Below are 123,138 nucleotides of genomic sequence, written 5' to 3'. Positions count from 1 at the left end.
TAAAGCCATGCCTTACCAGTTCTTCTACAAAAATATCTCAAGTTATAATACCTACATGTAATATCGAAAATTAACATTTCTTGTGATGTATTGTATTGCACCATAGACTTACATTGTTATATTGAGTTGTATATTCCTCCCTTTCCAATTAGGGAATACAAATCGGTTATTTTCGGTTATTTTTTGTATGGAAATTATCGGTTATTAACCGAAATCGGTGTGAATTTCCAATGTGAACACGTAAACATAATAATATTTGAACATGATTCATACTCCCAATCAGTCAAATTTAGGCTGCCTTTCCACTGAGATCGAGGTGAGAGGAGACGTGCGGCAATCAACCAATAACATTGGTGTAAAAGTGGTAAAATTACTGTCTTGGTTGTGACTTGAACTCACGGCCTCGGCCTCTGGATTTGGAAGGGGGTTTGTTCATCTCACCCAAGACAGTAATTTATCCACTTTTAAATTTATTCTAAGCTTAATAGCATCGTTCGCGGACGTTTCTGCTTGTTAAAAATTAAACATTGGTGTAATCCAGCGGAGCGGAAAAGAGAGCCAATGGTATTGGTTGATTCTCGCACGTCTCGTCCTCACGTCAGTGGATAGGCAGCCTTAGGATTTATCAGCCAGAACACACCCAATAAACGCACGCACGAAGTAAGACAGACTGAAATACAGAAAATATTTAATTGCTGCAACAGCTTTTGATCTTATATCCCTCCTACACTCTTCTTCTTTTTTTAGGGCTCCGTACCCAAAAGGTAAAACGGGACCCTATTACTAAGACTTCGCTGTCCGTCCGTCCGTCCGTCCGTCCGTCTGTCTGTCACCAGGCTGTATCTCACGAACCGAATAGCTAGTTGAAATTTTCACAGATGATGTATTTCTGTTGCCGCTATAACAACAAATACTAAAAACAGAATAAAATAAAGATTTAAATGGGGCTCCCATACTACAAACGTGATTTTTGACCAACGTTAAGCAACGTCGGGCGTGGTCAGTACTTGAATAGGTGACCGTTTTTTTTTGCATTTTTTTTTTCATTATGGTACGGAACCCTTCGTGCGCGAGTCCGACTCGCACTTGCCCGGTTTTTTATTCTTATACCTACCTCTTTTTACATGAAGAGTTGTATACATCTAATAAAGGTGGTGATATGTCATTAACAAGTAATAAATATTTCACTCCACAAGAAAAACATCAATATTTTGTTTCTGCTCCTATTATTTCCCTGTTTTGAGATATATTATTTTGTAGTTTTGAGCAGATTTACACGTGGGGTCTCTAGTCTCTATCGTTTCAAATAAGTTTTAATTCATAACATAATGAATATATTATAACGAAATTTTCGTTAGTCATAATTTGTTTTTTTCAGAAACGCGTAACTTTTCAGGATTGCCATAAAACAAACCTAACCTAACCCATTTATAGGATAACCTTACGAAAATCCTGAAAAGATAACAGTTTCAGAATTAGATGATAAAATGACAAACTACATTATGACTTAAAACTTTATGTCAAACAAAGGGACCCCCTTCGCATAGGTACCGCACAGCGGAGTTGCTTTTTATAACTACCATTGAAACACATTTTACGTACACCACATAGAGTAGATTTATATGGAGTAAGAAATATATTTCTAGATAAATAACAACAATATTCAAACACATTGTAAAAATAGTCTATATACCTACATGTTCTATCCTTGTACAGCCGACGTCAGACATAAGAATACATATTTATTTCATACTACAGTTGAACCAAGTCTGCGACGATTTTGATAGCACGCGCAGTGCAGGTGTTATTTTAAACGTCAAACTTCTATGAAATTATGACGTACAAATGACGCTTGCAGTGCGTGTGTTATCAAAATCGTTGCAGACTTTTCTTGGTCTAACTCTATCGAGTTACGTAAAAGTGTAAACATATCTCCGATGTCAATGTCGGCTGTACTCTTTGATACACAGAAAAATATTGATTCAATTACAATTTAAAATTTGGCTTTACTGGACCCATAAGATGCAGTATAAAGAGTAAGTATAAGGTGCAGTCCTGGCGGCCTACCCATGATGAAAGTTCACATTTTAGTGTACTTAACTATGAAACAACACATAAGTCACATGATTTGACTTTTATTACTTTTATATGACTTATTTTGCCTCGGACTTAGAGTAGAAGTTCTCGAGCTTTTCTTTATTTTATTTACTCCTTTGCTTCTTTCGGTCATCACGTTAATATTTCGAGCTTTAAACATCCCATTTGTATTTTACCAGAATATCTTTGGGTAAAATTTAGTATTTACAAAGAATCCAGAGTTTAACATTTAGATCTACTCTTACATTAATACAATTAGCTACCTACTTGTGATGTTTGATGTAACACTAATGATTTTAAATAAATTGCGAAAACGCACCAAAAAAAGTATTACAACGAATATCAAAGCATCGTATCTCAAACGAAGGTTAATACTAGTACTATAATATAAAGACAAGTATACATTAGCTGCATTTATTAAGTACATACAACCAATTATGCAGCCTCTCGGTGTCAAGTATTAAAAGATTGGGTCGTTCTTAGAAAAAGGGGCCTTATATTACTGCAGCTGGCTATTGTTCACGTAGGTTTAAATGCGACACTTCAATGTAAACGCTAATCGCAATATTCTTTTCATTGAGAATGACGCAATCTTAAAAATCATAGTCAACACAACAAATCATACAAACAATTTCAATAAATAACACAAAGTTGCGTGGGAAACACATCTTAACTTTATATTAGCAACTAATCTAACAGGTACTTGGTAGTGAGGCACCGTGTGATGTTCGAGTAAAACTTAAATACAATGGAGATATAAATTTAAAACCGTTCAATGTCATACAAAACACAGCTGCATTCATTAGCCAGATAGAAGCGAAGATATAAAATCAAAATCCATTCACATCCATCAAAAAAGATGTTCAATTGTTTATCATGCATTGTTTTGAGAGCACACGTCTTCAAATTATGTAATAATTATTCATTTGTTGTCATTGAATCGTAATGTATTCGCGTAGAATGAATAGTACTCAATTTACTAATTTCGACCGTGTTGATCCTAGAAGACAATAACATATAAACAGTCGGTCACTATTAGGGTTAATTAAGTCAGTCATTACATAATATTAAAAAATAACTGGCAAAGTTATTGACGCAAATCGCATTGGGAAATCCGCAATATAATGGAAGATCATTTCAATGCATGGAAGATCATTTCAATTCCAAGTGAATAGATGACCAACTTTGACGTTATTTTTATTATATACCACAACGGTGGCAAACAAGCATGCGGCCCACCTAATGTTAAGCGGCCAGCGCAGCCTATGGGCACTTTTTATCTTTACGGATTAATATTTACCTTGGTATGTGAAACATTCCGCCTTCAATATGTGGAACAACTTTGACCGAATGTGATGAATAGGCGGTGTTTTTATTAAATTCCGTTAACTTCGGGGTATGGCTAAGTACAGTCACCATCAGATATATCGGAGCGGCCAAGGTGCTCACAAATATGTTAACACGCCTCTATTGTCAAGGCGTTAAGAGTGCGTCTTCAGATATTTTTGAGCACCTCGACGCTCCGATATATCTGATGGCGACGTTAATTTTCGTAATATTGGTTTACCCCCTTATTCATAAACGTTTACTAAAGTTGACAAGCCGATAATAATCGTTTGTCCCCTTCCATCATACCAATACGTCGGAAAGGGACAAACGATTATTATCGGCTTGTCAACTTTAGTAAAAGTTTATGAATAAGGGGGATTAGTTTATGTTATCGTAACTACGAGTATGATGGTCGTGTTTGCATGCTAAAGAAAGAGATGGAATACATCAACCGAAGAACGGTAACCAAACTGTTACTTTGATAAAACAACTTCGTGCCAATTTTAGGCAAGAGTCATATGTATTTACTCGAACTTAATGGCACGCTCGAGAAACAGCAAACCATTCAACCTTTATATACAGTGAATCTTCGGCAAAAAGTTAATCGTAATAATTAACATTCCAATTTACTTGCATTTTATGAGACTATCTAAAGATGCCAACAGTCTATTTAGGCTGGTAAGGGCAAGGCGGAGCCGGGCGATGCGGCCGCGGCGGAGCAGTTTCATACACCACGTCATACAATCGTGAGTTGCTATAATCAGCCCTAGCTCCATACACGCTCTCCGTGTCACCGATCTCTGAGTAGATGTTACTAGAGGCGTCATTTGGCACGGTGTAGTTGTAATTACCGCGCGACGTCGAATCGCTACTGAAACTGCCACCCGAATACAATGAATAATCGTATTTCGCCTCGAAATATTTCTTGGTGCTATCAGATTCGCTAAAATTTTGCAGTTTCTCATTTTCGTTCTCGTTTTCAGGTACAAAGATGTTCTTATCGTAGTTACTTGATCGTTTTGAATAGAATTCCTCTGTTTCTAAAATAAACTGTTGTTGTGCGGGATTGGCGTCGAAGTTTCCGTAGATCGGCATGCCGAACGCGTCGCGGCTCGCCGCAGGCGCGGCTGACGTGGACGGACCATCATTCACGTTGTGATTTGCGTAAATGTTTTCGCTGTTTGTGTTTTTCGATCTGAGATTGAGGGATTCTGAGATTTTATCGTCCAGAGATATGTCTCTTAGAGCCTCGGCAATGGTCTTGCTTGATGACGCATTTTCTTCTGATAACGTGTTTGAATACGTATTATTTGGTGGTAATCCGTAGGGAGCTACGTTTGAACTATGCGATTGTAGCCCATTGGGTATAGCAGTATTGTTAGGAAGCATACCATAGTTGGCACTCGAGTTTGGAACCGTTCCATAGTTAGAATTATTGGGGACAGCTCCATATCGGTTATAACTAGAATTATTTGGAAGCGTCGCGCTGCCGGTATTAGGGACTAAACTAGAGCTACTTTGATAGGCGGGTGCGTTGTTATAAACATTTTCTACGGTAGAACTAGTGGATGGTGTATAATTATTCGAGTATTTATGAGATTCCTGAGTGAGTACACTACTGAATTCACCTTGTAAACTATAGTTCGGTCGTGTTTGAGTCGGTGGTGCGACGGTCCAGCACTGTGAAGTGTCGAAGGGATCCGGTTCACTTAATGATTGAGACATAAACAGGTTATCTAGAGATTTGGCTCCGTAGAGATTCGCGCTTTGGGATCGGGGGGATTGCGAGTAGCTCGGTAGACTGTCTGTGCTTGGCTCACCCCAGTCTGCTAATCGATCTGGAAGAAAACAATGAATTTTATTAATATTCTCTTTATTTATTTCTCATCTTAAGTTAGGTTATTTTATAATATGAATATAAAAGTAAAATATAAAAACACTTACAAAACAATAAAAATTAATATAAACACATTATAAAAAACCTAACCTAGGGTGCCGCCAGCAGCGGGGCAAGGCCCAAGCTACCGGTGGTCAGGGCTGCAGAGAGAGGAACCGGCGGACTATCCGCGCCGTGTCCAAGATCACCGCCTTCTGCATCTGACCCTTGATCCAACCACCTAGCGAGAGTCTCTCAAGGTGTTGGTCGAGACTCTTCGCTATTAGACCGTTTACTGAAACGACTATCGGGACAATGATCGTCAAATCAACATCCCACATGGCGGTTATCTCGTGAGCCAAGTCTAGGTACTTACTGGACTTGTCCTTCTCGGCCTTCACGAGATTCTCATCATGGGGGATGGTGATGTCAACGAGCACGGCCCGACGTTGCGATCGATCTATTATCACAATATCAGGCTTATTGGCTACAATAGTCCTGTTAGTGATGATAGATCGATCCCAATAGAGCGTGGCACGACCATTCTCGAGAACAGGCGCAGGTAAGTACTTGTAGTACGGTACTTCGCGGTCCACAAGGTCATATAGAAGAGCAAGTTGCTGGTGAATAATCCTGGCTACGAGATTATGTCTCTGCAAGTACTCGCCGTTAGCAAGATGAGAACAACCGGAAATGATATGCCTGAGTGACTCTCCGGGACGGCGGCATGCCCGACAGATGTCGACCGTACCGTCCTTCAGGATATATTTCCGATAGTTGTTCGTCATCATCACTTCGTCCGCAATTGCACAGGCAAAACCCTCGGTTTCTCCGAAGAGGTCCCCGAATCGTAACCAGTTCACCGACGCGAGCAGGTCCACATCGGGTCCCGTGAGGGCCTTGTAAAACCGCCCGTGTAGCACCTTACTCTCCCATGCCGCCTTGCGATCCGCAGTACTTAGTACCACAGGTTTGCGCCAGTTCTCGTTTGCCAAGGAAAGCGGCGTGAGGTTCCTATCTACTGCCACCACATCACGATGCATCCCACACTCGTTGTTAAGGAAATAGTTCCTGAGATTGTACACCTCGTGGTTGTGGAGATCCTTGGCGTTTAGGAAGCCTCGGCCTCCACACTTCCGTGGGATGTACAATCTCATAACTGACGAGCGTGGGTGTAGCATGCGATGTGCGGTGAGCAGTGATCGGACCCTCCGATCCAGGGCGTCCAGCTCGATCTGAGTCCACCTTAGTATGCCAAAGGAGTATGTGAGTAGGGGCATTACCCAGGCGTTGAAGGCGCGCACTTTGTTGCCTCCTGACAAAAGACTGTTAAGGACTTTTGTGAGCCGACTGAAAAAGCGCTCCTTCACCGACCGTCTAATACCCTCGTCCTCAATACCCAACGACTGTGACATACCAAGGTATTTATAGGTTTCTGATTCAGAGATAGATCTGAAAGACATTGTCTCAGAAAGTTGTAAATTTGTTGAATTTACAACCCTCCCCCGCTGTACATGCATAACCGCACATTTATCGACACCAAACTCCATGTGGATGGCACTACTGAAGACTTCGGTGGTTTTCAGTAGCTCCAACAAGTCTTGGCTATTTGGTGCAAATAATTTGAGGTCATCCATGTACAGAAGGTGAGAAATGACTTCACCCTCTCTCCGAAGCCGACAACCTTGTCCCAAATCCTTCAGCAGGGTGCTGAGGGGATTCAAAGCTAGGCAGAACCACAGGGGACTCAGACTGTCGCCCTGAAAGATTATTATTAATATTATTATTATTATTTATTATTTGTTAGCCTGTTGTGTCCCACTGCTGGGCAAAGGCCTCCCTCTCTTTCTTCCACGCGTCTCGTTCTATGGCAATATTAGGCCAATCTTTCCGAAAGACGTCGAGATCGTGCCGCCACCTCCTTCTAGGTCTGCCGTGCCGCCGCACTATGTTTGGTGTCCACTCGGTAGTTTTCTTGGCCCACAAGTCGTTTGGCATACGGCAGATGTGTCCGGCCCAGTCCCATTTAAGCTTGGCGGCTGTCAGGGCTACGTCGGCTACTTTGGTTTTGGAGCGCAAGATGGAATTTCTGATTCTGTTATTAATATTATTAATCATTTTATTTAATATCTAACGACTAACTTACAGGTTCTTGTAAGAAACAAACATACTTATACCCCCAATCCGAATCGTTTATTTTAGTTCATAGGTCGTCCAGTTATCAAACTTTGAAATACCACAAGCATCATGGCCATCTTTGCAATAGATGAAATTGTAAAATTTTAATTGTTTTCTGTCCTTAATATTTTCGTTAGTACATATAGCTACTATTATTTCGTACTTAATACATTCACTGCCAGCAGGAGCTATCATATCTCATATCATAGGATAATGCGCTTCGAGCATAGCCGATAATACGTATTTTCCGCTATGTAGCAAAAAGCGCCTATGAACAGAGAGCCGGCCTAGCGACCGCTAGCAGTGTATATGTTAACACTACTATTTTGTTTTATGCTAATTGTGTATCATCAATATAAAACTTACTGGCTTCAGGCACATCAATAGGCTCGTCCAATAAAGAGACATTGTTCGAGGTCTTGGCGGCCGGCACGCTCATCCGAGTCGCCGGCGGCATGTCCAAGTCGATCAGGAGGTCTGTTCTCACTGCAAATAATAAATAAGGGATTTAAAAAAATCCGGCTAGAAATGTCCAGGTTACATGATATTCAAATGAAGCTTATAATAAACAAAACTGGACCAAAACATTTCATATAGATTTAAAAACTTTTATTTGGGGATACTTCACAATACAATACACAATACACAAGCCCAGTTTCTTAAAGTGCGACTGCGTGCCATAGTTTGGCTTTCTAAGCAAGCCAACGATTGTCATAATAAGCTGTAGTTGAACTGATTGCTTCTGTCGTTGCTCACGCGTGTTACACATGACATTTTTCGTCTAAAATAACCAGCGTACCTTGAGACGAATCTTCGAATACTTGATTTGATTCGTTGATTTATAGTTGAACTGTTTGATTCTGGCGTTCCCTAAAATGAATCGATCATCTATAAAACATAGTCAACTTCTTCAGCGCTAGCGTACCACTGAATCGTTATATGCGACCTTAGAGCATTTAGTAACTGGAGACGTCATGGCTGTCATTTTCTGTACGAAAAAGTCTGCCGCTTTTTGCGGGGGAGGGGACGTCAAATGTATTGCTATTTCTACATGATTTGTACGTAACGTACAAAAAGTCATGTCAGTCCATACAAAAGTTTGCACAATTGTGCAAGTTTTTCGGCAGAGGGGTAAGCTCTTAAAGGCGACTACAGTTATTAAATGCTCTAAGTATGCGACCATCTTACCTTGTGACAAGCTCTTTGAATGCGCCCCTCGCTCTAACTTCTTCAGCGCTAGCGTGCGATCATTGATCAGCTTGTTGTAGTGGAACTGTTTGCTGCCGGCGTTCGCTGCCCGTGTGCTCAGTGGTTGGGTTAATTCGATCGTTCGTCGCTTGTTTTGCAGAACCACCATTGAATCGTTATATGCGACCATCTTACCTTGTGACAAGCTCTTCGAATGCGCCCCTCGCTCCAACTTCTTCAGCGCTAGCCTGCGATCATTGATCAGCTTGTTGTAGTGGAACTGTTTGCTGCCGGCGTTCGCTGCCCGTATGCTCGGTGGTTGGGTTAATACGATCGTTCGTCACTTGTTTCGCAGAACCACCATTGAATCGTTATATGCGACCATCTTACCTTGTCACAAGCTCTCCGAATGCGCCCCTCGCTCTAACTTCTTCAGCGCTAGCATGCGATCATTGATCAGCTTGTTATAGTGGGACTGTTTGCTGCCGGCGGTCGCTGCCCGTGTGCTCGGTGGTTGGGTTAATACGATCGTTCGTCGCTTGTTTCGCAGAACCACCATTGAATCGTTATATGCGACCATCTTACCTTGTGACAAGCTCTTCGAATGCGCCCCTCGCTCCAACTTCTTCAGCGCTAGCGTGCGATCATTGATCAGCTTGTTGTAGTGGAACTGTTTGCTGCCGGCGTTCGTTGCCCGCGTGCTCGGTGGTTGTGTAGATTCGATCGTTCGTCGCTTGTTTCGTAGTACCACCGCAGAGTCGTCGGATGCGACCGGCGATGTTGCGCTTTGAGCTGCGAGAGAAATTGATATTTCTTATAAGCTGTTATTGAACTTGAAATGTTTATGTTCGGGTCAAATCTTGCCTAAATTAGACCCGCTTCGCATTATTCGATTGCGCTTAGTTTGAACCTCAAACTACACATACAGTTGGTGACAATGCAATATTATGGTACCATCGAACTGATCTGATGATGAACACAGGAGGTGGCCATACGAACTCTTTGATAAAACAACGCGACCTAATTGTGTTTGGTTTTTTTTTAATTCTAATATCGAGGAGTATTAGTTGCCTGTTGAAAGAAAAGTACAGTCAGCGATAAAAGCTTGTATCAAATTGCTACATTTTACATTATGTCTAGTCCGACAATTCCGTGTATCGAAAAAAGTGCTTTGCGGTTACAAACCACCATAATTGAGTTGACCGCAATTTATAAATTAAATTGCATAATTTTCCTTCAGCAACTATGTAAAAGGACGTTAACAAAGTATACTTTATACGTATAGATTTTGAATTTCAGAACTCTCCCATATGTGAGAAATGGGATTTTTTTTATATAAAAATACCTATACCGGCAGCACACCCTAGTCAGAATGGAACAATTCACTCATGAATGTTAATGTATACCCTCGGTTCGTAAAGATAAACCTCTGCCCCAAGAATAACCAACGCATTAAACTCTGAAAAAGGTAAAGTGCTCTTTGGGTTATTCTTAAATTTACATATTAACTCTATTAGGCGACAGATTTGTGCGTGGAAAAGGCGTTAACGTAATAGTCACAGCGTGATAAAACCCACTTAGTCATAGATTAGCGATTTGTAGCGCTAACTGCGTCATATAAGCGGCAATAGCTAATATAATGTACCAACGCTACCATATTGCACATTAGTAAAGCCATGTAATGGAATTCATAATACCAAAGAATCTTTGGTTGTATTGGACGAATAGAGTCAAAGACAAATTTCGTGCTTCGAATTTAACTGCTAATAAGTAATGCTAATGTTGCGATTGATGTCTGGCAATTCAGTGAGTTACCACAAAACATGGCATATAGGACGTACTTTAGCGAAAAGGATCCTCAAAAATGTATCACTTGAATTAATGACTTTCTTTTTGATAGATAGTTCAAATTATATTGACCGATTCCCGTTGATTAGATCCTTTTTCCTAAATCACAATCACATGTCTGTCAAACTCGAGTGAACGATTTATTTCTTTTAACACATCTTATACAATCAATGGACGTTTACCTAATACATAATAGGTAAAACATCTAATTGTTTCTCATGACAATGTTAATTATGAATAGTGTCAGTTCTCATCCGATTGATTTACATTTAGTTAGGTTGCGCAATGTTATTTATATACAATACCTAGTTTGATATTTATCATACTGATTTAAAATGAGGATTGCGTATAAACATTTTAAATTTATGTTTAACATTTTGAGGCTTTAACAAATTTTGACAATTGCTTTATTTCTACTAATAGTATTAATAGTGCTTGTTGCTACTGTTGCTAGGCCTACATGAATAATTGAACTTGAACTTGAATATTCGGTATAAAAAGCGAATGTTTGTCTGTACGGTTAAACCGCTGGACCGATTAAAACCAAATTTGATATGAAGATGTTTAGAGTCCCTGGAAAGGACAGAGTAGGATAGTTTTTATGCAGAAATCTTCCTTGAAGATGCGAGAAAAGAGATGGATTTTTTTACTATGAACGTAGCATACGGAAGTAAGTATTAGTTCTACCCAGACGAAATCGCGGACACAGGCATCCGTATTTTTACACATACATCTATCCATCATCTTGCAGCAAACAGTTGATGTCATCTAATTAATTTCCTACTAACAATCTAACAAGAAACGACGTTTACATAAACTATGCACAGAGAACAATGTACTTGATTGACTTCACATGAGATAGTAGGAACACTAAATTCCCTCATTAAAGTTCTACGCTAATAATTAGAAAACCTTCAATATGACTATAAAAAATATTCCAAGGTTGAGTCGTCTTATACGTTACAATCGTTACATGGTTCACTACATTCGTAATTTATATACCTTCGCATTTCACAAAAAAAAAATAGAATAGATAACTCAGGACTCTCAGGAGAAGTTTTTGACAGTTAAAACAAACATTATAAAATTTTACAGGCTGAAGTACATATTTTCAAATATAGAAGTGTGAAAGCGAGTTAACTTCATTATTCAAAGAAGTTTCCAAGAAACTGCCGGTAAAGATAAGAGTTTTTCGTCAGACTACGGAACCATAAAAACCCTCCAAGCAGAATGAACGACAAAAACTCGACTGTTCCAACAGTTAGTATTATAATTGATCTGCTACCGTAACTAATTAAATTTTACTTTCATCAACGAAAGTGAAATGTATGCGTTGGCCAAACACGGCAAACATTCTTACGATTACGTACAGTACGTACAGTCTAACAGTTGGAACTCTAAGCACCGCAGAACCATGTCAAAGTGGTTTTATAAATAAAATCGTAAGGTAATCTTAGGTAAGCTATTTGAAAGAAGTAATTATAATAAGTTAAACAGACTGGTTTCCAAGTTGATCAAGCTTTCTATTAAACTAATTTTAGTCCCATAAGGGCCACTTGCACCATTCACTAACCTGGGGTTAACCGGTTAAACCTGGAGTTACCAAGGTTACCAGTACAATTTGACACTGGGTTAGCAGTTTAATCGGTTACCCTGGGTCAGTGGGAGATGGTGCAAGTGGCGCTAAGTCGGCTATCTTTTGCTAGAAAATCACCATGCAACTTTACCAACTACCTAAAATATGTGGTAGACCTATACTCGTGTTTTTCAATTTGAATTGGTTCGACGATGGCCTAGGATTCCAATTGATTCTGTACCCACGTAAGTAGAATAATGTCCTATTATTACGTATAAGAAACGTTGGGCCAAGTATTATTACGTATGTGAGACAATGTCCTCCAACATTACCATATGCGCTGCATAAAAATGCGCGCGTCATATTAATAAGTATGGCACAACTTACGTATACCGGCTTATTTGATAAAGATCGTATCTAAAACGTGACATCATAAAAGCAATCTTGGCTTGTTTAATTTAGAGTTCAAACGGATTGATAACGACATATGGCGGACAGTGAGTCTGTGAATTCAAGATATCACTCGCGTGAAAGCCTGCTTGATATGGCAAGCATCTTAAAACCAGATCTTGTATGTATTAAAACACTAATGAGTAAAAAACCTATTTCCTGCGACGTTGTCAATCTGGTAGGATATTATACGTCGGAGTTATTAAAGCGACAACGACAACACTATGTTTTCTATTCTTGCTACTATTTGTTAAATGAATCGCAATGGGTATAATACTCATATTAGGTTAGGTATAATTGAAGGGATGTTTACAAAAACAACATAACTGACTACACTGGTTGACATCTGAAACGATTAACAATGTTCTTAAAAAAGTGTCAACCGCTCTAAGCAGTTATGTTGTTTTTGTAAACATCCCTTCAATTGATAATCTATCAGGAAAAACCTACTAGATATTGAACGCAAACATGTTACAGAAGTAACGTAAGTTAACTTTAGAGGAAACTTTTTTAAACAATTGATTGAATATTAATGATACCAAACATAGGTACCTTCAAAATCTGCACTTAAAAGAGAATAAACGGACATATATTAAGCCGATTTCCTATATAAAATACTATAACCTAACTGGATTATAAGATTATGGTCTCGTTGTTTTTCTGCGTTATAAATTGATGGCTGCTATTTTTTTTAGTTCCCTAGTGAAATAATAAGTTCCCTGGTAGCTGTAATGTCGTATAAGGAAATCAAGGAGGCGGCCCTGGATAGAGTCAAATGGAGAAAGCTACACCGTCAAGAGTCTAACTCTTAAATTTACGACGACGACGAGTGAAATAATCCTATACTTAATCTTCAAAAAGTTCACATTTGTACGCAACTCACGGTAGACAAATGTATGGAATGCAAAATGTTTTTGTAAATTACTCACCTTTTTTTGACGGCGATGTCTTCTTGAAAGTCGTCCCGGGTACTACTTTGCTTTTAATAGGTTTCAAGATCGTACTGTAAAACAAATATATGAATTAATTTTCCTCATTCGATCAAACACAACAACCTCGTGGAAAAAAAATAATGAGGCTCTTTTAACGTTGTTAATATTCTTGTAATTTACCTTATCTCGATTTTTTAAATTGGCTTTTATGGACACAAGTACTTTTATGATTAAATTTAATTAGGTATATTAAATTTAATATTCAAATACATTAATCTGGCACGCGAAAGATAAGACGAAGAGCAATACCAGCCTCTTTTGGAACCGATTGTAATTTTTCTTTAGCATTTGACAGCAGTCAGCGATGTATACTGTTAAAAAAAAAGGTCTATATATAGGTCTGTATAGGACATTAATCCCATGACTCAGGAACAAATGTCTGTGCTCATCACACAAATAAATGCCCTTACTAGGACTTGACTATGACCCGGGACTATCGGCTTCATAGGCAGGGTCACTTCCCACTAGGCCAGCCAGGTCGTCATATATACTTACGTATATTGTACTTATATAACACCATGGCCTTACCTAGGGAACAATCCCACATCCATAGTCCTCTGATTCTGCCCCTTCCACCAGTGCAGTTCCGGTCGCCTATCTATCAGCACGATCGCGTCCCCCGCCTCCACTGTCATCTGGTCTTTTTTATGATAACTGAAACCACAATTCACGTAAAGTATAAAATAGACCTTATGTAGTTCTAATAAGGTTTGTTTGTGGTCAATGTGGTCATAGTACGTCATTCATCCAATTTATTGTAGGTTGTACACCTACAATAAATTGGATGAATGACGTACTATGTCGGAATAGCATGCAATAAAATCATTGGTATAGGTATGAGACCATCACCTGACTTTACATCAGAATTTCGTTATCTGCTTCTCTATCGTACAAATGAAGAAGAGCGATAGAGAGGCAGGTAAAGAAAGTTCGATCTTTGTTTTCGCGGTAGGCTCTATAATTTACAAATAGGTTACAAACCGAAATAAATGTCATATACGGAAAGCCGACCAGCGGCTGGCCGAGCGGTTCAGGCATCCGTCGCGTAAACGGAGGATGCTGGTTCGATTCCATTCTTGGACACTGGAGGCCTTGGTAATGTTTTCCTTCGTAAATGACATTTATTTAGGTTAGTAATTTATAGTATTTTATACAATCGTGATATAATAGAGAGCTTTTCAGTCGAGTACCGTGTTTAGGCAACGAAGCTTGCTGAGTTGCCTAAGTGAGGTCGAAATTGAAAAGCTTGATTATATCACTTGTATATAATACTATACAGTGTGGAAAGATAAGTCGGGCCCTGGAGGGAAACTACCTTAAATCCTTAAGCTGTCTCATTTTACTTAAAGGAGACATTCCTTTATTTTTAAAAAGAAACATAACTGCATTCAAAGATTTTCTAAAACTCGCTTGCCTCGCCCGGGACTTGAACCGACAAAAATTCCAAAAAATAAACACTCGCAATTTTATTCTACTAGTCGATGCCGTTAATGTTAATGATAACATTTCTCCAAGAAACATTAGGTCTTATACTCGTCTGTCGTATAAAATATCCATAAAATTAGTATGTCTACTTACTTGAAATTTGTTCTTAGAGTACAAATAGGTTACTCGTTTAAAGTTTTAACCTACTTAGGTAGTGTATGAATGGTCAGTTAACTGGCTCAATGGCGCATATTTACTGGACTGATGCGCTAAATCGGAAGCGCGCGCTAAGGGCAGGGCAATGTCATCAGGTCACCGTCCATTTAGACGTGGATTTATTTCATCTTGCTCAAACTAGGCCAAGGGAGTATCGTAGCCAAAAGAAAACAAGATATCGTAAATTGGGTTTCGTTTTCATTTTGTTGAGGAGGCATTGGCATTAGCGTAAACAAATACAATAGAATTATTACAACATAAATTAATATTTCGATCGGACACATAAACAAGGTCTTGCTTATACATCGCATTAACGGAAACTACTTGTATGCGCCTGGCTACAGTGGACGCTTTTTTCATATGGGGGCTATTCATAAATTACGCCATTTCAAATTTGGGGGGGGGGGGGGGGGGCTGGACATCGGATGATGGTAGCATGACGTAGGAGGAAACGGGGTCATTCGAAGCATGATTTTTGGATGATTTTAGAAGGGGAGGGGGGGTTAAAAAATCGTAAAAAAAGGCATTTATGGACAGCCCCATGGCAGCTAGTACATTTGTCATCTTAGTTGGTCAACATTTTAGATACTTACTTAGAAGAATGATATTTAAGGCTTATAAGGTAAAAATGTAATTGTAAGTTTCCCAGAGATGACCGACTTCTACCAACAAGTAACTAATTTAATCGGATATCGACAATTTAATTTCCGGTGGTATTGACGATTCGCAACTGTGCGCCACTACAAGCGCGAATTTTGCGTTTTCGTGTCATTATAAAATTAAATTGTTAATTATTATTAATTTTGCATACAAAGTAAAATCATCAACTTCCTCGCGTTGTCCCGGCATTTTGCCACGGCTCATGGGAGCCTGTGGTCCACTTGGCAACTAATCCCAAGAATTGGCGTAGGCACTAGTTTTTACGAAAGCGACTGCCATCTGACCTTCCAACCCAGAGGGAAAACTAGGCCTTATTGAGATTAGTCCGGTTTCCTCACGATGTTTCCTTCACCGAAAAGCGACTGGTACCTAAATATAATGATACTTCGTACATAAGTTCCGAAAAACTCATTGGTATGAGCCGGATTTGAACCCGCGACCTCCGGATTGCAAGTCGCACGCTCTTGCCGCTAGGCCACCAGCGCTTCTGCATAGAAAATAAAAGATGTCCGAATAATGAGCATACGGGCCCGAGCCCGGGTTGGCCTTTTGCGAATTTTACTTGGTACAAATCCTTTTCTAAATCGATCCTCTATCAACAAACCACGTATCTAATCGTGTAACTATAACTATACAATTCTTTATTGCACTTGAGATGTAGACGACCAACAAAAATTATCGCTGAGGTAGGTAATGTCGTTGGTTCGGAACTAAAACGAAATTTATTATTAATCTTTCATCTTTATCCTTACCTTAGCGCAGCTATGGCGGTCTCAAGCTTATTTCCCTGGATGTACCGCAGGATTCCTTCGAAAGTAGGCCTCTTTTTGGGCTCCAGGTCCCAACATTGCATCATGAGCATATAAACATCTGGTGGGCAGGCTGCGGGCGCCGCCAGGCGTTGCCCGTCTCTCATTATCCGTCGCAGTATTTCCGATCCGTTTAAATCTAAAAAAATGCAATGTGAGACTTACTAGCTTTTATTGGAAGATTTTGAAAGACGATTTTGCTTTACATAATATAATAGTAATAATATAGCCGTTTCTTTCGACAAATTAACTTTTCAACTCACGTTTAGACACGGGGCGAGACATTTTGTAAATATACGTAACAGATATACTCTTTGAAGGTGTTACTTCGGAAGGTAGACTAATACTGCACTGTCACCACCTAGAATCCAGGTCGAATTCAACCATGTTGTAAATTACGGCTGAATAACATTTTAATTAGCCTGTCTTAGCGACTGACCTACAACCAGGCTCTAATCTCTGAGTTTCACACTTGACATTTGTCTCTTAACACGGAGAATTGGTCATACTTTTCCGATAATAGACCGCGGGCCAGGAGCAAATAATAACATCTAAACTATCTTCTAACAAAGTATCAAACATTTTTTACATGTTTCCGTGGCTGCCATTCCTCAACCCTCCAACGGAGCGGCAGCTGACGTCCATTAGGGTTCATCATACATAACCGTTAACCACTCTACGAGTTATCACCCAGGAGGTGATAGGTCATGGAAATCTGTTCCTGGCCCGCGGTCTATAAGACTTATCGAGACTTCGTATTAATGCTCTTGAACTCAAATATTCGGCGAAGTCTTTGTCAAATTCCAATCATCAAGTTTATAAAGGGCTAAGCATCAAATCAAAAGTCCAAGAGTGATGCAATTGTTTTAAATGTGCCCTAAAAATGGTGTTTGTGCCCTTGGATCTGTAGTGAAGGCGACTTTTATATCTTACCACCATTATGAGGCGTATTATACGTAGGTATCTTCGTTGCAAGGAGTGCCTCCCCTGCGCCTTTATTTATTTAAGCTTTCATCATCGATGAACACATGGGCTTGTTATTCTACATTTTATCGTAACGTTTTCGCTATACGCATGGCGTATCAGTTTCACTATTTCAATAGGCCTTCCTTCACTTACGATGCCTGTATAAAAAACGTTATCATAGAAATAGTTGCCTACTCCAGTTAATTAAAATGTACTCCCCACCATGGTTTTCCCACAACTAATTAAAACAGCATATTTGCGTCCCCCTAACCTTTCCATGCCCAACCCATGATGATAAATTCGTTAATTGAAGGAATAAGGAATTTCTTACCTTACTTCTGTTAATTAATAAATAAATAGTAGATCAACAGTGGAAGCGTGCTGGGCCCATAACCTATTAAAAGAACCTACTTTTGATTACTATGCAGATATGGAGCTGATAGTAAAAATGCTACTTCTCGTGGTGAAATATTTTCCTAATACAAGTGAAGACATTAGACACCGTACAAAAACATAATATTTTCAAATTAGTGTCACAGATATGTATAGTAATACGTTTACTATCTGCCAGTAGAGTACACATATGCAACCTCCAATAATATCCGCTTTATAAAATATCATCATCATCAGAACATTTTATAGATTCTTTAACTCAGCTTCACTCAGTGTATTTGCATGCATAGTTATATATACTCATGTACATATTAAGGATTTTCTTCAAATCTTGTAACTTAAAATTTAATCTTTTCTCAATATCTGATCTAGTTGAATTCGGCTAACATAACGATTCTTGGGTATCTTTTGACTTATATCGGAACATACGACTTACCGCATAAATGAATGTACCTAGTGCTAAGAAACAATTCAGTTCAAGAGCGACATGAAAAAGACATTACAGATAAACTTACCAATCCACGGCTCCTCGCCAAAGGAATACATTTCCCGTAAGGCCACAGCAAACATCCACACATCGGAAGCGTGCGAGAACTGTTTATGCCGTAGTGACTCGGGTGCACACCACGGAAATGGGACCTTTCGCCGTCCGCTCATCACGTAGAACTCGTCGGCGTCAGATAGTAATTACGGGTAAACTTCCGATCCACGGCTCCTCGCCAAAGGAATACATTTCCCGTAAGGCCACAGCAAACATCCACACATCGGAGGCGTGCGAGAACTGTTTATGCCGTAGTGACTCGGGTGCACACCACCGAAATGGGACCTTTCGCCGTCCGCTCATCACGTAGAACTCGTCGGCGTCAGATAGTAATTACGGGTAAACTTCCGATCCACGGCTCCTCGCCAAAGGAATACATTTCCCGTAAGGCCACAGCAAACATCCACACATCGGAGGCGTGCGAGAACTGTTTATGCCGTAGTGACTCGGGTGCACACCACGGAAATGGGACCTTCCGCCGTTCGCTCATCACGTAGAACTCGTCGGCGTCAGATGTAAATTACGGATAAACTTACCGATCCACGGCTCCTCTCCAAAGGAATACATTTCCCACAAGGCTACAGCAAACATCCACACATCGGAGGCGTGCGAGAACTGTTTATGCCGTAGTGACTCGGGTGCACACCACGGAAATGGGACCTTCCGCCGTTCGCTCATCACGTAGAACTCGTCGGCGTCAGATAGTGCTCGCATTAGTCCGAAGTCGCCAATTTTTACCTAAAAATGGGGAACATTTAAAAAATTTCGAACCACATATTGGAGAACACATGTCCATGCCTCCATGGTACATACCCCCTTATTCATAAACGCGCTACAAACCTCAATTAGCTAATAATCGTTTGTCTTTTTCTGTCATGTTGACTTATGTATTTGTAAGAAAGGGGTAAAACATTATTTAACTAAATCAGGCCCGTAAAGTTTTATGAATTAGGGGGTAAGTATGTATATGCTGAGACTTAGCTCAGGTAAACAAAACAATAAGTAGATTCAATGTGTGTCTTGGAACGTATGAAGGTGTGTATTGATATTTAAATGAACACGATCGACAATGAATGTATTAATCCGAGCGAAATGCGAGCGGTCAGATAAAATAAATTTACATAATCCCATTTAGGGTGGCGAGGCGACCCTCCATTGTCCATTGGGGTGACAATTTGAAGGTCATTGTTCTGTGATTTGTATTGGCCAAGGCCAATCAATACCTACATGTTTCTAACGAACATCCTATAGCGTGAGATTAAGGGCTCATTTAGACGAAGTTTCATTACATTGCTGGTTTTGATCGGTCGGTTGAATTGGACGTAACCAACAGTCCGCAACGTAACTAAAATCGCATACGAGTTCACGCGCAGTTAAATCAGCCCTAACTGTTAGGCTTATACTACTTATTTATTTGCATATCTTAGGGTGGTATTCTATGTCTAAAATCTTTGTCTAATGTGTATTTGCGTCTCAAATTTGTGTTGTAAGTTACAATAAAAAATAACTAAAATTAATGATAGTTTAGTAGAAACTAGAAATTTTCTAAATTACCCTTTTCAAAGTTACCCCAAAGCACCTCAGTTAGTAAAAAAATCTTATCTAGTACAGTTTGCACACTTACCAGATCTAGCCTGCTTAGCAGGATATTTCTACATGCCAAGTCTCTATGTAGAAATCGACTTTTTTCTAAATACGCCATGCCTCCTGCCACTTGCTCAGACCATTTTGATATAAACTTCAGTGAGACTCTCCCATTTTGGGCTCTTATGTAGTCCAGTAAAGCACCCATGGGGGCCAATTCACACACCATCATCAATGGATGGAACACCACGCCATGCAGTTTAATTAGATTGTTATGATTCAACTGATGCATGGCTTCAACTTCGCGTCTGAAGTCATCATACACGCCAGTTTGGGAAAAGACATCATTTCTTAAAACTTTGACGGCCACTGCCACAGTTTTTCCGGAGTCCGGCATTCGCCATTCTCCTTTTCTAACTACACCAAATGAGCCACTTCCTAATTCATTCTGGAGCCTGAAAGACAATATTGTTTAGTATTTTGCTAATGAACTCTGCGATACTAAAACTTTATGGTATTATTAATATTATAGATGCAAAAGTAACTCTGTCTGTCTGTCACTTCTTCACACTTAAACCACTAGTTTGAGCTCCAGGGAAGGACATTTGATAGTTTCTATCAATCATCATTATAATTCCATGCAGACAAATCATGGGCAGCATATTTTTATTTTAAATAATGATAAAGCACAAATATGCTTGTATGATGATTGAAACAAGGTTTTAAGGTTAAGAGTAATTAGGTAAAAAAACTTACGTAATATCTTGTTCTAATATAATACATGTTGATCTTCCAACGGCTGCTGTGGGTATTACAGGTGCTAAACCAGCTTTTTCCTTAGCTACTGAATTTGAAGTAGTCCCAAATATTTTGGTCCAAAACTTTTGTATCCATAATTTCTGCTTCCTTTTTCTTACTTCTTCTAACAGCCTGCGCACTGCGGGCTTCGCTATCCCAATTTGTTCCAAATCATCCTCATGTACATAATCAAAGTGAGCCAACCTTGTTATCTAGAACAAAACATTAGAAGAAAAACTTTTGTCAGAACAATCGTGGTAAACATTGTTTCTCAACCTTGACTGCTATGCATTAATGGTATTGCAAAAGGTCACTGCATGTTTTGCAATAAACTCTGCATATAAACACCATTAAACCATATGACTTAACTTTTAGGTAACTGGCATTTTGTTTTTATAATGCCTTATAGAAACTTAAACAACTATGCACATTTACAAAATATGGCAAAATGCCAAAATGTTGTATTATTTATTTGCATTTGCAAAAAGTGCTGAGATATTCATCCTTAAACTGGTAATAAAATTATATCATATAAATAATATTCTCGTTACTGGACTTAACTGGATTAAATATGTAGAAGTAAAATTACAAAAATGTAATGTTTACCTGAAGTTGATCCCTGATTGGTAAATAAAACTGTTCCAATTGCACACTCCGTAAAGTCTCTCGCAGCCAGTCCGTGGTATCTGGGTCCATAGTGCAAGCTCAGCGTTGGTGACGCTGGTTTAATCCCTCATGTGTATTCAGTAAGGAACATTTGAACGCATCAAGCAGGAAGTTGGAATCGAGAAGGAAGCATTTAGCGTCGAACAGGTTTAACAAGGGAAGACCACTTAAATGAACTCGGGATTGATCACTTATAAAGCACCACATATGTGTCTAAAATGCAAAATAAATAAACTTAAACACACATTCCGAAAATAATTTACTGTGCGCACATATTTTTCCAAGTAAAGGAATCTTGCAACACGAAACAGAGACTGAGTTGTTGAGGTGAGGAGGCGGAGCGGAGGCAGAGGAGCACGAAACGTCAAAATCAAATCGATCAGTTGCGGGCGTTTGAGGTATGTAAAAATACGCTTGTTGTCACTGTTCGCTTTGATAAATTAATTCAAAGTAATCAAACAGTTATGCAACTATACTGGGTCAAGCAGATCTTGTCAGTAGAAAAAGGCGGCAAATTTGAAAAATGTAGGTGTGAAAGGATATCGTCCCATAGAAAATTTGAATTTCGCGCCTTTTTCTACTGACAAGATTTGCTTGACCATCTATATCTTTCAGAATGAGATAGTCATATTATAATATAACACACTTTAAAATACAGCTGCGTCTCTGTAAGTTCTAAATATTAAAATCATTTGATAATATGAGAACGCTAAACTTTAAACGATGTAACTGGAATATTGTTTTTACTTGGCATTATTAGCAATATGGCGGCAGTTTTGTTTTAAAACTGATGTATAAGCATGGTGTTTTATGGGTGTTATACTTACTTTACTCTTTGGTTCACTGTTTAAAAATAATGTAATGTATTTTTTCCTCAAATACTTAAAATAAATAATAATGGAGTTAGTATCGGATGAAACTGATGAAAGTGTATGTGAAATACAAGAAGTAGACTTCGGATCTGTTCCAGTCGACACGGTTGTTGAAAAATCAGTATGGATTGAAAATACATCCAATGTGAGTGAATTCAATTTGTAGATATTAATTAAATATAATATCTAGGTAAAAATATCATTTGATATTTACCAGTCGCTTTTCGGTGAAGGAAAACATCGTGAGGAAACCGGACTAATCCCACAATAAGGCCTAGTTTACCCTCTGGGTTGGAAAGTCAGATGGCAGTCGCTTTCGTAAAAACTAGTGCCTACGCCAATTTCCCTCTGGCCACGTGGTCCTAGTGCCTTTGTCCTACCGATCGGACCACATGAACTTTTTTTTCCGACTGGTCCGATTAATCAATCGGACCCTTGAAACTATTATTTTCTTAGGCCACGTGGTCCTACTAGTAGGAGTACGTGAACTTTTGATTTCCTGTTGGTCCGATTACCTAATCGGACTATAGAAACTGTCGTTTTCTTAGACCACGTGATCCCACTAATCGGACACAGGACAAAATGACAGCGATAAAGCCATGCTATTTTTAACCGACATCATGTTTGTTATTCCATATCTCCGTCATTACTGGACCAATTTTGAAAATTCTTGATTTGATTGTATGCAGATTGGTCCCGTTTTTGTCAAAACCCAGTTCTGATGATGGGATCCATGAGGAATCGAGGGAACTCCTCAAATCTTAAAGGCATGCATATTGTGATTTTTGTGTTTTTATCAACAAATCAAGCATATACATTCAAAAAAGTGATATTTGATGAAATGGAACTGCTGATGATGATCAGAACGGAACTCTTCAACGACGCATAGTTCACGTTTGGCCATTTGTCCTCTTCGTTATGTTTATTAAGCAAGTTAAGTTTTTAAGCCACATTTTTGTCAAGCTCGAGTTCTGATGATGGGATCCATGAGGAATCGAGGGAACTCCTCAAATCTTAAAGGCATGCGTATAGAGATTTTTGTATTTTCATCAGAAAATTAAAGACTGTCGCATTTGATGAAGTGGAATTGCTGATGATGATCAGAACAGAACTCTTCAACGACGCATAGTACACGTTTCGCTAGGACTTGGACTTGGACCCGGACCTAGACTCAAACCCGGACTCGGACCTGGACCTGGATCCGGGCTCTTATCTGGACCTGAACCCGGACCTGGTCCTGGACCTGGATTTGGACCAGTACCTAGACCTGGACCTCGACCTGGACCTTGTCCTAGACCTGGTTCTGGACCCGGACCCGGACTCGGACCCGGACTCAGACAGACAGACAGACAGACAGACGGACGGACGGACGGACGGACGGACAGCGGAGTCTTAGTCATAGGGTCCCGTTTTACCCTTTGGGTACGGAACCCTAAAAATAAGGTCATGTGGTCCGGTCGGTAGGACGAAGCGGAATAACAAATCCTGGTAGTCCAATTAATCGAACCAAGTGGAAAAAAAAAATCATGTGGTCCGATCGGTAGGACGAAGCGGAATAACAAATCCTGGTAGTCCGATTAATCGGACCAGTTGGAAAAAAAAGTTCAAGTGGTCCGATCGCTAGGACAAGGGCAGTAGGACCACGTGTCCAGAGGGGCAAATTCTTGGGATTAGTTGTCAAATCGGACCCTCATGGCTCATGGGAATGAGCCGTGGCAAAATGCCGGGACAACGAGATGATGATATCTAGGTACCTACAAATCATATACATAATATGTAATTTAGTTACCGAACAGTTATTGGGTTATTACATCTACCCGGCCGTCGGACAATTTCTGCTGTATATTGCTGCTAAGAGTGACAGGGCAATATTCTATAACATATATATCTCTCTCTGTCTCTCACTCTCTCAGCACAAAGTGGCCGGTGACCGGATACATGTAACTTAAATCTAGATTAGACATTATTGGTCATGCCGGCGCTGAAGACTGGGACATGCGGTTATTAGTAACCGCGTGTCGGTTAAGTTAATTTACACTGCTTAAAATTGTGATTTTTAGGAACCTTTGTCCTACCGCGTTGCACTAATCTACGTCATAAATACCGTTGATCAAGTATTCAACCTGTCGGTGACGTCTGCCCGGGTCAAGCCACGGGAAAGCGTCGAGGTTCTGGCCCGCTTCAAACCCAAAGTCCCGGGACAGTCCTACACGGACTATTACATGGTCGATGATACAGCTGGCAACACTTACAGGTTCACCGTCTTTGGGAAGTCCATTGGTAAGTTTAAATTTTTTTTTACGGTCCATGTTTAAAAATTGATTTGTAGCCTTTGTAGGTACCTAGCCTGTAGTTGGCGTTTAATATTTAAATTTATACACGTTTATTTCATAACAGTTCTGTACCTATATGTATGCATAACTAAGATCAAGTGGTATCGGCGAGCCAATTTGCGGTTTTTCTTTTTGAAATTGGGCTCGTAGGTACGCCGTCCACTAACTCGATCGAAGCCTCTGAGGGCCTACCGCCCTGTCGAACCACGTTCGACGTGTTGCCTCCCTGTCACACCTAAGTACGAATTTACAAGTGCGACAGAGAGGCAACACGTCGAACTTGGTTCGCGGTAGGCCCTCTTAACGTAATACCAAGGTCGCGCAGTCCTGTACGCCGCCGTACCTACGCCCGTCTAGAAGACTCACTTTAGCTTCGCTATAATATTTGCAATAAATAGCTTGAAAATTTGGAAATACATAGTATTCTTAAGATGGCAATAAAATCGTTTAGGTCCAGATGTAACACTAAGTGAAAAGAAGCTTACTTTTAAAATCTGTAAAAATGTTCTGGAGCAAAGGAAGGCAGTGGTGAATATTATCAACAGATCCGCTATGGAAACTACTTACCAATGGCTTTTGCCCTTATCTGGGCAAGGATATTTCCAGGTAAATCTATGATTTCCACGTATGGTCAGGTGGGTCAGATATCATATCTCGCAGGCGTGACGCAGATCATTGTTTTGTCGCTTGGCTTCAGATCCATGTTTTTGCCACTGAATGTACCTGCGTATAGTGCTTACATTTGGATTGTGATGGTTTCAGATATCTACAGGTAACTGTGGATTGATAAGAGCATACGAAACTATAAAGACTACTGTGCTATTTAAGGCAACAGCTCTTGGAGTTTACACAGCTGAGCTGGCCTTGTTGGTCTTACATCAGGTAAAATCATGGTAAAATGCACTTATGTTCTTGGTTAGTGACTAGGCACTCACTAGATACTAGTAAAGTTTTATAGGATGGGATGGGACGATATCTCGGTAATCTCCCTTGTGTAGTTGCTGACACTGGTGATTGCCGCAGCCGGTAAGGCAGTTCTTATAGCACTAGCGGTTGACCAAAATCAGCTGCAAATGGTGTTAAAGGTATGAAAATCGGCACGATTAATCTTTAGGCCATTTGAATCAATTTGACCCGTGGCACCAAAAAATAAAAACAAACGGAAAGGAGTTATGACGTCATCTTTTCTTTGTATGGAAAAAAAAAAATTTGTTCAGAAACTTATCGTGTGTGGTATTAAATGAAAGGGCATTTTGAGCCGGTTCTAAAAATATATCACATTATTATATTTCCGTCACTTGCATTCAATTAAAATAAAAATAATTTTCAAACCGTACTAAGTTTGGGCTCCTCCAGATACGAAACCGTTGAATTATTTTTTTGTAAAATATACCTCAAGTAATACCCAATATCGTCATATCTAACCCCAAGAAATTAATTACGAAAATATTTAGATTTAAGATGACGTCATAACTCCTTTACGTTTGTTTTTATTTTTTGGTGCTACGGGTCAAATTGATTCAAATGGCCTAAAGATTAATCGTGCCGATTTTCATACCTTTAACACCATTTGCAGCTGATTCCCGAATTTCAGGCTGTACCGCTATCACTATTAGGTATTATTCAATCATCTCTGCAAGACAAGTAATTGAAAAAACTATTACTTAATGAAGTTCAGTTGAAACTAATAGCTATACGAAAAATTGATTGGGACACTGGGATTGTGATTTAATCTCTTCTAACCACGAAAAGGCAGCATTCATTTTAAGAGTAGATACCTGCCTAGTACTTATAAGTCGAATTAGACTACATGTTCATAAGTACTCCACTTTTTTCAGCCTCCCCGATTCCTTAACATGATAGCCACTATCATTTTACCCGGCAACCCAATGTTCACAATGGCTAACCACGTTTTCGGAAAGAATATCAAACGCAAAAATCAGTTTGTTCACCTGATGGAGAACAGTCTCAATCGCTTGACTTACATACCTTCAGCGTCAGTCTTCAATAAATACCTGGACTTTGGAGTCGGAAGTGTGTCTGATGTCTCGAGGAACATATCGCAGACTCTGTGCGTCACAAATCACGAAGAGGAAAATGGTTATATACAGTGGATTCCAGGTTCAATGCCGACAAACATGTTGGGCCATCCTCAGCAAACATACCTAGGTATATGTTTGCCGAGGATGGCCCAACATGTTGCACCTGCACAGTTGCATCCCAAAGACCCATGCAGGCTCCGATCTGGAGCTGCTCAACCTTTAAAGTACGGAAGCTGACGCTTTAACCTTTCTATGTTTATGGTAGTCGAGAATCGTAGGTGTATACCTCGATTGTGCTGTAGAGCATGGATAAAGATATAACTAAAAAATTGGTCAGGATTCTTATCATAAGTACATAGACAAAAGGTAAATAAACAGCGAAAACCCACCCTCCTCAAAATGGGTGATCCACATTGACTTAATGTATACATATTACTTACGGGTACTAAGAATGGTGCCAGTTGAGCGGTGTTATGTCATGTGTCACTCACGAATTAGAGCCAATCATGCAGTCTAATGCAACTAGTTGCGATCAATCGTGTGCGTAATGCGAACTCATCAACCAATCACGTTGTAGCATTCCACCCAGGCATACCAAACGAGAATGTTCGATCGAAATTATATGAACGGCCCGGCCCTATCTTTACTTTTGAAATTGGTGATTCATCCATTTGGTATTTGGTGACCTCGGCCCATCGATAGGGTAAGCCCGATGGGGTTTAAGAGCCATATGGGAGACAGATACCTATTTCTACAGATACCTAGGTAAAATGATATGTGCCAACTAACAACCGGATCGTGTATTCGAGATTAAGACTCGCCCAACATGTATGGCCGACATAAAATTTAATTGTCAACATTGGCCACGATGAACTCAACATTACTTATTGCTATAAAAAATATACTTGCAGATCCTGACAATATCTTCCTAATAGACCCGATTGAGTCAATAATACCCGCAAAAGAATCAAGACTGTTTACAGTCAGGTTTAGGTATGTATATGTATCGGGGGAATAAGCAGAAGGAAACTAACCGACATTACACTTAATAAGAGAGTATCTGATTAAGGGTTTGGGGTTAGGTCTGTAGAGTTAGGGATTTGGTAAGCAAAAAAGGCATGACATTTTGATTCTAGATCATCATCACCATATCAGCCCTTTATCGCCCACTGCTGAAGAAGAAGAAGAAGAAAGAAGAAGTGAACAGCAATATTCTGAATGGCGTCTACCCAACGAGCCAACGAACGCCAGGGGCTTCTTTCATTCTAGACTTATTTAAGATCAACAACATTAGGTGGTTAAATTGTTGTGGGAGTTATTTCTCATCAATCTTAATTGTAGGCCTAAACTAGAAGTCGAAGTTTACGGCTATCTAATGTGCGGCGATTTCTCATATGAGAGATATGAGAAGGATAGTGAAGAGGTTCAAATCAAACACACGTGGTTTAGAATACCCTGCATTGGCAACACGTGGTCTCACTGCACCGAATGGGCCACAGAATGGGAGTGTCCTAGTGAAGTACGTTTACTCTTTATCCAACCCAAGTCTTCTTGTATAAGGATTGCAACCCATATTTGTCTTTTTCTTAAGCCTCTTCTCTAGAGTGCCGGAAGAGTAAATATTTACTTACCCAAAAAATCATACCTTAATTATTTTTAGGTGATTCTACCACCCACTGTCCCAAACAGAACCACTTATGGCAATTTTATGCTGTCGAATAAACTAGAAACTGCTATGCATTTTAAATTCGAAGCACCGATAGGAACGTAAGTTTTATTGTGACTTTTTCATCATCATCATCATCTTAGCCTTTATCCCATATCCTAGGGTTTGGGGTCGGCTCTCCGTATCATTTTGCGCCATTCTTCTCTATTTTGCGTCATGTCAGGGCTTGCGCCTATCGTCCTCAAATCTTTCGACACTGTGCTCATCCATGTCGTAGGGGGGCGGCCTCTGCCCCTCCTATTTTCGGGTATGTCATTTAGGGCTCTCTTAGTCATGTGGTGGTCGTCTCTTCGCATTACGTGGCCAAACCAGCGCAGTCGGCTCTCGCACATTTTTTCGGCAATAGGTGCAACCTTGAACGTTCCACGGATATGATTATTCCGGACCCGGTCCATCAGCGTCACTCCTCCTGCCCATCTGAGCATGCGCACGTAATGCACTGCGCATTTATGTGCAGTGCATTACGTGCTCTTCCTCCTTACGCATTGGCCAGCATTCTGCTCCATACAGAAGCGCCGGACGTACAGCTCTTTTGTAGACGTTACCTTTTACTTGGATTGGCATTCGAGCATCACACAGCACCCCTGTTAACGCTCTCCATTTTTGCCAACCTGCCTGGATCCTGTTTTCTATGTCTGCTTTGGTGTTCAAGTCACTTGTTATTATCGATCCAAGGTATTTGAATTTGGTAACTTTATTGATCGGGATATTATCTACTAGAGGTGAAGGTCTATCCACAGGCGAGCCAGAGAGATTGCAGCACATGTACTCGGTTTTCTTGCGGCTTATTCTGATTCCCTTACTTTCGAGCCGGTTGCACCACTGGGACAACTGATCTTGTAGGTCATCAAAGGTCTCTGACACGAGCACTATGTCATCAGCGTATAATAATGACCAAGGAGCTGGTCGCTGCAGATCTTCGCTCACAAAGTTCATGACCGTATTGAACAAAAGTGGACTCATGGTTGAACCCTGGTGCACTCCTACCTTAACCTGGAAAGCTTCGCTCAAGCCTGCGGGGCTGCGCACTCTTGTGGTAACGTTGTGGTACATATCTTTTATTAGATCAATGTACTGTTCAGGTACAAAATGTGCTCTCAGTGCTGCCCATATCAGGTCTCTCGGTATACGATCAAATGCTTTTTCCAGGTCAATAAAGCTGAGATGTAGATCTTTTTTGAGAGTTTTGTACTTCTGTAAAAGCATTTTGATGGAGTGGATCGCATCAATAGTTCCCACGCCCCTAGTAAAGCCACATTGGTTTGGTGTTAATGCAATCAAGTGATTTAATTTATTAACAATAAGAGTTTCCCAAATTTTTAACGTATGTGAAGTTAACTTTACGGCTCTATAATTTCCGCAATCTGCAGCGTCTCCTTTGTTTTTATAAAAAGGAATGATCTCACTGTTTCTCCACATATTCGGCATTCTACCACTTTCTATGATAGTTGTGAAGAAGTTCGCCAGCCAGATTGCACCTGTATCGCCAAGTTTTTTCCAGAGTTCTATCGGAATTTCATCCGGCCCCATCGATTTATTGGTTTTCGCTCTTCTGATAGCATTTTTTACCTCCTGGGGTGTTATCGCCTCAATTGGGCCAGCAATGTAATTTATGGACTCTGACATCCTTTCTCGTGGAAACTCTTCATTCAATAAGGTGGAATAGTATTCTTGCCAACGTATGTTTATTTCTTTATCTTTGGTTATAAGTCTACCATCTTTATCTTTTATGTATTTATTTGATTTTATATCTTTAGTTTGATTATTTCTATATTTGTGTGTGGTGGCATTTTGAACAGAGCGGGAAATGGAGTCGCCTAGGTGCATTTTATGATTGATGAATAACGATTAAATGATTTTTCGAAAACATATTTATTACACTTTTAAATTCTTATTCAAGTAGTGCCAAAGTTTATTTATTTATTTATTCAAGTATCTGCTGCGATGTTTACCTAATTGTGCTAACACAATTATTTCACATGATATACAGTACACGCTATTGTTATCGTTATATACAAGATTATCGTATGGTTCAATCCACTTCAAAATTGACGATTCTGGTGGGTCATTCATATTGTTTCATTTACATTTCTGCTGTCGTGCTGTTTTCAATTATTAGCCTAGCGTATTACAACAACAAATATAGCAAACAGTTGTCTAAATCGACAACATCAAATTATTTTGTCGTATCTACAGCTTATAAAGTTTTTGGCCAGTAATTAATTAAGGTTGTTGTATATGGTTAAAAAGTATATTGATTGAATGTGAGAGAGCAAGAGAAATAGATTTTATAAGTAAAGTAAATATCATATAAAATTTGAATTTATTCATTCAATCATAAAAAGTTAGTAGATAATAACGACTCCATTTCCCACTCTGTTCAAAATGCCACCACTTGTCCGTACACTAATTATTACATTAATGATCTAATGAACTTATTGACTGAAATCAGGAACTATGTGGTCGTGCCAATGTGCGGCGTAGTACAAGGCCGAGGTTGGCAGATAATATCAGTAGCCATGGAACCTAAGACCTTAGGAAACTTCTACGAAACATGGGACTTGAAGCTCAACAAGCATCATAAGGTAAATACCCAGGTACTCGCTGACTGATCGTTGGCCCTATATATACCTGTGGGCGCAGCACGGTTCCATTTTTATCGTCTATGCGCTTCCCTTTCGCACTTACATACTTGTTAGAACGTGACAGGCATGGTGACAAGGGATAAAAACGCGACCGTGCTACGCCGCCTGATTACACTCAGCAGGAGCAGCTCTAAAGCTGCTTTCCACTGAGACGGAGACAAGCGGCGATGAGAGGAATCAAGCAATAGCATCAGTGCCGATTTAAGATATTTTGATGCCCTAAGCATTTCTAGACCATGGTGCCCCCTCTCCGTAGGGTCATCGAGATTACATTGAATTTTTTGGTAAGTTGAGTGACGTTCATTGCCGCATTACAGCTGAGAATGGAAATCAGTCACATCATTTTATAACGAAAATTGACAGTGCTGCAGGATGCAGTAACGTTGCAACAGAGTAATGTTGCTGCAGTCGCCACCCGAATGTCACCTTTATCATATCTTAGAATATTCGCTCGCGGCGAAAATTTTTCGATATTAAAACGCAATTTGATAGACAGTTGTACATTTTTACTTTTAGTATGGAAATCAGTCACATCATTTTATTACACAAAATTACAGTGATGCAGCAGTAACGTTGCAACAGAGTAATGCTGCTGCAGTCGCTACCCAAATGTCACCGTTATCATATCTTAGAAAGTTATTGAAAAAGCAAGCGAAGCGAGCGCGAAAATTTTTCGATAAAAAAACGCAATTTAATAGACAGTTGAACATTTTTACTTTTAGTATGGAAATCAGTCACATCATTTTATCACGAAAATTTACAGTGCTGCAGCAGTAACCTTACAACAGAGTAATGCTACTGCAGTCGCCACCCGAATGTCACGTTTATCATATCTTATAATGTAAGCAAGCGAAGCGAGCGCGAAAATTTTTCGATATAAAAAACGCAATTTGATAGACAGTTGTACATTTTTACTTTTAGTTCCAACCTGGCGCGAATCCAGGATTTCATACAGAGGAGGTATGGGACAGTTTTCTATCGGCCTAGCTTCGCATAGGGCTCGATATTTAAGGGTTTCAGCGAGGTTGTTTTCATACAGAAAAGATGCAAGAAAGCAGAGCTTGGAATTGACCAAGTGAATGTGAAGTGTGAGCAAGGCAGAAGGCCCAGCTGCGAAAGAGGAAAGCTTAGATTTGGATCCACGCCCAAGTGTAATTACCTAAGGCAGTTGATAACTTTGCCATAAGGCAGAAGACCTCGCATAAGACCTTACGCCACACTGCAAAAGAGTGGCTTGAAATCGAATCTATGCATGTAATCACGACTCTTCTATTGCTCGCTCTTTGGCTTCACTCGAAAGCGCTACTTGATAGGATGCTTTTAGTTTTCGGCTTTCACGGGGCCCCTTATAACACTTTGACAGTTAGGTCTCAGGATCGCGGCTAAGGAGCAACTCGGCTTGGCCGACAAATGCAAGAGAGCAAAATTCGCTATAAAATCGGTAACCTAATGTCGAAAAACTCGGCTGGCCGCAAGCCCGAAAGTAAGATTTTTTTCCATGACTTTAAGGGCGTAAGGTCAAATCGAGACGGGTTGTTAGTAAGCGTTGTGAATTACCGATTGTTTCCCAAAGAATTACGCGCCATTAGTTTTGCAAATTAGCTTTTGGACAGCTAAAAAAAATCGTGTGGTAAAAACGATGTGTCTGTCCCTAATTTTAAAATTTGTTCACCTTTTTCAACCTGGCATTTTGGAGCCCCCCCTGAACGTGGTGCTCTAAGCACGTGCTTGTTTTGCTTATTGGTTAATCCGGCACTGAATAGCATTGGTTGTAATCCAGTGGAGTGGAGTATAGAGATGTGGATCACAATTCTTTTCATCTCCGTTTATCTCCGCCTCATTGGAAAGGCAGTCTAATTCGATGCGAGCGTCTGTCATGCTGTGCTAGAACGTTGAAAGCATCAGTCGTGTAAAAAGTGCCAGTTTAAAGGGTTGGGTGCTTGTCGCGAGCGAAAGATCTCACTGGGAGAGTAGTAGTAGCCCTCGCACCGCCTAAAAAATTGCTAGGGTTGCCTCTGCTTCTAATTAATAAAGTACGATTTATCACACATCAGATATCTCTGCATTTGGTTGATCCGCTTTAACTCGTATCCCTAATACCGGCTCCACATGCTTGGCAAACAACGGTAAACAGCAACCACCAAACAAACACGAACGTGTGGATAGATGTTTGTCGGTGTCGGTTTTTTGCAGAAATCAAAGGGGTGTTCGACAAACTGGCACGTTCGCCAAGCCTAGGGAAGCCGTGTTTGTGTTGGGTGGTGTTTGGCGTTTGTAACAAACATCAAGCACGTGGAAACGGCATAAGGCTCAAACAATTTTACTTAATCAAGGTACCTAGGTAACTACTTAAACACTCGCTCGGTGGTGCGTTATTTTGCCCAGCCCAAGTAAATTTTATGCGACTACAATCCAATTTTTTTCCGTCTTATGTACATGTAACAGTCCAATTCCAAAACCAGTATCAAACGTACTGAATTGAGGCTTGCCCTATGCATCATTTGGCTGAATTCTCCTGTTATATCTAGGCCTACATACAACTAACTGGAAACGCTGAGAGCAGTGAGTTAGAACTGATGTCGCACGGATACAACCCCGACACTCAAGCGGTCTACGAATTTCCGCCCACCATCACAGGATGCACCAACTACGCCACGGCGTATTTCCACAACGTTACGAGGATGAGCATACAGTTAGTAATTTTAGCTTTGCTAAATGCTAGGTCAAGTGTATGCTGCTGCAAATATCATATATTTGTACTTTATACCCTTCTCTTCGTCTTTCTTGAAAGCAAAAAGCTTTGTGTATAACTACCTATGCTCTTTTCTACCACAACTTTTAATAATAATGGGTAGTTTTTGTGAATGATTAAATTTTAAAGAATAGTATGTGCAACGGAACGTGTTTACGCTTTTCATGTCTAGGCTTACGACAAAGATCTAACTGAAAGAGCTGAGAATAGTGAAAAACAAGTAGACTAATGTTGTTCCATTTGTCCCATCCCAATTCCATACATTGATCGCAACCGTTTTGCGAGAGCAATCCAAAAACAATAAAAGGCACAGATACTTAGGGCTGATTTAGAAGGCGCGCGAACTCACATGCGATTTTAGTTACATTGCGGACTGTTGGTTACGTCCAATTCAACCGACCGATCAAAAACCGCAATGTAATGAAACTTGGATACGAGTTCGCGCATCGTCTAAATGAGCCCTTAATGGTTACAGGATATTAGAATCTATATGATATTTAACTTTCTTACGTTAGGTACTAAATGTTACCTATAATTATAAGTTATAACGTTACTTTAAATTTAAATCCTATGTTTATCATTTATATCCTATATCTACCTATCTCATCAGCGTAAGAATATTAAATTCTGTGCCATGGCTCGGAGCGGACGACTGCGGGTCAATAGTGATACCACCCAAGCAAATACTGTGCTACCACTGGTGGTTCTTTCCGAAAGAGGTCAACAAAGTTTACCAGACCACCATCACGTGCTCATGCGTCGTCTTGATAAATGGCAGGTAATATTACAATAAGCTTTCAAGAGAACTTTGATGTTGATTGGTTAGTTCCTTTGAATACCTAAGGCATTCCTATTTGTTTGGTAAAACGATTAATACTAAATAACATGGAGCGCGCAGTTAACTGGTTTAAGTAAGATAGACTAGAAGCCTGTAGTATACTCTTCTGACTCTTCATAAGCTTAACTACCAGGGATAGATGAAAGTATGTCGTTATTTTCAGACCCATCGCTGAACCAAAAGAAATATTCATCCAAATTACTGGATTTTCGGAGCTTCCCGATTTGAGAGTAAGTTTTGATATTATTTTGCTTTATAGGTACTTATTTCCAAAGGAAAATAATATTTCAATGTCCATTTAGTAAGTACCTAATGTTTCTATTAGGCACAAGCTACATTTAATGTGCTCAAGCGTACCCATTTCAACTACATATTTCAAGCATATGTAAGTATAAGTAGCCGTTCTCCATAGTAATTATAATTATACTAATCGGTTTTGCAGGTATTACCCAAATTGAACAATTTTCACGACATAGTGGTCAATGAGAGGGTTTCACGCACGATTACCATTTACAACTACTGTTCTTGCTTTTTTACGTCAAAATTATATTACACCCTCAATGGTATGGACGACGATTGGAGTGGTGATAGGATGGAAATCGACTCTGAAATTGTATGTATAAACTAGCTACGTAGGTATGTACACTAAATGTTTATGTTTGCATGTGGCTTATTAATCCTCTATTAAGAGGGCGCGTGAGAGGATTTTTTTCCATTAGTTCTATCTAAGTACCGCATTCGGCGCAATATTTTACAGAAAAACTGGTTCGGAGCTTGTCAACAGAACTGCTAACAATCACACTTTACAGTCAATGAATTTTCTGTACCATTTAATACCTTGTCTCAGTGAGAATGTGGAAGCAGCTAGAGATCAAATATTAATGTCACTGTGACATGGTTCAAATAGTACATAAATCAACCGTACGGTTTAACAACAGAATAGTCTGAAACCGTCCAATCACTGCGAAGTCAAGTTGACGGTGACGCCAGATGGGGCGGGACCCCGGCAGGTCGACATTTCTTACACGGTGCTGTACCGCAACGAGTTTGACCAGATAGAGGAGATCCAGCCCATTACCAAGACTATATGCATCGTTTGGTATGACGGAATATATCCTAGCATCAAGGTAAACCAACTAATGAACAGTTAAGGTGCAGTGGGTTCAGCCAGCAGATTTTTTGAAAAATTGTAGCGCTTTTTATTTAGCGTCGGTATAGACGGACTGCAGCGCGTTCCCATACAGATTTCAGTCGGGTTGCTGTCCATCTGTATCGGCCTTTAGATCATAATACGGTTGCCGAAAAATATGAATAGCAATCTTGAGGCTTTTGTCTAGTAACTTGGATTCGATATGTACTCAAATCAAACAACTTTCGCTCGATAGAAAAAAGTCATGAATATAAGTCTAAAACGCACACTTAAATATTTGTAATTATTTTTGCACAAAAGCTATTAACATGAAAATTGCTTCTAAAAATGCGGAATGTTGTTTTTGACCGAACTTCTCGATTACTTTTTTTTGTTAAAAAAAACTATTCAGTAACACGCACAGCCGTCCGCTCAGTGCCACAGAATAACTAATAGTACTACCGTACAGAAAATTCACTCCTTCACAAAAGTCAGCTTTAGGTACAAAATTATACCTATACTCGCCGCCTGCAATAAAATTGAAACTTATAACCGCGCACGAACGGTGAATCTTCATTGCACGAGCGTCACGTGACACGACTATCGTGCGGTCGAGCGGCAGCCCACTGCCATACGCCTGCCCTGCCCGGGAGGGCGCCGGCCAAATGTATAAACTGCGTAGTGACACCCCGGGGTGTCATGGTATAATAATATACTCCGCCTGGTACTCTATTCCGAGATTCGCGTATAACCTAACTGACACGGGCCTACGTCATCATGCTGTTGACAGGTTCTCAAACTTTAAAATGTGGGAGAATTTTAACCAACGGTGAAAGTTATTTTAACGGCATTAATTTTAAGTTATGCATGTAGAAACATAGTAAAATAAAACAAATCTAATGTATTAAATTAAACTTTATTTATCTATACAAGACAAACGTTTAAAAAACTAATTCACAGTTACACATTAATTACCAAGCTTACGACGTGAAAAGTTTGGAAAACACTGCGACTGCTGACACTGAGCGAGAAGGAAATAACAATTAACACGCGCCCGTGTCACTCTGGGAATAGAAGACCATGGTCTAATAAAACATGGTCTTCCATTCCCAGAGTGACACGGGCCTACGTCACAATAACATTGCCACTTTATTTCAACATAACATGTTACATGGGTACATTATACCTATGGTTAATAAGTTAAAATATTTCTTTATAATTTTATAATTTTCATTTATATGTATTTTAGCTTAAATTTTACAATAACACGTCATTTTTAATTACTCGTTAGCAATATCTTCCGATTCACGAAAGAAATTTCAGACTTTCGGGTAATTCTGTTTATACTATTGGCAACACAGGATAGCGCTGTGCACATTTGACAATTCGGATCTAGATAACTTCATGCCCTGACCGTCATCCTTGTCGAACGCGTGTTAATTGTTATTTCCTTCTCGCTCAGTGTCAGCAGTCGCAGTGTTTTCCAAACTTTTCACGTCGTAAGCTTGGTAATTAATGTGTAACTGTGAATTCGTTTTTTAAACGTTTGTCTTGTATAGATAAATAAAGTTTAATTTAATACATTAGATTTGTTTTATTTTACTATGTTTCTACATGAATAACTTAAAATTAATGCCGTTAAAATAATTTTCACCGTTGGTTAAAATTCTCCCACATTTCAAAGTTTGAGAACCTGTAAACAGCATGATGACGTAGGCGCGTGTCAGTTAGGTCATACGCGAATCTCGGAATGGAGTACCAGGCGGAGTATATTATTATACCATGTAGAAGACCATGTTTTATTAGACCATGCCCCCTGTCAGTGCTCAGCGAGTTGCGTTCGGAGAAGCACCTGAACTCACTGCACCTTAACAACAGTAAAGGCCCCTGTACACAATGGGCCAGCGCCGGCCAGTCCAAGGGACGCAGTCATGCGGTTTAATGAGATAGCAATATCACTTGCTCCCTCTAACGCATAAGTGCGTCCCCCAGACTGGCCCACGCTGGCATTAAGAGGCATAATCAAATGGGTAGAATGAGCGTATATCCAATTATTCTAATAATTTGGTATGACAGACATTTAGTTAATTTGTATATATTATTTTCAGGTAAAGCGAACGATATCTGTAAAATGTCCAGTGATATTGAGCAATCATTGCGTTTGGAATATTACTAATGTCGATGAGTAAGTACACCAACGTGCTTATCCTTAACACAATTAAGTTTTTTGGCTCTACTAAACGACTATTGTCTAGGTACTTAGTCATATACCATAACCAATAATTTGACAATGCAAAATCAATAAAGCATTAACAAGATGAACAGCCTATCAATTTGCCCATGACTGTGAATTTTTTGTGCACCTTAATAGCTTGGTCCTTAGTAACTACGTAAAAGGACATTTGATCAGCTGCCAACAACTATGTTCGCGCACATCACTGATAGGAAGTATTAAATCTATCCCACAACGCAGGTTCAATAAAGCTTTAATGGACTGTCGACCAAACGTACCTTTGGCCGTGAACCTGCATGCTCCCGACCTTTGCGTGCGGCCCGGCGAAGTAGAACTCATCTTCGTAATTGGCTGTGTCTATGACGTACCAGTCGCCTGGAGCCTACGAAGGGAGAAGATATGCGATTGCGCTATGATTGAGGTCCAGAAAGGAATATCTACGTATGAGTGGCGACATAATTGCGTGCACAGGTCTTTGGTTGAGTTGACACCTTCGAATGGGATCGTTTCGGTGAATATTGAACGGTTTATTTTAATCTTTACTCTTCATAATCATTAGTGTCCGACCGAAACATGTTTTTTTGCCGAAACCGAAACCGAAACCGAATGTTCGGCATTGGCTCTAGTTTCGGCCGAAACCGAAACCGAACCTTTTGTAGATTTGTTAAAATCGTTGAAAAAATGTCATAAAACCGCTTTTACACATATTATGGGGCTGTCAACACTCAACACCCAATGTCCTTGAAATGTATGTTACTTAAGCAGTTTTTTAAGAAAATTACTAGAGTTAGACCAAGATAATTCTGCAACGATTTTGATAACACATCGTTATTTTAAACGTCAAAACTTCTATGAAATTATGACGTATAAATAACATTTGCACTAGTTGCACTGCTAATACTGCTATCAAAATCATTGTAGAATTTTCTTGGTCTAACTCTATTCATTCACCAGTCAAGCTATCATGTAGATATAGGGTCAACTAAAAAACCAACCATAAACGCGAGCGCAGCGAGCGCGAAATTTTTTGTTGACAAATATCGCAAGGCCGGGTACCGATCTTCAACTAGGCCTAATAGTCCGAAGTTCCCCAGTGAGGCGAACTTTCATGCGAAGTTAAAGCCGTGCTTCAGGCTTCAGGATAAGTAGTTGAGCACAGACTTCAACCAATGACCATTGTATTAAAAACCGAGACCGCAGGCCGAGCATGGCGCAGCGAGGCTAAATGCTAAGCTGATGTAGAGGACATGTGGAACACAAACCAATGGTAAATTGAGGTAAAAAGTGAGGCTAAGGTCGAGCATTCGTATGATAAACTGTACTGGGGACACTTTTAAGAGTTTTTTCTTCATTTTAATCAATTGTCAGCTGTTCAGCCTCGCAAAATATAAACTATTGAGAAAATCAACTTTGCGGCACTAGTTGAGCGTAGCCTTAAGCCTAGCTTAAAATTTGCCATTAGAGGTACTTATGTAGGAAAAGGAATAAGTGAGTGAATAAGAGCAAAAAAGACATCGTTCGACTCGGGCCGACCTGATACTGGGGGCCCCGACATGCTTAATCCGGCCCTGCTTAAAATCACCATTAAACGGTTCTAATGTAGTGAGGAAGCCGGACGAGTCCCGATAAGGCCTAGTTTACTCTCTGGGTTAGAATATCAGTCTGATGGCAGTCGCTTTCGTAAAAACTAGTGCCTACGCCAATTCTTGGGATTAGTTGTCAATTGGACCCCAGGCTCCCATTCCCATTGCCACGGCCCGGCAAAAATTCCGGTATCACGCGAGGAAGATGATGAGTTTTCTTATTATTCTCTTGCCCAGGGCCCAGTAACATGCGTCAGTGCTATCTCATTCACACCGATACAATTAGACAGTGTGCGCGTTATAGGTATTGACAGCCTCTTAAGACTGCGTCGACCGTCCAGTGGCGCCCTCATTAGTAGAATTGTATTTTATAATAAACCAATTAATTTCTGTACCTATACATGAATCAATATATGTAGGTATTAATATTGTTGTCCTACTTATTCCCCAACTTTTGGTCTTTGTCCGAAGTACCATTTCGTAAGTTTCGGCCCGGCCGAAAGGTTCGGCCAGTTTTTGGCCGAAACCGAAACTCCAGCCGAAACATGATTTTTTGGCCGAAACTGGCCGAAACCGAAACCGAACCTTCGGTCGGACACTAATAATCATGTGTCCAAAAACGAGGAATGGAGAGAAAATAGCTGTAGGCTGGATATTGACCTTACTTATAAACGTACAATACTACAGAGAAAACTTAGGCTCCTACATAAAAACTTCTATCCTCCTGAGACCCAAGAAGCAGTTGTTTTGTTTTTGAATTTTGAACCTTTAGTTAATCAACAAAAGTTCAGAATAGATTGTGGAATATATACATACAAAAAAATTACGCGGGGGTGCGTAGATCATTTTTTGATGACTGTGTTAGGTACCTACAAAATACAAGTCATGTACCGTAATTAGAAAAATAATTAAATGTAATTAATGGTAAATTGTAACAAACGTTTGTATCTATTATGTTTGTGTCAGGTTTAGCAATGAAATTATATATTGAGTGAGCAGTTGAGCACTGAAATATTGAAGTACATATGTTAACGATTAAAAACGTTTCAGACCGGCAATCCTGCGCTCTTACATTTGAAGTTTAATTACACGTACGAAGGCCTCAACACGCTATGTTACGTGCTAACTCTGCCCAATCAGAGGTCGTTGTATTTATATATCCACGTTTTTGCGAATGTCATATCCAAGGGGATACTGACTCCTTTACGGAGACCAGCTGTTGACACGAATGACTACTTGGCTGTGCTGGAATGTGGGAAAGTTCCCATAAATAATTTGGATCCGGTCATTAGAGTAAGTCATGGTCAATAATAAGTATTCACATTAAACGCATGCTGCATAGGTATATACAACGAGTATTATGCTCTTCATACCTATATGTACATGTATAGACATACGACATACATGATACCCAGAAGGAAAGGATCGAATGATAAAAGAGAGGGACATAAACTTTAAACTATGGATAGCGTGGAGCTTTCGCTTTTTTGCATTTCTATCGCTCGTGCTAAATTCTTGTGACAGAATTTTTTCGAATTTTCTATCTACCTACGAATTTTCATTTCTGAAGCCGAGATCAGAGATCAATCGAAGAGAAATATTACTAAATGATGGCCACGAACCGAAAGACACAGCGTACGGACACAATGTTTATCATGTCCACATATATTAATTGCAGATCATATGGTTCTACAATCCAACCGAGGTGTTCACAACGTGGAGGCTCCTTCGAGGAAACACTACAAGCCAAGACTCAGTGATCAAATGTCTGCTTTACTTCGCCGAGGTCCCGCCGTTGGGAAAGCTGGCGATCCCTTTCGCATTCATGCCTACAGAAATGGTGGACTATGAAGTAAATATTTTTCATTGTTAGATATACCTCATACTTAAAAATTTGACGATAATAACCAGTTAGATGTAGACGTCATTTTAAGAACGAAAGTTCAAACTTGTGTAGTTTTGAAAATTCGTTTTATTATACAATTATTCCACAGAGATTAGTTTTTAGGGTGCCGTACCCAAAGGGTAAAAACGGGACCCTATTAGTAAGACTCCACTGTCCGTCTGTCTGTCATCAGGCGGCTGTCCATAAATTACGTCATCGATTTTTGACAATTTTGGACCCCCCCCCAAATCATCCAAAAATCATGCTTCGAATTACCCCGTTTCCTCCTACGTCGTGCTACCGGGTGGATTTCATCACCAAAAATTTCACCATACAAAAAAGTATTTTTTATTTAATGTTTAATTTAACACGATTCTAGCTGGGTAAAGTAATAGAGGGCTGTATATTGAGGATATTTATGGTATTTATACAATCATTTGTGGCTTATATTTGAAGTTATCGCTTTCGGAAAATAAAAACGCAAGATGGTGATGACAATCATGGTATGGTAATGACTCTTTTATAGACGGTAATGACACTGCATGTACGGTAATGACGATTTGGGAACTAATTTATATATGTATTAAAAACGTATTAAAAAAACAAAAACTTTTTTTTATTGTAAGCCTTTAGAACTTTAATAAACATTACAAATAACATGCTTTTGAACATAAGACTAGCTACATAAATTATTTTTAGAAAATTATAAAAAATACATTTTATTCATATAAATAAATATATAACAAGTATTTTTATTGTATAATTTTAAATAATTTATATTCCGAAATAGGCAATTTATGTATTCATTAATTTTTTTGGGTTTTTTCAATATTAAATCATATTAACAATATTGTACTCTTATTATCAGTTTAAACCCGCATCTTCTTTTATCTACTGCATAACTTGGTATTTATATCATATTATAAAATTGCTGGCTTACGAGTGAGCTAAATTTTTATGATTTATTACTTTTTTTTGATAATTTGATTCATTGCATAAGTTTGTATTTTCGTTGATTTATAAATTAACTTTAAAAATAGCTATAATGATTTAAATCCATATATATATTGTTTAATAGCTAAACATTAATATATAATCAGTGTTTTATAAGTTGCAAGACCCCTACTTGTAATGCATGTCATAAGTTACAAAATGTTAGGTATTGGGTCCGGTGACTACCCAATGTATAATTATTAATTGCTGTAATTATATACATCAATTAATATAATATTATCAAAAAACATAAGGCCATTACGATAGTGAGCCAGTACCGTAGCCTATGGTCGCTTAAAACTTAATATATGTTGCTTGTTTAAATACTTTGTTTTAACACGACTAACATGCAATTACAGACTCTAAGTTGCACGATTTACATTATTAGATAATAAAAAATAAACATTTGTATGTTCTAAGTTCTAAGTGACCTAAATTTTGCCTACTTCAGTCAAAATGTTATTTAAAACTAACCATCCTCTAGTGTGAAAAAAATAGTCATATCTTCTTCTACATTTATTCTACATTTATAAGGTAGACATTATATAGTGTTAGAAGACATAGATAACGTTTTTCAAACATACAGCTTAATTTCATAATGAATTATAGCAAAATAACTAGAAAAGTTTCTGAGAACCGTCATCACCATACACATGAAATCATCACCGGTCGTCATTTTTTCCCGGTGATGATGGGTATGGTGTTGACGATTTGAGAGTTTCTTGTTTTTATTTCTAGAATACGAATAATAGTAGTTAATGTCTATGCTACACAATAAAATTCATGTAGTTTGCCATTCATTTCAATAATTATTTCTAATATATCATTTGTAACTTTTTTAAACCAAAGCATAACGGTGATGATGCTCTGTTGTGACAAACTACGTTTTACAAATTTGTTCGTAATATTTCTCACGATTCAATGATGTGACTTTATAGTGAAATCATTTTTGGCATTCTATATTAAAGTGAAAAACAGGGCAAGGACCTTTAGCGGTATTTCGTTGTTCATACACGGAGATAAGCTCACATTGACATTACCATGACGGTGTTGACGAATATTCGTGACAAAATTTTAAATATTTTTAAATGTACTTTCTCGGTGAAGGAATTATTGCATATTTTCCCATGTGTTAAACAACAACATGGAAAAGATATAAGTAAAAGAAAAATCGCAATCGTACGATAGGTATGCTATAATTTTCACTGCAAACAATAAGGTTCAGATTTTTCCGGTCGACGGTGATGATTTTAGACACATAATAGTAGTTTATGTGACTGCTACATAATGAAAGGCATTAAAATACGAGTGTGGGTTTATGAAACGAATGAAATGAGTTTCATAATAGTATCACACGAGTGTTTTAATGCCTAATTATGTACAGTTACATACACTGCTTTATCTACACACATATTATAAACTTTCTATGATATATTCACTAACCTCATATTACAGTCGCCATCAAATATATCGGAGCGGCCAAGGTGCTCACAAATATCGGAACACGCTTCTATTGTCAGGGCGTTAGAGCGCGTGTTCAGATATTGTGAACACCTTGGCCGCTCCGATATATCTGATGGCGACTGTACAACCGACATTGGGGCACTTTCCTCTCTGGCGGAACTCGCGGATATGAGATGGCGTCTCCGAAATATCTTTATCGCACATTTTACACGAAACTTTTGTTTAGTTACTTTAAAAACAACAAAACAAATTATTTTTTACTACAAACTAATTAAAAGATAAACTGTACGTCAAATGGCGGCAAATGAAAACTTTTTTCACGCATGTCACGCATCCGTAGTTTTTTTTTAAATTCAGAGACAAACTAGAGTCGGGGTCGATTACCATATCGTCCGATACCAACTTACAAGCGAGATTTGTCAATATTGTATGCAATTGACATTTGATTTCGAATAAAACGTCATCTCGACTGATATTAGAATAGGGGTCAAAATCAAACTGCTTTTTTTTTCAGAGATGTTCGAAATTTGAATTTCATTACCAAATCGATTTTGATATAGTAATGAAGCTATTACCACATTTTCACAGATAAGAAATTTGCTGTAACAAAACAGTTTATCATAATGTGGGCCATTATTTACGGATTTTGAAGGCATCATAGAGAGTTTATGATATGTGTGCAGATAAAACATTTTATATAAAAAAAACTATTAAGTTATTGGAGATGGTAATTGAAGGAACATGAAGATAATAGTTCTTAAAAAAATATAAAAAAGTTGCAACTCGCACAACCTACTAGTTTTTTTTATAAAGACCGAACCATAAGTTTTCGCAGGATTTCGAAATCCACCCTACCGTCATCCGATGTGCAGACACCTCCCCCCCCTAATCTGAAATGACGTAATTTATGAATAGCCTGTATCTCATGAACTGTGATAGTTATTATATATACTTTTTAATTTTTTAAACAACATTTAAATAATTTTAACTGAACAAATGTTTTACCAACAGGCCACGTTTTCCTGCTCTTTTGGGTATGACACGGTAAAAATACTGGTCAAAGGGCAGGGTGGTCTCCCTAACTGCGTGGAAACAAGACTTGACATCCCATTGTATGTTGAAAAAGTTATCAGGGCTGCATACAGAAAAGAAGTTGTAAGTTACTAGTTTAATGTTTAGACTGTAATTTACAAGGTCACGATCACCTCATCTCATATCAAGTTTATCAATTGTCACAAATAATAAGCAATGGCGAGCAAACGATGAAATAACTGCAAGTGATGCAGTGGAAGACTCAACCTCAACAGACTTGGCGTGGTTGGCTTACTGTGTACCCGTGATTTGGGGCGACCAAATAGACGCGACAACCCAGGACAGACCATTCTATACTAACCCCAATATCAATTGGCGAATGAAGTTATATTGCTCTCTTTCATGCTTGTTCAGACCCTGGGCTATAGAAAGGGATGGCATTATATCTTCAGTTGCCACTTGGTACTGCGGCTGCTAGGGCCTTAGAACAATGAGAGCCGAAAGAAGCTGCAAATGATGCAATTACTCTATGAAATAGTTACGCCCTAATGTCAGTTATAAATTATACATTAAGCTGCGCTTGTAATTAATTATCTTTCCAGATATATTTGTCTCTGGAACACAGGACTATTCCAATAATGCCTACACATTCATTAACCAGAGACACATTAGCTATCTGTAACGACACAGACCACATCATACGATTTATATGGCTACCGTAAGTTCGATGCGATCTAGAACAATTGTCAGTCAAAACTGATAAAATATTCAAACTGTTTTCTTTGTACATTTACCAAAGACCTCAAAACTACTCTGAGCCTAAACTTTATGGCGTTTGCCTTTGGTTTTTCTTTTATAGAAAACAAACAAAACGACTGGTTTTAGCTACTTTCCGTTTCCAAACATCCATTATCCAATCCAGAATAGGTACTGTACGTGTCATTATATGCAAAAATTCAACTCAATTTAACGCGGGAAGTGTGTCAAGTTCAGCTTATAGGATTATATGACTCCAAAGCAGGTGGAATGATATAAAAGATCGGGCTAGCACAGGAGTGGCGCGACAGTATTTCGCCCGCGAAATAGACTAAGTAATACCCTCCCTTCTACTAAAGTCCCTCTTTATTTAATACAGTTTGGAAAAGGCGGGTAGTCTATCTCGCGGGCGAGATACTGTCGCCCCTCCTGTGCTAGGCCTAAAGATCTCCATAAACATGTCTATGATCTTTATTTAGAGAAAGAATTGCAAATATAGTAAACGTGGTGATGACTCCATGCTGGGGAGTGATCCAGCCAAAGAGCTGTGAGTGGATTACTATGACGGTTTACACCTTGCAAGAACCTGCTACGTTCACGTAAGTTAATTGCATAGCACATTTATATTGGATTTTAGTTGAGACACGGCACGTAAAATCTGGATTTCTATGGTTGACTGGTAGAGAATGGCATTTGGCATAAAGTCTGTCATTTATACATTGTTGTATACATTTTCTGCAATGATAAATAGTTGGCCGATTCAAAGACAACCTCCTGAAATTGGGAATCAACCCGGGACAAAGTGATGCAACATATGATGCAGTGTTCCCTGTGTCCAACTATGTGCACTACAGAAGACCTCATAAGAGCTATCCCCCGGGGGTTAGAGGTGGCAAGATATTGGCAAAATATTATCTAGTCATGATCCCTTCACACGATAAGAAGAATAATAAATATGTACCTCAAAATAACCCTTTAGTGTTTCTCAAGGCCTAGCCAATCCTTTAGGAGAGATTTAGGTATTTTGTAGGTAGCTAGGTAGTCTAACATTAAGATAGTGCCATTGCCAGTATATTATGGCATTGAGTAAAAAACGTTCACGGAGAATTTTATTTATTTACAGCACAACAGTGGCGTGTGAATTGCTAGATTTAACCGAACGCAGACGCTACCAACAAAATGAAATGCTGCGAAAAAATAAAACGGAAAAGTGTAATCAAGAGTTCATAATTACCGAAGAAGGATATTTTCGACCTGTAAGTTTTACTACATTGAAAAAAAGCAATTGCTATTAACACTTTCAACGTCATATATACCTATAGACAAAAAAAAAAAACAAAAAGGAAATAAAAAAAACCGGCACTAACACGAAACGAGTCGACCAACAAAAACAATAGCACACTGAAAAGAAAAAAATAATTATTTTGTCTTCAATAACGCAAGTGAATACCTATGAACTATGTATATACATACTTCTGAAATCAATCACACAAATCTGCGTATTTATATCTTTACAATCTGTTATTTTTGGACTCGTTTCGTGTTAGTGCCGGTTTTTTTATTTCCTTTTTTTTTTTCGGCGGTTATTTTTTTTGTTAAAAAGTTTTTATTTTATAATTTTCTGTGGCTATAATTTATACAAATTATTACATGCTTAATTTTTGATTACAATTAAAATAGCTACCTACCTTCTTCTTCTTCTTCTTCTTTATTAGGGGCTATATAAGGCTCCAAAGCCTATGTATCACTGCGACCATTCCTGATCTATTGTGATCGCCACCTATTACAACTCTCGATCCAACCCTGCAACTTCGAATAGCTGCAGGATCCTTTTGGTCTCGAGAGCCTTTACCTCCTCCGGGCGTAATATGTGTCCGCCCAAGATTAGGTCACGAGTACGCATTAGGCAAGGGCACTCTGTGAGGATGTGCAAGGGCGTCTCCTCCGCCTCCATGCAGAGTCTGCACCGCCCTATGTCACGTTTCCCCATGGTGCGCATGTGCTTATTTAGGCCGCAATGCCCGGTGAGCACCCTTACCAAGTTGCGCAGTTGGTTCCTAGACAGCGCTAAGGCGTTCGAGGACGCCTTTTTGCTGAAGGCCTTGATAAGCGCTTTGGAATGGTTCAAACCTGTTGTTTCTCTCCAGAGTTGAATGGTTTTGTAGTGACAGTAGGTCTTTAGGGTGAGCCGCGTTAGGCTTTTGGGGATACCACAAAAGGGCTCAGGACTGTAGTTCTTCCCCTTAGCCCCTGCTCGCGCGAGTTCGTCGGCCTTCTCGTTTCCTACGATACCCGCATGCCCCGGGACCCAACGTAGAACAACCTTGTTCCTGGCTCCAAGGTTGTTCAATAGTTATGAAGTATTTGAACAAATTAAATTATTTTTCAGAAAATATTTTAATTTGTTTTTATCAAGTAGAAACACTACTATATAAATTATAAACTGAAATAAATGTCATATACTAAGAAAAAGTGACCAAGGCCTCCAGTGCCCCAGGCTGGAATCGAACCAGCGTCCTCTGCTATCGCGGCAGGTGCCTGAACCACTCGGCCACCGGGCCACAGCGACATTAGTCAAATTTTCCAAGTATATGCACTTCCTACTGAAGGCTTGTGGCGCCCCCTGGCCATCTCTAAGGTAGAACAGTATGGTTCGAACCTTCTATCTGGATCATTCTCATGATGATACCGAGCTAGCGAGAGAGATGGCGCTGCCAATCAATACTATGAAGTATTTGAACAAATTAAATTATTTTTCAGAAAATATTTTAATTTGTTTTTATCAAGTAGAAACACTACTATATAAATTATAAACTGAACTGAATTATGAATTAAAATATTTTCTGAAAAATAATTTAATTTGTTCAAATACTTCATAGTATTGATTGGCAGCGCCATCTCTCTCGCTAGCTCGGTATCATCATGAGAATGATCCAGATAGAAGGTTCGAACCATACTGTTCTACCTTAGAGATGGCCAGGGGGCGCCACAAGCCTTCAGTAGGAAGTGCATATACTTGGAAAATTTGACTAATGTCGCTGTGGCCCGGTGGCCGAGTGGTTCAGGCACCTGCCACGATAGCAGAGGACGCTGGTTCGATTCCAGCCTGGGGCACTGGAGGCCTTGGTCACTTTTTCTTAGTATATGACATTTATTTCAGTTTGTTCAATAGTTGCCTGCAGTTCTCAACCAGCCTCGATGTGGTGACATCGGAGGTTAGAGCTAAGAGTGCCGCCTGGCTATCCGAATGGATATAGATAGTATGGTTGCCGTAGTTGCTTTGCAGATTGATTGACGCACATTCTAGAATGGCGTATACCTCTGCCTGGAATATAGAGCAAAAACGTCCTAGGTTTAAGCTGATGCTTTTCCTAGGCGCTTCACCGTATACTCCGCAACCTACTTCAGATCCGGACGACAGATACCTACCTTGCTTTAGCTATTAACTGTTATATTAATAATCCTACTTTAACTATTATTTTGTTCTGTAATATAAATAAATTACCCCTATTTTCCCACCCTTAGGGTAGGATTTTTTTCCAAATTTTTATTATTATTACGACTACTCTGTAAAAGGTTATGCGTGGTCATACGTTACAATCGGTGAGTGAAAAAATCAATCATCCCCTATTTTCCTACCCTTAAGGTTGGATTTTTTTTCCAAATTTATATGGGACCAACTTCGGGGTATACCCTTTCCAATAAAAAAATAATTATCAAAATCGAACATCTCTGTAAAAAGTTATGCGTGGTCATACATAAAGAAAAAAAAAATATACGCGTCGACTTGAGAACCTCCTCCGTTTTTTTCGTCGGTTGAAAAATTAACATACACGCTGTACAAAGAAAATAATACCTATTATCTGTTCTGGGCGCATTTTGCCAGGTATTGGCTTGATCTGTGCGCGTTGAGTGTTTTGCGCAAGTAAAGTAATTCGATATAAGTATTTGTCTTTCTAGGGCATTAACGACGAGCCACCGTACGTGTTGGATATAGAGAAACCACAACCGTTTTACTTGTCGCTGACTATATCGATATCTTCAAAAGGCCAACGCGACGGTTACCCACGGATGCTTTTGAAACAACAGTGGGAGCAGGTACATTGTCAAGTGTATTAGTTTCATTGGTGTACAGTTATGTTAATATATTATTGCAAATTAAATTAAAATGAACTTTATTAAATATTTTACATTCAATATCATCACATAAAAGGCAATTTGTACTAGCCAACATGAGGAAACAACTCAAAATTCGCATAAATATACATACTTTGCCACTCTTGTGGAAAAAATGCAACTTTTTCATTAGTTCTTTCAGAATAAAGTGAGCCTTTACGAGGTGTGGTGAAAAGTATTTTTGCCTTGCATCTAATAATTCAAGCGCTGCCTTACTAAACCATTTCATATTCCCACCTATTGGGTGATATTTATATATTTATATATATATACCTACCTAAAAGATGGAAATCTTATATATAGCCTCGACTTAGAACACTAACACACGAGTTACAAGTTGGCAGTCATTTAACCTTTTGGACGCCAATGACCGATATATCCGCACCACAGGTCCAACGCCAAAGACGGATTAATCGGTCACAGACCACAGAGCAAAATAGACCTACGTGCATATGCATAAAATTCAATTCCAGTTTTGACACTTTGGTGACGTGGCGTCAGAGTGACAGCTTTTGTGTTTGACACGGCGTCGAAAAGGTTAAACACTATTGGATCACCAAAAATGACTAAAAACAATTTTTTTTCAGACTCCACCTTACGATTTATTAACATCAGAACTCCACGACTACTATCAAAGAGGTAGTTCTGGCAACAGTATGACTACACTCGATATTATAAGAATCATAGACGGGATACTATGGTAAGTGCTAATTTTTTTTATTTATATTTATGAAGTGAGGCATTTCATATACTTCAGTTATTTCTGAAATACCACTGAAACTAGAACTGTAAATTAGAGTTTAATTCAGACGGCGCGAGAAATGAAATGCAAGTTTCATTTCAGACCTCAATATAAATGTAGCGAAACGGTCGTGCTACTTCACGCTACGTCTAAATTAGCCGTAGGGCTCATTTAGACGGCGCGCGAACTCGCATGCGATTTTAGTTACATTGCGGACCATTGAGGTTACATAAATTCAGCCGACCGATCAAATAAGGCAATGTAATGCAAATCGCATGCAAGTTTTCGCACCGTCTAAATAAGCCCTTAACCTCGTATGGGCCATCATGCAATATTTTTAATTTGAACCTTGTTGTATAGTAAACTGAGATGAATTCCGTTTGCTTGAGATAGCAATGAACAAAAGAATTGCTGCTTTGTTTGGTTGATTGAAACGGTGTATAAATTGTAATGGACATGTGCGCGGCAGTGTCATAATAGAATTGGGCTGTTTTCTCAAATATAGCACCTAATGTTTGAGGTTATTCAATAGTGTTGAAGAGAAAGTAAGAATAATTTAATTTAACTGATTATTTCAGGGATGCTCTACATAGCAAAATGTTTAAAAACCAAATTCAATATTACGCCAAAGAAGACATACCAACGTGTTCCCATTTGATTACTGCTATAGAGAGCAAGGCGAAATCAAATTTAAGCAGACGGTAATCAGTTTATTATTACCTAAAACACTTCCTTATCATCACCATACCTTAATATCCATTTGACATTGACAACACTTCGAAAATATTGACTAAGGTATGTGGAGAAGACCGTCTACAAGCTCTTTCGTCGCTTCTAACTCTAGTGTTTGTACACGTGTACTTCACTTACAGGAGGTCGGTAGAGCTCAAGGAGTGAAGCTCTTCCTATCTGACTGTCTGAACGAAGTACCTTCGTATACCTACAAATTCTTGACCTATTAATTTATTTTATCTTTATTGCACAAAAGAAAATACAATCGTGCAAAAGATGGGCTTAATGCTATATGGCACTCTCTACCATTCTATTTTACCAGTCAACCTTCATCTTATGAATCCTTGACGGTCTTCCCAACCAAAAATGTTGTAATGTGCCGGTCTTTGCCACATTAACCTTAGTAAAATCAAGTTTTACACGAGAATAGGTAGTAAATGGAAAAATAATGAATGTGGTTCTTAATTTTTAGAGTAACGTCTGGAATTTGCGATGCCATCGTGAATAAAGCCATCTACCACGTCTACAACCTTAACCCGAAGCACGAAATATCAATCTTCGAAGCTGAATAATGGGACTTTCTAGTTGACGACACATTTTCTACGGGACAAGCGCGAGTCGAGTAGTAAAAACGTCTCTAATTATTAGTTTGATTTCTTAGTCTTAATTTTATGAATAAAGTCGAGTTGACAATAATAATCAATTTATTAATTAAACATTCAACAATTATTCTTAAACTATATCACAATCGTCAGGAATGGGACAAAACAAATACAAAAAAATATACCTCAAGGTTTCAGTCAAGAATTTTCTCCAGTCTCAGTTGTATCTTTTTCGGTTTGGGCGAAGCGATGACGGTGACTTTTACACGGTCACCCAGTTTTGGTGTTTGGTTGCCGCCGAGTTTGCTTTTGTGGATGAGGCCATTGTCTTTGAAGCCGCAGTCCACGAAGCAGCCGAATGGAACCACGTTGCGGACGACTCCTGAAATAGGGATTAATTGCATATAAACATTGATATATGTATTTCAAACCCAACCGCCATTAATGCTTGGCAGTCTCGATATTTCGTATCCGGCATGTTAGTCAATGTTAAGGATAGGTACGTCAGGGAAATATCTCAAAACTGTTAAAAAAGCGATGTCGATGCAGGTAACTAATTCGTACAAATAAGAGATGAATGTAAGTATTAACCTTTTCGACGCCGTGTCAAACACAAAAGCAGTCACCCGGACGCCACGTCACCGAAGTGTCAAAACTGAAATTGAACTTTATGCATATGCAGTATGCACGTAGGTCTATGTTACTCTGTGGTCTGTGACCGTTTAATCAGTCTTTGGCGTTGAACCTGCGGTGCCGATATATCGGTCATTGGCGTCCAAAAGGTTAAAATGTCGTTATGCTCCAGTATCCTCAACTTGTGAAGTCTTTTCTTTTTTTTCTGCGTATGTTCCGCTTACGCTTATAAAACTAGGGGTTACAAAACCGTGCGTATTTTAGAAAACCGTCAAAACCCGGTTTTCACAATTGGCCATAAACCTAGTTTTTCCGGTTTACCTATACGATTTCGGTGAAATCGGGGTTGTGACCCCTACTTATAACGGACGTCAAGAAAAGCCTCACCTGTCAAAGTTTGACCTTCCTTCAGCTCATCTGTTGCTTGAATAGCCATAGAGTACACAGGCTTACAGAATACAATAATATTGTCCTCATGCGGCTTCTGTTTAAAAGCATTTACTATGAGCTCCAGAGTGCCAGCGTCGGTTTTTAGCTCTTTACTGAGTGAACTGATGTCGAGGTTTGAGGTCTTCCTTTCAACTAGTACGGCGAAATGTGATTGGGTGAGTTGTTTGATGTCAATGCTGAGTTTCTGTGCGAACCTAAAAACATAAAAAATAAAGTGTAAATGCATTGCGGGGAAATTATTAACCTTTTCGCTGCCACGTCAACGAAGTAATAATGGCAGGCTCACTCCTCCCGATTACCTTCAGAAAGCCGGCACATTGTTGGAATGTGATTTTCTCGATGCCTGTCACTTTGTAAACTGATCCATTCAAACCTTATGATCTAGGCAAGAAGGTTCAAATTGATATGTAAACTATTGTAAGCACAGATTTCTGTTAAAACTTACAATTTCGTAACACCATAACTTTTCGGATGAATAATGGTAGAATCGAGAGGCGCACTCCTGCCGATAATCTTCAGAAAGCCGGCACATTGTTGGAATATGATTTTCCCGATGCCTGTCACTTTGTAAACTGATCCATTCAAACCTTATGATCTAGGCAGATGGTTCAAATTGATATGACAGCTATTGTAAAACATTCTATAAGAACTTACGTTTTCGCAACACCATAACTTTCCGGATGTATAATGGTGGAATCGAGAGGCTCACTCCCCCCGATAACCTTCAGAAAGCCGGCACATTGTTGGAATGTGATTTTGCCGATGCCCGTCACTTTGAGTATTTCGGCCCTCGTCGTGAACCCTCCGTTGTCTTTGCGGTAGGCAATTAGTTTTTTAGCTCGGCCCTCGTTCAGCCCCGATATTCGCCTGAAAAAAAAAAAAATTAGAGGTCAGTTAAAAATAGTAGCAAGCAATTTCTTTTGTTGTTTTTTTTTCGTCAGATTTTGGTAAAACTTGGTAAGTTAAAAGAGCTCGGGCGGAAATAACAAGATATCCCAATATGGGACAGCGAAAATGTATGTAATTTTCCATTAAGTTTCTAAACTCAGTGGAAGATTTGTTAGGACAAAGGTAAATTGCGCTTACCTATATTGTACAAATAGGGAACTATCTATTCACCAAAATGTATCAAAATCTGTCAAAAAAAATCGACAAAAAATAAAAAAAATGGCTACTTTACTGATCAGCATCAGTATGTTTAGCGTCAAGCATTGTTGTTTGTTTCATTCAACAAGACGCGTAAGACGTGCTATGCCTTAGTTAGACTAATAGCTAGCCCCGGAAAATGCCGGGCCGCTGTTAATCGGTGGAGGTAGTGACCGGCCAGCAAAAGTTTCAGTTCCAAAATACGAATGCCAAAGTACGAGAAAAGTGCCGAAGTTGTCTCATTTACATGTGCGTCAAAATTGACAGCTGATAGATGGCACTGCAGGGCTCCGTACATTATGCCGTAATTCTGATTGTCAAAGATGACGTTTACTAATCCTGTTACAGTTTTATGTAATATCACATAATTTAAATAATAGTACTACTTAGGTACAGAAAATTCACTCTCTAACAAAACGCGTCTGTTACGATTAGGACAGATATGACCGCTAGGTGGCGACAGCGCCACGCGCGGCTTATGGCTAGCCATCAAAGTGGTGTGGGACGGATGTACTTGTAGCTACCTGTTGCAAAGCGACGAAATCGCGGAGTGAGCCACGCCTGGTAATATAGGAACATGTATATAGTAAAATTCACCTTAGTAAGGCCAACGAAGCGGTATTGATGTCCACACCAACCAAGCTAACGATCTTTTCAACGGCGCAGTCCAGTGCTGTATCCAACATCTTTGGCGGTATATCGTGCTGGTAAAGGCCTACGCCGAGATTTTTTGGGTCAACCTGGAATTTAACAATAAAGTATAAGATTTAAAAATGTAATAACGTACAAAATGTATGAATAGAGAAGTATTCGCTTAATCCCTCGCTTACCACCGACGCGATGCCGGGTCAGCAAAAATAATCAAATTTCAGGTTAGTTCCTGATTTGCCGGATTCCTGTTTCGCCGGATTTACTTTAGTACGTCACAATCCGAATATACGAGAATGTGACGAAACAATAATCCGGCGAATCGGGAACTAAACAAATTTCAATTCTATTATAATCTAAACTTCATGGTATTTTTTTGGCTGTCTTTTGATCCCCGGAAGTCGAGGGGATCCTCAAGTCCAGATCTGGCCATTGCGCTGTTCTCGAAGCATTTGCGATAGGATCTCTTGCTGCTCGAGTGCAATTTGCAGTACGATTTGCAGCGTTTATGCAGTGCGCGTTGAAAAGTTTCATCATGGTCTGCTATTTTTAGGGTTCCGTACCTCAAAAGGAAAACAACGGAAGCCTTATAGGATCACTCGTGCGTCTGTCTGTCTGTGGGCATTTCTATTTAAAGTTGTACCATGACTCACTTGACGAGTTGAAAATATAATTTGGATTATTTGGTACTTTTTTATGTGATTCTATGAGTAAATATATTCTAGTTTACGAAACACAAAAGAGAATCGTCATATTTTTAGCATAAACCAGTTAAAATTAATATTTAATAGGATGAGGGAGGTTTTTTGCGGTCCGTTTGGTTACAAATGGTTTTTGAAATAGTCAATAAAAGACATACTTGAAGCAAATGTTTTTATGTTTAAAGCATAATAATGTTAAGAAACAACCTAAAAACAATCATCATTGACCAATTTAGAACAAAGATTTTTCATAAAAGGGAATTTTAGGTGGTTTGGTTACGAGGTGGCCCCAAATCGTACGATATTTTTAGGTTTATTAAATAGTTATTGGCATTACTGCCATGTGACGAATAACAATCATTAGAATTAACAAAACATGTGATTATTGTCAAAAAAATTAAATATTTTAGCTTATAAACTTTAAATAAACAATAATAAATACTTTTGAAATCAAGGGGACATTTCCAAATGGACACCCATGTAACTTAATTGACAAAGTAAAGACGAGATCACAATAATCAAAAATTTACACAAATACTCAGTGAATAAAAAAAGGACTACAAAATATGTACCAAAATCAGTAGATAGAGTTTTAAACATAAGAAACTCAATAATACTTAATAAAATATGACTTATTAATTGCACATGAATTAAATAAGTTTAGACAAAGTCACGGTAAAAACTATACATACTCAATGTGCGTGCGACTTTACCGTGTCCGTTTGGTTACATTTTTCTAGTCCGTATATGTGTCCGATATGTTACGCTTCAAATTGTAACCAAAAGGACGTAACGATTTGTCTGATCCAGAATTAAATCTATTCAAAATAATACAAAACTAACAGCAATGTTCAACTTATGTGCTTGATAAATAACTATATGAAACATGGTTTTATTTAATATTAACAGTGTTTTAGTTACTTAAGGTTCAAGCTGCATAAACAGTTGAACAAAACGGACAAAACATTGAGTAAAATTACCGGTCACACACCAGCACGCCTTTGTTGAGTTTGCGAATTGATTGTTTTAAATCAAATTTGACGTTTAAACAAGGTTTTTCTATGGTCACAGGGTTGCCAGGATGAAAAAAAACCTAAAATGTTGGTAAAAAGTATTTCGCTAAGTAGCGAAAACTGCGTAACCAACCTGGACTATGTCCGTTTCACAATTTCGCGGGGACAACGTTTTTATTGAAATTAAACCCTATTATTGATGTTTTTAAAGCTCTTTTTCATCAATAACACATTTTTCAACATTTAAACTATGCCAGGAATGCATTACTTGGTGTTGCCTTCATAGAAAAAATATGTGTAAAAGTCCATCAAAAATTGAAGTCGGTAAAGGGGACAGTACTACGGAGTGATTTTATCATATCTAAAAACCTGATTTTAAGTAAGAAAATAGTGATTTATTGTGCATTAAACTTAATAAATGATGTGTCTATATAATAAATATATTTCAATAAAAAACATCATTTGCCTAGTTAAAAAATTCGTCTTAAGAGTAAAACGCAAAAAATGTAAGGGGACATGCGTAAAACTCGAGGGTACAACCTTAAATGGAGATGCCCCTGTCCGACCATTCCCCCCCTTATCTCTGAAACTACTGGGCCTAAAATTTTGAAAAAAATACACAATAAAGTACTTTACCTATAGATGACAGGAAAACCTATTAGAAATGTGCAGTCAAGCGTGAGTTGGACTTATGTACGGAACCCTTGGAACGCGAGTCCGACTCGCACTTGACCGGTTTTTTCCCCATAATGATCATTTAAAAAACTATGTGCAAATACTTACTTTGATAAGCTCTCCTAGGGGATCGAGAACTCTTCTAGCGATAGACAATGCAGATATGAGGTTAGGGTCCATATTTGGGTGTTCCTAGAACATGAAACAGAAATAGCAACATTCATCTTTTATTCTAACAGACAATTGCATATTTGTATCACTAATAATACAAAGTACACCTTATAATACAAAGTCCCCCGCCGCGTCTGTTTGTATGTTCGCCATAACTACTGAACGGATTTTCATGCGGTTTTCACCTATCAATAGAGTGATTTTTGAGGAAGGTTTAGGTATTTTCTTTCTTCTTCTTCTTTTCAGCATATTTGCGTCCACTGCTGAACATATGCCTCTTTCATGGATTTCCATGTTGTGCTTCCATGTACAGAACAAGTTTAGGTATATAATTTGTTAACCCGTGCGAAACCGGGGCGGGTCGCTAGTTGTACTATAAAACTGCTGGTGGTGGTAGAGTAAGAATAGAGAGTGGTTATCGCCGAATTAAAATATTCGCAGTAGGTTCTTTACATTTTTGTGGGTTTAATTCAAGATTAAGATAATCTACAGACACATTAACCCTTAGAACGTCGGGCGTATTGTGTGTGGCACGTCATCGTGACTCTTGTCGGTATGTACGAAGGTTGATATCGACGTCTTTGACGGTCAAAAGGTTAAATTGAGTATTTGTATTTACCTTTTGGGCCTCCTTGCTAATGGAATAAATCGAGGCTCCTTGCTCCGGCACGATAATGACAGGAATGGAGTCCGATATGCGGTGATATTTGAGCCACGATTCGGTTTCGCGGCAGGCCGTGCCATTCCCTAAGCTGATTAATTCCACACTGAAAAAATCATCAACGTTTCACCCTTTAAATGCCATACCTATTATTATAACATATGTATTATGGCTCCTTTAGACTATCGGCAATGTGATAGATCAGAAATGGGTGACAATTCCATCGTGTGGGCCCGGGCACAATCATGGCCGCCACTTCCTTTGATGTTTGCCCGAAAACCGACGGAATGACGATTACGCTCCATCATCGCCGATAATGGGCCACTGTAGGCCATAAAGCCCCCCACACGATCGGGATCACCCGCAATTGCCCATAATGGCCAATCGTATAAGCCATTACATTAAGAGCCACACACAAATCCCAACCATATAACTTTGCTTACTTGTGTTTGGTTAATAGATTTCTTAATTGTGCAGCGGCAGGATCAAACTTCATATTCTGTCTTAAATTTGGATGAATAGTACACGCTTCTAACTTTTCTCCATCAGAATCTATGATGCCTATCTGTAAGCAAGTAAAAAAGAAATCGTTAAACATAATTATTATAATAAATAAATATTATATTAGATAGAATATGGATGATATTCGAAATACCCGAATACACCTTAAAGTAGAAAAAGCAGAACGTATTTGAACCGATTTAAATTCGCGACCTACGTTACCACCAGAACCCGTCATAATATATATTCTTAAACCTGAGCAGTAGCTCAAGAGCAACAGAGGAAGGCAAGGAGAGCAAGAGGTTTGGACGCAAGAGCAATACCATTATTTCAAATCATAATGATATATGTTAATCATCAACAATGTAGCAATATCAAATTTTCAGTCATATTTACCTTACAACCTGCTTTGAACCCAGGATCTAGCCCTGCTATCCTCCTATTCTTTACTGGTTCAGTCAACAAATACTTCTCCAGATTTGTTGTAAAAGTCTTCACAGCCTCTTTAAGTGCTTCAGTTGTCAGGTCCGTTCTAACTTTCCTTGATAGCCACGGCTTGATAAGGCGGTTGTATGCGTCTTCTAGACCTTTGTGTACCCAGTTGTTGCTCTTCCATAACGTCATACAGAATCTGAAAGATTTATAAACAGTTCATCATGACATACGAGTATTTGTAACGTCGGTGGAAACGCACGATTTTTCAGGCGGTAGAAGATGCTATATCGCGGCTGTATCGCTACTTTATCATGGTAGTTTTGCTATTAGGGCCGATGTTTATTTATTTTATTTTATTATATTAGAAGATTTTTTCTCGCTTTTATTTTTGTTTTGGTTAAAATTTGGCATGTTTGAAGAGCTCGTCCTAAATTCCTAAAACACAGCAGGCCAATTATGATATGAAGATTTTAAAGTTAAATACAACCACAGTTTTACGATTTCATGTATTCATTCAAATAAAACGACTGGAGTCACCATGTCTTAATAGATTCAAATGAATTTGAGCCTTCTTTACTCTAGCTACATTACATATTTTAATAGCAGACATACAGCATAGTTACAATATGGCCCTAACTCCAGTTCTTGGCGTGAATGCTATGCATTAGACATTAATACACATATTCAATAGATATCAATATCAATAGAATATATCAATTCTCACCTCTCCAGCTTCTGATGAAACCAATCAGGTACCACTATTTTAACACTAAGTATTTTTTCGTCTTCTCCTCTATTAACTGCCAACGTCTGATGTGGTTTGACAAACTGCACTGGGCACTTCCACTCAAAATACACTTTGTAAGTGTCAGGGTCAGATTTGGTGTCCACTTTCATATTCTCATTTTCCTTTGGTTTTGTTGAACTTTTGGTACGGTTGGTTTGGATTGTGAATCTGGTTTCCTCTTTCCTGTAATGAAAAAAACAATTGAAATAATTTTAGCCCCATCATCAAACCCTCTTAGAGTCTGTTCGGAAAGAGAAGAGTCATGGAATTTATTGAGCAATACATTCCACAACTCTTCTCTTTCCGCACAAACTCTAATTAAATTTGTTTGTATCAAAATTTTAACACAAATATAGAGAAGTAAATATTTTGGGTGTTGGATGTATTGATGTTAAATTTGCCTCATATTATAAACTGAAATAAATGTCATATACAAAGAAAAAGTGACCAAGGCCTCCAGTGCCCCAGGCTGGAAATGAACCAGCGTTCTCTGCTATCGCGGCAGGGGCCTCATATTGGCTTATAGGCCCCAACATTTGTAAATCAACATTGATAAACTGATAATAATGAGATTAAATTGGAATTTATTTTAGGTACCTATATCATGGCAAAGAAAAACCATGCTTATTTTATGATTAAATAATTAGTGGGTCTATTGCGAATTTATTGAAGTACAAAACGCAAAACTAGTAGAATGCATGCCTTCATGCTTTACCAAAAGCTGAAAATACATATGTAACTCCCAACTTCTATGATCTAATTTAAATTAACTTACAATTTTCTCATCTGTTCAATAACTCTTGTATCCTTATAAATAACATCAGCAATGATGTGTGTCACATGAGTCTCCACTTTGTCCACTGATGACAACTCCTCATTATGAGTGCACAATGTCCGCAGATCCACATACTCTCCATTGAGCAGCTTCATGGCATAAGGCTCTAAGCCTAGATTACGTGCTTTTTCAGCTAGTGATAAGGAGTGGGTCTTTAATGGGGCATACTGAAAATATAAAAGATTGCTCATGGTATAAACAGCAACACTAACTGTACATAGGCGGACCTTATTACAAAAGGCATAAGGTCCACCGATGTACAGTTAACAGTGTGGGCGATGGTACAGTAAAATTAATAAAACTTAATACAATGAAGTGTCTACGGGCTAAAACTTCTTGGATCTCTGAAAGATGTCCTCGGGGTCAACATCAAATGTTTGATAGGATTTCTTGAGGATTTCAGCTGGTTGGACTAGCCTATCCCCCCTCACACAAAATAGTTTATTTGCCGATGAGTTGTGGAAATCTGCCCCTATTGCAATCAATCAAAATATAACATTTATTATCTTACCACTAAATCAATTTCTGATAGATTCCGAGCATTCAAAAGACTTCTTTGAACATCTGGTGTTAATTTCTTAGATTTCCTCAATGTCTCCATTACAGTTTTGGTTTTCTTTTTTAAAGTAGTAATGTTTTGGTAGCTCTCAAACAGTTCTTGAAGCCTAAAATTAGCATTATTTACATTGTAACAAAGAGTATTGTTTTTGTGTTTGATAACTAAAACATATATCAATTTATAAGGCTGAAATTTTCATATGCATAATGCAGTATTGGTCCAAAAGTTTGGACTTTAATGTAAGATTTATGGTCACTGATTCAATAGTATATATTGACAAAGTTAAAAATCAAATGAAAACAAATTTTAATCAACAATAACATAGGCAAAAGAAATAACTAACTTATGATACCATGTCATTTGATTTTGAATATACAAGAAATATACCTGGGATGTTTAAAAATTATGGAGTTTGTGAAGGGTCGTTTTGTTTGAACTTTATTAGTAAATGAACAAAATTTAACTGATCCTTTAACTGCATGCAGAAAATTACATTAATAAAAAACAAACATACCGATCAGGCCTTAAGTAGTCCACTTCAGCTTTTCTATATCTGCAAATAAAGGGTAGAGTACACCCTAAGCCTAGGAGAGAAACAAAACTTTTAGCCAAGTACAGTGGCACCCTCTCAACCTGCGATAACACCTCTGCCTCATCCCATGTAACAATATGCTCGGTATGTTCATATCCATCGTCATCTGATTGATCTGACACTGTTTCTATTTTCTTCGATCTAGCTGCGGTTTTGGGTTTAGAGTCAGGTTTTGCTGGCACCTTAAAAGTTTCATTTTTATCAGTCTTAAGTTTTTTACTGGGCGATGGCTCTTGTTTTGCAACCGCGGCCTTCCGTTTTCGGGTAGTCGTTGTAGGTTTTTCCATTGCAGTGCATAAAATAATAATTAGGATAGCTTGTTTGTCTACTTCCTATACTTAATGTAAATAAAAGAAATCCATTCAAAGGCAAACATGAGCAAAACGACACGAAAGTCGAAAACGGCAAGTTGACTGTGACAGTGACATTTTCGACCGACAGCTGTATGTAAGTACGTTCGAATACCAAATATTCTAATCATAAACACACTTCAGGAACCAGTGTAAACGCCGTAACAGACTACCGCACCGCGACTTTGGTGCGGTGCGGCGCACGTATCGATATTCTAGTGTGTAAGGTGGTCGCGGTACGTGCGTTAAGGACGCAGCTATATGTTAGAGCGAGAAAGAGATATTTTGCCCGCACCAAGATAGCGGTGCCGTGCGGTAACTTTTCAGATATAGCCGGTCAAACAACCTTGTCAGTAGAAAAAAGCGCGAAATTAAAATTTTCTATGGCACGAGATCCCTTCACGCCTACATATTTTAAAATTGCCGTTTTTTTCTACTGACAGAAATGGCTTGACAGACTTTAAAATAATATAACACAGGGGCCCTACCGCGAAAAAAGAAAATGCGTTATCTGCCTCTCTATTACTCTTCCCCATTATTGCGATAGAGAGGCTTATAACTTGCTTATAACGATTTCGATTTTCGTTTTTTGCGATAGGATCTCAGGTTTAAACAAAGCAAAACAATTATTATACTCTGCTGGCACAGCCACCTTGGTGAGTATAAAGCTCTCAATAGTTCTGTTCTCAACAGTGTTGTAGCAAATATTTTTTTGAAAATGTTATCGATAATACCCTTGTATTTAAGTTACACGAAACCTCCGCCAAAAAGCCGCTCCCATACAATCGAAGTTACGCTCTCATTTTAAAACGACATGAAATTTGGTATAAAATGAACAGTTACTTGACATATATAGATGGTCAAGCAAATCTTGTCAGTAGAAAAAGGCGCGATATTCAAATTATCTATGAGACGATATCCCTTCACGCCTACATTTTCCAAATTTGCCGCCTTTTTCTACTGACAAGATCTGCTTGACCAACTATACTTATCTATGTCTGTTAAATAAAGAAATTAAAGTAGATGCTGAGTAAGAATGCGATTGTTAAAGGCTTCTAAAATTAGAACAAGATAAGTCTGCAACGATTTTGATAGCACACGCAGTGGAAGACTTATTTTGAATGTCAAACTTCTATTAAATTTTGACGTATAAATAACACTTGCACCGCGTGTGCTAATAAAATCGTTGCAGACTTATCTTGGTCTAACTTTACATACCTTGCAATAAATCACATGCAATTTTATAAGATAATTTCATAAAAAAAAAAGAATTAATTCAATCGATCAACCAAGTGCCCCAACAATGTATCATGTACCTATCGCAAATCGCATGCAGTTATCGGTGAAGTTTGTAAAAGCCATTTGCCAAAGCCAAAGCAAGACTGCAAGAAAATAAAACGACTAAAAGTACATAAAATAACCCTTACACAAGAAAAATATTAGAGACTAGCTGTGCCCGCGGTTCCGCCCGCGTGGAATTCTGTCTGTGTCAGTAAGCGGCTAATTTCTAATCCTAATTTCTCTCCCTCTCCCCTGGAGGCGGAACTTGAAGTAAAGTTGACAGATGGATATGCTAGAGGACAGTAGACCAGATAAAATATTTTAGGTACCACTAAATAAAACTACACTCCAAAATCAATAGTTTTTTTCGCCCTTATTATAATTTTACACGTGATTTTAACGACAGAGTAGGTGTATATCGGACGATACAGTAAGGTATACGCACGCGAGCGAAAGCGAAGCGGCCTGCCTGGCTAGAGCGCCACTCACCGTGGTCTTCTTCAGACTCCTGAGGAAGAGCGCGTGCCGTTTGTAACCTCAATGCGTTGCGAGACTTTCGCGAATGATTCGATTTTTTTCGGGAAGGCATGGAAATGTGTATAAAATGCGAGTCCCAAATCGTTTGACTCCGCAAACGACCAGTGCCGGATTAAGATATTTTGATGCCCTAAGCATCATCAAGATTACATTGAATTTCTTTGGTAAATTGAGTGACGTTCATTGCCGCATTACAGCTGAGAATGGAAATCAGTAATTTTATCACGAAAATTGACAGTGCCGTAGCAGTAACTTTGCAACAGAGTACCTAATGCTGCTGTAGTCGCCATATCTTATAATGTAATTGAAAACGCGAGCGGAGCGAGCGCGAAAATTTTTCGATATAAAAACGCAATTTGATAGACAGTTGTACATTTTTACTTTTTAGTATGGAAATCAGTCACATAATTTTATCACGAAAATTGACAGTGCTGCAACAGTAACGTAGCAACAGAGTAATGCTGCTGCAGTCGCCACTCGAAAGTCACCTTTGTCATATCTTAGAAAGTAATTGAAAACGCGAGCGAAGCGAGCGCGAAAATTTATCGATATAAAAAACGCAATTTGATAGACAGTTTTACATTTTTACTTTTAGTATGGAAATCAGACACATCATTTTTTACCGGAGTGGCGTCATGACATTCAAGTCGGAACTTCTAAGCATGACGATGACTGGCTGGAGATCCTTAAGCGGAAAAGTCTTCGTTGTGCTCTACCACCTCCTGCGGACTCGCGTTTTGTGTGCGATCGATGTGGCAAGAAATGCCGCGCTGCTATAGGACTTTATAGCCATCAACGGCGATGCGGGACCCCATAAACACACAAGCGCCGCAACAAACATCTACAACAGATGATGTGGCCAATGATGATGATGATGATGATGATGCAGCAGTAACATTGCAACAGAATAATGCTGCTGCAGTCGCCACCCGAATGTCACCTTTATCATATCTTAGAAAGTAATTGATGTGATCCGATAATCGACGATGGCGGAGAAATCCAAAATCCAAACCACCGTATACTATAGGTAATAGTTAGTAATCAATGAAATATGCCGCACGCCTAATCTTATTTTAATTCTATGAATGTTAATATTCTGAACTTTTCGGGGGGGGGGGGGGGGGGGGGGGTTTGAACCCCCAAACCCCCCCCCCCCCCTGGCTACGCCCGTGATCTTCTAACTACTACGTAGCGTGGCATACTGAAAGTAGGTAAAGTATGTATCATAAATATGACTTACCCTGCATGTATTGGTGCCACTTCCTATGGTAAATATTGGTCTATTATTATCTATTATTGGTTGAACATTGCACGTCTGCTGTATGGGTACGGTTCGTGGCTAAAATTAAAAAAAAAACCCTGATTTAAGAGAAAGGGGACGAGGTCACGACGCCACATCTCCATACAAATGTAGTCCCCATTTCCCACCTTGGTAATGTTAATTATAGAAAATATTTTTACGTACCTAATTAGGTGTATCTAACCAGAGCTTCGTTTTTTTTTCAATTTTTATTTATATTTCGGAGAATTTTAAAAATTGTATGGAATTTGTTTATAGCTCTTAAGATTTCTCTTAATCGGAATTTGTGAAACGAAGAGTGCGTATCCAAGGTTAAATTACAATGAAAAGTGTAAAAATATTGTCCGTTGTAAACATATAGGGAGGAAAATGAGGAATTTTGTATGGCGAAGCGGCCATCCCCTATAGTCTTAAATATACTTTTTGTTTAAAATATAATCAAGTTAGTCTGAAATGAGAATATTACTAATGGTCCCGTATAAATTAATTAGCTTTTTCTTACCCTTGAACTGTTACCACTTCCTAAGGTAGTTGGTACAGTGTAGTTTCCTGTAGGTTGAATGTTCCGCTGACACCGATGTGTTATTACCTGCTCAACCTGCTGCCTCTTAAATTGAAGGTTACAAATATTGTGTGTTTTTGTACAACACCTATGTAAATTGACACCAATCTTATTTTTATTATTTAACGTGATAATTCGGCCATTTAAAGTAATTAATGGAAAACTTTACTTTTTTTTTTTTTTTTTTTAAACATTTATTTACATACAATATATATACAGTGGTACTACTAAACGAAATTAATAACTAGCTTAAATCTAAAATAGGCCCTTGAGGCATTGTACCAAGGATGCTGGCGGCATTTCCTCGCTGTATCGCAATGCTGATACGTTGTGCGAGGTAGCCGGAAAATTATTAATGGAATAAAAATGGTAGTATAAATATCAATGTTATACTTAATGTATAAAGTACTTACAATTACGGTAAGATTCTACAATATGAATACCACAGAGCGAATAGCAAATTATACGACTGTTTGATTTTTTTTTATCTGAGGGAAAATTATGCGGAACAAATAAACTTGATAAATCTCCTCGTTTTAATGATGCCACTTACCACAGGTCGATTTAGTCTTTCATATGCAATGCGCTCGTCATTCCGTGGACGCGCAAATGGAACAGTCTGTAAAAATTAAAGCAAACGAGCCCTGAAACTAATTTATTATTTAGCAAAGTAAAGAGTTAAATTTAAACACTTTTCAGTGTATTTATGACTACCTACTTGTATAGTAATGGATCAACATAAGTACCTACAGCTGCTAACAGTTAGTTTTACATCATAACAAAAGCTCACTTCTGACCTACGATAACCGCTTACCATCAGGTAATGGTAGATCATATGCCAGGTTGCAATGTTATAACATAAAAAACACACAGATATTTTAACGCCTGATTTCCGACAAAAAGTCTTCGGTTAAACAACCTTCGACATAATTATATTAATGCCAAACGATCCCTATAGCATATTCAAATTTAATACTAATATCAGACTAATATTAATTATTAACTTACAAATTGAGTACAGTACCTGTGTAACTCTCTGATTATATGAAGCTGGATTTGGTGGTCCTCGTGTGGTGCTAGTTTGTGCGCGTTCAACTCGTTTAGGCGACCGAGATCTATCCCGTATACTCGATGTTGAATCATTGTCCCCCTTAAAAAATCATTTACTTAAAGTGTAAATATCATTCATTTCATACAATTCAAAGCGAACTACAAATAACAACTCTGTAGATATTTCATTATAGTTTTTAATAAGTATAAATAAGAACATTCGTGTTGGTTAGTTAATTACACCTTCATACAACCTTCCACGGATTCATATACTACCTATATGTATGTATTTTTGGATTATACTTGATTTACGTGTAAAATGTAGGTATTATATTGAGCTAATACGAAAACAATATACCTACCTATTTAATATATTAAACCCACTAACTTACACTAACATTAAAGTCCGTATTACATGTAGGTACCTAGGTAATTACATGTACCTAATTAAAAAGCTGAGCTCTGCTGCATGTGCATGTTTCTTTATAACACAAAATACGCAATAAGCGGTGTCAGTTAGCCACAAGTAAGCCAATACACTGAAATTAAATACGAGACGACACCCGCTGGATAGGTAGAGTTTGACCAAGCTAACTCTGCAACGAATTTGATAGCATATATCGTGGAAGTGTTAATATCATAAACGTCACATGTCTATGAAATTATGACGTTTAAAATAACACTTCCACAGTCTGTGCTATCAATTCGCTGCAGAGTTAGCTTTGTCTAACTCTAATGTTCTTTTGAAAACATGAACTGGTTTAAAATGCGCCCGAGACGGATAATTTTATTTATTCATTATTATGAAGGGTTCGAGCGTGCGTACTAAAAGGGGAATCCCTGTACATTCATAATAATATATCGATATCAACGTAACGAAATAGAAATGTAGGTACATCACTATTCCGTTACCAAAGTGTCAAAAGGTAGATAAACATTTTTTTTTCAACTGTCTAGCATGAGATACTTTTTTTTTTTTTTTTATTTATTCATGATACACTAAAATACATTTTATAAATAACATAAAACTCGCCAAACTGTGAAGTTTCATGGCGAGATACGCTCTTTTTTATGCAAGTAACTTAACCTATTTGGGTCATACCCGTTTTATAGTATCTAGTACTTGAGACTCAAGTCATAAATAATAATAATAATGAAAAACGGGTTATATTATATGTACCAGGCGGCTTAGCACGGTCGTGTTTTTATCCCTTGTCACCATGCCTGTCACGTTCTAACAAGTATGTAAGTGCGAAAGGGACGCGCATAGTGATAGTCGATAAAAATGGAACCGTGCTGAGCCCGCAGAGTCGTTAACTTTTATCGTATTGTCCACAGAAGTGACCTTTTCTAAAAACGTGTTTGACCCATTTACTTAATTCTAACAATTTTACAGTTGTTTCTGTGATTTACATTATAATCTCTAAATTAAGCAACAAACAAATGAGCATTTATTTTACCTATAGCTATTTGACGGACATGATAAAACGACTTTTACTGTTTCAAATTTTGAAAACTTCCCAAACATTAAAACGTGAAGACAATAACAACCACTTACAACGAACTCAGAAAACGTTTTACCTATATCTATACCTATACCTACCTATAATATATATCAATAATAAGAGCAACTTTAGTATCCGTTAAAATAATAAATTATTTATAAAAATACTTTATTACCAGGCACGACTGGCACGATCCCATGTCTTTTAAATAATGTTAACGAATCCTTATTCAGTGTTATTAAACAAGTTACAATAATATTTTTCACAGCATTGAAGTGCACACTCTATCACTCGTTCGTTTCGCTTGAATAATAATATTTATCGTCGTTCGTGCTGATAATGCATTCAATAGGTAGTGTTGGCTTTCTAGGTTTCTAGGACGATTATTTTGACTCGATTATGTAGTTTATCAAGTCGATTGTAAAGCTACAACTTGACGTTATCTGTGAAGCGACGTGACGTTGACGTGACATTGACATTTATTTGTTTATAACATAGTTCATAACCTCATATCATAATAGCTGGAAACAATACACTTTGTATTGAATACATAATTATTTAATAAATAATTATTTACAAAATTATGACTACATCTAACATGAGGGCTGACAATATTTTAAATTCCCTTATAAGGAATTATTTCAAAGGATCATTAACATTTTCTCTACAGGTGAGTAAATGATATACATATGTATTTACCTAGCTTAAGGAAAAATATTTTTCAATGTATTAAAAAACCGAATTGATCTAAGTGAGTTATTTTATTGTATTATAGCCTGAAGATGCAGAACTAATGACATGGACAAACCAAAAAGCGTTTCTTGATGCAACAGTTCACAGTGAATTATTAAAACGCTACCCAGTTAAAAACGAGTTCTCAAAACTCTTTTTCAAAAAATTGATTAGTTTTATTGAACCCTATCAAGAAGTTCACGACGATATTTACAAATTCCTGTGCTCAGCAATGAAAAGTGAAAGCTCAGACATGTTTTGCTACCGTCACTATGTTATTGGCGATGGGCTGCGAAATATTATTACAATAAAGGAAACTAATAACATGGTTGTGAATGGGACCACTGGGATGCGAACTTGGGAGGTAAATGATCAAACTTATAAAGTTTTGTCACCGCAACTATAAAAAAATTGGGTGATTAATAAATTTTACTTGATTCACTTATTTCGTTCTAATATAAAAACAAAATTGCTAACATTGATAACAACCTACACTACATTTAAAGTTAACAAACTGTTTTCAGGCTGCTCTAATGTTAGCAGATTGGGCACTTTGCAATGAAGATATATTTTTAAATAAAAAAGTATTAGAACTTGGTTCTGGAGTGGGTTTTACTGGGATCACCATAGCAAAACACTGTAAAATCAAATCTATAGTTTTAACTGATTGTCATGACGATGTGTTGAAGGCAATAAGGGAAAATATTCTTATAAATTTACCTGATTCCATTAATGAAAAAAATAATTATATGATTGATGCAGAAAGAAATTCACAGCCAAATATAGGTAATTAATTACATATTTTATTAGTATAATATATGTAGATTAAATAATGAAATGACAACTGACAAAAATTACATTAGATTTTTCACTTTTCAGATGTCATGATGTTGGATTGGAATTATGATGATGAAATACCTAGTCACTTGGTGCCAGATATTGTAATTGGAGCAGACATAGTATATGATCCTTCAATTCTACAACCACTTTGTAATGTATTACGAAATTTGTTTGACAAGAATGTTGAACTAGAAGTATACATTGCAAGCATTATACGCAATGAGGACACTTTTAATCAGTTTCTAAGAACATTGGGTAAGGGTAAAACTGAATTCAGTTTTATTGAATAACTATTGTCAAATGAAAGTCAATAAATGCATGCTCTTTTGTTTGAAAGTATATTTTACAAAATGACACTTATCTATAATTTATATATAAAAATTAAATGCCCCTATAAATTTTGCACTTTTGTATGTTTATTGTTGGTTTTTTTCATTTCAGGGAATAATGAGTTAACTTTTTGTAAAATTTCACTGGAGTGCAGCGAATTAACTGATTGGGTAGTCCCAATCAGTAAACAGAGGTGTTTATTAAAAATTATAAGAAATAAAAACTTTGCAGTTTATCTTTTTGGTTTTGATTTCAACATTCACAATTTTAAACAAATTAAATTCAGGCATATAAGGCCTAAAAACAAAATTTATGACGAAACTTTCATATTAATACACACTTATTTTATAGATATACTAAACAGAGGGGCTACCGCGAAAACCGAAATTCGCAAATTGCGGGGATCTTACTCTTTTACTCCAATGAAGGCGTAATTAGAGTGACAGAGAAAAATGCCCGCAATTGACGATTTTCGGTATTGGCGGTAGCCCTACAGGGTGTTTGGACATCTTTTGCCAAATTAAAACGGCAGATAGGTTGAGTCATTTGCTATCTACTAGGGTGGAGTGAAAGTGGCCAAATTTTTTTTTCTTTTTTTCAAATTTCCTGTATCATTAATTGATGATACATAGTATTAGAAGTAATTAGGCAAAATTTTAGTTTTCTAAATATATATCTTAAGATGGCGCATTAGGTTTAAAGTTTTGAAATAATGCAAATTTTGACATTCACATATATCATTTATTGAAAACGATATATGGACCTATTTAACAATTTTAATCATAAACTTTACTGAAATCATAATAAACTAGCAAAATAAACTCAAAAAATTACATTTTATTGTTGAAAATCAGTAGTTTCAGGGCGCTCATAAATACGAAAACATTGAGATTTGGTGTCGAAAACGGGTATGTCTTGCCGGGCTTTTATCCTTGTACGCATGAATCCATCTCTAGCTCCTGGTCCACAAACTGCTAACGAAGCCTCCGTTACCAGCTTGACACACCTTTCGACAGCCTGAGTGTGGCAAGGATACTTTTCGAAATCCATCAAAGCTCCTGAAGTAATCAGGTTTGAAATTTCTGTGTCGCTATATTTCATTGTCATAGGAGGTTCTGTAATCTTTCCTTTCGTCCAATCTATTAAATCATAATAAGTATAGATGCGTCAGCCCTTAGTTCTGGGAGTCGAAATTCGCGAACCTTCTTTCCTTTGGTCTCTTTTCGTGCTTTTAACACTCTTCGAAGAGCCAGCTCCCTTATGTGAGACGCATCATCTTGCAACATAGCCAGCAACAAATTCTCTGGGTGTGTGAAGAATGAATTTCTTTGAATAGTTTTCAGTGCAATACTTTTCAGGTTATCTGGTAAATACTGACATCTTTTAACCATGTTAAAAACATGAATTGGACCATATTTACATGATGATTTTGTCTTTATATCGAACCAGGTTGGTGCATAAACTTTCATAATGAAAGTCGCGAGTTCCCTCAAATTCTTTGTTGGTTTAGCTGTTCCAATGTATAAACGGAGAATCCTGTTTGCGCAAGTCAACCATCGGGAATGTGCCAGTTTTCCTGGGTCTTTGCTAGCTTTGCCAGCTTTGAATCCTAATTTGCTAAGTACTGATCAAAAATATCTGTTTGAGATTTGCACCGCAATTTCTTCTGGTTCGGTGTCGCCCAACTTAGCTAGCAAGTTTAAGTGCGCAAAATTAAAAATTTCTAGGCCTGGGAAGATAGCAAATGACTCAACCTATCTGCCGTTTTAATTTGGCAAACGATGTACCAAACACCCTGTATATCTGGAACACACACTTTGTCAGATAGACAAAGCGAGGCGGAGAATAAAAAAAATATAGGCTTAGAAAATTTTAATTCCGCGCCTTATTTCACTCACAAAGTGAATGTGCCAGAGTATAGGTGTCTAGATTAGGTATGCATGTATAGTCTGGCAAACACAACTTGACAGTCAGTAAAAACCAGGAAAATTATATTCATCCCTTTCTTTGGGTGCTAGTATTAACGTAAGAGAACTTTTTATCTATACTCTGGCACAGCGACCTTTTCAGTAGAAAATGGCGACACACACATAAAATTTGAATATCGCGCCTTTTTCTTTTGGTCAGTTGGGTGTGCTTCACTATTATTATGTTTCAAATAAGACATTCGCGGATTTCCCGGTCTAAACTATACCCGATAAGTATTTGAAGAACTTCCTCCATTTCCCCTTGATAGGTACCAATATTTTCCTCCCTCCTCTGTCTGATGTCCATGGGGGACGGTAATCGCTTATCATCAGGCGATTCATCTGAATAAAAAATCAATCCCGTAAGTATAGTTAAAAATACAATGAAGGAAAAACTGCTATCATTTTAAATAATATGTGACGTTCCACGGCAAAAGGTACCTTATGGCGGCTAGCGCTTACGTCGCATAGCGCCGCAATAATATTGGAGCGGCGTTAATAATAGCGTAAGCGCCAACCGCCATAAGGTACCTTTATCGTAGGACGTCACATATATGCTCGATGATATACTTTTCAGTTTATTAATCGCATATTAATCGATTGTAAATCGGTTTCTTGCGCTACAACCCTACCAATCTATTCAAGCTTATATTTAACCCGTCATTGATGTAATAAATGTACTCACGTACATAATTTGCTAGGTTATTAAAATCGATTCCTTTTATTTAATAAACAATATCAAGCAATAGACGCTAATTTACATTAGCTTCAAAGTTTAATATTTGGTTTAATTTTGTCCGACTTTTATATTCTTGTCTTTATCCACCCCGCATATTTTTATTTGTCATTGTCACTGTCAAAATCATATGGTAACTTTCAACTTTCGGCACTTGTGTGAGCCCTCACGTCAGCCACTGAATATTATAAGGTTTTAGAAGTGCTCATAGTTCATATATGAAAAAAAATTTTTTGGTTGACTATTAGTGTTATTTATGTATGAAAATGTTTAGTAACGCTGCGGCACCCGAACCTGAAAGTAAATCCAGCCCTGATGCCAGTACACCTACCCAGGCTGGGCCCAAAAAGGAAGAAGCTTGGGGTTATGATTTGTATCCCGAGAGACGAGGAAGCTTTTCTCCTAAAATAGGCAATATACTTGTTGGCAAAGAGGGAAAAGAAAATGTGGAGAAATTAAAATGTGAACAAAATGTTGTTGAGTGTGTTAAAACCAGTGAGTCAATATTCTTATTTTAGTTAATTTGATAAATACCTGACACAAAAGTAAACTATAATTTTATTTGATTCCAGGTCCTATCGTGAAACTTATGATGAGAGCTCTAAAAAGTTCTGGATGGTAAGTTAAGAAGTTGAATATTTGTTTACTGGACATAAATGTTGGTGTTGTTATACTTAAGTAATAATAAACAAATTTATTATTCCAGCCCAATAGATATTCGAAGACATTTTTCATGTGAAGTATGTGATTACTCTGTCAGTGGAGGCTATGATCCAGAGCTCAATCAGGTAATAATATCTACTCAAGTATTCTTCCTCAACTTTTGGTTTTGCACTGCAGTGTATAAGATAATTATTATATGAACTTAATATTTGTCCTCTATCAAATAATATAATTATTTATTTTTTCTAATAGACAATAAAAGTCTGGTGTTATTGGTACTTATGATTACTACACTATTGCATCATTCAATTTCTTCAAATTACATTTTGATTTTTATGGTCAGTTTGAGGATGTAATCATCGAAATTTAACTAGTTTATTTTGTCTTCCTGTATCTTTAGTCTAATAAGATTAAAAATCTTTAAATAACTGACTTACAGATTGTAGTATGCCAGAACGTAAGCACGCGAAAGGGCATGGTTCAAGGAGTCCTGGTCCATGAGATGATCCACATGTTTGACTACTGCCGGAACGAGCTTGACTTCAAGAACATGGAACATCTGGCTTGTTCAGAGATCCGAGCGGCAAACCTGACGCATTGCTCTTTCACTAGTGCTTGGTCTCAAGGTGATGCTTCTTGGACTAAGATTAAGAAGGCCCACCAGGTTGGTACAACAACTACAACATCTAATACAGGTTGTTAAGCAGCAGATTTCTGATTCCAAAATTTTATTGATAAATTTTAATGCTATTTTTATGAAAGGAACATGGAAGCGGATTTTTTTTAATCACATTAAATGTCGACCCTCGCTGTGTCTTCCAACCTTTTCAACATATTCCGAAGTTAATGCAAAACTTATGCCTTGCGGCATTAAGGGAAAATTCTTTGGTATGACACGCCTCAATAGCATATGTACACTGGTCTGGCCAGTGATCCATTGTCATTTGTCACTAATCAATACGCAACACTCACGAAACTAAGACATCCCCCGGCGTTTCCCTCGCACTTCTAGTTCGAAAACTTTCTAAATTTGAAATCGGAAATCAGCTGCGGGACACCTACTGTAGAGGCACAACACTGTAGCTTAAAGTATACATACTTTGTTGTTGGGGAGGCTTAAATTGATGATGATGTGACTCTACCTCGCATAGCATTCGTAATTCATAACAGCCATTGAAAAACCATTTAAAATTTCGAATTAGTTTATAAGAAAATCGTAAACCAGTAATGAGATTTCCATATCCTAAATATTTGTAATGCATACTTACCTCGGATACTTACTGAAATGGACAACAAATGCTAATTTCATTTGTTTTTTTTTTCACTTTTAATCAGTCTCAAAGCACAAGAGTAATGTACTTTAACACCTTGTATTCTGAATGTGACTTAACATTCAACTGATATTTATGTAACATTTCAGGATTGCGTAAAAACGAAAGCTCTGTACTCGGTGTTGGCAGTGCGTCAAATCGGTAAAGCTGAGGCAGTGGACATAATTGAAAAGGTATTTCCCAAATGCTATGCAGACCTGGAACCTATAGGCAGACGGATACGCAGAAACTCTGATGACATGATCAGAGTGCTTAGAGATGCCTCTTACTATGGGTATGATTGATATCTATGTAGATTATAGCTATATATCTATTAATGTAGTAAAGCCATTTTATTTAAAGTTGTACACACACTTTTTTCCGGATGTTTTTATGTTATTTCTACTCTGAACCACAAGCTCATTCGATCCTAATACTTAGGAAAAAAATGTGTCCCATACTTTTTGATGTATTTTTTATGTAAAGTAAGTATATAAAATGGCCCAGTAGGTGAAGATTAGAATATAGGTATTAATTAATATTGTTGACATGTAGGCGGGAATAAAATTGGCGTTGAATTTAAAATAATGTCTTTTATTTCATTATTTACAGAATCAACATTATTAGCATTTACATTATTATTGCTTAAGAATTCAAAGTACTATTTTATACAGCCCATTCCCATTTCATTTACCATTCTCGAGTAACAAGCATAGTGTTATAGAAAAGGCACAAATTTATGAGCTATATAGTTGTAATTTCGAAGCTGTGTCTAAAATACCCTAAAATATTGTAACAGTTTGGCTTACATTAGCATTTTTTTATACCTAGTTTATCATTATCAATGGTTCCTTCGTTTAATTTAAGGCATGAAGATGCAATAATAATCCTTATTGGCAAATGTCACATTTATTTTATCAAGACTCGATATAAGTATTTTATCGCAGCAGTCCTGGCTTTGTTTGATATTATCTCATTTAAAAACTTATATGTACTACCTACCTACATGTGTCAAGAGTAGAAAATATATGTGTGTAACAAGAGAGCAAAACGGTACTTTGCTGCAAGTTTTTCTAACTAGAATCTAGTTAGAATCTTTAGCATACCGAAAGTGTACGAGTAAGTACTAAGTGCAAAATAACTTTGGTCTCGTGTGGCACACACAAATTTCTACCTCAGTAGTGAGAACATAATATAGAAAATAAACACATTTTATTTAAAAATGGGGAAATAATGTAAAAAAAATCTTAGGCATTAATCTTAGACTAGTCGCGTGAACAAAATAACTTTTTCTGCGTGCGACGAGTGCAGTTTGCAATTTTTCGATTAGGTAGGTAAAAAAACAACTTGAACCAACTAATTTATAAGTTTATATATCTATATCATCAGGGTGTTTGTCGTTTATATTATACCTACATTAATTTGTGCTAAGTTTTATAACGCGCGTTGGTGCTAGCAAGCAGACGGTCTTGATACTTACTTGAGCATAGCACAGTCAGCATGAGATGTGTAAAAATGTATCTAATTACAAATCTAAGCTCTAGCCTTTTGCAATCACAGCAATAGGTAATTAGGCAGGCATACAGAATTCAGAAATATTGAACTCTTCGCTCGCGTATATAGTTGTTGCTGACTGTACAAACACATATAATATTTAAAACTTTCGCGTTTTGAACACATATTAACTCACATTTATAGACGGGTTAATCGCGTATTTATTTTATTACCTTTATTTACCGAACGTTTCGACACAGGTTTCACTGCCCACCACACACGACCAGTGAAACCTGTGTCGAAACGTCGCGTCGGTAAAGGTAATAAAATAAATCCGCGACAGCCCCGTCTATAAATGTGAGTTAATATGTACAAACACATGCCGTCACTGAAAATAATCTAGGAAAATAAGTGAGCATATCCAACGTGCGACTAAATGTTAAGCTAACATGATGAGACTTTGTACACATGCCTGCAGGTTTGAGTCAATTCACGGATCCTTACCCTATTCTGGCGCCCGGTATTGGGTGCTTCAGTCCTATTAGAAGTTTGAAAAACGGAACTTGATTTGTTGTTATCGTTACTGACATACGTAATGCGAACATGACACGATTCGCAGTGTATCTCGGCCGCCTTAAATTCGAATAGGGCTCCTTATAATTCTGTTTTATAGCACGATCCAATATTATTATGGATATTGGAGCCCACACTAGTTTACCAGAGACCAGTCGCTTACAATAATGTTTATTGGATATACCGATATCGTTTCGGACACCCAATTAAAAGTAAATCGGCTGTTACTCAGCACGTATTCTCATTATAGCCCTCATATAAAGAGCTTTTAGCATACTCACCTTCTAGCTAAATCCACAGGTTTGGTCACGTATTGAAACACTTTGTAAAATAATATTAGGTGCTTACTACAAAATTAAGTAGGTACTGAATGTTTGACTAGATTGGAGAACTTAATTTTACTTAAATGTAATTTAAATCTAAGCGATAAGATTAAAAACAAACTTATTTACATAATCTACACAGTATAAATTCTTACTGAGCAGTCTTACTACATTATTATAATATTATAAAAGTTATTTACAAATTCGCTGAATTCAGCGATATTCTAATAAAAATATCTCTTACCACATTATTACGTAAATCATTATTTTAATCTATTATTTTTGATAATACAATTGATATTTAGAATCGGAGTTTGATCCCGTTTTGACTGTTATTAAGGTTCTATTCAGAGTTTTTTGACGGTCAACATAGGATTTCTGAACGGATGGATTTCTGCTAAATGCAAACTCCGGAAATCGCATCAGTGTGATGACCAAGTCATTTCAATTTTTATATTAACAGAAACAGGAAGAAATGGAAAGATTCACACGCTTCTGGTAGGCTTCGGTAGTTCAGTTAAGTAAGAGCCATCGTATTGGTGGTTCGAAAAGTCGCAAGCGATGAATTTTTTCATTTTTCCTTTAATATAAAAAATGGGTCGCTCGCAGGCTTGATAAAAAATATTTCAATTTTAATGGACTGGTTCAGTGATTACTTTGGCATATATGGGGCATTATCTATGAAAAGGGACCTTATTGTCGATGGTGCTTACGCCGCACAGCGTCGCGCGGCATTGTATTTCTATCGGAGCGTCGTTAATAACTGCGTAAGCGCTATCGACAATAAGGTCCCTTTTCATAGATAACGTCACATATCATTATAGTTTGGCTATTATCTGCCCTGACTGCCTGCTACCGCCAGACCTTATAGACAGACGGAAAGGGGTCTGAATTATAAATTTATAACTAAATAATTAGCGTCGTTTTAGGCAATAATATTGAATCAATGAAGGCTTAATTATTTAGGATGTCTCTTGGCCACATACCAACCCGGCGGTTTTCTGTGCTCTTGGCTTAGTAATGATATAATAGGAGTGTGTACGTTGTACCTACGTAGGTATCATTATTTTATCGGTGTTATTTTCTTCGGTTCATTTTCAAGAAGTTAAGTGCAACCGGCATTATAGGCGTAAGTACAGTATTATGATAAAGAAAATTAGCGTAAAGACTTTAGCTGTCAAAAATATAAAGCATACATCTGAAAACTTATTCAGCGCATGGCTGTGTGCTAGCGCCTTTATATAGAGACACACGAACCTAATACCCGTCGCCATAACTAGAGTCGAATTTACGCTTTCATATTAAAACTACTTGATAAATGATATGAAACTCGGCATGGAAATAAAATTCAAGTAACATATACAGTGTGTTACCGGCCATCGGGCTTTTATTAAAACTGGTAATAATATGATCCATTAGCAGTTGTATGCGTGTATTATAGCAAATCATAATTATGTAAATTAACTGCTCAATTAAATTTCCAAAATTCGCACACGCAATGTAGTGGGTGTACTGCGTAATTGTCGTTACTCCAATCGCTAACGCACGTGGTACAAGGCATGTCGTGGTACGAGGGTAAAAAACTGAGACAAGTATCGTAAAATTATTGTCGTCCTTAGGGGCTGTCCATAAATTACGTCATCGATTTTTGACGATTTTCGACCCCCCCCCCCCCTAACATCATCCAAAAATCATGCTTCGAATGACCCCGTTTCCTCCTACGTCATGCTACCATCATCCGATGTCCAGACCCCCCCCCCCCCCCCCTAATTTGAAATGACGTAATTTATGAATAGCCCCTTATCACTGGGTTCATGTATGGAGGTTTTAATACATTAATTAAAGAGTTTTTTGTCAACTTTGACATGACAATTTCAAAAGTCGTCAACACGTCGTGTTGTCAAAACAAACCAAAAAATATTAAAACTGGTATCAGCTTTTCTTTGAAATGGGTTACAATGCTCGAGAGTTGTTGATACACGTGGAACTGCAGCTCAAGGCTTAAGGCTTTATAGGAAACACTTCCCAAATTGACGACATCCACACAATGCTCGATTGATAACAGCGGCTTTTCAGCCATTTTCAGCGAGTTCGTGAGAATAGGCCAATCCCCCCTGGTTAGCCTGAAAGGCCATGCACGGGATCATGCCAGTGCAAATTGAGGAAAGGATTCTCGAGCACTTCAGACAGGTACCAAACCAACGTCAAGTACTCGTATTATGTGGGGTTAATGTATTATTTTATTAAAATCTGGGGTTTGTATATAAGTTTAATTTAGTTGGTAGTAAAGTCTTTATACATGAGACCAGAGTGGCTTTAATTTGGGGTAGTTATCTTAAGTGCATCTTGAAATAAACTTCGTAATAAACAAAGTATGAAGGAGCTGTCATTAGCACTTACTTGTCAATTTACTGTGCTGTACATTGCGGGCAATTAAAATTTTGTTAGAAAGTTAACGAAGTCTGAAATTTAAATTAATTAATTAAATTAATATCATGGTTACATTATAGATATACGATATTTTAACCTCCCTTAAAAAAAGCCTGGGTCCTGGTAACACACTGTATATCTATATCTAGTAGGTAAACACTAGTTGCTTCGAATTGTAATAAAAACATTTAAGCAAACAAGCAAGATAGCATCGAACGCAACGATCGCACGCGGAACGCGGGAGCGAGTGAAATTATTTAATTCAAAACTTCTACATGTATGTTTTATTTATCATAGGTATTGCAATTTTTAGCAACACAAACAATTAACAGACATAGATATATGTTAAATAAATGTTCATGCCACAAGTTTTATCTTATTGTCTTTTTTAAATGGGAGCGTAATTTCGATTGTATGGGAGCGGGTTAATTTTTGGTAGAGGGCTCATGAGACTCTTTAGCCTAGGTTAGCACCTCATTGCCTCCTCTTGTGTGCTCGTAATTTTGAAAACTAAAGTCAGACTCGTTGAAAAGAAAACTAATGGAAAATGTTTCAGCGCCATTAATTTAGATCAGCGGTTCTCAATCTTTTTTTTTGACGGAACCCTTTTGGAAAGCGAAATACTTGATGGAACCCTACAATAAAACAATAGTTTTTAGAAGTGTGTTTTTTGCATAGTAAAATTTTTCGAAGCGACTAAAGCATAGTGTTCTAAATTCTTGCGGAACCCCTGCAGGGGTGTCGCGGAACCCTAGGGTTCCGCGGAACACACTTAGAGAATGGCTGATTTAGATAATTTTATTATTGACATCAGTGTAAGATAATATTACAATAATTTCACCATTACGCAAAGCATCTGAGAAAATTTACGAGTAAGTATATATATATATTACATGTAAATATATATACGAGCAAGTTTAATGGTCCCTTACAGTATTTTAGGTTGTCTAACTCACTAGAGTTAGACCAAGAAAAGTCTGCAGCGAATTTGATAGCCCACGCAGTGCGAGTGTTATTTTAAACGTCAGGTTTTTATATAATTATGACGTATAAATAACACTTGCACTGCGTGGGCTATAAAAATCGCTGCAGACTTTTCTTGGTCTAACTCTAGCGCTCAAACGTAATGCACATAGGTAATATTAAAAATAAAGGGTTACCAAGAATAGACACTTGAAGTGGATATAATGGCTAAAAGTAATATAGAGTTATCAGTGGTGGGTTGTTAACACTTTAGGTCTTAGGTAGGTAGGTATATTTTAACCAGACTCGACTGAAACATTTAATTTAAATTTCCTTGAATGTGATCATAAGTCTTACCGATTGTATGGGTCATAGGTATGGTCAGTTTTTGCACATAAGTGAGGACTAGCTGTGAAATAAAAACAGTCGTCATGTTCAATCAGCACACGCAGTACAAGTGTTATTTTAAACGTCAAACTTCTATGAAATTATGACGTTTAAATAACACTTGCACAGCGTGTGCTATCAAAATCGCTGCAGAGTTTTCTTGGTCTGACTCTAACAATTAGGTCATTATTTTTTAGTTTTTACATCAGAGATTGATATTTCATTTTTATAAACATAATTATTAAGTAATACTAGTAGAGAAGAGAGGTATTTTTATATAAAAGGTTTGTGAATATAAGCTCCAAGTGAATGTTATTAACTGTATTTATCGAAGCCAAAATGATGTGGGTATAAGCTGTTCCATACTTTATATCAATATGATTGTAACCTTCGCGTTATTACCTATGATATGATACGTTTTATTACGTTCTTGTGACATAATACTCGTAGGTACTAAAACCTTTCCTAACTGGATTAAAAGCCGATTTTAGGGATTTTAGGGATATTATATCGAATGATATGGGTTTGTAGGTATGTAGCATAGATATATTTGATACAAAGGCACAAGACTTGGTTCTGGACGGTTGTAAATAATTGTTGCAATTTGCATGTACAGTCGCCATCAGATATATCGGAGCGGCCAAGGTCTTCACAATATCTGAACACGCGCTCTAACGCCTTGAAAATAGAGGCGTGTTCAGATATTTGTGAGCGCCTTGGCCGCTCTGATATATCTGATGGTGACTGTACATAACCTTGATATCTACTTTGGTAGACAATGTGACACGGATCTTGTTGGGTGACATCTCTTGGCACTTTAAAAAGCGACCGTGGCCCTAACAAATATAGGTTACAATTAAACTTCGATTTGTATATTGTCAAGCTCAGCATCACTCAAAATCCGTGGCGATACCTAAATAGGATATGTACATTTATAAATGTAAGAGTTATTTTTGTTCTTAATATCGTATCGTAATCATATACATTTAAATATTGTCCTACAGCGTCGTCAAGCTTAGGTATTTAAGTACATAAGAAATAGCGAGATATAATTATATCAAATTAACCTAAGTATTTTATACTATTACGGAACACTTGAAGATATTCTAATTATTTTTAATTTCGTTGTAAAATTAATCTAACTTACGTAGATCGTAAGTAGTATAACAGTTAGTTACTAACGTTGTATAATCGACTAGCATTTTGTCTAACAATATTTACAATTGACACACAACGTCTCACACAGGCACTTTTCACATTAAATGTGACATGTGACAGTAAATCGTTTGACACTTTCACTTCGGCGGGTGCCGTTGCACTTCACTTAGGTACGTGGTCCAGTATATGATATTGAAGAGCGCGAAGCAGCAGGGGAAGAGAATGAGCGCGAAGCGGTCGAGCGTGCCGTGCTGCGCGCCGCAGAACATGATGCCCTTGTCGATGCACGCGCCCACCCGCGCCAGCGCACCCTGCGCGGCGCGCCCGCCGAGCGTCTCCATCATCGGCGGCGAGTCCTACCGGCCAAAACACTACAGTACACACAACAGCCACGCAATGTACAACATTCAGCCGAGCGCCCCTCCCTCCTCGAGCCTACATACCATTACACATCAAGGCCTAACATGCGCCGCAAGCTGTGCACTACTTAGATATATACTTTAAAATATTATTTGCTACGTAAGCGTACCTTTTACTTTAGCGTCTAGTACAATACTTACACGGTGTCAATAGCGACAGTAAAGGAAGGAAGACGTAGAAATTTCAGGAATTGTTAGCCTAGTCTTGCGCGTGATTTTGACTGTATATCACTACAATTGATATTCTTCCACCTAGACGTGACCGTCTACGACCTGCGATGTGCTGTAGCCACACAGTGCAGTGCCTTTAATTTATCTTTACCTTACTACTCGATCTTGACTCAGTTCCGATCTTATTTTTTCTCCAATTCCTTTTCCCCGAGAGGGATGACTAAAAATTAGTCACTTTTAAAACATAATTTATGCAACATCCTAAACACACAGAGCAAACGTTAGTGGCACAGTTATGCCTACCCAATGAACGTTATTTGTAAAACATTCTACAATATGCAATCTACACAGTATTAAACATACAAAATTCTAAAGGCGTGTGACATGAGTCTTATAATATTTACCCTCGAAATGGTCTGATGGTCGAGCTGCTGCTTGAGGCCTTCGTCCTCCACACTGAGGGTCGGCGAGAACACTCTGCCCTGTGGGGTGCCTGTCACGGGAGTGCAACTCAACCTCTGGAATCGCAAGAAAATAATAATTTATGGCCTGGGATCAACCGCATGCATGTCCGATATAATACAGTTGACCCGCCTCTCGGGCATTGAGATCCACTCTCGTCTCATTGCGGATTGTGTGAGATGTAGCAAAATAAGCGGTCTATCAAGAATAAAATGGAGTGAATGGCTACTCATGCACTATGTTAGTATTGGCCTGTACCTGAGAATGGTTGACGTGTAGAGGGGGTGGAGCTAGTTGCGCGGCGGAGGCGGCGCGGCGCATGTCCGCTCGGCGGCGACACCAACTCTTGTCGTAGCGAATGCCGAAGAGCACCACGAAGTACTCGAGCAACGCCAGGAACACGAATATCGTGCACGAGATCAGCCACACCTCTATACACTTCAGCTCGAGCGCGTCGGGAGAGTTTGTACTGTAAATTGAGAATGAACAATCAATAACGTTACAATACGAACTTTATGACATTACAACGCGGCGGCGTCAAGGCTGCCTGGTTTCTTTTTTACAGGCTCTTCAAGTTATGTCTTACACTTATAATTATGGAAGAAAGGAAGCTGCCTAAGGAGATGATGACGGCCAACAACTAGGTACAGCAGCCAGCTCTCTAAGAGATAATTACCGTTGAAAGTTGAGCCCTTACCTGACTGTGTCGAACATGGTGACGAGCGACAACAGGGTGGTCACAAGCAGCACCATGCGGCCGGGCACGATCTCGGGGATGACACAGAAGCTGCCCCACGAAATGATGACGAACAGCGACGAGGGCAGATAGCTCTCCAGGAGATACCCCCGCAGCTCGCGAGACAGCGTCATCTGAAGCCGCGCTGCCGAATGCTCGCCTAGAGGCATAACAAATAGGTAGGTTCCAAGTCTGGACACAAAAAGAAAATACGAGCTACTTACCTACACATTTACAGAGAAAAAGTCATAGTAATGTGATAGAATAAGAGCAGACAAGACAATTTTTTTGTGCAAAGAGGTCTGTTCCATAAAATATGATTCCAATGCTTTACTTTTCGACTAAACCTACTGTTGCAAATGAGGCGCAAATTTTCTTAGTTTTTCAAATTGCTACAAACTTCTCTCTGATCTAATTCTGGTGGACTTTTACTACTACGTTGCTATCACGAGTGGTTCGAATAAACGGTTAAAGTAACATTTATCTACCTACTAGTGACCTTAGATACATGTGCAGACTTATGTTCTGTATTTTACCCGACATTACTGTAACTAGCAGATTAAATATTAATTCTAATTCTCAATACTACTCAACATAACACATACTCAACGTAACATTTTAATTGAAAACAATAAGCTTACTACGATTTTAATTTCTTGAACTTATTATCTAAGAGTTTCACCAATAAAAAACACAGCTCAACATTTATACACTAGGACGGGACACAGTAAAACATCAGTATTGTTAACGACATGATACAGACAAACTAACCACCAAGCTTTACAATCACACACTATGATTATGAAAACATATAGGTATTAGAAGAGTAACAGACTAACAACACATAACCCAACACAAAGAACAGAAAGGTTGGTATCATCTGCTAGGCACGGATGACGGTGACATAGCGAATATGCAAGTTTACAGAAAATTATATATCGTTGTTGACAAAATAATTGTAATACAGTGGTTCATCCGAACCCAGCGTTCTTGCGTCATGCCAGCGGCAAGCGACAGCGCGTAGCAGTATAGAATTAGTAGAGTTCGACCGAGCGAAACAGTTTTGACAGTAACTTAAATTACTAGGCAAAGAACGGCGTTTAGAGTTAAGATTACTTAATTTGTATTCACGAAACAGCGGAACCCAGTTAACAAAGGACTGAACTCTGTCCCTAATTATAGTCAAATAGGATTAAATGTCAAAATTGTTTATCACTCGGTTCTAAATTGTATACGTACATGATTAGTGATTTATGAGGCGCAAACTTAAGCGCAAAGCAATAAATATACATTTACCTTCACCATATTGGGCAATACGTTTACTTTTGTCCGTAGTGAAGCTGACTACGTATTTGGGGAGGCGGAACTGGTTGCGCTGCCCGCCGGCCAGCCGCCACCCCAGCCACGGAGGCACTTCCCGCCATTCAAATCTGACGTACTCCGATGTGTATTTGTCTGAAAACAGTTTAGGTCATTGATCACTAACGGTATGTTTAGAAATTATATAGACCTAAGTGACACTGTATTGTACCCACAATACACTTAAATCTGCACGTTTTAGTCACTATTTAAGAAAACGGGTTTTATGACATATACAGATAAATACCTACACAAATATTTCAAAAAGACATGCACGCAAAATTTAGTTAATAAACTTTTACACGTACGTAAGTATACTTTGATAACAGCAAGTAATGAACAAGTAGGTATATTTCACCAAAACTCTTCAAAGGAGAGAAAATAGGTAGAGTATAGGTATAAAAAGATGAAACGTGTCACGCATAGCTCATTTCTTAAGCGATCAAGAAAGTCACATAACATAAAGATAAATAAATAAATAAATAATTATGAGCAGGCCGGTTATCTTACATCCGCAGCTAGCGCAGAGAAATTTTTTTTGAAGTTCTAACAGTAGGCACATAAGATAAGAAACAGTAGCATTTGATGATATACGAATTCTCAATAATGATAAAAGTTACTATTTAATTATACTTACAGCTACTAAAATCAATGTTGCAGGTTTGCACGTCTAAAGGGTATAACACGAAGTCCATCTCGCATTTTATTGTTATCGTCGCGCTAAAATAAATTGAAAACATTTTATTTTCACACAAATCAAATCTCAATCACACAACTCGTGTCGTGTCGTCTCGTGTGTTGTGTCGTGTGTGTGTGTCGTGTCGTGTCGTGTCGTGTCGTGTCGTGTCATCAAACAGATTGTAGCATAAAACTTTTAATTTTTTCGGTCAGGTCGTAAATTCAAAGTTGTCTACGCCATTACAATAGCTAGATTTATGTAACAACATAAAAATAACGCATTCCTTGCTCGAATCAAGATCAAATAAAAATAAAACTAATAAATGTATACAGTCTGCTTCATGTTTATTACTTTGTTTTTCATATTATTACTATACAGGGTGGCTAAAAAATAACTGCATTCCCGTTGCCAGGGAGGTTTTGGGATTATACTGAGCAACTTTTACTATGGGACCTACCCCGAAATCGCGAATAAAAAATTACCCTCCCATAGAATTAATAGAAAATGGACCAACCAAAATGTATAAAACAGCCAAATATATTTTTCGCGACATCGGGGTTGGTCCCATAGTAAAAGTTGCTCAGTATAATCCCAAAACCTCCCTGGCAACGGGAATGCAGTAATTTTTTAGCCAACCTGTATAGCAACTTTTTAAATAAAGATTGCATATAAATATTGGAGATATCCTCGACATTGAATAAAGAAACATGTTGGGCAGATATAAATATTATTTGATTACCTACATTCTTATTTTCATCGTCGTTATTAGAGTTATTTAAATACTCGTATTTTTGGGATTCAAGGAAATTTGTGTTGTTGACATCTCTTTCTTAAATGCCATGAATTTTCAACGTATTTCTAAAACTGTAAAAATTTAATTTAAATATAAATGTAGTTGTAGACTTGTAGAGGTAGATAGTAATATTAGGTACAGCTTATTTATTTATTTGTTAAAGTCTGTTTAAAATACAAACCTATTGAGTATGTAAAATTAAATAATAATGTCAATGGACGAACCCAATACTGACTGAGACGGTGCTATTCTTATAAAGCCTGAGCGAGGCCATCTCCTGCAGCACGGAGAGGATCCTCATGGTCTGCAGCTGCCAGATGTACAGGTCCGGCGTCCAGATCAGCTGGCGGAACTCCCAGGGCAGGTCGATGGACTCCAGGCCCACCTTTAGCCGGGGGTCCTTCCAGGAAACTTGTAGGAACACGTCCAGTGTTATCTCCTTGGGAAATAGAAACTTATATTTTCGAATTAATATCATTAGGGAGAAGAAAACTATGGAGCATTCATATGGAGCAGTACAAACTCGAATGTTATGAAGACATGCAGGTAGAAGTTTAGTATTAGAGTTTCTTTTTCTGTGACAAATGGTCAAAAATATGCCCAGAAGAATATTCATCGGCTTTACCTAAACGTCGAAAAAAAATTATAAACACGAAATAAAATGCGTTTGTACGGGACAGCTCGTGGAATGCTTCCTATGGTAATAATAATAATACTTTGTACAGATTTAAATTGAACTAAACAGAGCTTTAAAATATTTATTCGAAGACGATGAGCTCTAGCCGCGCGCGTCAGTTGATGTCTGTGGCGGTCTACATAAAACCGACCACTGACTAACAGGCCGCCGGACGATATCGGCCTGTCAGTTAGAACAAAAATTTGACAGCTCTGAACCACTGATAGGCCGATATCGTCCGGCGGACTGGTAAAGCACCTATATTCTAGGAGGAAGTAAGTCGGGTAAGCCTTCTCTTTTCAATTAAAATAAGGCGACATAATATTTACCTCCTTATTCTCATCCACTCCCGAAACACGGTTGACATTGAGCCCTATGAACACGGTTGTGTTCTTTCCTGAAAACAAAACAAGAATATTAACAATAACACGTACATGTAGGTATAGGTTAGGTTAGTTTTTGTTGGCGTATAATTATTTTTCCACCTACTTCCCTAACAGTTGTAGACGTTTACACGTGCTTATGATTGATTCAAAATAAAACAATTGTAAAATCAATTCATTTCATGTTTGTGTATTAATAAGTATCAGGAACGAAATAGACACGGGCTAAGCGATCGCTGGAACTGCTAATGTCTGTCTATATTATTAGCCACAGTGTAATATATACTTGGTCAAGCAGATCTTGTCAGTAGAAAAAGGCGGCAAATTTGAAAAATGTAGGCGCGAAGGGATATCGTCTCATAGAATATTTGAATTTCGCGCCTTTTTCTACTGACAAGATTTGCTTGACCGTCTATATTATAGTAAATCTGCATGGCGTAACCATCGCGCGCGCTGGCCGGTGATAAAAAAATATGCCCTTTCCGTCTTTTGTTTTATTCTGGTGAAATTTTCTTGGACATTTGACTGTAAATCGCACAACTATGATAATGACACTTAAATATAACGTCGTGGTGTTTAGCTATAGGGGAGTGCAAATATATGTCTCTAAGGTTTATTTATACAATACGATGTTCAGCGAATAGCGCAGAGGCTCGGATGAAAGTGTTGCCTTGCCGCTACCTATATATAATCGGGATGCACCGATTGTCTATATTTGTCTCGTAAGTCAATCAACCAACCATTTGCAGATATCACAATTATAATATAACGATACCGACGATGGGGTGCTATTTACCACACATATTTATACAAAATACAAATAGTACCTACAGTAATATAACGCCATCGGAACCTTGGAAACTTTTTGTTTGAGTGGTTACCTACTTATTTCTGGAAAATTTCACGAAGAACCTAAATTTACCTACGAGTATAGGTACTTAGACTCGTAAGACAACGACAACAAGGACGTAGGTATACCTACATACAACGTATTTAGTTAAGTACGTACAAGTTTTAAAGATTAATTTTCAATTTCTAAGTCAAATAATTTTTTTTAAAGAGAAAACATCTAATAATTTTCAAAACCCTTTGTAGTATTTAGTGACCTGATCCATAACTTTCAAGCTCTAACCGGCATCACGACTGTTAAATCAATACTTAAAGTTCAATTCCGCCAAAATGACTACGTCAGTGCCGCAGACACGCGGCGGAACTTTAATAAACAACCAAAACTTTTACTACTGAACGTGTTACGGGGCCATTGATCAAGAAAACCTTGAATTTAAAATTAAGATTCAGGTTTTAGTAATGAAATGCTTAAGTATGACACTGCATGAAAGGAAAATATATCTGTTTTTGTCATATCACGATACCTACTATATGGGTAAAAAGTATTTTATCCGTTGCATGAAGGCAATGCATGACCGGTAGCTGTGGAGGGTTTGGGGGAAGTCTTTGCACAGACTAATGTATTTTGGCTTATATTTTTAAAAAAGGTAAGTACCTAGTTAAACCAGAGGTCAGAATTTATACCTAATTACAGATGTGTAAGAAAAAGAAACATATTTAGATCATTTATCATTTACACAGTGTGTAAATAGGTATTTGTCCTATTAAATGCAGGCGATAAAACGCACGTATTATCTGAACATACTATACCTACATATATTCTTCAATGAAATAAGCCTGGTGCAGAATTGCGAAATATACATGTATAGATGGTCAAGCAAATCTTGTCAGTAGAAAAAGGCGCGAAATTCAAATTTTCTATGAGACGATATCCCTTCGCCCCTACATTTTTCAAACTTGCCGCCTTTTTCTACTGACAAGATCTGCTTGACCAAGGATACGTCATCATTATTACAGCGACGAAGCAATATAACGTGTAGTTTAATAAATAAAAAATATGTCGATTCGAGTTAACGAACGAAGTTAATGAATGATAAGCTAAAAACGAGGTGCGCTGAATCCGCCGAATAATATCCGGATCCGGGCTTAAGTGGATGGATCACAGCCATCGTTAGGCGCGATGTCTAGCCTACCGACTAAAAATATACCATTGAAAATTAATAATGGACTATTTTTAGACATAGGGAACACTCTCTGTTATAGTCCAAGAACATGGTTAAAAACCGGTAAGTACAAACAGAATACAGAATAGATAGTGCCGGTCAAAGTGGCCAAATACATATCTCGTACGCATCCGTCTTTTAGGGTTCCGTACCCAAAAGGTAAAAACGGGACCCTATTACTAAGACTCCGCTGTCCGTACGTCTGTCTGTCACCAGGGTGTAACTCATGAACCGTGATAACTAGACAGTTGAAATTTTCACAGATGATGTATTTATGTTGCCGCTATAACAACAAATACTAAACCCAGGATATAATAAATATATTATTTAAGTGGCGCTCCCATACAACAAATGTGATTTTTTTGCCGTTTTTTTGCGTAATGGTACGGAACCCTTCGTGCGCGAGTCCGACTCGCACTTGGCCGGTTTTTCTATTGTAACTGAAGTGTATTACGATATGTTTAGCTACTTTGGCTGTCACTATTTATTTGATGCTGACTATGCAAATAATTACCTATAGAGATCACGGGTTTATGGGTTTAAGTTGGTAGGTAAGTAATACAAGTAGTACGAACACGTTGTGGGCCAAATGGTCAAAATTACTTTAAATGGGTATGAATTATTTTGTTTTGATCATTTAACAAAAAAAATACCAAACTGTATGTGTAGGTAATGTACGTGTAGGTAAGTATATATATCTAAATTTTTACCCACCCAGGTGAATGACTTCGCTCGTGAACCATAAAAACCATGAAAATTAATGACAGAGAAGACATTTTTATGAGCTGTATGAAAATATCAATATACTTAGATACACCGTCTGGTGTTTTAAACATGCTTGTTGATCATTTTTAATGAATGTGAATGTGATTTAGATATGCGTGTCATATAAAAAGACAACGGATTGTAGGAACAAAATTTAATGACAGGTAGGGAGTTTTTATATCGATAAAATTAATTATTAATGTTTGTAAGTGTGTAGGTATATTTTTTGTATTATTTTGGAAACGAAGACAAATTATACAAAAAACTAATTTAAATTGACCGCTAGGTTATAACTGTTATAAGTACTAAGTTTCAAATAACTATTATTTAAAAAAAAGGAGTAGAGAATGAATCTATTATTTTGAATCGTTTTTAATACTTTCAAGAAATTTATGTATTAATTTTACAAAGAAAACCTGGAGCGATCACTAGTTATATGGGAAAAGCATTGATAATTGGGTTTATCGATATAGGACCTTATTTAAATCATCATTTAATCATGTCAATCATGTACAACATTACCTATATAAGCATACAAGGCAACATACATATATGTGAACATGAACCGCGACAGGGTATAGCAATTTTCTCAAAAATGGACGGCAAAGTCGACTTTGCCGTTTAAAAAATAGGTTGCGAAGCGCGTAGTTTATGGTCAGTCAAAAATTAAAAAGTTAAAAACATTGCAGTCTCGATTTTGGGACTGCAATGTTGCATACAAATTCCATTATTTGTCGAGTTCCAAACTTTTTAAAAGTTGAAATGGCCATATCAAATGAAGGCACAGGCCCATTAAACAGCCAAACAGATGATTAGTACCGCGACTATTTAGCTGTCTCAAATAGGTTGGCGTATTTTCGGCAGAAAAATACACTTCTATTTTTTTATTAAAAAAATAAAAAGGCGGCAAAGCTAATTTTTTCAATTGTTTCTACTTTTTTCTGTGAAAATATATACGTAAGAAAGTTGCTTTTGTAAAATATTTCTATGATATTTATATTTCTTGCACCATTTTTGAGAAAAGCACTATATATGACTCGGCTGGAAGGCTACTTGCTGGCTTCGGATTCAATTAAACGGACTCCCAAGGTCGTCCGTTTAAAACGAATCCTCAGCCTGCAAGTAGCTACTTCCGAGCCTCGACAATAATGTACTATTATTTTCATTTTACACGACGTAAAGCCCTTCCTGTCATTAAATTTTGCTCCCTAGAATCCGATGTATGCATAAATATAAACAAAAGTGTAGGAACTCACCAGGTGGAATGTTTCTGTTATAGTCTGAAGGTATGTCGTACGTTTGCTGCTCCAGGTACAGGATCTGGCTGGAAACAAGGTTCACTGATTAGGGTTCAGATCATATAGGGTCAGGTGGGGTAAATATAAGACACGGGTAAAAATAAGACACGGGAAAACTAGGACTGCAATAAATGAAATGAAAGACAAAGCATTTAACACTCGAACACATTGTAACCCTATTTAAAAAGAAGTCTACACACATGGCTTTTTTTAAATGGTATATAGTAATTAAAATAAGTAAAAAAAAAATGAGTATTATAGTAACAGCACCAGTCATGGGACATTTAAGAGGAAATTTGGAGTATTTATGATATTTCCCTTGTACATGTAAATGGTCTTCCGCTTAGCGTGTTAAAAGATGAAAGTCCTATCCGCCTTTCATGTTTTAGGCGTGTTGTATCAAAGATACTGCAATGAGTTTCCACATAATTAACAAATTAAAACTATGCTTTTTTTCTCCAGTCATGGACACCAAAGCTCCAGTAATGGGCCCCCGGTAATGGACGTGGATCCAGTAATGGGCCCCCTATAATGGACATTGCTCTATCAGTAAGTATAAAATATTGAAATGGGGAATAAGTTATGGCAAAAAAATCAATTTTTGGTATAAGCTTTTATCGCTGAATGTATTTTTCTTTCCACAGCCAATTATTATTGTATTAGATTCATCGAGACAATTCTAATATACCCAAACACAATTAGTTAGGGTTTATTGCGATAAAGTTCCCATGGCCACCTCCTGTCTCCATCATCAGATCAAGTCCATGTTATCATAATGTTGCATTATCATCCGATTTGCATACTTAATTACGTACTTACACAAAATTTCAACTGAATCGGAAATCGAAAAGTGGGTCAAATTCAGCTACCAAGATTTGACCCACACTAACTAACAAGGCAAGTTAAATAAAAGTTTGGAAAAACGATATTAATTTATCCTAAGTCCGAGAATACCTCCTAGTTGACATATTTCGTAACTACATTTTACTTCTGTATTGTTTAAAACATGAAATTATGGCATGGCAAGCATCATTATGTCAATTGTCCCATCATAGGAGGTATGCAGTTTTACAGCTCCTATAATGGGATTGGGCCAAATACCACTATTTTATTACATCTGTGGAGTCACAACATAGTGTGTTGTATACCTTATCTCATGGTAAATGCAATTAACAAAACACATTCTAGTTTTCATCAAGTATTCATTAATTAAAATTTAATAAATTAACTCACCTCTCTTAGCGAAGTTGTTAAGAATTTTTAGTGATATTTTTTTTCAGTGGCACGACAACTTTTGGGTTGACGCACATTTCTTAAAAAATAACCGAATTTAATAAAAATTCAAACATAATCAGCTCTAGGACTCTTATTTATGATAAAAATATATCCAGTGTTTATAAACTACTTTTATTACTTATTTTAGAGGAATTGTGTTTTTTTGTCCCATTACTGGTTCCGTGTCCATTATAGGGTATACTACTATAAAAACTTTGTCTTATTTTTACCTGTGTCTTATATTTACCCTACCTGACCCTATTCATTTGGGCCGATTTTTATTTTGTTGTCGTTTTTTCTTTTTCGTCAGATTTCGATAACACATTGGTAAATAGATAGTGTTTTTTATTCCTTAGAATATTAAAAAAATCCAAAAAATTGTCTAAATCTGACCAAAAAATATCGACAACATTTATTTTGTAGTCGATATTTTTTTGGTCAGAATTTGACAATTTTATGAGCCCATTTATGATGAGTCACTAAACGATTCTCCGTTACAGGACCAATTTTAAAATGAACCTTTTTTAATTAGCATGCAAATACTGTGATCTTGACCTATGGTGGCCTATTGTTACATATATTTATAAATTTGTAGTCAATCTTACATTTTTTCATAAGTTTGATATTCTTTGTATCATATTTACTAATTAAAAGCATCCAGCCGCCAGCATCCTTGGTACAATGCCTCAAGGGCCTATTTTAGATTTAAGCTAGTTATTAATATCGTTTAGTAGTACCACTGTATATATATTGTATTTACTAGGTATCTATATTAATATAATTTTATAATATAAATCATGTAGTTATACTTAAACGTAAATAAATTACTTAATCCTTATTTGCTTTTATCAATCTTAATTGTGTAGACATTTTGTTATCACACAGACAGAAGTTAAATAGATTAAAGTATGACTTCTTAGCGTTAGTCTTGTCTCGCTGACATTCTACGTGTTTATAGGAAAAGAGACTGATAAATCCAAAAAAATCCAATAAATACTCTTAGAAACACTAATAAAACAAATTAGGAATAAATCGAATTGGAAAGACTAGTAAAAGTTAATAGTAGGTAGATGGTACTCACATTCAATTGTATTTTTAGGGTTCCGTACCTCAAAAGGAAAAAACGGAACCCTTATAGGATCACTCGTGCGTCTGTCTGTCTGTCTGTCTGTCTGTCCGTCTGTCACAGCCGATTTTTTCCGGAACTACTGGACCAATCAAGTTGAAATTTGGTACACATATGTAAGTTTGTGACCCAAATACGGACATGTAACGTAAACAAATGAATTTTAAACATGGGGGCCACTTTTGGGGGGTAAATGAAAAAATGAAAAAATTTAATTTTTCAAACTATATCATGTTACATATCAAATGAAAGAGCTTATTGTAAGGATCTCAAATATATTTTTTTTATAATTTTCGAATAAACAGTTTAGAAGTTATTCAAGAAAATAGACAAAAAATGACCATTCCCCCCCCTTATCTCCGAAACTACTAAGTCTTCAATTTTTTAAAAAATACATGAAATAGGTCTATACCTATAGATGACAGGAAAACCTATTAGAAATGTACAGTCAAGCGTGAGTCGGACTTAATTACAGTTTTTGATCCGACCCCTACGGATTTTTTAAAGAGATTTCACTCACGTTTCACATAAAAAATACATTGTTAACAGTGCCGGATTACTTAGAGTAGTAGTTTTCTTAGAGTAATTGGTGATAATTTTCTGATAAGATAATCATTTTAAATATATAACGGTCTTACCTACTTACGAGTAATTGTAAGGTCAAATTAAAAATAATGTTTAAAAAAATATGTTAAATTGAGAGCTAGCTCAAAGTTTTTTGTACTCGTCGACTTTAATGGTTGAATTAATAAAGACTTTGTAACCAATAAGCAAAACAAGCACGTGCTTACGGCACCACGTTCAGGGGGGGCACCAAAATGCCAGGTTGAAAAAGGTGAACAAATTTTAAAATTAGGGACAGACACATCGTTTTTACCACACGATTTTTTTAGCTGTCCAAAAGTTAATTTGCAAAAATAATGGCGCGTAATTCTTTGGGAAACAATCGGTAGCAGTAGAAGAGTCGTGATTACATGCATAGATTCGATTTCAACCCATTCTTTTGCGGTTCGGCGTTAGGTCTTATGCGAGGCCTTCTGCCTTACGGCAAAGTTGATCTTCTGCCTTAATTACATTTGGGCGTGGATCCAAATCCAAGCTTTCCTCTTTCGCAGCTGGGCCTACTGCCTTTCTCACACTTCGCCAATTCAATTCCAAGCTCTCTGCTTTCTTGCATATTTTATGCATGAAAACAACCTCGCTCCCTTAAATATCGAGCCCTATGCGAAGCTAGGCTGATAGAAAACTGTCCCATCCCTTCTCTGTATGAAATCCTGGATTCGCGCCTGGTTGGGACTAAAACTAAAATTGCGTTTTTATATCGAAAAATTTTCGCGCTCGCTTCGCTCGCGTTTTCAATAACTTTATAAGGTATGATAAAGGTGACATTCGGGTGGCGACTGCAGCAACATTACTCTGTTGCAACGTTACTGCTGCAGTACTGTAAACTTCCGTGATAAAATGATGTGACTGATTTCCATACTAAAAGTAAAAATGTACAACTGTCTATCATATTGCGTTTTTATATCGAAAAATTTCCGCGCTCGCTTCGCTCGCGTTTCTATTACTTTCTAAGCTATGATAAAGGTGACATTCGGGTGGCGACTGCAACAGCATTAGGTACTCTGTTGCAACATTACTGCTGCGGCACTGTCAATTTTCGTGATAACATGATGTGACTGATTTCCATTCTCAGCTGTAATGCGGCAATGAACTTCTCTCAATTTACCAAAAAATCAATGTAATCTTGATGACCCTAGGGAGAGGGGGCACCTAGAAATGCTTAGGGCATCAAAATATCTTAATCCGGCACTGATTGTTAAAAATTGTGTAATATACGGAACCCTTGGAACGCGAGTCCGACTCGCACTTGGCCGGTTTTGTTAAGCAGGGCGACATGTTCAATGTCCCGAGTTTTTGGTTAGGATTCAATATAATACAACCTTCTTTGATTGTGTTGTTTTATTACATCAACAAAAAATGTATAAAAAAGTGCCCCCAACTTTTTTTCTCGTATTTAGGATCAAAAGAGCTCGAGTATCTGAGTGGAAAGGATATAAAAGTTGTAAAATTACCTTGCAAGTTTTATAATACCTTGTCAATGTAGTTAAAATACATGAAAGTGAGCAATATGTGCAATGTATACTAAAAACAGAAGAATAAACGTCTAGGCAATAATAATTTAAAATTCATTACAATAAGTAGCACCAGCAGACTGACAGACAAGCTACTTCAATAATGCACCAAACTGCGCCGACAAACTAACATATGTTTACCTACGTGAAGTTTACAATGAAATTTATTTATGTAACAGATAATGCATAAGAAGATTCCACTAATACAATTATGGGAAGGCGAAGAATTGACTTGGCATTTGCGTGGATTAGGGCCACTAAGCTGAAGGCCTACCGCGAACCACGTTCGACGTGTTGCCTCCCTGTCACACTTACGTACGAAATTACAAGTGCGACAGAGAGGCAACGCGTCGAACGTGGTTCGCGGTAGGCCCTCTGCGCTGCCAGAGACAGTTTAGGTGCGTAGGTATTTCCTGATACATTGTTATCTATTATTCTTGTATAGTTTGTTTACAGTTGACATAGCTAATGGTTTTTATGTTAGTGTAGAAGAAACAAAAGTGTTGGGTACCACATTTTCTTAATAGTTGGGGTTTAAACTAGGGCATTCTATAAAAATGTCGGGTACGTGATGCAATTTTATATACACTTCTGATAAAGGTAAGAAGCCGCTAATAACGTTTTATAATTATTTAAACGGTATATAAAAAATGCAGATTATTAAGGTAGCTGCCACATACGTCAGGTCCCCAACAAAATAGGCTTTTTTTGGAATGCCCCAACTATATATCCCTTGTTTGTCCAAATATTCGTGTTGCATTTAGCCTACGTACAGTGGCCAATCATTTAGCCGGGGCATAGAGAAATATAGTAAGAATAGAGTGCTCACTCCATAAATCAGTATTGATACCAAAGCGATTATTAATTTCGCAGTCGACATCTAGCATCGAGTAGCGGAATTATCAGTACCGCTACTTGATACTAGAATTCTAGTTCTAGTGTAGAATGCTAGTGTCGTGACTCACGAAAATTGTATTGAAGAACAATTTGCAACTAAAATTAAAAGCAGAAGGAGTTGAAAATAGAGTTCCGGTTAATCTGGTTATAATATTAGCTGAAAATTGTTGAGCATTAGACTTTTCGGTCGTTGGAACATCTATTGTCAAGTAGCAGTACTGATAATTCTGCTACTCGATGCTAGATGTCGACTACGAAAATAATAGTCGTTTTGGTACTTAAACTGATGTATGGAGATAGCACTCTATGTACCTATTTTTTTCTCTATGGCTGGGGTCAGATTTGATAATGAATGAATATGTTTCGGTTTTGAGTTACTAAGTAAAACTATGGCAGTGTTTTTAAAACGCGCCGTCTTAATTTTATTGTTCTTGATTTTCTTCACATGAATAAAACAGCACTTTCTTGAACTCGACTGCACATGAAGTAGGTATATTAATTACACGACCGACTGGTAATGAAATATTGCATGTTTGAGCACACGAAGGCGGCTACAAACTAAAACGTGTCACAATGAAGGATGACGGAAATTGTATATTGTTTATCGTTATAGGTCATCGCTTGCACTTGTAACTTTAGGGCTCCTTTTCTCACCCTTGCTATTGTTTTAGTGAAAGTAAATGTTACAAGCCTTCTAATAACTTAATAAAGAAAAAAAATGACAGATTAGGTACACAAGAACACATTTACCGTAGTAAGAATAAGCCGCAAATATGCATGGAACTCCGCATGTAATAAAGCTATAAACATTTTACCATTTATTTCATTGACTCTTCTATTTATTTCTAGGTAGAAAACTAATTTTTGCAAGTCATATCGATCCCGGCTAAGATAGGTATTTACTTGAAAGGACTTGTTCTTATCTAACTAAAATTCAAGAGCAGTGCGAGAGCTGTTAATATAAAGCCCGACCAGAAATAAATGATTATTGTCTAGGCGCTATTATTCTCATGTATGTAGTGACAGTTCTGTTTAGTATGAAAAAATTAGTTCCAATGTAATTCCGCAATATTGGGCGTGATCATATATGACTGGTCAGGCTTTACCTACTTATTACGGGTATTGGTAAATTCTTCGATGCTCAATTAATCGTGAGATGTGTTCAATGAAAATATGTAGCCATTAAAAATCACATGTTTAAGTATATAATTAAGAATTTACAGGTGCACAGCAGAAAACGATTATTTTATTGCACTAGGTGCCTATTAAATAAATATGATTCAGAAACTAGTCTGATTAATATCCCTGTAGTTAAACGCGGAAAAGGAAATGTTCTTGTAACATTTCGTGACTAATTATGATGCATTTTAAAATAATAGGTGCCTAAGTAAGGCAGCCTTGTGTTATAAGAAGGTATTCGTATGTAGACATATTTTTATATATACCAGTACATGTAAAAAAGTAATTAAATCTGTTTATTTCATAAAAAGCATGCATATTTACAAACTTAACTACTAATCTTAAATTAAAAATATTTTTTGAGTTAAGGAGTCTAGGTAGTCATGAAGACTTAATTATACACTACTATAACAGTTTTATTATATTGTTCGTGTGGATTCGATTATTCTCTCATTTTAAGCATGTGTTTGTTTAAGTTGCACGTTGCAGAAAGCCACAAATGATGTAAAGTGTGGTCCTGAATTCAGCTGCAGTAATTTTAATTGAACTTATTATAAAAGGGTATAGCACAGCCTACACTTTTGGAAAATGTAGGCTGTGCTATATCTTAGCCGGATACTACATTTTTCATATTCGTGAGTTAAAAAAATAGCAGAGTTTTTTCATGAATATTTCAAAATGACAATAACAAGATCTTAAATGTAAAGTACCTACTATTGAAGGTAAAGACCGTATCGTTAATTATGGGGACAACTTTACTTAGCCGTTTTTTTTGGTATTATATTTTTATTTCAAAATTAATTTGTGCTTTAATAAGGTACACATTTCGTCCTAGGAGCTCGACGTAAAGCATATGGTTTGGACGAAATTTACCCAATCCTCTCGAGTAACGTTCTCGTCGTAACAATAACGACTGCTGACAAATACTACAAGAAAATTTGCGGTTTGCGAACAAGACAATATCACACAAAAAAATCGTACTATGTAAACAGCAATTACACATGATTCGTATAGCGAAACATCTGGACAAAGTCTAAGCATTTCTTTTCGTTAAAAAAAAAGTTTAGGATCTGTGCATGGTGGCCTTTTAGAGAATATGGCATGTTACTTACGACCTTACGACAACTCTGACTTTGACATCTAATATAATATAACTATCATGGAGCGTTTCTATCGATCCGCTCTAGCGATGGATCAACGCCATGAATGTCCGTTAGGCTTTGGTTTTTAGCTTATTCTTCTAACTGTCTCCGTCATTTCGCTTGCATCAGAAATTGAAGGGATTCCAAAACGTGGGGTGAAAAATAGTTTTTATGTAAAAATAAAAATTCACCACATTTATTCCGCAGCTGCTCAATTGAACAATCATGAAGAGGACACTTAGATAACATGTTTTGGCAACCTATTAACCTGTTGTTACTTTAAATCGTACCAAAGAGTCGCTGAAATAGTCTCAAATTCAGCTCGATAGGCTTGTCCGGACTGTATTTGCTATACCGTATTAAAAGCATCATAAAGTCCCTAAAATAAAAAAAATGTCAAACATTCTTAAATCAGATATAGCTTAAAAATACCCTCAGATCAAACTCTTAGAACATAATAATACAAAATAATACACATGCCAACAGTTAGACCAGGTTTTATCTGTCCCTATACTTAACGATACAGTCTTTAATATTAACTTACGCTCTAGAGACAGAATTCCAATGCCGCCATCTAAACTAATAAAAATGCTTCATTTAACAGAAAAATTACTAAATATTTATTAGACAGCTGTTTTTACTCACTGCAAGAGTTCTTAGATAGTTAATTATAGTAATAGTATTTAATATAGTACTTATCTATATCTAATATCAGTATCGCAAGTTAAAAATATTTGTAACCGTTTAAAAGATGTATATTATGTATATAATATGATGCATGATCGCATGGTTATTATAAAAAATTTATTAAAGATAGCCTTAAGCCATAGTAATTAAGTTAGATTTAAGTTATATTGCAGTGCCCTACAGGGTTTCATAGCTGAACCAATACAATGTACCAACCTGTATAAGCTATGAAAGCAATACACTGCAATGCACTGATTACTGAAGGTCTGCAAAATGATAGGAAACGTAAACATGACATTTCGATATTTTAATGTGATTAATACTGAAGAATACTCATTTCTACCGGAAACTGCCGGCACGCAAGTGGAGGCCGATTCCGGTTTAACAATTTGCTATATGTGTTCATCTTGTTTTGATACGACCTTGACCGTGATCCCTGCCCGACCATAGTGGTACCATGATTACTATGCGGCACAAATTCATGGGATTGGTGGTATAAGGTAGTACCCAAAAATTATGATTCTGGGCATTATTGAAATGTTACTCCAGTCACGCCACTGAGGTATACAGGGTAGAACATTTCTATAGACTGAGCTGAAAGGATCTAAGTGATCTACAATCGAGTTATTATAATCGTAAAGCGGGATTAAAAAGTAAAACAAAATCATTAAAATGAAATATTTTTATATCAGTGACAACCCTGCAAAGTTATTTACATTTTAAATTGACACATGTCATGTCATTCAATATGATCTACTTGGTTGAAACATTCAGATATTTGCAATAATGTTTAACAAAATGTATCTCAAAAATGGTTAGAAATATTAACGTGATCAATAAGTGAAAAATAAAGTACGTAGCTTAAATAATTCCCCGTGTGCGTAAAAGTCTTTCGTTCTGTTCCACCCGATATGGTGCTACGCCGTAGCCCATAATATTAATTGTACTCTGTGGCCGCTACGAACATGAAGACTGTGTAGTCCTTTACAGAACGCAACATGTGCACTGAAAGCACAGAATAATTAATAGTACTACCGTACAGAAAGGAAACTTCCTACAAAAACGAAGTTTGATAGCGGTTCAGGGTCGAATCATGCTGGCCCTTTCTAATATGTGACACTATCCCTTTCGGCTATTTAGGGTTGTCAAAAATCAAGTGATTATCTTATCTGTGGTCGTGCACGCAATAAGGAAGTCAAGTGGTGCCAACCCTAATAATTGCTCGGAGCAATGCTGAGCCCAGCGGAGCCGAGTTTGACCGAAGTCAGGACAGGAGTTTCGCACCCCTGCTGAAAGCATGAAATCGCTTATAATTATAGGTACCTTCTAATGCCGCTTGCAATCAAGTTCCTATTGGCCTATTTTAGTTGGCAGAACTAGGATAAATTTTGACGTTTACATTCAATGTATTACTTAATTTTCCTACTACATATTTTATTTTTAATTTCTATATGCGTTCAAAAGTACTTGTATTTTTTAAAATCAAATATTTGAAATCGTCAACTCATATGATGATTGGTTGGACTCAGCCATATTCAAATACTACATACAAGTGTTTTACGGGCATGATATATGAATCCGTCTCCTGAAGTAGGTAAGAGTTATTATTACAATATAAACAGACGGTTGAAACGGTGTTTAATTGCTTTAGCTGGCTCGTCGGACATTTATGATTCCCGAGAACGTTACGTTTCTATTGTTCTATTTTAATTTAGCACCCTCATAAACGCATATGCGTTTGCGTAGTTTATATATGTAGATATTTACGTAATTTTTTGAGCGCCGTTTTACACTAGTTACAGTCTATTAGCAATTTACGTGTGGAGTAGTGGATTCCGAAGATAACTATGTTTGACGGGAAATTGGGAAACAGCATTTAAATATTTTATTTGGGACTATTTTTAGGAATATAGAAAAAATACAACCGTATAATGTTTCATAACAGCTCGTGGCACTTGTAGCACAATCGGACTGCGACAACGTTCGAAATCTCTAGAAGATTCCTTAAAATTGTTATGTACGTTAGTCCGTTGTAGGTACAGTCACCTGCAATAATATGTTACTCTTCGAAGGCCGCAAAAATATGTGACACGCTCTTATAGCTCTACAAATAAGATCGTGTCAGATATTTTTGCGGCCATCGTTGTGTAACATATTATTGCAGGTGACTGTACGTTGTCTTGTTTTAGACAGTTAGCTTATTTGTACTATTATGTCGATAAGACTGAAAAACTTATGATCCGTATATTTATTAGAACTTACTGATTGTATTCAATGGAAGACGAGATTTTATAAAATTTTATTTAGAGACTTGACACAGTTAATTGACTATTTGTAATCCTTAAGAATTACTCACGCTAGAACGGGCCGTGCCCGGGCCGAGGCGTCCTACATGTCATTTTCTATGACGGCTGATCGGTGATCACGTGGTGCTTTCCATAGAAAACGAAGCGCCGGAAGCTCCGGCCCGGCTCCGGCCCGGTCTAGCGTGAGTCATCATTTATGCTATTTAGTACGTATAGTGTTTATTTTTTATCAAAGTTGTTTCTCGTAGATCCGCGACAAAGCTATAAGCTATAACAATGCTGAAATGCTAGTTTCAAATAAAGCTTACACAATGGTGTGCCAAACACAAAGCCGCAATTGTGGCTGTGGGGAAAGTCGAACTTGTGTTATGATATATTATTTTAACATTTCTTACCTACTACTTGTTTTCAAATGTTATCTCAGATGGCCTGTAGGTACTGTCTGTTTACGGAAGTGCATTACGACCATTAAAAGAAATTTAAATTTCGCTGTCAAATAGTACTTCGGGTCATTCTCATACATGCAGCGCTTTAAGGCATACTGTAGCTTTAAAACTAATGTTAACAAGTTAACATATCAGTAGGTCGTACAGTTGATTGTTATAAAAAGAAAAAAACAAAGGAAACATCGTATTTATTTCCTTAAATATACAGAACGCTTATATTTTCAAAATTATTTTATATTCCAATTAGGCACTTAATCTTACCAAACTACTGGCGTGTAGGTGTAATTTGTAACTGAAATTTATTATAATTGCACATACCGTTGGATATAATCTATAACCTAACGAAATTTTCCCCGTCTTAGATCTCCGTTCAGAAGAAGCATCCGCATATTTCACTCTGATTGATTGCGGCCACCTGACCAGTGGACATGTAGTCGGAATTAATACTATAACGTTGCAAAATAATCTTTGTGGCCTTGGGATAGAGTAGCTAGGCGAAAGGGCAACGGTCTGTTGAATATTTATTGTGATTGTTATAAGCGATTATAATTCAGTCATTTGACACTTTAAAAGCATGTTAGTACAGTCGAAGTCAAAAATATGTTTACACTTTTGCACCTTACTCCTTTGTAATAAGGCGAAACATGTAAACATTTCTTTGGCGTCGACTGTACCTATATGGACCCTACTACGGACGCTTTTGTAGCACGTACTACTGGAGCCATATTCTATCATCATCATTTTAGCCTCCAGTCGCCCACTATTGTACGTCAGTACGCCGTTTCGTTGGCCAGTCTCATCCAACCCTGGGATTTTCATCAATCCGTCAAACATTTTGGTCCACCTACCATCACTGTGCCTGGCAACATGTCCCGCCCAATCCCATTTAAGCTTGGTAATGACGTCACCCACGTCTCGTACCTTAGTGCGGTGTCGGATCTCGACATTCCTCACTCGGTCTTAAAGTTTAATGCCGAGTATGGCGCCCTCCATGGCTCTCTGTGCTACTCGTATTTTATGGACATCCTCCTTAGTGAGCGTCCATGTCTAGGCACCACCGTCCATGTTTTCAAGCATTGTGGAACGTTAACGGATTTAAGGATGTCCGCTAGTTTAGTTTAGTACCTAAACACTGCTTCTTCGTATTCTGAGCTTCGGTGTCGATTCCTATAGCGTTACAAGAACGGTTAAATAAACTTCAGCATTCAGAGAAGTCGATAAAAGATTTGCGGAGTTATTCTAAATAACATTTGTTCTCGAGTTTATTCGAAGTGTTCGAGTGTATTCGAGCAGCATGGTGCTGTCCACTCTGCGCATCATTTGGCTGACGAAAGAGATGTAAAAAGAATTGTCGTTTATATTATACGTCTAGTCTGCTCTGTCGAGGTTAGATGTAAAAAGTATTGTCGTTTGTATGTCTGGTCTTGCGATGAGTGTTTGGCTGTGCGCCAGTCGTCTGCGCAGATCAGCTAACGCCAGTCTGCTGTGTTGCCATCCTATGCGAATGTTATAAAAACTGTATGTGACCCCGATATCGTTTGAATAGGCCTAAATGGAGGTAACGCTTATACTGGTGCGTATGATGCGAACGCTTCCTTGCGCTCTGTAAATAGTTGAAATGATGATAATGGCTTAATCGAGTTATTTTTTGTGCATCGGCGCTTGATTTTGCAGGCGTATTTATTATAAACCTTTGAACTTAGTTATAGTTAAGTATATCCTTATATCAAACAAAATATCATACTTGCTCATACCTCTGAATAGGCATTATAAAAGAGCGTGAAGTTTATTCGTTAGTAAATTTTGAATTTTAGGAATATTAGAAAGAAGGATATTGACAATATACGGACCGCCTAATAAAACTTAATTTAACGTAGACAAATATGGGTAAGTTGAATACGAATGTCAAATTTGTAGCGTGAACGTTAAATTCGCAAACAAGTTCTCCATCTGAAAGCCACACAAAGAGACTAGGTATAACAATAAATTCGGAGCATGCCTATTCCCTTATTGTAGTGCAGTAACTATTTCAAAGGAGTTTGTAGGTATTTCATATGTGATAGCAAAGAAATAGTCAATGGGCATAATACTCGCGGGCCGAATGTCGCGCAGATGGTGCTGTATGTAAATAGCACTGGCTCATATTGGTGTGTATTTTTGCTGGGTGAAATTGTAAACAATATTACATATTTCTTTTTCCACTAACTATGTATGATCTCATGTATTTTAGCCGCGTTTGGGCTAATTGTAATTGTCATGGCTCATAAGATGCACTACGGTTTTTATTTTAAATACAAATACTAGTGGCTATGTGAGCTGTAGACCTCGCGGGCATATCTTATTGGGCACGATGACAATATAGTAAATAAAAAAAAACAATACGAAAAGTTTAAAAAAAATACAAAAAGTTATATCCCGGCACATAATTACTGGGGATCGAACCCAGACCTTCTGTGCAAACAAAAAAAGCGAACGTTTACAAAATACGCCATGATGGTTTTTACTTAAGGTGACGAAATTTAGCTACTCATTCTCAAGTAAAAACTAAATATCTTATTACCTCCAAAACCAGTGAAATAAAATTTCTGAATTTTTGGCCATTTAATCTGTAAACATGTCTCAAAAAGAGTACACTCTTATGATACCGATACGACTATTTGTTTAAGCGCGAGCTGTCACAACTTTTCCATTTTAAAAAAGTTCCAAAAACCGGCTCGACAATTTTTTTTATCGAATCATAGAATTCGGTTACAAAATTTCACGAGAATCGGTTAAGAATTGCGACCCGTAGAGGAGAACATCCGGACATACAAAAGCTAAATGCCCGAGTCAAAACGTAGACCTTCGCTACGCTTCGGTCAATTATGTTTAACTGTTTTGTGAAGTCAGTCAGTTTAGCCAAAGATTTGAAACCGTAATTAAATATAAATAAATAAATCTGCACAAATTGGGTCAAACAGATGGATGGGCTAATGATAACAATAGTTGAACTATCGAGCCAAAATTAACGCATTTATAGCTGCTATTTGCGTCACTAAAATCTAAATATAACCGACCGGCCTGTACCGTAACTGTGACGACAGAAATAGACCCTTGCTCTGAATAACTCTTATTGCGCGTTCTGTCACCCGGGTAACGAGCATTGCCCAAACCGTGCGTAACATTGTGCCAATCTGCAAGAAAATGTCGTCTTTCTTTTTGTGATGACACGCAAGAATTAAATATCACACAAATCTTACACAAATCGACCGAGTCCTACAGTAAGCTCAATATGGCTTGTGTTGTGGGTACTAGACGACGATAAATATAATACACAGGTTTATTTATAAATAGTAAAAATATTCATATTTGCCACTAAAAGCAAGTAGGTAGCAAATGTATCTAATCAATGTGTAAAAAGGCTAGCCGCACTTATCCCGTAGTAACACTACCAGTATTGACTTTACCTAAGTATAGTTTGTAGATTTCTAATAGGCCCCGAATTATTCTATTTGGCGCTCAGGTGCCAAATAGAATAATTAAGACCCTTTTTGCAGGTAAGTAGCACGTGCGGTTTTACTTAACAATAGACAAAGGATTAGCCGTCAGGGCCTATTAGAAATCTACAAACTATAGCTATAAACCATTTTTTAATATTGTACTCGTTGTTTTAAAACAAATATTTCCCAAGAGCTAGTATAACTATTTAACCAAATACCATTATATAATACAACAATAAGTTAGTCCTGTAAAATAAATTGCATCTTCCCTTGTCTGTGAAAAGGTTATGTTAGATATGTTACATTCAGCATCAAAAGTATAGTATAGGGTGACTGCTACAGTTATTGGCCACTCTTAACATTAAGATTTATTCTATTGCCTTGTTTCTTTCTGATTTGTTAACCCTTAATCAAACGGAACACTTTTTATGAGATTTTTGAAAACTAAGAATGGTTTTTAGGTAATTTGGGTACGTAGATTACGAAAAAATATATAATAATAATTTAAGTGGGGGGAAAGGGGGGTTTAGCGGTGGGAAATAATTTCCCGTTATCCGTTACGGAATAGCAAAATTTTGTGTGAAGTGGGAAATAGTTTCCCATTGTCCGATACGGTTACGAACTTTTTACTAGTTAGTAGCTCGCCCCGGCTTTACTTGGAATTCAAGTATGATTTTTTGACGTTATCTTCAAAAATCAAAGAAATAAATAAAAGAAAAAGAAAACAAAACAGGCACTGTTTTTTTTGTGTACCAGACAAACAGGTATATATTTTTATTTATGAAAACCAATTAAAATTTAGGTGGAGAACAGACACTGGGAAATAATTTCCCACTTGATAAAACCTACCAATTTTTCGTAAATCGTAAGTTCAGGAACAAACAATGGGAAATAATTTCCCACTTACTAAAACCTTAAAATCTTGGCTTAATCAAATCGTTATCACAATTCTTTTCAAGCAAAACACAGGGAAAATAAGTCGAGTTTATGATAGTATACAGTGTATGCACTTACAAGATTTTTTTTCGCACTTAACCTCAAATCACTACAAAAATTGTCGTTATTGCAAAAAAAATCACGACAACTGACATTGACTTTGACGTATGGTCACAAATGGTGGCCATTAGAAAAGTGTTGCCATTTTTCAAATTCAAAATGTTCCTAAGATTTTAAATCTGTATGGTTGGTATTGCTGAGTGCTGCCATTAAAAAGATAAAAAATATTTCGTAAATTAGAATGAAGTGGGAAATAATTTCCCGTTATTTGATTAAGGGTTAAGAGTTGCCAATTACTAATATTACTTACTAGGTACGTATGGGCCAATGGCTACCTATAGCATTCACCTTAACAGACTACAATTACAAAAGCATGTGCCGTTCTCTAATAACAGTAATAACTCAATTAAAAGAGATGTATAGTAGAACAATTGAATAGTGACATATACATTTGGAAAAGAATTCCAGGGTGGCAGATGTTTTTGGCGCATTGTTGCATCCGCTAATATTAATGCTGACTGTACCTATTCATTTCACCGTGCGTAATTCCTACACGTGCCTACAAGTGTCACATGTATAATGTCTATAATCTCATTTAAGTTACCCAGTAACATGATTAGTTGCAAGGTATATTTAAACTGCAGTTTTATTGCGATGTTGTTCGCTATCTCTGAGATATAAATACAACCGCGATGCCCCTTTCAACACGCATAAAGTGGCATATAATGAATATTATACCTAAACGATTTAAGAGGAAAATGGACGACCGCTTCTTTATACAAACGTAGTCAATATTTTATTCTCTGGAAATTAACATTAAGTAAGCACTTATAGGAAATACTTTTACACAATTTGATGTACAGTCATAGTCATCATATGTTGTAGATCATATATGTAGTAATTTGATGTACAGTCATAGTCATCATATGTTGTAGATCATATATGTAGTAATTTGATGTAGCTTAGCACCCTTGCATACATATTTCTAATAATGGCTTCCAAATATTTATGTCAGATTTTTTTCCGCTAACTAATAATAATTAAAACATCGAAAAATGCCAAACGAGGGGGCATAGGCGGCATAGCTTTGGTTAATTTCTGTATTAATATTTTCCATGATGTTAATATGCAGAGAGGAACTACGTTTGTATGGCAAGCGGTCGTGTACTTTCGTCTTAATATTTGATTAGATTGCTACGCGTATTTAACGATAACGTTCCTCACTATTACTTGACGAAAACATTAATTTGGTACAAGCAACTTGTAGAAACGGGGAAACTCAAATTAACATCTTTACTGTAAAACCTTGCCCCAAATTAAGTTGGTTGCCGAAAGGTTTGTAACAATGTGAAAATAGACTTTATTTGTAAAATACAAATAAACTCGAGTCTTCAGTTAAAACTATTTCTAGCTATTTTACACAAAAACTATACTGCTATGGTATGTAGGGTATATATACAACTGAAAATAAATAAAAATTACAAATGTTTTCGTGATTATTTTCTATCAAACCAACTTTAACATTTTAAGGCTTAGGTTGGAGTATACTCTTGCAAATTTAGTTTAGTTCCCATGTAAATTAGTCATGTCATTTGCCCTTAAATTAATATAAAAATCACAATTTTGCATTAGCCATAACATCGCAAATAAAAACTTGAAATCACCAGCCCATTTCCTTACTTTCCACATCTCCAAAAAAGTCTTCAACGTAGTAAAGTTGTTTTTCGTATAAAAAGGGTAGGTATGCAAATGTAATTTATAGCAAAATTGTCCCTGTAAATATGTCATAAGCACGTTCTTTTGAATCGTGTTACATAGCAGCCAGATACACCGGACGTGACTCGAATCTAATGATATGCAATCGCTCTGACGACTAAACCTCTGTATTACAAGTGCCTTCTTATTTTGAACAACATTTATTGCGAAATAATAGGTTAGCACTAGAGACAACTAAATTATAACGACTGGTAATTGTGGTAATACAAAGTAAGGCGCATGATTTCCAAATCAGGGGATGTGAATCGATTGAGGACATAGGGATAGATATATTTACTAAGGTCAATGTGGCTAATTCCGTCATAGGGGCTATTCCGTCCACGAGCGTATATTTCTTTGATTTACAATCGTAGGAAAAAAACCATTTGATTTTGATTGCTGAAACTAAAAGCAAAAGCTGCTTTGTCGACGAAATTATCAACGTTGTTCGTTTTTCGAGAAAAATGCTAGTGGACGGAATAGGCCCTATGACGGAATTAACCACATTGACCTTATTTGTTTTTTGGTAAAGTTTATTCTTTGGGTTGGAAGATTAGATGGCAGTCGCTATCATAAAAACTTTGCCATTACCTCATATTCCTGGAATGAGGTATCGAAAGCGGCTAGAGGACGCATTCTGAAAAATGCTGAGTGGGATGAGTTTAGAATCATTTTGTATATGGTGATATATTTAAGGAGGTCTAAGCTGCATTATACAGTTCTCTTGTATGGAGTTTATGCCATTATATTTTACTCTCTCAGGGCAAGTTGCACCAACAACAGTTAACAGACTGATCAACGTCACGCAGCATAGATCTATGAAATTTCCCCGGGTTAGTGAATGGTGCAAGTGGCCCTAAAAGGTTAGATACTACTATACCTACTGACAACATACGTATACTTATAATATACGTGCCCTCGTTAAGAGGCGCATTGTAGTACTATCTGCTATGTACCTACACCTTAAATAAATATTGACAGTTCTTATTGTTAAGTTATCTTTTGTTTATTCAGATGACTGACGTCGCAAAAAACCTAATGAGTAGTTTGATGTCTTAGTCGCGAAGTCTTTTAAATGCTACATGTAACAATGGAATGAATCGGGCAATCTATCTTCTAAACTTATGAATGAACATCCTAATTGGGTGATTTGTCAAAGCCGGGCCGAAAATGGCTTAACGAATTGTTAAAATTGACTCTTAACTGCTTTATTTACTTTGTTTTTTACTTAAGCTTCTACATAAACTGCTTATTAAGAACAGTATAGGTGAGTCCCGGGTGGACTATGGACATATTGGGAGATATGGCCATCGAAATAATTCAAGGAACTATTTACAAAGTAGGTTTATACTACTAGGAAGGTAGACCGGTCTCCCTACTCGTAACTAGCGGCCCGCCCGGCTTTGCACGGGTTAACAAATTATACACCTGAACCTCAAGAATCACTTTAATGATAGGTGAAAATCGCATGCAAATCCGTTCAGTTTTTGAGTTTATCGGGAACAAACATACAAACACAATCAGACGGACGCGGAGGGGAACTTTGTTTTATAATATAAGGTGTAGTGATGAGCGCTTTACTGGTCTGTTATCGTTAATGATGTAAGTTCGTGAATGTTAAGGCACTATCAAAGTATTGGACAAAAGGTCCGTAAGCTGTAGAATTTGACAATTGCAGTCTATTTAGGTACTACACAAGGTGCAGATATATCATAGTACTCTAAAGATCAAACATCAACATTTTAACATCCTGATCCAAAAGCTTATCTTGACATGAAACAGGACCTCTAATTAGCATAGAAACATATCCAATTTTTCAACAATTATCGATATTTCGATCTTTGGTGTTCCTCGTTATGACGTATAATACAGAAGCCAGAAAAATGTGGCCTTGGAGATAAAAACAAAATAATATCTACGCAAACCTTTGCTTTTGAATAGGTGTTACTACCTACTCGTAATACTTTCATAATGAGTACCTATGGCTATACCATTGCTGTGGAAATCGTGCGTTGATTCCTTTCTCGTCAGAGACCTCAATACCTAGGCGCTGATGGACGAATGGACGAAAAATTACCTTTTGCGATTTTAGTATGTACCTACACTAAATCAGTGCCAATTCGTATATTATATGATTGTACCTATGTAACCTATGTTTCATTGGAATTGTCTTGAAATACTTTATTGATGTTATGCATGCATTTTTCCCCACGAAAGTTATATATGTACCTACAATTGACATGCTAATTGTATTTTGGTAAATTTTTATATGTTGACATGTTGTGCAATTGTGTTTACCATATATATTTTACTTATTAGTGCAATAAATAGTGCATATTTTGTCATTATATTTCATATGAATATATTCATTATTCAGCAAAGCAAAAGTTATACAATAATTATTTGGGCGAGTTCGCAGACGACAGTGATGGCTCGCGTGTCGCATCCAAATTATTTTCGGATTCGAGGTCCCCGCACAATTTGCCGGTTCAATTACGATTTACTACTATGTAGATTTGCTGAATTTTATTGCATTCATACAATAATTATAATGTGCCTCTTTTTAGTTTTGTGTATTTTTAATTATGTATTAGCAGTAGGTATTTATTCAGTCTAAGTATTCTAGAAAGTCGCTGTTTATTGAACTAATTACGATACATACACTTTCCTACAAAACATAATATATGTATATCTAAGTAATGTAACGTAGGTATATACATACAAACAAGGTAAAGTTTGAAAAACTAACAGCGAAATAAGTTATACCTAATCTATACATATAACATGTAGAATGTAGGTATGCGGAAGGGCCACTGAAGCTAAATCAGATTTAAAGACACAAACTTTGTTAAGGACCGAAACTGGGTACAAGTTTTATTCTCTTTCAGAGCTTGTTGTATGGAGAGTTATCTTGCTTTCAAAGTTTTGCCATTTGCGATAAAGTATTTACAACTTTAACTGATTGTTATGAGGGTGTAGCGAACCTTGCACAGTCGAGCAGGGCTTTGTTGGCTCCGAAGGTGGCCCCACCGCCGGAAGCGACCAGGGCCAGCAGCGGCACTAGCAAGGTCCACATGTCGGGCTACGGTCTCTTGGGCCGGGGCCTCGCGCGCACTGTCACACACTGGCGGCCACACATCATCAGCAAGGGCACATCACTACACTGGTCTGGCGGTCCTCGGGCTGGGAGGTGCGAGGAGGAGCGAGCGCGGCACGGTACTGCGGGCGCGGCGGCCGGCGGGCGCGGTCACGGGCACAACCTTCGCGGACGGATCGCTCTCACCCCGTGCTCTGACGCGTCCGAGATCTTACAGCCCGCTACGAAGCCGTCTACGGTGTATGCGGCAGCGTTGTGCACCTGCTGTAAACAACCCGCTTGTCACGGGAATATCGACCACGTGACGCGCTAGACGATTATCTGAATGGATTCGCATCATTCACTCGCAAATCTATATTCAATGGTCTCTAAACACAACACTAGATTGTTGTTGCGATTTCCCGTGGGTTTTTTTGTCAGATTCCACGCGTTTGATTGTCAATAGATTCCATGTGAAGATGGACGTTGCCTTGAAATGGCTTGGCAATAATTTGATTACACGTTGTACATAAATTCAATGCATAACTATGTACTTAGGTATAGCCACAGTAGATACAGTAAAGTCTACTTTAATATATATTTAATAAGTCGGAAAATAAGTACGTGTACCGTTAACCCAGTGACAAATTGTACTGGTAACCATGGTAACTCCAGGTTTAACCGCTTAAGTCCGGGTTAGTGAATGGTGCAAGTGGCCCTAAGAGTATATAATATCCGTAGTGAAGTGCATGTTAACGACATGTACGATAAAATGGTCATTAATATCTGGTATAACGGTTGTAAAGTTAATAAAATGTTTCGCTTTATAAGCTCGCGTGACGCGCCGTGCCCAGCCGCAGACCTCGCTCCAGGTACAAAACTCAACAAACACTAGTTAATATAGGCACAACACAAAATGTATTTAAGCTAAACTCCCTTGGTTACAGCATAAACAATGTACTTAATGCTGCTTGCACTCTGCACCAGCGTGCTATCGCGCCGGTCGCAATCACGGTGTCAACAAAGGCTTTTATAAGATGCATCAAACTAACAACAGTTTAGGTACAACAGATCTAGAGACAATAAAGGGATTAAAATCTGCTTTTCTGCTGGCCTCGAAGTTTGCTATTCCTGCAGTACCTCTGCCAGGTTTAATGCTATAATTAATAATTCTATTCGAAACGATATTCTATTCTATTCTAACGTAAATAAAATAAATGCTAACTAAAGGGCTCAGCGACTTTCGAGGTCAACAGTACATTACAACAGGATTACTCGCATTAACCGACGTTACGTGCGACATAACATAGTAAATTTAGCAAAGTATCGGTCGCGCCGTATTCACCAGGCGAGGCCCACTTGCGTGCGACCGCATGAATTTATATAATTTTTGCCAACTTCGGCTGCGTGCGTTGCGGCATAGCGGCGCAAATAGAGTAAGTCGTCGGCAGGAACCTCGGCAGCCGGGCTGATTCGGCATTCAACCATCAGACGATATTTATCGTTCCGATCGAATGATAACAGTCGTTCATAATCTCGAACCGAATGCAAATGTTGTTTTGCAAGTAAATTTAGAAGGGTTACAGAGGATCAATCGATGTATGAATGTTTCCTCTTAAATTACCATTGAGTCATGCACATGTTACATAGTTAAACGTGTAATTGATAGGGAAATTGTGTTTACAACGCCTTTATATGTTGGCATTAAATGTAAGATTTGATTAGGTCTGAGAATATTAGAATTAGAGTTAGTGGCGTTTGTGTGCGTCACGTCACAGCCACTGAAAGTGGAGTGGTGAATGCTCTCCACACCTAATGGTCACACACGTACTTGGATCAACTCCAAGATGCGCTCGGCCCTGCATTATTTTATTAGTGACATTATTCATGATAGTTACTGCCCCAAGCGTGCGTTCGGCCACTGTCGATTCAAACCAAAATCTTATTCAATTTGGCTATCAGTGCGTCGCCTTCTCACACATTTGGTTAAGCGAAATAGTTAGCGGGCCATTTGCCACACGTAGATAAGTACTTAGGTACGTCACTCGCAAGAGTAGAAATTTCACAGAAAATCACATTAAATAAAAACAAATAGGCAAATTCAATGTAAGCTTGCATAGGTGCTACGCAAAATGAACCAAACTTTACGCGAAGAGGTACCTGTTAAACTACATACTACCATATATGTACATACTATGTTATTGGCGTGACAAACATCTTTTTTTTTAATTATTTCTTTCCTTTTTAATATTATACATTCCTGAATAAAGTTAACAAACAATGAAAGGTATATTACATTTATCAAATTATGCCCAATAATAATTTTGAAGACCACTTCGATTTTAATTTCTTGGTCTGAAACTATTATGGATATGATTTGTCAGCTGTCAAGTGACATTTCTGACTCTTTATTCACCTACTAGCGACCTCCCAACAAACAATTAGGCGACACTTAGCACTTATTTTATCACCTAAAGACATATAACGGCTGGAGAATAGCTATATACTCTAAGCTTACAGGCTCTGGTGACATCAAGGTCTTTAAGAAGTCCATGTATAGCTTTAAGATCCACAGTAGCCGTTTTGGCCGCTATAATGGATCTTAAGCAGCTAGTGTTATAGCTCAAAGTGAATTCTACCACCTTAACATCTATATGAGTAATAAGCAGCTGCAATTTTCACTTAAGGTTCTAAACAGGCGATAAAAACTCTTTTATATCTCCGTTACTCGCAATCGCTTCTTAACTCTCTTGTCTCACTTACAGTCGAAAAGAGAAGTTATGAGTCACTTTTATAGATCATGTAGTCGCAGACGGGCGTTATTCAATACCTTAGTACATCTTATAGTGTTATTAGAGTCTTACTTACAACCTAAGCCTATAGCGCCATGTTAATATGACCGATGAATCAATAAGCAAAACGAAAACTGTTAATTAGAACGTAAATACTTAATAAAAATCGATAATTTTACTCAATATAGACATAATGTTAGTATTGTTGTATTTAAAACCGGACTTCACGTATATTGTGTAATTTTGCGAAAATTAAATACGGTGGACCACAATTTAAAAAATATTATATTCAGATAAATATGCAAAGGATCAGAGGCCCTTTAAAATTTTGTTAGTAATACATATAGTTATTGACAGTGTAATTAATTTCGCCATCATAAATCCGCAGATAACACCGGCATCGGTGAACTAAAATAATTATTTGCTTTTATTTATCCGCCATTACATTTCACTTCAAGCTGTCACAGTGCAAGCTTACAAATAATAATACAAAATGGAAACATCTGCAACCAAGTTAGTAGTCGCTTATTTGGCACCCTTTTAAAGCCTAAGTTGTTAATCAACGCTATTACAGCACTACTTTAGCGCTCTTCTAATATAGTAGAGGAGTCGTATGAAAATTTGTATGTAAGGGTCAAAATAATTCCCACAAAGACGGGGTTTGATTTTTTTAGTTCTTTGTGTGTATCTTTTTGACATACTAAAAATATATCAAAATATATGCATGCAAAACGCATTTATTGACATTTCAAATTTGAAAAATCAATAAATATATTAAAAATCGTGTGTGGTATCAAATGACAGGAAATTACACGCTAAAAAAGGTTGTGAAGTTGATTTTACAAAATAAAAATAAAAAACAAAGTGGTGGCTGAAAGACTGTTTTTTTTTTCAATGTTGAGAATTATTTCCTACATTGAAAACTAAACTAAACTATCATAGTTTTACACATCAAAATACATTGTGTAAAAGAAAAGAATATTTAATTAATGAATACCTATTTTTAATTATATTAATATAATATGAAAAATATAGGCTCTATATTAATTTAAAAAGTTTTATCAATAAACTGAACGCACCTCAAAGGAGGTGCTTGGCAGAATATATGGAACAAAAACTATTGTAAACTGGTCATATTTTTGTAAAACTCGATTTCGACTGGCAAATTATATTACTTTTTGGCAACCGGGTTTTTTACCCTAATTAGATCCCGCTGAATCCGAATTTGCTCGATCGAATTCTTGACCGGAAGTGAGATATTTGATATTAAAGGTTCCTTTTTTTAGCATGTCGTAAATAACTCTTAAACGGTGGCGCATAGCAAAAATGTTCTTATACGTAAGTAATCTGCATAAAATTTCCTACAAGAAAGATTTCGTACAATTTTTCGCTAGGATCAATATTCAAAGAGATACCTATTAACGCGGGAAAGTTAATTATAATCACTTCTAAGGTTGGTTTTTTTTTTAGTTTTTCGTAAATAACTCGTAAACGGTGGCCAATATATTAAAATGTTGTTAAATGTTAATAATCTACACAAAATTCTCTACAATAAAGATTGAGTACACTTTTCGCAGGGATTAATATTTAAAAAGATAATACAGAGGGAAAGTTAATTATAATAAATTCTAAGGTTCCTTGTTTTTATTTTTTCGTTAATAATTTGAAAAAACAAAGCAGCGAGTAAGTTCATTATAATAAATTTTAAAGATATTATTTATTAATAACAAAGTGAAAAAAAAACTAAACGTTAAAATTAAAACTAAAATATAACAAATCTTAAACTAAACTTATAAGTAAAAAATGCTCCCCAGGTCACCTTCATGAGTTATGGTGCCCAGAAGGCTGGCAGCGTTACCTTTTTGGATGGCCAGGCTTATCCTCTGGCCGTGATAGCTGCCAGCCCTCCGGTCACCTGAGATGTCCATGAGGCGCTGGGACATTCCTTAAATAAGCTTTTTGTGCTAGGCCCCCACGGTACCAGAGTCTCTACGCCAAACGGCGCAAATATGTAGCCCTCGCCGAGGACAGCATATTTGCGCCGCTTGTTGTGTTCAGCGGTTGTAGCCGCCGGTCCCGCCTTGACGGAGGTCGCCTGTAGGTGGGACGGCGCGAGCGTGTCAACGCAGGTGGCGTCCCACACAAGCGTCCTCCCCAGCCTTCACGGAATAAGTGAAGTTCCGTCGGGCCGCTTGCCGTCGTCGCGTGCGATACCGTTCGGCTCTAGGATGGCCGGCACGCTAAAGGAAGCAAGCGCCCTCCGGATGACATCATTCAGGGAGGTGTGGCGAGAGATGCGGCCTGCGCTTCTCTGGCAGGGCAAGCCGTGGTGGCCCAGCTCGTCAACATTGGAACCACAGCGGCAGCGGTGGGGCTCATTGGTTTTGACCCCCAATCGCAGACTGGTAGCGAGTGCGAGGGCCTTTCTCTCTAGGAGAGTGCCTATGTTGGGGGATGGCAATGCATGGAGCGAGAGCCCCGACTCTGGCTCCGATATAGCTAAGAGACGAGCGCGCTCTGCAGGGCTTTGAGCATTATCAATAAGAGCTTTTAAGGTGGCTCTGCAGAGGGGCTCATCCCAAAGTTTTTGAGAATGAACGAAGGCTGGGATTGGATTTTCCGGGCAGGCTTGCGTCCAAGCATTTTTGGCCTCGATCTGTATTTGGATGCAGATATTGTCGGCGGGAGGGCAAAAAATTTTACTGGCGAGATCTTGCGTGCTGTGGAAAGAGGACAAAAAACCTGGGAGGGCGATGCTGACAACTAGCCGGATGCCCAGGCCGCCATGAAGGATTAGCAAAAAGGCCTGAGTCCAATTTTAAAGTCCCTTTTTAGTTTTTCATAAATAACTTGTAAACGGTGGCCCATAGCAAAATAGGTTATACTTTACAAATTATTTACGAAAAACTAAAAAAAAAGTGACATGTGAATTGATTGTAATGAACTTTCTTCCTTTAATATCGTTTCAAATATTGATCCCAGAGAAAAGTGTTTAAGATGTTTTTGGACAAAAATTTTATGTAGATTATTTATTCATAAAAACCTATTTTACAATGGAACACCGTTTACGAGTTATGTACGAAAAACTAAAAAGGGACTTTAAAATTTATTATAATACTAATAATATATACTTACCCGCTTCTTTGTTTTTTTTTTATATTGATCCTAGAGAAAAGTGTTCTATATGTTTCTTGTATGAAATTTCATTTTTATTATTTATGTATAAGATATTTTTTGCTGTGTCATACTTCAAATTATTAACGAAAAATAAAAACAAGGAACCTTAGAATTTATTATAATTAACTTTCCCTCTGTATTATCTTTTTAAATATGATTCCCTGCGAAAAGTGTACTGAATCTTTTTTGTAGAAAATTTTGTGTAGATTATTAACATTTAACAACATTTTAATATATTGGCCACCGTTTGCGAGTTATTTACGAAAAACTAAAAAAAAGGCGACCTTGGAAGTCATTATAATAAACTTTCCCGCGTTAATATCTCTTTGAATATTGATCCTAGCGAAAAATTGTACGAAATCTTTCTTGTAGGAAATTTTATGCAGATTACTTACGCATAAGAACATTTTTGCTATGCGCCACTGTTTAAGAGTTATTTACGACACACTAAAAAAAGGAATCTTTAATATCTAATATCGCACTTCCGGTCAAGAATTCGATCGAGCAAATTCGGATTCAGCGGGGTCTAATTAGGGTAAAAAACCCGGTTGCCAAAAAGTTATATAATTTGCCAGTCGAAATCGAGTTTTACAAAAATATGACCTGTTTACAATAGTTTTTTTTTATATATTCGTTCGTTCAGTTTATTGATAAAACTTTTTAAATTAATATAGAGCCTATATTTTTCATATTATATTAATATAATTAAAAATAGGTATTCATTCATTAATTATTATATATTACAACAGTTTGTAGTCACCTATATGCAACCCATATAGCTCCTAAAGAATTAATTAACACTATTGTAGCTCCACTATACCGCTCTTATGTCTCTTTTTTTATCCCCTAACCCTACTGTAGCACTGTTATAAATCTTACGGTGATAAAATTTGTGCCCAATCCGGGGTTAAAACGGGGTTATAGCCGGCTATAACTCCTATTTTTAGAGTACTAACAACACCTAAAGAGTAAATAGGCGCTTATATAAATCTCTTGTAACCCTTAAATTTAGCGCCTAATGTTAGTTGGGCTGCCCCGGCTTCGCACGGGTCACAATCCTTAACAAATTATATACCTATAAACATTCCTCAAGAATCAGTCTAAATATTGAGATGTGAAGACCGCATGAAAAACCGCTCAATAGTTTTTGAGTTTATAGTGAACATACATACACACAAACAGACAGACGCGGCGGGGGACTTTTTTATAAGGTGTAGTGATAATTCGTCATAAAATTCAACATGCGTCATCATCCCTCCTGTAACAAAGAGGCCGCGTAGCACCCGCCCGTGAAAAGCAGAGGGCCTACCGCGAACCGCGTTCGACGTGTTGTCTCTCTGCCGCACTTGTAAATTCGTACGTAAATGTGACAGGGAGGCAACACGTCGAACGTGTTGAACCTCAGTTTCAGCTGGTAGTTAGCAACAAACGCGTCAGGCTCTACCTCTCACCGATGCAGCCAAGGAACGTGCCCAGTGCCTATATAGTACGTCGTAGTGTGAACGTGCACTTGACCGGATTCCCTTTACCCCCGTGTTGGGTAACACACTAACACAATCATTGGTTTCTTTATGCAACATGTGTTACGTTTACATTCATTTTTACGGCCGTGTTTTATTAGTAGCAATTTATTCTCAATAGCACACTGTGCTAAATGTTTAATGTAGTTTAATATACTCTTTACGAATTCGTTTTATGTTTCCTTATAGTTCATTTTTTTAGCATTAGTAATAAGGTAAACAATCTTGATGTGTCTTTTAATTGAAAAACACATTTTAAAAATAAGTTACGGCAAATATGTAACAATTATGAATCTAATACGATCATTTATATTATTCTGCTTTCATAAGTAATAGATACTGATTTTTAAAAAGCGTTTTTCAAATAAAAGACATGTCAAGATAGCTTACCTTCTTTCTACTTCTTTCTAATGCTAAAAAAACGAACTATAGTATAGGTTAAGTACACTCAAGAGCATAAACGGGTCACTTTGCAAGGAAATCTTATTACAGCAGTGTAGCAGGTTAGAACTGAATCGATACAACAGGTAGGTACCACACATACGTGTAGGTAATTAGGTACTTGTAAATAAAAACGTTCCGAAAAGCCAACAAGATCAGTAAGCACTTTTACTGAAACGCATGTAGGACCGTAAAACGCGGGCTCGTAAAACCAGTCAATCATCGCGTTCTATTTTCGAAAATTTGCAAATTTCCAAACAACAACGGTAATCAACGTCCGTTTAATTGCCGCGGGCACAAAGTGGGTAATTGTCGGCCGATAATTATCGCTGGTTCGGAAGTTCGGTAAATATTTAGTCGGCGTCTCGCTGCGGCCGGGGCGCGCGGTTGCGCTAATTTTAACACATTGTTTTCGCGCACGTTACACGCAAACGTGAAGAGCCGTGGCGAGACGGCGCGTGGCGTGACGTTGCCATCCTACCGATGTGACACTTGTTTTTTTTACAACTGGTGTCCAATATCAAACATTGGCAATGAACGATGATAAATTTTATATTTTTAATATAATGGTAGATGTTATAATATGAATTCCCTCATATATTAGGTACTAACTTTTGTGTCTTGGACAACTACTTAACATGATGTTATACTTTTGGAATAAGAACGTCAGTTGAGATTAAAAGTCGAAATTATGTGGTAATCTATTTAAATGTATTCCTCTTTGATTGAGTTGTCATTAAGAAAATTAAGCACCAGTAGCCAATGGGCTAAAGATTTTTTTCATCACACTTGCTCGGAAAAGATGTATTTACACGTAGGGCTTGCGGGCGGGAAATTGAACTTTTCGCCCTAGGGCGGAAAAAATCTTTTCCGAGCAAGTGTGATGAAAAACACTTATTTACACGTAGGGCTTGCGGGCGGGAAATTGAAATTTTCGCCCTAGGGCGGAAAAGTGTTTTATACAGAAGTTTGTTTTTATTAATTCTCCTTTTTTTCCTTACAAGTGTGATGAAAAACATTGTGTGTGCCACGGGCGGTAAAGAAATTCCGAACTCGTGAACATTTTAAGCCCTCGCTTCGCGTCGGGCTTAAAATTGACACTCGTTCGTAATTTCTTATTTCCCGCCCTTAATACACAATGTACTATTGCTGATCTCACTTGGAGGTTTTACCAGCCACTAGGCAGTAAGCAGTAAGCTTGCATAATGGTTCCGTTGGTATTTTCCAAAACATCATTTTCTTCTCTTGTAACCAGAGAACGGTTCTTGTATGACTGTACATCAACCGTTCACAGGTGAAAACTTTTAGATCATTTTAATCGCCGCCCTAATTGCATATAAAATAACAAGTTTCGATAGTCCATCCCTTACAATTTTACAGAAACACACACACACACACACACACACACACACACACACACAATCACAGTTACAGAACTCCATCTGTCATAACACAAACACACACTTATCGTGTAGGCTCATTTAACGGCGTAATCTCCGAGGAACATCAACTTTTTCGTCAGTTTATTTCGGGAGTGCAGTCGCTAAAACTTATTCACAAATACCAAAACCGCCTCTTGCTCTTCGATTACGAATAGTGGCTAATGAATCCGGAGATCAAATTATATTAGGTACGAGCTCGCGATTGTGAAAAAATGTTTCATTAGGTACCTACCTAGTTGTCGCGTCATGGGATTGTTCCGCGAGCGACAGCCAGCGTAGGCTGATTTTTTCGTGCCTGGCCGCCCGCCAGGTGTTTTGGCGGTCTTTGTCAATGTTGGATTTATTAATAAATCGCACCCGAGCTGCCGGCGAGGCTAGTTAACGATCATCCGCCCTTTGATTTTATTTTCCGCCTCGCTTATAATGGTGTAACTAATGTTGAACACTCAAAAAAGTAATCCAGTTTAGTGTTTATTGGATCGTAACAGATAACCGAGTAAAAATATGCAAGGTTGGATCTTGGACCTGTTGCTTCTTATTTAAATAGACGGGAGATCGCGACATCGACTAATGTCAATTTTAATTGCGTAACATCGTCTGGTATTTGAAAAATCTGGTTATTTAGGTGTAGGAGTGAAGGCGCAATAAGACGCACCATGCGACGATAGCGTGCCAGATGCCTCGTGCTGTCGTTTTAAGCACACATACAGTAACGACATTTGAGGATCCATTGAATTTTCCACCTTATTTAATTAGAACAAGGTTGTAGTAAACCTTGTGTCGAATATTTTTTCAAATACATATATGTACCTTAGCCTGTACAGTGTACAACTAGCGTAAGCGTGTGCGCCGGTGCCCCTTCAGTGGCGGATTTGCAGTCTTTGCCGCCCTAGGCCCCAGGCCCTGTAGCCGCCCCTTTCTCAGCACCCATCGTATTGACTACATTTTGAGTTATTTCTTGTTATCATCAGCGAATTTTTTGTCACAATTTGCCGCCCCCAAAAAACTTGCCGCCCTAGGCCCGGGCCT

The 123,138-nt window shown here is 37.6% G+C and overlaps 6 protein-coding genes across 10 annotated transcripts; 3 read left to right on the top strand and 3 right to left on the bottom strand.

Moving 5' to 3' along the window:
- Positions 1–3,933: 3,933 nt before the first annotated feature.
- On the bottom strand, positions 3,934–21,930 carry LOC134792897 (activated Cdc42 kinase Ack). The gene is made up of 10 exons (XM_063764337.1): positions 21,533–21,930; positions 20,885–21,138; positions 20,169–20,583; positions 19,081–19,282; positions 16,588–16,783; positions 14,063–14,188; positions 13,472–13,545; positions 9,254–9,460; positions 7,847–7,966; positions 3,934–5,264 (listed from the first exon to the last, which is right to left on the bottom strand). The coding sequence occupies exons 1-10, from the start codon at positions 21,620–21,622 to the stop codon at positions 4,093–4,095; spliced, it is 2,856 nt and encodes a 951-aa protein (XP_063620407.1). The 5' UTR covers positions 21,623–21,930; the 3' UTR covers positions 3,934–4,092.
- A 532-nt stretch (positions 21,931–22,462) lies between these two features.
- LOC134793114 (cilia- and flagella-associated protein 65-like) lies at positions 22,463–52,157 on the top strand. The gene is made up of 26 exons (XM_063764649.1): positions 22,463–22,609; positions 24,525–24,744; positions 25,249–25,403; positions 25,560–25,679; positions 26,636–26,918; positions 27,751–27,832; positions 28,181–28,358; positions 28,500–28,606; positions 31,018–31,150; positions 33,739–33,902; positions 34,573–34,740; positions 34,964–35,030; positions 35,243–35,413; positions 35,739–35,927; positions 38,038–38,114; positions 38,403–38,673; positions 40,796–41,038; positions 41,424–41,597; positions 45,099–45,242; positions 45,722–45,837; positions 46,355–46,474; positions 46,999–47,131; positions 49,836–49,973; positions 50,639–50,751; positions 51,372–51,494; positions 51,998–52,157. The coding sequence occupies exons 1-26, from the start codon at positions 22,490–22,492 to the stop codon at positions 52,095–52,097; spliced, it is 3,909 nt and encodes a 1,302-aa protein (XP_063620719.1). The 5' UTR covers positions 22,463–22,489; the 3' UTR covers positions 52,098–52,157.
- A 54-nt stretch (positions 52,158–52,211) lies between these two features.
- LOC134793123 (uncharacterized protein YdcI) lies at positions 52,212–68,817 on the bottom strand. Its single transcript, XM_063764671.1, has 17 exons — positions 68,695–68,817; positions 66,989–67,114; positions 66,518–66,583; positions 65,905–66,009; positions 65,339–65,441; positions 61,857–62,109; positions 61,295–61,448; positions 60,724–60,950; positions 59,886–60,131; positions 59,123–59,357; positions 58,669–58,790; positions 58,184–58,331; positions 57,502–57,585; positions 54,954–55,096; positions 53,865–54,077; positions 53,148–53,404; positions 52,212–52,509 (listed from the first exon to the last, which is right to left on the bottom strand). The coding sequence occupies exons 1-17, from the start codon at positions 68,716–68,718 to the stop codon at positions 52,322–52,324; spliced, it is 2,694 nt and encodes an 897-aa protein (XP_063620741.1). The 5' UTR covers positions 68,719–68,817; the 3' UTR covers positions 52,212–52,321.
- A 221-nt stretch (positions 68,818–69,038) lies between these two features.
- On the top strand, positions 69,039–71,882 carry LOC134793054 (protein-lysine N-methyltransferase EEF2KMT). The gene is made up of 6 exons (XM_063764578.1): positions 69,039–69,189; positions 69,295–69,615; positions 69,776–70,037; positions 70,131–70,346; positions 70,533–70,651; positions 71,871–71,882. Exons 1-6 carry the CDS (start codon positions 69,103–69,105, stop codon positions 71,880–71,882), a joined length of 1,017 nt encoding a protein of 338 aa, XP_063620648.1. The 5' UTR covers positions 69,039–69,102.
- A 1,403-nt stretch (positions 71,883–73,285) lies between these two features.
- On the top strand, positions 73,286–75,592 carry LOC134792896 (mitochondrial inner membrane protease ATP23 homolog). The gene is made up of 5 exons (XM_063764336.1): positions 73,286–73,619; positions 73,697–73,742; positions 73,831–73,912; positions 74,227–74,451; positions 75,208–75,592. The coding sequence occupies exons 1-5, from the start codon at positions 73,385–73,387 to the stop codon at positions 75,400–75,402; spliced, it is 783 nt and encodes a 260-aa protein (XP_063620406.1). The 5' UTR covers positions 73,286–73,384; the 3' UTR covers positions 75,403–75,592.
- Positions 75,593–82,020: 6,428 nt separating this feature from the next.
- On the bottom strand, positions 82,021–113,116 carry LOC134793147 (glycine receptor subunit alpha-2-like). 5 transcript variants are annotated; one of them, XM_063764723.1, is made up of 10 exons: positions 112,646–113,116; positions 92,197–92,264; positions 88,050–88,117; positions 87,269–87,498; positions 86,210–86,292; positions 85,510–85,668; positions 84,175–84,373; positions 83,736–83,946; positions 83,420–83,533; positions 82,025–82,781 (listed from the first exon to the last, which is right to left on the bottom strand). In XM_063764723.1, exons 1-10 carry the CDS (start codon positions 112,735–112,737, stop codon positions 82,563–82,565), a joined length of 1,443 nt encoding a protein of 480 aa, XP_063620793.1. In that variant the 5' UTR covers positions 112,738–113,116; the 3' UTR covers positions 82,025–82,562. The 5 variants fall into 5 exon arrangements, with proteins under 5 accessions (XP_063620796.1, XP_063620793.1, XP_063620795.1 ...); XM_063764725.1 differs by having other exon boundaries at positions 85,537–85,668; XM_063764727.1 differs by having other exon boundaries at positions 92,197–92,260; positions 112,646–112,767.
- Between the last annotated feature and the right edge of the window lie 10,022 nt (positions 113,117–123,138).

The sequence above is a fragment of the Cydia splendana genome, chromosome 8 (genome assembly GCF_910591565.1).
Source record: "Cydia splendana chromosome 8, ilCydSple1.2, whole genome shotgun sequence".
Classification (NCBI taxonomy): domain Eukaryota; kingdom Metazoa; phylum Arthropoda; class Insecta; order Lepidoptera; family Tortricidae; genus Cydia; species Cydia splendana.
The sequence above is the reverse complement of the archived record's forward strand: the minus strand, read 5'-3'. Positions and strand labels throughout refer to the sequence as shown.

Excerpts from the sequence above, each read along its gene's own strand:
- LOC134792897 (XM_063764337.1), bottom strand. The coding sequence starts at position 21,622 with ATGGACCCAGATACCACGGACTGGCTGCGAGAGACTTTACGGAGTGTG. Across the intron at positions 9,461-13,471 it reads GACATCGCCGTCAAAAAAAG|CTCAAAGCGCAACATCGCCG; the intron begins GTGAGTAATTTA and ends TTTCTCTCGCAG. Across the intron at positions 7,967-9,253 it reads TTCGAAGAGCTTGTCACAAG|TGAGAACAGACCTCCTGATC; the intron begins GTAAGATGGTCG and ends TATTATTTGCAG.
- LOC134793114 (XM_063764649.1), top strand. The coding sequence starts at position 22,490 with ATGGAGTTAGTATCGGATGAAACTGATGAAAGTGTATGTGAAATACAA. Across the intron at positions 25,404-25,559 it reads CTGGGCAAGGATATTTCCAG|ATATCTACAGGTAACTGTGG; the intron begins GTAAATCTATGA and ends TGATGGTTTCAG. Across the intron at positions 35,928-38,037 it reads GAATATATCCTAGCATCAAG|GTAAAGCGAACGATATCTGT; the intron begins GTAAACCAACTA and ends TATTATTTTCAG.
- LOC134793123 (XM_063764671.1), bottom strand. The coding sequence starts at position 68,718 with ATGGGATCGTGCCAGTCGTGCCTG. Across the intron at positions 67,115-68,694 it reads GATCGTGCCAGTCGTGCCTG|GGGGACAATGATTCAACATC; the intron begins GTAATAAAGTAT and ends TGATTTTTTAAG. Across the intron at positions 57,586-58,183 it reads TTAGCAAGGAGGCCCAAAAG|GAACACCCAAATATGGACCC; the intron begins GTAAATACAAAT and ends TTCATGTTCTAG.
- LOC134793054 (XM_063764578.1), top strand. The coding sequence starts at position 69,103 with ATGACTACATCTAACATGAGGGCTGACAATATTTTAAATTCCCTTATA. Across the intron at positions 69,190-69,294 it reads CATTAACATTTTCTCTACAG|CCTGAAGATGCAGAACTAAT; the intron begins GTGAGTAAATGA and ends ATTGTATTATAG. Across the intron at positions 70,038-70,130 it reads AAATTCACAGCCAAATATAG|ATGTCATGATGTTGGATTGG; the intron begins GTAATTAATTAC and ends TTCACTTTTCAG.
- LOC134792896 (XM_063764336.1), top strand. The coding sequence starts at position 73,385 with ATGAAAATGTTTAGTAACGCTGCGGCACCCGAACCTGAAAGTAAATCC. Across the intron at positions 73,620-73,696 it reads TGTTGAGTGTGTTAAAACCA|GTCCTATCGTGAAACTTATG; the intron begins GTGAGTCAATAT and ends ATTTGATTCCAG. Across the intron at positions 73,913-74,226 it reads ATGATCCAGAGCTCAATCAG|ATTGTAGTATGCCAGAACGT; the intron begins GTAATAATATCT and ends ACTGACTTACAG.
- LOC134793147 (XM_063764723.1), bottom strand. The coding sequence starts at position 112,737 with ATGTGGACCTTGCTAGTGCCGCTGCTGGCCCTGGTCGCTTCCGGCGGT. Across the intron at positions 86,293-87,268 it reads ACCGTCTCAGTCAGTATTGG|CGCGACGATAACAATAAAAT; the intron begins GTTCGTCCATTG and ends AATTTATTTTAG. Across the intron at positions 83,947-84,174 it reads ACCATGTTCGACACAGTCAG|TACAAACTCTCCCGACGCGC; the intron begins GTAAGGGCTCAA and ends CTCAATTTACAG.